Genomic DNA, 128003 nt, shown 5'->3' with positions numbered 1-128003 from the left:
ATCAGCCCCTGCTAGCATGGCCAATTGGCCGTGCTGGCAGGGGCTGATGGGAATTGTAGTCCATGAACATCTGGAGAGCCACAGGTTGCAGACCCCTGCACTAAAGAGACTCCTCTGCTGACACTTCAGTGGCATGCAAGTGATTTCAGAATAAGTCTCTTCTATGCAGCTGAGTTGACACTGGAGGGTTAGATGGTCCTCCAGATGTTCATGGACTACGATTCCCATCAGCCCCTGCCAGTACACTGCTGGCAAGGGCTGATGGGAATTGTAGCTCATGCACATCTGGAGGGCCGCAGTTGGACACCGCTGATTTAGACCTTAGGGGAGGAGCCAGGTGGCAGCTCATTCCCAAACCGGTATCCTCACAGTTAAGGTAACAGCAACACTATAAGCTCCTCCCACATAACCTAAACCTCCACTGTCACAGCATCATGGGAGGGGCGTTGCTTGCCAAGGTGGCTGTTGTGTCTTTAAAGTAACATCCAGAGGGGGCATTATACCCAAGTAGGCAGTAACTTCACATTTTCAAGCTTACTTTTACAAGCATGATAGCCAGAGATTTTTTTTTTCACCTTTACAAACAACAAATGCTGCTGTTCTCGGGAGTCTTGATGATTTCCCTTGATCATTTACAATCAAAATCAGATTCTGCTGTTTGGAGGAACAATTGCTGCCAAGCGGTGAATAAAGTCTGTGTCTGTAACAGTTGTCAAAAGGCAAAATTAAAATGATTAAAGCGGTGTACGAGAGAAAGAAGAGACCGAGGGATGGTCACTGTCACCCAATCAACAGCCTTCGTGCTGTCTCGATTCAAGCCTCTCTTTTTGTTTCTTGAATTATGATCACAATAATATCCGGTAGCTTTCCGTCCTAAAGGCTTGATGAAAATATGTGATGGGATTCTTTTTTAAAAAATAAACTTTTTTTTTGGAAATATGAGAAGAAGCTGCTTATCTTTGGGAAGAAGCTACCTTTGATGCTGGTGTAAAAATGTACAGAATGTGTCTAAACTCAATTAAGAAGTGTCTGGAGGGGGAGAAAAATCACTTAACCTCTTCAAAAAACGTTTCCTTTCTCTTGAACGACAGCTGATGCTTTCTTTGAACAAGAGAAAGAGGGCAGGCGAAAGCCACTAAGATTTGTTTCTTTGAAGTAAATTACCTACTTCAAACTAATGTCTTCTAAACATTTCCCAAAGAGAACCAAAAAACGGGGGGGGGGGGGGGGCAAAATTAACAATGAATTGCAGTTTACAACAAAATGATGTAAGTCTCATGGTAATACAGCCCACCCGCTTCTGCCCCCTGCCCTAAAGACTGCCATTGCCCATACACAGTTGCCAATCCAGAGATTCCTGTTGCCACCGGGGCAATTAAATCCAATGGCAGTCTCTTCTCACTACTTCAGCAGGTCCCCTCAAGGTGAGAATCACTCCTAGCTATGATTCTGAATTGCCTTCTAAGGCACAGGATCACCTTGGCAAGGCAGTCACACTGCCTAAAAAGATCCACCATTTGCCAAATAAACGGATCTCTGGGGTGCTGTCTGGTTTCTGGGCTGTATGGCCGTGTTCTAGCAGCATTCTCTTCTGATGTTTCGCCTGCATCTGTGGCTGGCATCTTCTGAAGATGCTAGAACACGGCCATACAGCCCGGAAACCAGACAGCACCCCAGTGATTCCGGCCGTAAAAGCCTTCAACAATAAACAGATCTCTCCTTTCACTAAATTTCTGTTCATCCCAGGTGTGTATCTTTATAAACTGAATCAGGGCCACTGTACTTGGGGAACTGGATTAAATGGACTTCAGCGGTCTTAGAAGGGAGTAACGCTGCTCAGAATGTCTTTCAGATGCCATGAGATTCCTGTTCTGATATTCTACAACAGACTGAAATGGTCACTTTGATGGAATCTGTAAGTTTCCAGCCTTGGGATTTTCTTGGGGAAAGCAAGAATGAGGTGATGTATCAGGGTCTGCAACCTGTGGCTCTCCAGATGTTCATAAACTACAATTCCCATTAGCCCCAATTGGCCATGCTGGCAGGGGCTGATGGGAATTGTAGTTCATGAACATCTGAAGAGCCGCAGGTTGCAGACCCTGGACTGAGCTTAGGCTCATAAAATCCGTATCAAGTCACAGGAGCTGCTAACTTGAAGTATCATTAAATTACTGCATCAAATAGAAGAGTTATAGAATTAGAGGTTAAGGTCATGCATTCATTTACAGACTAAGAAAAGAAATAAAACAAAAAACTCCTATATATGTCATTAGGCTTTCAAAAACAGGAAAGCTAACATTTGCAAATATCAATGCTTATTATTTTGACGTCTGGCTATTTGGTTTGTGGGATTAAAATGAATTGAGTCAATTGGAAGGGGGAAAAGACAAGAGAATAAAACTGACAGCAAATATTTCCAGTCAGTAAACTGAAAGAGACCTCATAACAAAAAAAAATTCCTAATACATATCTTTTTTTGCATTATATGCACAAATTATTGGCTTGAAGAAGGTTTTCTTGATTCCTTATTAGAAGCTACTGTCCAGCTACCACCTTGCCCCGACCATTCCATGTGAGAATGTTAATTGCCCATGAAATAGGGAAGGTGGCCTATAAGCCTAATAAAATAAATAAATAACAAACTAGTATACTTTCTCCAGCCTTCCTGAAATTGGGCAGGCATTATCATTTGGTTGCTGGGTAAAGTCCCTTAAAAAATCATCAGAATGAGACAGAAAACAAAGAACATACAACTAGAAATATGCTTTTCACTGAAGCCAGTGGAAATCAAAAAGAAATGAAATGAAAATAAAATAAAATAAAATGTTGTTTTAAAAATGCTAACAGAAATCAACACACTATTCCCAGTAATCTGTTTGGGTTGCTCCTATGCAACCCAATGGCAGATGCACGTATGCAACGTAACAAGCATACCAGTGGGAGCAATTGCAGTATAGGGGAAAAACCTCTGTTCTACTGTCCAGTCAACCTATATGACCAAAACATAAGAATACAACAGGTGTCATGTAGGTAATTCTGGCTGGGAATCTTGAACAATTAATCCACATATTACACCATTTACAGGCAAACCGCCCAATGTAAAATAGTTATTTACCAGCAATGATCAACCACTTGTCACAGGGTCTAGGCCCGTGGTGGCGAACCTTTGGCACTCCTGGCAGGGGCTGATGGGAATTGTAGTCCATAACATCTGGAGTGCCAAAGGTTCGCCACCACTGGTCTAGGCCCTGTAGCAACCTCATCGGCTCTGTCCCCACGTCTACTCAGGCAACATACTTACATAATGCCATACCATTGGGCAAAGTTACCTACACATTATTCACATATGCCAGCACCTGCCAACAAGGCCCTTCCAATGTTTGCCCAGAACAAACAGTTCAGCATCTGATGCAAGATAATAAACAAGGACAAATTTGACATTAAAAATGATGACTCCTTGGGGCTCATGACATCAAAGTTTCCAAGTTTCACCAACAACGTTTCAAAGGGAGACTCCAGCATAAAAGGGCCGAATCAACATTTATTGGTAAAAAGTCAAAATCAGATTTAGCCGAGAATTGACAGTTGCAATACGCTTTCCATCACAAAAAGTAATTCTCTAAGTATCAGCCTCACATACTCTCCAAGGTGTCTGTCGTGCGGACAGGAAGGGAAGGAGTTTGTAAGCCACCTTGAGACTCCTTACGGCTGAGAAAAGTGGGGTATAAATCCAAACTCTTCTTATTCTTTATAAACCAGCTGCGACTTGAAAGCATACACACACACACATACAGAGGCATGCTGCCCTGCAACAGAACACGTCGATTGGAGTCCAGCAGCATCTGAAAGACCAATAGGATTTCCCAGGGTATATGCTTTTGAGAATCAAAGTTACCCTTGGTCAGATCTGTTGATCTTTCAGGTGCTACTGGCCTCCAATCTAGCCCTTCTACTATTATTTCCATTTCATGCCCTTCCACCATAAATATTGAGTAACAGACAACAAAGTAATAGCTCACAACACATAAACAACATACAGAACTGACTGTCACAAGACACAGGGAGGGAAATTGGCATACTTGGATGAAATAAATGGAAAACAGGTTATCCATCGTGATTAGCCATCATGGCGAAGAAGAACCATCATGTTCACAAGCTGAATACATCTGAATACAAGTCACCAGGGAGGGTAACAGCAAAGAGAGAATGTCGCTCTCATTCTCTATTCAAAAACTTCCCAGTTGTTCACTACAAGGAAAGGATGCTGGACTAGACAGGCCTTTTGGCATTCCTTGGCTTATACAGGGCCAGGTTCCCTGGATTCCCTCTGACTTTTTCAAGCATCTAAAAGATAATTTTTACTTATTTTAAACTGAATTGTTTTTAAAAGGTAGCACAGTTGTCAACTTTGGAATCATTAAAAAGCACACCCTAAGATCCCTTGTGATGACAGTTTGACTGAAGCATCTGCTACACACTATCTAGCCTGGCTCAGTGCAGGCTGTTAAATGGAATTGTTTGCCTAGAAATGCAAGCAAAGGCCAGTCTCTGGACTTGAAGAGGCACCTTTTGATTGCACAGACTGAGCCGAATCCCAAACTAATAAATTTCTCCACACCTTTGTCTGAACCAGGGAAGGCAAAGGTCTGCGTTTTCTCACAAGCACACACAAGCCTCAGACCCAAATCATGTGGCTTTCTACCACTAAATGTTGCCCTTTGTTGACTTAAAGAGTTTTTCTGAGTGACAACGGACACCACTGGCTTGTTACTTCTGTCATCTTTGCTACCGAGCGCGCCTTGCCTCAGATCAAAGTTGAAAGACTCTTCTAAGAAAACATATACAAACCACAGTGACAAATAGCATGCTTTGTTTGACATGACAAAGCAAACAAGACATTGCTTTCACTAACTGAGAGAAAGAATTCTCTCTTTTCAGACTTCTCTCAAGCCAGAGATGCTAAAAACTGAAGTTTACTTCATGCTCAAAGAATGAACAGTTAAAAAAATAACTTGTTGGCAAAATTTAAACTGTACCAATATTGATAATACTGGGGTTTTTTTATCTGTATGCTAAGAAAGGGCTCATGGGGAGTGAAAAAAACGACCTCCTAAAACCTAGTTTTCTTTCAGCAGAGAAATAAATTCGCAAATATCTATAATATTTCCATATACAGTCTAACATTCAGTATGAAGTTCAGAAGCCTTTTCCTAGACATATCTATTTGTTGGAAATCAAAGCCAAAAGAAGAGAGGGAGAGAGGGGGAGAGAGAGAGAGAGAGAGAGAGAGAGAGAGAGAGAGAGAAAGAAAGAAAGAAAGAAAGAAAGAAAGAAAGAAAGAAAGAAAGAAAGAAAGAAAGAAAGAAAGAAAGAAAGAAAGAAAGAAAGAAAGAAAGAAAGAAAGAAAGAAAGAAAGAAAGAAACTGTGAACAGATCCAATTTATGGATGTGCACTCTATTAAAAATCACAGAGATACATTTCTTTGTTATCATTATTTATAATTGGAAATATTACATTCCACTGTATTCTAGACTGCCTGAAAGTCTTTCTCAATTTGGTAATTATATTAAATCCATTAAAGTGTAATTTAAAAAACAAACAAAACTCCAAGTTGGCTAATTTCTAAATCACTGTAGAGAACTAAGAGTCATGAATCTATGTCTGGTTGTCAAAAATGTTAAATATCGTTGATCCCCATTCCGAGGCAGACAACCTCTGAACACCAAAGAACTCCTCAGCTTCTATGTTCTGTCTGTTGTACCTCAAGAGCGACTGGTTGGCCCCTGTGCAATATGGGATGCTGGATTGGATGAATCACCACCTGGATCCAGTATAGCCCTTATGCCATAATGTTCCATACACTGGTTTAGTGTAATATTGGGAGGGGGGTTGTTGTTTGTTTTTGTTTTTTACAAACCACATAGAGAAGAGATAGCTGTTTAGGGAGAAGTATTAGACTGTTGTGCTGCTACCTGTTCACATCCATGTAAATTCCCTCGCGGGGAATGTCAAATTCACAGATCCAAAGTTGAAGGTATCCAGGGATTGTTCTTTGTGCTCAACTGTTCTTATTGCCTCTGAAGAAGTGGGCTCTAGTCCACAAAAGCAGACAGGGAAATAAAAGTCCACTTTTCCAGATACCCCAGGGCATTTCCACTGCAACAGATTAGGAGAGCTAACTCTGTGGAACTACTCTTGCATCCTTTCTCTTACAACAGGCCTGCATCCTTGCATCCTTTCTCTTACAACAGGCCTGACTGACTGATCATCAGTATTCAAGCACAATGTTAGGCTGAGATAACTATATAAGCCTGACAGGCTGATACTGTCTGGGTCTAAGGGTCAGCCAGAGATACCTGTATGAGTCTGAGGATCAGGCTGGGATACCTGTATGGGTCTAAGGGTCAGCCTGAGATACCTGTATGAGTCTGAGGGTCAGGCTGGGATACCTGTATGGGTCTAAGGGTCAGCCAGAGATACCTGTATGAGTCTGAGGATCAGGCTGGGATACCTGTATGGGTCTAAGGGTCAGCCTGAGATACCTGTATGAGTCTGAGGGTCAGGCTGGGATACCTGTATGGGTCTAAGGGTCAGCCAGAGATACCTGTATGAGTCTGAGGGTCAGCCTGAGATACCTGTATGGGTCTAAGGGTCAGCCAGAGATACCTGTATGTGTCTGAGGACCATCAAGTCTGAGGGTCAGCTGACATACCTGTATGAATCTGAGGGTCAGGCTGGGATACCTGTCTGGGTCTAAGGGTCAGCCAGAGACACCTGTATGAGTCTTAAAATGCAAAAAAACCACAAACGGGGGGCGGAGCTTCGGACAAGCAATGGGGGGGGTTGAACCCGGGAACCTCCCCCCTTACCTACGTCCTTGTGGGGAACTAACGAAGGGTGGAGGAGGGTGGCACAAAAGATACCTTCAGCAGGCTCTAACCCAAAAGGTCAGGCCACTGGGGCACACTCAGCTCTATGCCCTCGTGCAAACCAGCGCCTTAGAGTCCCCGCCTGCGCTCTTCCTCCTTCCTGTCTCCGCGCTCTCGTTTTCACGAGGGGGGGTTGCATGCCGTGCGCGCGCGCGTTCTCCGCCTTTCCTCAGACACAACGGCTAGGCCCCCTGGTTGCTAAGCAACCGCGGCTTGCTTGGGAGGCTGCCCTGAGAAGAGGCGGCTGAAAGGGCAGGTAGACGAAAGCAGCGGGGAGGGGGGGGGGGCGAAAAAGGGAGGCAGGTGGGTATGTAAAGCGGTGAAAGGGCTGCACCTGTTGAATTTGTCCCTGGTAAAGGCGGTGCTGGCAGACGGCGACCCCGAAGACCATTAAGGGCATCGCGGGGCGGGGGGATGGACTGAGTGTGCATTTCTCCAACAGGTAAGGTTAGTATTCCTGGCGATTGCAGGGGTGGGGGGGACCTGGGGAGGACTGGGTCCTCGGGGGAGACACCAGAACACGACGCATAGGTGTCAAACTCGCGGCCCTCCAGTTGTTATGGACTACAGTTCCCATCATCCCCTGCCAGCATCATGCTGGCAGCGGATGATGGGAACTGTAGTCCATAACATCTGGAGGGCCATGAGTTTGACACCTGGTATGTGAAGCACTCTGAACACTGAAAAACAAAATCTTTTATTTAATCAGTACCCCGTCTTTCTCCCAATGAGGAACCAAAGTGGCTTACATTTTTCTCCTCTCCGTTTGATCCTCACAACCACCCTGTGAGATAGGCTGAGAGAATGTATGACTGGCTGTCCCCAGGTCACTCAGATCTTAACCCAACACTGCAAACATTAGTGCACACTAATTCTTTTAAACATCCAAAGTACTAGTAAATATATTTATTTTGCACTGCAGACTGGCTTTTTGAGGGGTGGGTGTCAAAATTTAATCCCGTAAATAAAAGGTTTTCAGGGATGCTACATGCCAATTTTGGGCACACAGTTTATCTTTTGGACAAGGGAGTTCTTTATAAGACTTAGAAAGAAAAGGGTTATGGTTTGGTGAGAGTATGGAAGTTAGTGGTGGTTCACAGAAAAGCAGAATCCCCATTAAAATTACATATTTTTATCAATTGAATTAATTTGGACTTTCAGAAAGTCTGACAAGAAGCAGGTTTGCACAAGCCAGACGCAGTTCAGCAGGCTTCTTTGTTGCTTCTCTAGAAACCTGTTCAAAAAGGCACACAAAGTAAAAACAATACAATAAAATTAAAAAAAATGGCAACACAAGAACAGTCAGTGATGAAACAAGCCATAAACTTGCTTAAAATGATTGTGTTTTTCTGCTGATGAAAAATGAAGGGCTCCTCTATCCCTCCCCAAAAAAGCAAAGAAGAAAAAGTGGAGAGGAAAAACTGGCTGAATCCAACCCATAGTTTTCAGGGTGCTTTCATATACACTGCATGATTCATTTCACCAGTTGTTTGCAAGTAGAGTTGCCAGTTCCGGATTGGGAATTTCCTGGAGATTTGGTGGTAGAGGTTGGGGAGAGTGAGGTTTGGAGAGGAGGTACCTCAATGAGGTATAATCAGAGGTGGGATCCAGCAGGTTCTCACAGGTTCCCGAGAGTAGGTGACTAATTATTTGTGTGTGCCGAGAGGGGGTTACTAATGGGTGATTTTGCCATGTGATTTTTGCCTCAGTTACGCCCCTCCTCTCAGCAGTAGCGCGCAGAACTTGAAGCAGTCCAGCAGGAGGTGCCCCAGCGTGCGTGGCAGCCTGCGCCTGCGTGCATTCGTTTCCCGCCCAAGGACCGGTGCAGCGGCTGCGTCCTTGCCACAGCCCCGCCCAGGAATGCCCTGCCCCCAGAATGCCCGGCCACGCCCCTGTTGTGCCCCGCCCATGCCTATTGCCGCTACGCCACAGTTTGAATCCCACCACTATGGGAACCTGCTACTAAAATTTTTGGATCCCACCACTGGGTATAATGTCTAAAGTCCATACTACAAAACAGCCATTTTCTCCAGGGGAACTGACCTCTGCCGCCTGCAGTTCCAGAAGAAGAAGAAGAGTTCTGGATTTATACAGTGGCGTAACACCAAGGGGATGGGGGTACTTGATGCACCAGGCGCACGCCAGTGCAGGGGCTTGGCACACACATGCACAGTTTCGGCCCTGGATTTGTATCCCCCCTTTCTCTCCTGTAAGGAGATTCAAAGGGGCTTACCAACACCTTTCTCTTTCCCCCTCACAACAAACACCCAGGAGGTTTGTGGAGGAACAAACCTGAGCTTGGGGAGGAGTAAAGAACAGCAGCTGGCTGGTCTATTCATGCATTGATTTTCAGTATAGGAAAAAAGTGTGAGGCCAAAAGCAAACTTCTCTTCTGGTAATTTCGTTGACTGTGTAACTCAGAGCGTCTCTAGTTGCCTGCGTTTTCTAAGACAGTTGAGGAGCTTGAGGTGTGATTGCATGACTCCATGTTGCGTGTAATATTTTTTAAGGTTAAGAGCTTGTGTATCTAATCTGGAGGAACCGGTTTTGATTCCCAGCTCTGCCACTTGAGCTGTGGAGGCTTATCTGGGGAATTCAGATTAGCCTGTGCACTCCCACACACGCCAGCTGGGTGACCTTGGGCTAGTCACAGCTTCCCTGAGCTTTCTCAGCCCCACCTACCTCACAGGGTGTTTGTTGTGAGGGGGGAAGGGCAAGGAGATTGTAAGCCCCTTTGAGCCTCCTGCAGGAGAGAAAGGGGGAATATAAATCCAAACTCTCCTCCTCCTTCTCCTCCTCCTCCTCCTCCTCCTCCTCCTCCTCCTCCTTCTTCTTCTTCTTCTTCTTCTAATATTATTATAAACTGCAGAAGATAGCTGAATGCAAAGAGGTAAAGTATGAAGACTCTGACATTGAAAGTTAGAACAAAAGTGAGTGGATATCCTTTGTTTTAGAATATGTCAGAAGTCCCCTTCTATAGGCGTGCCACCGCATGTTGGCTTTTATGTCAACAAAAATATGTATGCTTGTTGTGTGCTATGATAATTCGTGGTGACCCTGGAACTGACACTCAGCCTAGTAGGCAGATCTGCCCCACAATGCCACTATATCAATATCAGTATTTTGACAGTGTGTTTGCTCCAGTGTGTTTGTACTGCTAATGTTTCGTACTGGCATGCCAAGTAACTCTTCTAGCATTTTGTTTGTTGTTTTAGATCTGCGAGAGTTCAGCTATCAAAAGTTCCATCAGTGGAGCATTACTGCGTTTCGAACGTAAGGAAATCGTCGCTGCTTCCAGATCCAGTAATGCAAAAGAAATATTACAAGGTGCATGGATCCTATGGTTGTAAAACATGCTAAAAGATGTAGGCATTAAAATAAGGCATTATGAATAAGCCAACTTAATGTATATAAAATATTATCTACTTACATTAATTTTTTAATGCACAGTTTCTTTGGAAGGCAGAGGTAGCCTTAGGTTTTGTTTTTAATTATACTGAAACAAAATCTGTTTAGGCATGCCAAACTTTTATAGTGTATAATGAGTTTATTGCACATAATAATTATGGGTTTGGTAATTAAAAGTTTAAAAATTGCTGCTATTTTATTTAATATAAATGATAAATCAAAGATTTTTTTTTTCCTGGCTTTTTATATAAGTTAAAGTTAGGGATGTGTCAGAAACATCGATCTTAAGTTTCATATCATGGTTATTAGTAAGACTTCAAGCATGGGAGTTGTATGGGTTTTATGAAGCCTCTATCAAGTTTTTTAAAAATCATTAGCTGAGGGCTGAATTTCTTTTGTTGTTTAATGTGCTGTACATAATGTACACACACAGAAGTCATTTATAATAATAATTATGAAACTTTATTTAGGGGAGTTCCTGCAAACAAGAATCTGTAGCACTTGCTGCTGTGGCATTACAAGATCATATTTTATATAATCTTCAGCTGAAGAATCTGTCATTAGCTGAGCCCTTTCAATCAAAGGCACAGAATAAAAAGAGCACATACAAACCTGTGAACAAAGAGAACGTCAGAGCATTAGTAGATACTGGACTGAGAAAAGCAAGTAGTCACCAACGAGAAAACGAAGACCCAGAACAAGAATATGTCCTCGATCCTTGTCCTCAGCCTCTTACATTAGGTAAATCCTCATGCACCAATCATGCAACTTAGCACATGAACATAAGAAAACCCCTGCTAGATCTTACGGTCAGGTCCCTATAGTTTGGTCTCCAGCGTTCTCCTTCCAGCTGTTGGCCATTCAGATGTTTGTGGGAAGATTGCGAACAGAATGTGAAGTCCTAAGCGTCTGTTATTCAGAGATGCAGTGCCTCTGGTTGCAGAGGTTCTAAGTGCAAAAAAACCTTTAATGCCACCAGGACAGTTCATCAATTCCCTCTGCCCTTTATCAGCATGGCTTGTGGTATGGGAGGAGCATGTTCGCATGGGCCTACAGCAACAATTTTCTTGATTGACATTTAAAATTGTATTTGTACTGTCACTGAGATAATAGCATAAGCTCCTGAGCAATCATTGCTTTTACAAAAGACAGTTTACTAGTCTGGGCATAATATTTGTACGTAACCTTTACTTACCCCTTGCTCAAAATTTTACAAGTTTTCATAATGATTTGGAGGCAAACCTATGAATAATGCCTGTAGTTAAACACCTTTTTAAAGGCAAGACGTACTTTAAAATAAAATGCATGGGTGCAGGCATTTGGAATCCTGCCTTGGGAAAGAGGAGTTACAGAGGCAACACACAACATTGTTATGAGATAACGTGTTATATTATCTGACTGACAATCAGGAAAACCTGCCCAGCTTCCATCCACTTTGAAAAATTTCTGCATCACTGTTATTAACCAAGTTGTCAACTTCTTCTTTTCTCATTTTACTCTCACTCAAACAACTGTTTTCAAAAGCTGTAATTCTTTACTGCGAGACTGTGGGGTTTAAACAGTCCAATTCTAGCACAGTTGTAAGATCAATTGCATGGTCTCTATAGGATAACGGCTCAGGTACTGGAGGTGTAAGAGGTAGGATGGGAGTTGTCACCGGCAAGGAGATCAACAGTTGCATTGTCTGGAAATGTAACAACCGTGAATGCTGCCCTTTTGTTAGAAAAGACTGTCTTATTTCCATCCCGGAAGGCATGTTTGTGTTAACAAAAAATAAACCCTGGATGTTTCATAGTAGTGCAAAGTTGAAGAGACCTATGGTAGGATTCTATCTTAGTGCAGGTGAGTTGAGTTTGAGTTGAACAATTGTCTGAAGCAATACAAATTACCAACACAACTTTTAATGCAGCTTCATTATTTATCCCTAGACTGTGGATCAGATTGTCACTTTTGTACAGTATTTTTTAAAAAGCCATAATAACATATAGGCTATGAGAAAGGATCTATCAAAACCATTGGGATCTGGCAGATCTTCCATCAATGACAGAGCAAGATCTTCAAAGAAGATTTTGTGGAATTGGGTTGATGGTTGAGTTGCTAGATGGAAGAGTAAATTCTGTACCAATACTGGGTTTACATGCCGGTCGGCATTGAAGTACCATCTATGCATTTTCCAAAAACAAAAAAGCAGGGTACTTTCTTTGCTGCTGTAGGTAAAAACCAATAATTAAATAAATTGATATGATTAGCAATCAACACAGCTGGATGTTCTGACCTATTTGATTGTGATTCTGGGTTTTGCTTAATGCCACCCAGCTCTTCGCTGGTAATTTCACTAATGACTTTCAGAGGTACCACTTGGATGGGAAAAATACAGCATATCTGCTAAATGCTTCTCTCAAATGGCACATTTGTCTGTCTGAACAAGTGAGGCTTCAGGGTAAATAAAAATGAATGAACACTCTGTGTCCCTCGAGTTTTAGAATGATAAAATAAGGGTAGAGTGCTGTCATGTGCATTGTTAACATTACTATGATTCTCTCTGTGACTGATCATTAATGAATTTTATCACAATGAATTTAAAATATGAATATCTGATTTAAAGATTGGTTTTCATATCCTGCTGGTCTGAGTGTATATAAACATGTGTATCTCTGCATAGTTGTTCATGTTGTTATATTGTATATGGGTGTGCCTGTTGTTATTTTGTCTAAGACAAACTTCTTTGTTTTGTTTCTGCACTGGGATGCCAGTCTCTCCATTTCCCCATCAACTATGTCTAGCACTGTAAATATTTTTATTGTTCAATAAGACATCCAAACCTGGGACAATTACGTTTCAAACTCAAGGACTGACCATTCTTTCTGTTAACCTGGAGTTTCGTCAGATTAGTAATAGCGGAAGAGCAACATTCATGATTTTCTCAAAGCTTATCCTTCAAGGATTCCGAATGTGTAGCTAGTGAATGTATATGTTTGATAAAGCTTTTAAAATATACTTAATGACAGGGATGCTCGGGTGAAGAAGAAAATAACTGTTTAAAAATGAGCTTCATGACTGTATTTTGGCCTTCACCTGTAGCTCAGAAACTTGGCTTGGTGGACTGTCCTGCACTGCCGCTCACAACAGAGGAATGGGAGCATGTGAAGCAACGGTCCATGAAACACGGACATTCTGTACAACCTTGTGCCATTTGCAGAGAAGAATTTGCACTTCAACCACAGGTATTCTTTGTTCTGCAGTACACATTTTGCTTATTTTACTGGAGTATAATCCGCCTTTCTTGCAAAGTAAAAATTTAAATATGGACTAAAGATTACCTTTGTTGCCTATACAAGCACCAAGTCCAGTTTGAAGAAGCTAACTGAAAATTACATGGTTTTAGTGCTTTGGACTGAATCACATTGTCTCTCTGGGCTGAACTAGATTTGATGTTATCTTCATGGCCACCCCAAGGATGATGCCACCATTTTAAAGTCATGTTAAAATGCTGCAAAGACCTGATTCTATGTTCTCTGGGCCTTTTCAGAACAACTTGTGTGTGTGTGTGTGGGGGGGGATTACAGGCCTTTTAGCATGGGGGGGGGGAGCGGAACAAGAGTATCTTACCCTGCTAAACTAGGCCCAATCAGAAGTGGACCGTCACAAAAATTTTAAATGATGGCCACAAGGACATCATCATGTCTAGTTTGGCTCTCTGTAGTGACAAACATGTTCACTGTATTCAGAATTGAATACACGCTGCAGTTGGACTACTTCTAGGACCATTCAGGAGACTGTGTGCCACCAAGCAAATGTATGGCAGTTCTTTATCCCCTACAAGCCGCTTTATTGATTTAAAACACTGTGGTGCTGTCTTTTCCACCCAGTACAGGATCACCAAGTCGACGAATATTAAAGCATTAAAACAAAATCTTTGTAATGTTAAAAGCGTTTAAAATACACACATGCACACACACACACCAAAATATGAACACACCCATAAATCCCCGAAACATACAGAGGAGAGCTAATAAAAGTTAGCGAGGCAATACCAAAGCAAACAAAAAAGCTTTTACTTGTGGGTGCCGACTTTATTTCTTTTAAGCGTTATGCCAAAATACATCTTTCTGCCCAGGCTTTTGATTAGGGGTTTTGTCTTGCCTATTTTTAAATGGCCTGTTTTGGTTTTGTGGATGGTTTTTATGCTGCTTATGCCCAGGTGCTTCTTTTTAGCACTGTGGTTTTTAATTGTGAGCCACCTCAAGCAGGACTGCGAAGAGACAGGGGAGATGTATCCTAAATAAATAAAGGCAACCACAGTAGAAGGATATCCCCCGCTGAGGAAGAAGTTTCAGAGTTTCGGCACCTTGACTGAGAAGACTCTTTCTTGGTTTACCACCATCAGATCTCAGACTGCAGCGGCACCTCAAGGAGGGCCTCTGAAGTTGACTGGAAGAGTCAAGTAGGTTTGTGTGAGTGTAGACAGTCCTTCAGATATGGTAGCTCCAAGTCGTATAGGGCTTTAAAGGTCAATATCTGCACCTTGAATTGGGCCCAGAAGCCAGCTGGAGGCCAAGGGGGAACAAGGGGAACAAGACTGGAGAGATATAGTAGTCTCCAGGAGCAGCAGTGGCGTAGGTGGTTAAGAGCTCATGTATCTAATCTGGAGGAACCCGGTTTGATTCCCAGTTCTGCCGCCTGAGCTGTGGAGGCTTATCTGGGGAATTCAGATTAGCCTGTACACTCCACACACGCCAGATGGGTGACCTTGGGCTAGTCACAGCTTCTCAGAGCTCTCTCAGCCCCACCTACCTCACAGGGTGTTTGTTGTGAGGGGGGAAGGGCAAGGAGATTGTCAGCCCCTTTGAGTCTCCTGCAGGAGAGAAAGGGGGGATATAAATCCAAGCTCCTCCTCCTCCTCCTCCTCCTCCTCCTCTCTTCTTCTTCTTCTTCTTCTTCTTCTTCTTCTTCTTCTTCTTCTTCTTCTTCTTCTTCTTCTTCTTCTTCTTCCTCCTCCTCCTCCATAACCCACTCCAATGAGCATTTGGCTACAGCATTGAACATGAACTTGTAGCTTCCAGACGATCTTCACATTTTTATAACACCTGGCCCTCTCCCCATGCTCCACTGCAAACTACTTTTGAAACTTAACGCAAGTTTCAAAAGTAGTTAGATTGTCCTGCAAATTCTCTCTCTCGATCTTCTGCTTCAATTTACTTGAGCCAAATTACTCAAAATTCCGTTAGGAAATTCTTTTCTAGACAAAAAAAAAATTAACCACTGCAATTGTTCTGTTTTTGTAATGAAAGCTTCTCCTTATCTGCCATTGTTTGGGCATAGTTATAACCATGGAGTATGCATTTTCTGGACATCTCCAAGTTTCAAGGTTGTTTCATTTTTCTCTGTACAGGTGCTGCTTTCATGTTCCCATGTGTTTCACAGAGTGAGTAGACCCTCTTTTGAGCTATTCAGAGTAAAATTTGCAGCACATTAGTCTTTTTAACATTGCACCTTGTCGAACTGTTAAAATAAATTAAATTGTTGGAGCCATTAGCAACACAAGAGAAGGCTGTGAGAAATCAGGGGAAAGAGATGATAGACAAGTCAGAAATCCCACCTTCCTGGGTTCTAGGAGTTCTTTCAGACGTAAGGCTGCTATGTTATTTGCCCCCCCCCCCCCCTTAAACTGACTCAACTGCTCTCAACATTCCATGCCTCCTGTTGTATTCTCAGCCCTCACCAGGCCATAAGGGAGGAAATCATTTTTTTAAAAAATTTACAAACATTTTTCTGCATGCCTGTGTAATTATTAAATGTGGAGAAACTCCAGCCTTGGCTGAGGGTGGATTGCCTTTGTTTTCCTGGTGAAAGAATTAACGAACACACTGCTCTGCACTAAGCCAGACGTTTGGTCCATCGAGCTCCACACTGTCTACGGCAATTAGCAGTGGCTCTCTGGAACCACAGGTTGATAAAGGCCTCTCCCAACATTGGCCACCTGAGATCCTTCAAGTTACAGGTGTCAGGGACTTTCTGCATGCTAAGCTGGTGCTCTGCCACTGATTCAGATCACTGGGCCATAAAGATTGCTATAAAAAGGAACAAGGATCTCAGGTGGCCTAATCTTCCACATCAAGATTCTGGAAGCGTCAACAAGCCAGTTTTCCTTTAGTTGACACACGACTACCGTCAACATCATATGTCTCCTACAATAGAATTAGCCTTGATTTAGGGATTCGATTCATTTACACAGCATCCTCCTCCTACTCGCTCACAGGACTCCCCATTTTGTCTACAGATTTTGCTACGTTGGTGATTGGCGTAGGCCGCTTGAATCACTATTAGATAAAGCAATAATAGTTTAGGTATGACCTTTCAAGGCAGCGTACTCTCTCTTTTTTTTTGAAAAAGTTATTGTTTGAATACCTGAGAGAATCACAAAAAAATTGCATTCGGGATGCATCTAAGCATGTGCTTTTAGGTCAGAGGACATTCAGCGAAGGTCGAGCGTGGCACTGAAACTCTCATTTATTGATAAAATAGCAGAAGATTTTAGCTTGCAGGATTTTAGCTATAAGCAGCAAATAGCTTCATCAGCTGTTCCATCAGAGCAATTCATATAGCAATAAAAGAACAAGTTCTGCTTTCTTGATACAATATAAAGTAAATCTGGAATGAGCAGTCTGATCTCTGCTCAGTACTTCACTCTGTCCTAATAAAGATGGCACACAGCTTCTAGAAAACATGGGGGAATCGAGGGTCAGTCAAGAAAGATAGGGATTGCTCCCGAGCCCATCAGTTATTTTGGGATGATACCTTTCTGTGCTGTTTGCATTATGTACACTCGCTTTCTCCTGCTGCAGATTGCTATGCTCAGCACATCCAGCACCCACACGATTGGAGAATAAAGCTGGGGGAAAAGAAAACCCTCATTTCAAGCAGATTTAAAGTAAAAAACCGTGTTATTTTTCTAGGCATGCCTGAAAGCTTTTGAAAGATTTGCAGGTAAAAAGACCTGTCCAATGTGCAGAAAGATGCAGTATCAAACGCGAGTAATTCATGACGGAGCACGCCTGTTTAGAATAAAGTGTGCGACCAGGTAAGGATGGCTGGCAAATGACAAAACTGTTTTCACTGAGAAACGTTTGCTGAAAAGGCTGTGTTCGTAGGAGATCGTATGCAGGGATGGGTGTTGGGTAAATCTCAAGAAGTAGAGAACAGCTCTTCTGGTCATTTTGACCATTTGATATATATATTTCAAGAATTATGGAAAACCTTCCATGGAAATGTTGATGTGGAAGTGGAGATTTCTAAGTTACTTTTGGACGAAGTGGGTGTGTGATTAGTTCGATGGTCACTAGTTTGCTAGACTGGGGGAGGGGGTGGAATTGCAATTCCCCATCGTTAAAAATAATCAGAAGAAGAGGAGTTGGTTTTATACCAACTTTTCTCTACCATAAGAAGTCTCAAAGCATCTGCCCTTTGGAATGTCCATTGTCACAACTCTTTATCAGCAATCACACCAGCCACACTATCCAGTACTTGAGTGAAAAATGTCCATGACCGTCAGACTAGGATTAACTTTTGGAACTGTTAGAGAACTTGTCATATTTGAGTAAAAAAGGAAAGTGGAGGGGCCAGGGCCCATGAAATCTGGAATCATAGTTGCAACATCACATTTGTTCAGCATTGTGGTTCCTGGACATTCATCCAAATGATGAGCTGTTCTTTTTAAAGCAGCCACCACCCATAGAAATAGACCCTTATCCATCATACCTGCTTAGAGGCCAGTGTATTGCAATAGTTAGAGTGTTGGTTTAGGAGCTAGGAACCAAGAGGCCTTAAGTTTGAATGTCTGTGCTGCTACGGAAACTTTTGCTGCATGACTCACATACTTCGAGGGATAAAATGCAGGAGAGAATAATGTTGTCACTTGATTTGGGTCCTCATTGGGGAGAAATGCAGCATATAAACTAATAAATAAGAAAACGTATTGTTACAGACAAAAGCCTCCACAGGAACAAATTTAAAGCATCTACCTACAAACCCATATTTCTAGATTTTACAAATCTTGTTGGCCTCTTGAGGCGATACTGAACTGGTATCCAGCTACTCTAGATTTTGCTGTAGCTGTTTAACATAAACAATCTGTGTAACATTTTATCCCTCAGAATGCAAGCTTGCTGGCGAGGGTACATTGTGAGAAAATGGTATAAGAACCTGAGAACAACAGTGCCTCCAAAAGATCCCAAATTGCGAAAAAGGTTCTTTGAAGAAAAGGTATGCGGGGGCATCTCTTTCTTATGACCCTCATCTTATCCACCTTTTCTGCCTCCTTGAAATGTTTGTGGTATTAAAAAAAGAAAAGCAAAGTGGAAGATCAGCGAAGTATTCAAGACAGAGAATACCTTTCTGATTATAACCGGAACCTTTATATCTTTTTTATGGTGAATTAGTCTCACTCTTCTATATATAGAAGTCAAACCTCAGGTTAAGTGCTCTTTTGCTTTTCTCCTTGGTAGCATGTATAATATTTTAAGTGTTTCAGATTTTACGTATGAACCATTTGATTTGTGATGATGTGAAGAATTCTCCTTGTGACCCAGTGTGCCCGAGTGACTTCCTGTGCAGAGATCCTTCTACAAGCATCAATTTAAAACAAAATGTGTAGGTTGGCCAATCCCTTGTGTACAAGGCTGCCAATGACACAAATATTTTAGTGACAGTGTTCAAACCAGAACGCAAGAGTCTCAAGATGGGCACAATGAACCTGAATGTTATTTATTCCTGAGCAGATTTATACTTCATTAAATCTTTCCATCTGTAACAACATGCCAACAGGAGAAACACCACGATAAGAATTCATCACCTTAGCTGAATATTTATTCCCATCAATACTCTGTTCTCACCTCTCACATTTGATTCAGGTTAGTTTTTTGATGTGCTACAATTACTACAAGAACTTCACAGTGGGAGTTAAAACTAATATGTAGGTCCGTCACCAATTAGAGCATTGTTGAGACACCACAAGTACTTTGCTCAATTGCAGTAAATACCAACTCTCACCATGTGAGGGCATATGCAAACAATATATTCATCTAACAGAAGTGATATGGCATAAAACCACCTCAAGGTGACTTTATCACAACAAAAAGTATAACATGTTAATCAGGGATCAGTCTTCATCCTAAAAGGAAGCTCATACAATAAATTGGCTGGGGAACTGAAGATTTGTTGAACATGGAGAGGGTGTTAAAGCTATCATATACCTGGCCACGATCCAGAGTGCGCACACAAGTTCTACAGAAGCAGGCTTGTACATATATTTCATTAGGGAGGATAAGGAATGTTCAGGACTCTTAGCCTCCCCCCCCCCAACCCCAACACACACACACTGCAAAGGTTAGAAGTTAGGAATGGGGAGAGCCATTTTCACGTTTTTAAATAATCAAATTAAACTTCCTTGTCTCTAATCCAGGCGGCACAAATGAAAACTGCTCAGAGGGCCGTTAGAACATAAGAACATGCCAGCTGGATCAGACCAAAGTCCATCTAGTCCAGCTCTCTGCTACTCGCAGTGGCCCATCAGGTGCCTTGGGGAGCTCACATGTAGGATGTGAACGCAATGGCCTTCTGCGGCTGTTGCTCCCATCCACCCCTGAAGTCCTGTTGAGGGGCATTTTGCAATCTCAGATCAAGGAGGATCAAGATTGGTACCATAAAATCCAACTTCTCCTCCATAAAATCTGTCCAAGCCCCTTTTAAAGCTATATCCAGGTTAGTGGCCATCACCACCTCCTGTGGCAGCATATTCCAAACACCAATCCTGCGTTAAGTGAATTGAAGTGTTTTCCTTTTATTAGTTCTAATTCTTCCCCCCAGCATTTTCAACTGGTTCTAGTATTGTGAGAAAGAGAGAAAAATTTCTCTCTGTCAACATTTTCTACCCCATGTATAATTTTGTAGACTTCAATCATATCCCCCCTCAGCCGCCTCCTCTCCAAACTAAAGAGTCCCAAGCAGCTGCAGCCTCTCCTCATTAGGGAAGGTGCTCCAGTCCCTCAATCATCCTTGTTGCCCTTCTCTCTGCACTTTTTTTCTATCTCCTCAATATCCTTTTTTTGAGATCGGCTGACCAAGAACTGGACTTACCCGTACTCCAAGTCGCGGTCCGCACCACGCTGCTTTATATAAGAGGCACTGACAATCCTTGCAGTTTTATTCTCAATTCCTTTTCTGAAAATTATCCCCAGCATAGAGTTTGCCTTTTACAGCCACCGCCATGCATTGAGTTGAGCTTATTCCCATGGAACTATCAACTAAGGACGCCCTAAATCCCTTTCCTGGTCTGTGACTGATAGCACTGACCCTGTAAGCGATATTAATGTGAAGTTTGGATTTTTTGCCCCTATGTGCATCACTTTACATTTTGCTACATTGAACTGCATTTGCCATTTCTGAGCCCACTCACCTAATTTATCAAGGTCTGCTTGGAGCTCTTCGCAATCCTTTGTGGTTCTCACCACCCTACATAATTTGGTATCATCTGCAAACTTGGCCACCACGCTACCCACCCCTACTTCCAGGTCACTTGGTTACCAAAAAACGCAACAATTGCCTTCAAGAGGATCACATTTCTGTGTAACCAGCAGAAAACCATTTTGTTGCAGATTTAGCTCAATGTTTTCTTTTGAGCTAAGGAAGCCCTTTCTTCGTTGTACAGCTCCATGGCAAACTCTTCTTTCTCTGTCGTACCAGAGATCTCTCTGAACTCCTTTTTGCACTGGATAGCTTTCCACCTTCTCTGTGGTCCGTCACAGGCCTGCACCCCATCCCAGTTAGTTCCCCCCCCCCCCCCACTTTCCCATTTCCTCACCTTGCATTTCTTTGCAAATCAGAGAAAGAGCCAAGCAGTTGGGTTTTTCTATTCCTGTCTGCCCACTGGCCAAGTGTTGTGCAGTCTTGTTCTAATACACTACCTTTTCTGAATAGATGGATGAGATCAAACTTGGTTATCTATTTGCATGCCATTCTGATTGAGCACGGCTAAGGTAAAAGCAGTACTGTTTCTGGGCCAATCCCTCGGGGTTTGCATAAGGCCACTTAGAGCTTCATTGTCCATATAAAGTAAAATACAAAGATTTTATCACAGGGCACCCAATTTTGAAGTTTTAGCAGTAGCAGGCGTCCCTGCGAAATGGCTGATGGGGGGAGGCACTGATCATGAAATGGCCGTCATGGTACATTTCCCTCCCAAAAATCAGTAACGGTGCAGCAAGTAATAGTGTTTCCCTCTCTTTGTGGTTCACCCCTTTCTTTCCTTCTCCCAAGACAGAGCCCAGTGCTCCACACTGCAGAACAAAAGTTTCATTACAGTCCACTATGCTTTGTGTGTGTCAATCAAACATGTTGCTTAGGGAAATGTTCAGTTTTGGGCATCTGCCTGCGTCAGGTCCCTCAGTTCAGGAGGAGTTGGGAAGCCACTGGAGGGCACACTGCCCAACCCCTGACCCATCCCAAAGCTCCCCAGCATAACACAGTCAGCTGTGCCAGCTGGCCATTATTGTAACTTTTACCATACCTATTGAAGCCAAGGTGAATGCCAGTGGTTGCTAGGAAACCCACTGGTGTGGCACCATGATGCACACAGACCACACACTGGAGATAGAGACTTTCCTTAAGGCACTTAGTTATCTTCAAGCATTTCTCTAGACACCCAGCTTATAAAATAGAAGGTTTTTATCTTCTCGCTTCCCAAACTGCAGGCGAACCACAGCAGTAAGAAGAAGCTACAAAGTGGTGGCTGAGTAAAAAGTATTAAAATACATCCGCTTCCTTTGGCAGGAACACAAACATACATTTTGAATTGGTTCTTTTAAAAAAAATCCCACAAAGTTTGAAATGTCACTGCTAAATAAATACTCCATTTGGCCGACAGTGGTACAGTAGCCCTTTTTTACACAAATCCATTCAGGATCTTACTGAGCTACATCAAAGGGACCTGGAAAGGTTACTGCAACCAGGCTATGCTAATTTTTAACACCAGTGTATACAGAAAGTGAAGTGCTGTCTAGAACTCAGTGTCTTTGGTAGTGAGTTGCTTTGATCCTTATCTATAAACTATGCTTGTATATGTCATCTAATTCAGGTATGGCCTTTTATTGCTGTTATTAAATCTTTTCAAATGCATGACATTATCTGCAGTCTAGCTAAAAATTCAGACCGTTGTACTCTTCCTTCCTCCCCACGTGACTTCTTCCCCCAAGTTTTTAATTTAAGTCTCCCCAAACAGCATAATGGTCTAGGGAGTTTGTTTAGCCATTTGACTTTCTTTATCACATAGAGATGGCAAACATTCTGTTGCTAACTTGCTGTGGCTCCAGGCAGCGAAAGCTGGGAGGATATTAAGCCCGTAAAAGCTTATCAGTCGATTCATTGATACGTTGTAAATTCCAGCCTTTTCATTTTCCTTATAAGTCAACACATTAGGAAGCAATTTGCTGACATAAAGATGGATTGCTTTAGAAGGACTACCCTCTGGTGGACAAAGTTCACCTCCGTGCTTTTGTGTACGTCTTTATTTAATTGTGTTCTCAGGCATCGCCTAAAATCTGTGACTGATGGTGCTTTACATGTTGATAAAAATATTTAGAATTCCTCTGCTTGTTCATATTATTCAAGTGGAAGGTCAGGAAGGTCACAAAAGCAGGCAGAAAGCTGATTACCCCAAAATACAATAATTATCCAAACAACTGTTGGGGGGGGGGGGAATCAAAGGCTCCCATTTTTGACTTGAATAAGTTTTACCTATGAGCTGCCCTTTCTTTAAAGGAAAACACCAGATATCCAACTGGTTTTCAACCCCTTTTTAGATCAGCAATCCTTATTATCATGAGATCTTGCAGAACTTTATCACCCTATCCGTGCCCCCTCCCACACAAAGGTTTTTAAAGCAAATGTCAGGAAGTGTTCCCCACCACTGCATTTTAACATTAAAGTTAACCAATTATAAGTCTACAATCCAGCTTTCATACACCATAATAGAATAAATCACTAAATATATTCTCCCTGTTTTTGTCATTCCACACACAAAATGCAGACTGGTTTTCAGTATTGTATGGTAAGGGACTGAAGGTTGTAAGATGCTCCATTGGAGTAAATCAAACCATGTATTACTCATGGATGTATCACCCTGTCTTGGCATTCGGGGTGATTGGCCGGTACAATCAAAAAGGCTCAGTGACTGGCATATCAAAAGTTGGCTTGGAGAACATTTGCATGAACTAGTAAATTCTTAAACAGCACTTCCTTCCCACTGTAGTTCTTGAACTTCAAGGTGGGTCCTCTTCCGTCTTGTTCCTTGTACCATATTATTGCTTCACATATCCACTGTTAGGACTCCCACTTTAAACATAAGAGCAATTATTGGTATTAGATACTTTAATTCTAGGTTCCTAATAGGTTTATTCCTGATCCAGCCTCCAGCCTTCCACTTCTGGTCTCACTGAGCCGCTTTTGGCAAACAATCGTTAAAGTTTTGTAGGTTAGTAGCTATGTAATAAGAGGTAGCATGGTATAGTTGTTAAGAACGGTGGGATCCTAATCTGGAGAACTGGGTTCAATTTCCCACTCCTCCACATGAAGCCTACTGGGTGACTTTGGGCCAATCATGGTTCTCTCAGAACCCTCTCAGCTGATGCTGAGGCAGGCAGTGGCAAACCACCTCCGAAAGTTCTCTTGGCTTGGAAGCCCTATGGGGTCGCTGTAAGTCAGTTGCAACAGCACGGCCCTTTACACACACAGCTATGCACTGAAAGAAAACTTCTGCATTTAAATTTGGCATAATCCAGCTTGCAAAAAATCAAACTACCGTGTTTCCCCAAATATAAGACAGTGTCTTATATTAATTTTTGCTCCCAAAGATGTGCTATGTCCTGTTCGCCGGGCATGCTTCCAAACAAAAACTTTGTTATGTCTTACTTTCGGGGGATGCCTTATATTTCGCACTTCACCAAAACCTCTACTATGTCTTATTTTTCGGGGATGTCTTATATTAGGGGAAACAGGGTAGTAGTATTTCCATCCATTAATGAATTGTGTTAAGGCTGTTGCTGTTTAACCACTATTAACTCTGCTTTTCAAAAAGGGTGCATGTGCACCCCCCCAAAGTGAGCTCATTAATAGGACAATGCTCACAAAAGTAACCCTTACATATGAACACTTATAATACCGCAAGAGCTGAGACTTGTTACTTAGATGTTATAGCTGGAGTTTGCAACTGTTAGCTCGCAGCTCATACGGTTTGCTATTTGGAGTAAAAATCACGTCTCTTTCAGTTTACAGAGATTTGCCAACGTTTATTGAATTCATATGACAACAAAGTCGACAAACTCTTCTCTGAGATTGATTCAACAATCGCTGCAAGTCAAACGATGTTTCAGCAACTGGACAAAAGGCTGGGCCCATTCACAAGTGAAGTCGAATGGGAAAAAATCCAGATGCAGGTTGGTTTCAGAACTGGGCATTCCACTTGGGCTGAATGTATCCAACAGAAACTGCTGCCATCCATGCACCTTCTTGTAATTGTGCCTAGAAGTACGCTCTTATGCGTTTATCCACCCTATTTGTATGCTGTTGTCTTCCTTCCAGCAGTGTAGGCACTCTGTCCCAATATAGTCTCATAACAAGCATATAAACATTATGAGCTAGCAACTCATCCATGGCCACACTTAGTGGCTGCACAGAAATTTAAATTTACATTTCCTTGTTTCAAGCCCAGAATCTGATCCATTGTATCTCATTGGCACACAGTACCAAGTATGTCCTGCCCAGAGAGCAAAGCCATGTATTCAGTATCTTACCACTCAGTTCAACTGAGCAAGTGTGGAGTTTTCATAAGAAGAGATGTCTTCTGGTAACAGAGTTTGCCTTAGAATTACAGCACCCAGCTCAGAATTATAGTTTCCCTCCTTTGTGCTCACTGCTTACTTAGTTCATTTTTCAACCTCATCCTTTAGCGGCAAAAACAAAAACAAATCAAACATTTCACAGAGCCCCTCGGGGATTGGGCGGTATAAAAACCCAAATAATAAATAAATAAATAAATAAATAAATGAAACAAGAGTGCCATTTTATACAAGGGCATTTGGGATCATCTGCGCAGAGAATGTAAGCTGTTGCTCGTCACTGTACAATATCTGCTGAGATTGGTTTGTTTTGTCTCAGGCACTCCGGCAAGAAATTGTCGACTGCCCGATTTGCATTATGCCACTCAGTCACCCCGCTTGTCTTCACGATGGACTTCCCCAGGACAGCCACCGATCATGTTCACGCAAAACTGTTCTGCTCTCCTGTTCACACATGTTCCACAACTCCTGCCTTCAAGCGTTTGAAGAGTTCTCCTTGGTGGAGACACCCGTTTGCCCCTTGTGCCGTTCTGGCTACCAAAAGAAGATCCTCAACATGTTGGCATAACTGATATCGATCACACTGGGAGAAATAAATATACTTGTTGTTTCACACAACCTGACTCAAGGCTGAATGTGTAACACAAGAAGAATGGCTCTTGCAACGCTGGGCCTGAGGGGACTGCACTCATTCAGACCATTCATGCTTCACCACCTTGTGGGTTAGATATTACATTTTAAGCCAACCCGTCCCTGAACCTGGGCCTCTTCTCTGGGCAGTGGCACTTCTATAACTTCTTTAAAGCTATCCTTGAGGAGACAAGGAACAGGAAAAGGAGCTGCAGACCCTAGAACAGGGGTAGGGAACCTTTAACACTCAAAGAGCCATTTGGACCCGTTTTCCATGGGAAAAGAAAACACTTGGAGCCGCAAATAATTTTTGACATTTAAAATAAAGATAACACTGTATATATTGGGGTTTTTTACCTTTTACTCCACTCATTCTGAGAAGCGCATGGATGTGGCAAGGATGGGGCCAGCGGCTCGACCTTGCCGGCAGGCCTTGAAAGCGCCTGCCCGGCTCCAAGCGGAGGGCAGGCTTCGCGAAGCGAGAGAAAACCAGCGGCGCAGCCCAGCCCCAATGGCAGCGGAGCGGTTAGTGCGCTCCGCCCTGCTGCTACTGCAGGGTGGGCAAGAGATGAAGACCAGCGGCGAGGCCGAAACAAATGGAAGCCGCAGTGCAAGGGCAGAAGAGCCGCATGCGGCTCTCGAGCCGCAGGTTCCCTACCCCTGCCCTAGAAGGAAAAGGGGGAAATTACAGCTGATTTTTGACCCTTTAATATTAGAGATTTGAGCCTTTATTTCCCATCACAGGGTTACTTTTCAGCCTTCCTTCAGAGATCCCCAATAGGCATGTCCAAGTGTGCAAATATTTCCCATTTGCTTTTTGAGCTGTCATGTCATTTCTAACAGGGTTTTCAAAGCAAGAAACACTAGGAGGTGGTTTGCCATTGCTTTCCTCCATGTCACAACCCTGATATTCCTTGGTGGTCTCCCATCCAAATACCAAGCAAGACTGACCCTGCTTAGCTCCTGAGATCTGATGAGGTTAGGCCAGCCTGAGCGCATTATCCAGGAGTCCAGGGGGCACCAGCTGTAAATTGCAAGAGCTGCTGATTCTACGCCCGAAGACAGTCCTTGGGCTCCTTAGTATGGAGCAGAGTCCAGATTCTTGCCGAGGCGGCACACTGGTAAAGGATTCTGAACACCAAGGCTACACACATGTGCAACGTGCTTGAAGCATATACCGAAAGATCTGCCGTTACAAAATTTGATCTGAATGATAACACTTTGGAACCAAGTCATACAAGATCATCTTGTCAAATCCTTTAATGAACACTGTAAAACAGCTAACTTTGTAAAAGATATTGAAGAAAAGTGAGGAAAAGATAAACATCACATTACAATCTGTAAACAAAGTGTTCAGTGAATCCAAATCACAGCTACTTCTCCAGTAGCCCGTGTCAGCTTACGCTCAGCTTATAAAGAGCTCAAGGATGTGCTCAGACTTTGCAATGACAGAAGTTCTGTCCCTGTGCATTTACATGCTGTGCCACCAACAAAGAAGGAAGCCAAACAGTGGCTTGCCCAAGACACTTAATTCACATACATAGTTTTTGGTCTAATGTGATATATACCTAGTTCATAAAACAAAAGCATTATTTGTGCTTTAGCCTCATAATAAATGAGGCTGATGTCTGAAAAGCTTTTTATACCTTAAAAAGGTACAGAACACTTGACTCTACATGAGTCAAACCACTAGGAATGCACTGCCAATATCCATCAATGAATTACTGCTTCCGCTTAATTGCATGTAAGCCTTTTAAAATGTTTATTTGGGTATGCTTTTAAGTATCCAGTTCCATCTCTCTTTTATGTATATCTGTGGAGGGGGTGCAGATTGGACAGGACAATAGTTAGGGTTTACCTTAAATTTCACAAGGTGAAACTACACACTCATTGTGCTGGTGGAAAACATGCTTGCTGTACTGACACCAACACACAGATTCAGACAGATTCAAGACACAGCTTTCCAAATCTCTGGTTGGGTGCAGGAAATTTCCTGGCCAGGGAAGGTGGATACGTGTGGACAGGGTGAAAAGCACATGTAACCTCAGAAATTATAACTATGAGAACAGAGCCTTTTCTATACAGAGCACTTTAGGAAACACTTTTTGACTATGTCACGTCTTATGAATGCTAACCAATTCCAGGATGCCCTGAAGGCAGTGGCGTAGATACCACAGGGCAGGGGTGCACGCGTCGCACCAGGCGCGTGCCTAAGGGGGGGGCAGCAAAAAAGTATTTTTGATATTTTTAGTGTTTTTACTTTGTCAGCCAGCAGGGGGTGCAGTTTTTAGGATAGTGGCCAGCGACACTCCTGCTGATACCAGCCAAGTTTGGTGAAGTTTGGTTCCCCCAAAGAAGGTGCCCCATCCCCCATTGTTTCCAACAGGAACTAATAGTAGATGGGGCTACCCTTTTGATGGTCCATAACTTTGGACTCCCTGAACCAAACTTTACCAAACCTGGGAGGTATCATCAGGAGAGTCTCCTAAAGATACCCTGAAATTTTGATGCTGCTAGCTATACCCCCTGCTGGCCAAAAACTGAAAAAAAACCACTAAAAAATACAAAAAACACAAATGAACATGGGAGGGGCCGGGGGGGGGGAGCAAAACTCCGATTTTGCACCGGGCTCCATTTCCCCTAGCTATGCCTCTGCTTGAAGGCAAAGTTCCCAGGGAATTGTTTCCCCTTTGGAATATACAATTCAACTGAATGATGTTTGCAGCAGCAGTTTCCAGTGGAGTTGATCAGGGTCCACTTGGGAGGCTTTTCCTCATTTCTCCAAGTGCATTTATTAGTTATCTGTAGTCTCAAATTTATCCCAAACTTTGAACAATGTGGATGTTTCAATCACATTTCTTCTTCTGGGCCATACTAGAAGCGTTGATAGATTTGTGATCAGACCTTCCACAGTTACTGGGTGGGGGTGGAGGGGACCGAAGAACGGTACACTCCTATCTGGGATGGTCATCCTCTTCCACCGAGCACGCAGCTTTGGGAGGGACGCACATGGAGTGGTGAGAGAGGTAGGGGACACCTGCCTAGCTAGCCAGATCAGTCAAATGAACCATGGCGATCAATTGAGTGACAGATGACGCAGCCAGATCGGCTTCACATCTGGGTTGAGGGGACATAATGACGAGGCTCTGGCACGAAGTACGACAGGTTAACTTTTTCACCAATTCAAATCATACAGATGTACCCCAGGAACTATTCCCTCCAACCCACCCCCCCAGAAAATTGTCCAGTACATGTATGATACATGGAGCTCTGATATAAATCTCTTGCAAATACACCCCAGCTGCAATCAGTCATTCAAAGCAAATGGAATTGCATCCTTACTGGGTTTTGCAGTCATCCCATAGTTGGATCCAAGAATAAACAAGGGTCTAAAATCAAACGATTAAATTCACAATCACACTTTGTGTAAATCTTATTCAAAGCAGAGCAGTGATGGAGCTAAACCCATCAGACCCAGTGATAGAGCTAAAAACCCATCAAAAAGCTCACTGAAGGTTGAAACCAAGCATGTACTAATTGCAGCAATGGGGGAAAGCTGGCGGAGTCCATTCTTGAACCAAGGGGGTGTGTGGGCATATATACACTATGCAGAATGCATTTATTTTCTGTATGCATGTTACTTGTTAACCTATTGTAATGAGCCTACCTGCATGTGTTGTGTTTAGTGTAGGTGTCAATGAAATGCATGCATGTCCCACAGCAAAAAGAACTGCCCAGGCTTAAGAGGAGGAAGATTCATCATGACAAGTGATACCCTAAGCCTACCCTAACACTGATTATTACTCTTCCACAGTGGTTCAGCACATTGACTGAACTGATTACATTGCAGCTATAAGCACATTGCTTCCACTATGGCAAACAGGCCAGAGTTACAACTGATCCCAGCTGCTAGGTCCCACTTCATAAAGGTAATTCTACATCATTGCTATCATTTCTGTGCTATCATTTCTGATGTCCGTAAAACCACTATACTATGTTGACTCCAAACAACACCCTCCAAACTTTTTAATGCAAGATTCACATTAAAATTTAAGACATTTCCGATGTCCAAGAACTCCACAATGAAGTCGGGTATTGGGGAAACTTGTTAAACACTAATAAAACTAGCAACTTTTACATCTTTTTTAAAAAGAGCTAGACAATCTGTTAGGTCAGTTGACTACTGCACAATACATCAAGATCCAGTGTGGATTGATGGCCCTAGATTTGCTGAGACTGACATAATACTGATATTTTCAAATGAGGTGACGCATTTAATGCTGCACGTTTCCATTCATTTTCAAAGTGACACGGTGCCCTTATCTATGCAGCAGTGGCACTTCCCCACTTCAACATACAAGCTGAAACAGATACAACTGACTCACTTCAATTCACAGCATGTCACCCAACATGCTCCAGATTTCAGCTTCAGGCGCACACTCAAATTTGGAAATGAACATGTGAAAGTGTCAAAGAATTATACAGTCTGTAAATGTCACCTTAGCCAAGTCCCTGAATAGAAACCAGCAGCGGATACAAATGCCATGTAGCTAACCGATCCCTTATCCACAATGGTCACAAATCTACCACATTACCCTCTGTTTACTAGGCACCAATTTAGCACTGCGGTATGAGATTAAGTTATTGCGGGCTCATTAGCTGCAGGGCAGCTGATCACTCACCACTAAGAACTGCTTGAAGCTTCAGCACAGTGGTGCAGACTGATCAGGTTAACCCAGGGGTCTGCAACCTGTGGCTCTCCAGGGAATTGTAGTCCCTGAACATCTGGAGAGCCACAGATTGCAGACCCCTGGGTTAACCCATCAATTCTGGGCCTTTCTGCCCACCATGGCAGAGCAGCAAATTTGATGGAAGGCTCGCCAATGACAACTATCAAAGCTCGCTAGCCTTGATCTTCAGCAACATATTTACAGACAGAAGATTCACCGCCTGCTCTGTCTCCTAACAAGACAACACGGAGATCTTTTCAAAGAGAGATGCGGTTTTCCTTACAATTTTCAGACATCTGCACCAGCTGAAGGTAGACCCATCCCAGTGAGAAACGAGCGCAGCCTGATGCATCCAGCTCTCTCGGTTCATTTTTATCAACTTGGCCCCAATATACAAACAAAAGCAAATTTTAAAAAAAACAAGTGTGATGAAGCGACAGGAATGTCATAAAGTCAAAGGACGCAGCTCCACCAACTGCTCTTCACAGTGTTTTCTGGTGCCCGTTTGCAGAGGTCTTTGCTGCCTCAGACTCTCTTGAACTATGTGAGAGGTGAAGTTTGTCTAAACCTGGAAAATATCACAAGACAGGCAAATCAATGCAAATTTCTCTTCCATTTCCAATGAGCACAGGTTACAAAATACGTAGACATTGTTAACCATAAACTATTGAGGATCTGTGATAACTACACTTTAAAATGCAATTTTCCCTAAATACCAAATTTGTGTGCCAAAGAGCAGTGACACAATATCTAACTCCCCCTCTAGTGTCTCATGTGACCTTCCCACGAAGTGACATGGCAGTCCTCTTTCCTTCCTCCTGCTCCTCTACATCACTGGCTTGTGGTCACAAGAGACGGCCACGCTTCAACCGCGGCCGCCATTGCAGAGCGGTGAGGGCCAGCGAGGGCCGGAGTTTGCCCTGCTGTGGGCAGGGAGGGAGGCTTCAGGACACAGCTTCGCGCATGCGCAAAGGCCGGGTCCTGATTGGTTAGGCGCTCCCATGTGACCCATCAGGAGCACGTCATCAGAGTGGGCCAGGCTGGGCCTATTTAAGGCTCAGCTACGTGGCCTAGGCCCACTCTGATTCCAGACGCTGGATCTCTGGCTATGGCCAATTTCTTATCCACTAAAAAGTTGTCTATTGTTGTTATTTCAATTGTGAGTGGGTAACTGAGCGGGAAGGTCCACACCTCCGCCCGCAATATTTTTCTGTCAGGCACTAGCCAGCAAGGGGGATGCTATGTTTCTATAACATGAAGCCCTGGAACTATCGCTGAGCATTCAACTTGCGCTTGCACAGGTTTTTCCAAATGTAAAGATGCTACATTTATGCATGTTCTGAATTCCTATCTATGAACTTCCCAGCATCTGCTTTTCGTCCATGATCCAAAGCAACCCACAGCAATTAAACATAATTGAGAATCTTGTGAAATTACAAATCTTATATCCATGAATGCTCTTTTAAAGGAAAAACGAGAAGTCTAGCAAGACACAACTATTTATCACATGTGTGGTAGCAGACGATGTAGGCAGGTTGATCTTATTTAAATTCATACTTTTCGGCATAAAGAGAACCTCCCTGCCTAGCATCATTACAACAGTCTCTCAGTTTTAAATGGAGTGCTAAGCTAAAGCATGTACAATTAGAATATCTCAGAAAGAAAAGAACATGCATTACCCAGTGCTTTCAAGAGCTCTTCTCTAACTGCAGAGGTGAACTTTCTGACGAGACACAAAGTTGTCATAATGGCAAAAAGAAGATTGTAGGATAACACAATGTAGAAGTTCCCTAACCAGTTAAACCTTCCGAAGTCTCCCAGGAGATCAAATCTTGTAATGCCTGTCAGGGAAGGGCAGAGAAATGTAATTTGTTAAGAAGATATCTGTACTAGTATGAAAACTATCTCCTTTAACCCTACTTTGTGCATAACATTTTACATAACCATAACGGCCACTCTCCATAATGCAATCCATTATTCTGGAACTTGCCTGGATAAGCAGGTTGCAAAAAAAATGCCATATCTCTCTTAAGAAAACTGGAGGACTCATTGTAAGCGCAGTATTTTGAAGCTACACTGCAAGCACATAAGAAAGGGGAGGGTGACTGACTATAGTCCCAGGTTCCCAATCTTTCTTCATTTCTTGGGGGCCAGTGACACAGGGCTCCATGCTAAATCAGAGCGTAAAGTGCTGAACGCAGACCCAGGAAACATGCAGCGCGCATCTGGCTGAGAACCCAACTAAGCCATTTCCCAAAGCAACCTCCTAAGCCTCTGACATGCTGCTGCAAGGCCGGTGCAGCTTTGTCATGCATTCAGAGAAATTATGGAGAGGTCTAAGACAGGTGAATCGGCTTGGTCGTCTTCTCGCTTGCCTTTCTCATCACGGCAGCAGCCCTGCTTCTTTTGCTGTCTGCAGGTCTGCTTTTGTAACGCTGTGAAAAGCTTCTATGAATCTGTTTAACTCCTTTCTTTTCATCCATCCAGTGCCACTGGGCATATCGTGTAATGTGGGGCCTGTTGACATTTTGCAAAGCGCCACATGACTCACTGTACCCGAACACACTCTCTTAATCCTGTTTGGACAGCTGTGCCTGTGCATTTGTTAGCAATGTTTTAACCGTTCATCTTTTCTGTTTTTGTCTTCCCTTTATCTCTATAGCAAACGATTTAGGAATTTCGTTGGAGGGCCTCAAAGGGGGGAAACTATTGAGTCTGTCCATTAATTTGGGTTTTTTGCTCAACGATGACTGTGCACAGCATGGATGCTTTCTGAAAATTATTCTCCCATTCTTTCTGCATGGACCTTGTCTAGGTTTCTCACAACAGCTTAGTACCACTGTGTAAGAAACAGAGTTAACAATGTTAGAATGTTACCACGTCGAGCAAAGGGAGATGTCTGCATTTTACCACAAAGTTAACAACATCATCCTATGCAGTTACTCCAATTTAGGCCCCCTGAAATCAACAAGCTTGGCTTGGAGTAATTAATTGTCCACAGGATTGCACCACAGTTGTGCTAAAATAAGGGTATTGCGAAAAATACTTTTGTAAAGAGATTGGCTGTTTACCCAAGACATTTACCTTTATTTATTTACCTTTATTCCTTCACTTACCTTTATTTTCTGATCATGTCGAACAAATCCCAATGAGTGTGTCTACAGCATGAGTCATTAGACATCAGGGATCTTTACATTTACATTAAAAATATACTAATTTTGTTCTATGGTCACACCTGTCTACTTATTACCAACCAGTCTCAAAAGTGCAGCTCTCAAGCAAAACTCCCCAAAGAATGGTGGTGTCTCAACACCTAGTGTTTCGAGATAAAACCCAATTAACCCAATCCCTTTCCCTTTCTGGCCTGCATAACTGACCCAAACCAATTTGGTCAAGTTACTTCATGGTCTTTTCTGGTTAACTGACAAGAAGCCTATCCCTGTTCTCAGCAGTTTTTCGTATGAATCGTAATAATCTAGGCCACTTGGCCAGACTGGGTTTAAAGAACTGTTTTACAGCAGCTGTATTCTTTCCCACTAGGCAGATCACTAGTAGAATTAGTGATGGGAGGTTCTGCTGCACGGCCTTTGGGGTACCACAGGGTTCTCTTATCTTCAATGTTGCCTAGCCTCTACCAGTGATAATCTGAAGATATGACATCACTACAACTGATTATTCCCCTTCCTTGCCATCTAATCACAAGGATGCAGTGGTAACATTGAACTACCCTCTGGAATCAGTGAACAAACAAACTTAATCCAACCAAGAGGCAGCAGGAGTAAAGCTAACCTGAGAACTGGCTGTTGTGAGTTTTCCAGACTGTGTGGCCATGATCTGCTAGTCCTTGCTCCTAATGTTTTGCCCACATGCAGACAAAACATTAGGAGCAAAAATGACCAGACCACAGCCACGCAGCCTGGAAAACCCACAACAGCCGGTTGATACTGGCCATGAAAGACTTACATTAACCTGTACGATCTGTTCTAAATGGAATTGTGGGCCCTCTGAAGGATCAAGCTTGCAATACTTCTGAATTCATCAATTGGACAAGCAAGATGATAGACAGCCAGAAGGATCTTCCACCAGCTCACGCCTGTCCTCTAACCAGACTGCTCCGAAGAGAACAGACCTGGTCATGGTTTCACATGCTTACTGGGCCACTGTGACAGGATGTGTGCTTCACTGGGAGAACAACAAAGCAGCCTGGACGTTGATGGGAGGCCACTAGAAAAAAAAACGTTGCAGCAGGAGGGCTTTACCATCTACACTGACTTCCAAGTGGCCTCTGTGCTCAGTTAAAAGTAACGGTTTTGCCCAGAAAATTTCTGAACAGTTTGAGCCAAGAGGTCCACTTCCTGTCTAGATTTGAGACTGGGTTGGGCAAGCGTTACTAATCTGGATTCTCCCAGGTTCATCCTCAGTCCCTGTCATTGGTACAATTTGGACAGGAACCTCAGCAGAGTTACACAGAGAACAGCACCGCCTGGGAAGAATGGCCTGGACCAGCACTGGCTTAAGTGCCAATTAACTTTTGTCCACAGAGGTAGTCAGCTGGCTGAGGTGCTCCCATCATACCCTTTCCTATCCTCCAGCCATGGCAAAGGCCTCATTTACATAAGAATGAATCAAAACACTCACCCAGGGTTCTTGACATAACTGGCAACGCCGAACTGAGGACTAGGATGGAAACACAGTTTCCAATTATCTGTTGGACAAAAAATGTGGCCATCAATATGCCATCTCAATTAAAAGCAACATCATTTAGCTTTAAAAAACAATCCAAGCTTGGTAAGTGCAGCATGATTGCATTTTGTAACCTGCCCAATCCGAAGGCACAAGTGAAGGCCACTTCCACTGGTAGCACGGACAACTGGGTGCTCTCCAACACCAGCTGCCCCTAAAAATACTTCCCAATGGAATATTGTATACTCTTCCACACACTTCAAAATGGCTCTGAATCAGTTTCACAAATGCTTTTATGCACAACTGATGTATTAGCTAAACAACTAGGTCATATTTATACAGGCATTAGATCCCTCCTGGCTGAGTAAAAGTTCACAACTCTGTTTCATCTGGAATGACAACAGTACAGTGTCACAACTGGAAGGCTTTTTGGTCCCTAGGAAGCAAAGAACAGCAGGTCGGCCATGCAGCCAGTTTGATCCCAGTAGCATTCCAGTGTAAAAGATGGATGCCAAAAAGCATCAATGAGCATCCTCCTTGGACATTACTGAAGGACAATGGTCCAAAACACAATATATATTTGTCTCTGTGTGTGCATTGTTGCATATGTCTGTACAGTTTGAGGGCCAGTCCAGGAAGCATTCCCTCCCATACTTGACCATACCCTTCCAGGGCCACTCAGCGTGTTACGTTCAGCGTATATTAGTGCTTGACTCCTGCAAGCACTAAGATTGCCTCTCCAGCATCACAGACAAACAGCTGCCCTTCCCTAACCTTTAGACCCAGATGAATTCTTGCACATTTTCCACTCCTTCACAGCTGCGTGCACAAGGGACCTACCTCAATACCCCTGTAAAGATTTCCCACAGCTGGAGCAAGATTCCATTAAAGGGGGGGGGGGAAATTCAGATGACTTTTTGTCCCAAGAAGCGAGGATATAAATGAGCCACAGAACTTTCCAACTAGATGCCATTAGCTGAGAATGTCGGTTTTCCCCACCCTCCTTCCTCCCAAACATTTCCAAAATGAAAGGCTGAGCAAACATAATGGGACAACTCAACAGTTTTAATCAAGGATCTTCTGTACCACTGTTTACTTTCCCACTTCCACAAATTCCTGACAAGATGAAAGCAAATCCTCCCCTCATCCTTCTTTGAGTAGGGAGAAGAAAGTCCTTTCTTATTGTAGAGGAAAATATCTCAAAAATTGTTAAGCTGGCTACTTGGTTCTTTTGATTCCATTTATGGGAATTATTATTGATTTTAAGTGTACATCTCAGCACGTTGTTCTGAAGCTGATAAAAAAAGTTCTGGGGAAAAAACCCAGCAGCCCTGGAGTAAAGAAAAAAGTCAAGAAGAACGGCTTCCTCGTTAATTACTCAAATTAAATGAATTTGCCTGCATCGTGCGAGCAACAAAATCCTTCACATTTCAAATAAGCTTCTACACCACGGTTAGAACAATCAAAGTTACTCATTAGCAAAGTTTCTCGGGGGTGGGAGGAAAACCCCTTCGCCGGCCAGCTACAAGGTTTGTAATTCCAGGCTTTTTACAAGTGAATGAAAGTCACCCAAAGCAAATAGGACACCAGACCTTCCCTTTCTCAACTTCAGCAGTTTGAAAATCTTCCCTTTTGTTTATGCAGCTTTGCAAAGCCCTAATCGCCACAAATGAGCTATTTAAAGCAATTAAGATCCCAGAAAGTTGGTCTGTCTTGGGTGGCAAAATGGAAGAAGGAAGAAGGAGGTGTAAACATTTCAGCTTTTGCTGTACCTTACCTTCGTCATGGTCGTGTCATCCTTCCTGGGAGTGAAATCTCCAAAAAAACGCAGACTATAGAAGCCGACGACAGAGGAGACCATAAGATAGCTGTGAGAATCAAGGAAAACAAAGTACCCTCAAAGAATTCAAGCTGCAGCGTTAGAAGTCTGAAGCGCCTCATTGTGAGGCCGGGGGAAATGACTGACACCATTTTCAAGTGCCTGGGAACAGCCAGTTTGCCATTTTCTCTCTTCTAGGGAAGTATTTTAGCAAATTAGTAGGAGAAAATTAGACAGAATCCCGGCTTTAGTCATTTATTTAAAATATTTATTAGCAGCCTTTCTTCCTTATGTAGCTCAAAGCGGTTTACAATATTAATAAAATACAAAAAATCAATTACATAAACAAAAAACATTTAAAATCACAATTTAGGATTGCTTTGAAAAGGATACAAAATCAAAATGATCTCCAGAGCTGCTCCCACAAAACCAAATGTGGACAGAGAGGCATTTCCGATGCCAGACCCCTGCAAGAAATGTTTTAAACAGACATTGTATTTTTCACTTCATTGAATTACAGTAATTCCTTCCAAAAACTAAAGCATTAACTGCCGTGGATAAAAATCCTACAAATGGTTTATTCTGATGAAGCTTTTTCTCTGATAATTTTTATGTTTAGCTGATTGCACATTATCAAGGCTATAAAATTGGATTTTCCATAAGAAAGATATTCTTCCTCCTTTGACCTGTCTAATTTCTATTAAAATGTTATAAGAATATATTGGCATCCATCAAAAAGAACAACTATCTTTGGCTGCTGAAAGGTGACGGCCAGGCTATTTGTGAGGACTGTGTCAAAAGTTCTGCTCTGGGACCAGTTGCTTCCAGGCACAATTCTAAGTGTAAATTCTTGCCTTTAGGGGTCTAAATGGCTGGGGAGTAGAGTATTTGAAGGACCACATCCAGTGGTGGGATCCAAAAATTTTAATAACAGGTTCCGATGGTGGTGGGATTCAAACAGTGGCGCCGCCGCACACACGCACCTCCAGTCCCTATTGGGCAGGGAGGTTGCTTTAGTAACCCCTTCTCGGCACTCAGAAAAAATTAGTAACCACTTCTAGAGAAGTGGAGAGAACTGGTTGGATCCCACCTCTGACCGCATCCTTCTATGCTCAGTTAAAGATCTGTTTCTCAAGCCCTGCTCTCTGTGCCCCTCCTGCAGAAGTGAGTAGGGGTAACAACCAGAGGCAATTCTTTGTCAGTGTTGGCATCTAGTATCTGGCATGTCCCCAACCCACCCCCAAGACTCTCCTGGAATCTAACTTCTTCCTGTTTAGGCATCAGGTGTAAACGTTTCTTTTTACCCCGGCTTTTAACCGAGTTTTTTCATTGTTTTGCTGCTCAGCTGTCAAATCAAATCGATTTTAATGCAATCCAAGATGAACAACTTCAAGCAAAAACAATAAATGTAACAAATCAATCTTATAAAACAGAATCAACAGAATATTGATCCATATAAATTATAAATGAAAATGATAAAATTATTACAAATTATTACAAATTCTTTTGTCTTATTTTGCATACTGTAGTGCAAAATTTTGCGGCTGTATAGGATGTTTCAGCAGCAGAGGCGGAGCTACAAGGGGGCCGGGGGGTGCGCATTGCACCGGGCGTGCGCCTGGGGGGCAGCAAAAATTTTAGGTTTGTTTTTCAGTTTTTGGCCTTCAGGGGGTGCAGTTTTTAGGCTAGCAGCACCAACATTTCAGGGAGTTTTCAGGGGACTCTCCTGATGATACCACCCAAGTTAGGTAAGGTTTGGTTCAGGGGGTCCAAAGTTATGGACTCCCAAAGGGGGTGCCCCATCCCCCATTGTTTCCAATGGAAGCTAATAGGAGATAGCGGCTACACCTTTGAGAGTCTTTTGACCCCCCTTAACCAAACTTCACTAAACCTGGCTGGTATCATCAGGAGAGTCTCCTAAAGATACCCTGAAATTTTGATGCGGCTAGCCTAAAAACGGTGCCCCCTGCAGGCCAAAAACTGGAAAACACTAAAAAAATACAAAAAACACAAACCAACATGGGGGGGGGGGCGCAGCAAAAAACCAAATTTTTCACCGGGCTCCATTTTCCCTACCTACGCCTCTGTTCAGCAGCACTATTGGCCAGAAGGGACACGTGCTCAATAATTTCTATCATTCCTGGCTGGCATAGACGTAAATGTAGTGCACCCATAGGGAATGTGAGCATACCTCCCTTCCAACAAAGCAGATGAAAGAGCATTAAGCCGAGCTAAGGTAAATTGTTCTATGATATTTAGGGTATTCTAAAGTATATAGATACTTTGACCGAGCATATTTTTAATCACCGTTCTTGTCATGCTCTTGAAAAAAGTAGCAACATTTCTTTTACAAGTGATGAAACTCTGTAAGTAACGTCTAATGCCAGACACAGTTCCTCTGTGTTTTGATCTTAATCTTGCTTTGTACATTACAAATATCTGGTAATGTACTAGAGCCTATTTTATATGCCTAATAAAGGTGGTTGTTGTCATCACCATTCCTTACTAGCAAACCAGAATGGTTTGGTGCGCTATCATTTTGAAGTGTGACATCCTATAACCTTTGCTTAACAGTTATCCTCGCTCGTTGATAACCAAGTTATAGCCCAGCAGCGTTAGAGAAACAAAGGTGATGGAGTTTACCCTCCTCTTACTCCATCCTCCTTGAATGATAATTATCTACAAAAATTAGTGAAGTTAGTCTAGAAAGAATAAAACTGAGTTCGAGTCAGAAATGCAGTTTGTCGGCTTGTAGTCTGAGGACTTTTATGAATATCATTTTAATTCATGAAAGTTTTTTTTACAATGTATTCATGTCCTGGCTTTTTTTATGGTGTGGTTTTCTGATTTTATTTTACAGTTTCACTTCATGAGTTTCATCAAAGTCTCTGGAAAGGGAGCATGTATATTTTCTAAAAACACAACCTGTACCTCACAGCCATCTTCCATAGCGGTCAACATTACAAAAGAATACTTTACCCGTGATCCCTTTGGCATTGCAGTCTCGTCCACCAGCAGACAAAGAATATTGCAAGCAACTAAGAGGACTGAGATGGCCTGTGGGAAAAAAGGAAGAATAAATATCCTATAGTCAACGAACATTTAAACATATTCACTATATTTCACACTAGCAAGCATTTTGTGGATTAACAGTGACATTCTCTACAGGAACAACAAAAGCCAGAGCTAATAGTATAGGGGGAGAGAGAAAGAGAAGAATTCCTTGTATTTCTGCTGTTCAGCTCTCACACATACATGAAAGATCACTAACCTCAAAGGGACAGATGGGTTTTAAGCATGGAAGGAAATTGAAACTTACCGTTTCAATTAGCAGTAGTATCATTACAGCTGGATACACAAGATTCCTCTCCCATGCAGAAGCCTTCTTCCGCCGCTCTTTCAAGAGAAAAACAGACACAGTTAGAACATTAAGGTTTCTTGAAATAACCATTGTCTTTTTATTCTGAAAATCAGAAACTCTTTAACCATCTCAAACACTGTGTACTGAAAGAGCACAAAAGCCAGTTCATTGTGGGTATGCTGGGAATTTGCATAATTTAGGTATTGGGCAAAAGAAAATGGCTCCCATGGGGGACTGGGGCCAACCACAAAATGCTGGGAGATACTAAGTCAAACATCCTCCTATGATGCAGGCAGTTCTTTCCACAGGGGTACTCCAGGCAAACACAAGAGATGATGCCTCCAGGGGTCTTTAGATGTAACCTCTACTCCAGTGAAGTAGAAGAAAGCCAAGGGCTGGGTCTTTGGACGGAGAATCAAAGGGATGTCAGAAAAAGCATCACTTTAGGAGGGAGGTGATTGCCCTAATCAACCTTCTGGAAAGGCTTAGAGGTGGAAAATGTCATCAAGTCACAACTGACGAAAGGTGGCCCTGTAGGGTTTTCAAGGCAAGAGACGTTTGGAGGTGGTTGAGAGAGTTCTGGAATAACTTTGCATAGGTTGAGAGAGTTCTGGAATAACTGTGAATGGCCAGTGTCGCCCAGAAGGCTTCTCGTTGAACAGTGTGGAATCAAACCCAGTTCTCCAGTTTAGAGTCTGCCACTCTTAACCACTACACCACAATGGCTCTCCTGGAAGAACTCACAGATTATTAATCCTGGCCAAGAAAGCGTATGGACTGGTCTCTCATATACGTGCAAATCCCTAAAATGCCCCTAAGCATAGAGGCAACTTAAACATGGATAACTTCGCAGTGTTTGGATCGAAGTCTCTGGCACATTATTCCCAACATGTTAGCTTTATACATGAAGGAAATGTTTTATGCAGGGGAACAATTCGAATACTCAGTTACTGAAGTGTTAATATTTGCTATATTGTCAAGGTTCTCAAGTTTCTTTTTTGCATTTCTTTGAAGATTCTTGCCCGTGTGAAAGTGATTTGGAGCTTCAGAATGTTTTCTCTGTTGGTTGTACCGCAACCTTTGGAAATTCTGGATTACTGTCTTGTTCCAGGCTCTCAAAGTCGAGGGTACTTCCTGGGGTGATGTACAGTCTGCCAGGGCTGAGACAGTGCATTTCGCTAGCTTTAGAGACATTATCTATTGTAAGGAGAGCCTCTTCTCCCACAACACAATTTCAGACAAACTTATCTATTGTATCTGGTTTGTTCGATGAAACTGAAACAGTGTTGGCAGCTATCTACCTTATGTTCCTCCCCTAAGCACAGCAGGTGCAGGCAAACAGTAGGTCCATCTGTTCAAGGCAGAGCTCCCCCACAGGCTGAAGAGCATTTAAAGGATTTCCGCTGTGCCACAGTCACGCCGCTTCGTTGTTAAAGTCTACCTCCTTCACTTCATAGTCTGCTTGTGAAAACTTTAATTGTGAATTAGCTCATGACTGCTGGCAGATCTTTCTGTCCAGTTACTGTCTGGCTCAGTTCACGTGCAGTTAGTGCTCGCCACACATGCTGAAAACGTCTAACTCTGAAAGTGACCAAAGACAGCCTCCGCATGTATGAGATCCCACTGGTACCATGAAGAACAATAATGAACAACTCCAGGGAAGTAACAGAGTTAGTGAGCTGCAGTTCTGCCTGTCGTTCAGATGCTGCTAGACTCCATTTTGAAGCTATAAAAACCTACAGATTTTTCTAAGTATTTTAGAAACAAGACGTCCAGCTGTTTACCCCAAAACACTGTCACTAAGAACATTTAAACACATACGTGCATACATGTTTCTAACAATGCCGAGAAAGCTTCTTGAGAAACCAGTACGTAGGAGATCACGCAAAAAGGAAAGACGCCATTACCCAATTTTATCTTCATGTGCTTCACATTGTTGAGTTCCTGTTCCAGCTGCTTTGTATTATACTCCATAGGAGAAGATACACCTGGCCAAAAACAAAGATACAGTCATTTGCCAAAGACCACTAATCACGACAAACAGAACTGACGATTCAGCATGACACTGCTTAAACCACAACCCAACTCCTTAGATAAGTTTCACCAGAAAAATGTGCCATCTGAAACACAGTTGCACACAGCTAGCAGCATCTCTGAAAAGTCCACCAAGATGCCTTCTTACCTCCCCAAGCAATCCTGACATGAAACACAAAGCTGTGATAAATGAAACTGAGAAAAGCCATATGACACCTATGCAGGAGCCTCATATTACATAGCAAAGCCAGGCCTTTGCACCTTAATTAACTGCATGATACCATCCCTAACCTCATCTCAAATTCACCGGCATGAGCAAGGGATCATGAGTGAGATCAGTTACTGGATAATCAAACAGGGCTCATTTGTATGGCTGGCCTTATTACAGTGATGGCGAACCTTTTCAAGACTGAGTGCCCAAATTGCAACCCAAAACCCACTTATTTATCGCAAAGTGCCAACATGGCAATTTAACCTGAATACTGAGGTTTTCGTTTAGAAAAAAAACATTTCTAGGCGTACATTACTCGTGAGTAAGCTTGGTGGTAGTCAGTGGCTTTGCTTTGAAGCAACCGTGCAACTCTTCCAATGGGTGAATCACAACCCTAGGAGGGTTTACTCAGAAGCAAGCCTCAGTGCCAGCAACCGAGCTTACTCCCAGGTAAAGGATTGTGCTTTAGTTCTTCAAATGAAAATCAGTTTAACAGCGTTTAACAGGGTTACCTACACTGCTTCCCCAAAACTAGGTCTTAGGTTTAATGCTAATAATTGAGCCCAGCAGCCCAGGCCAGCCTAGATGTGGGGGGTGGGGGGGGCGACTCTGTTTGCGAGTGCCCACAGAGAGGGCTCTGAGTGCCACCTCTGGAACCTGTGCCATAGGTTCGCAATCACTGCCTTACAATGAAGCAATTGCTTTGGGCAACTGAATCGACAAAGTCTTGCTATATTTTTTACTTTAGAAGTAAGATTTGTGGAATTCTTTGAAACTACAGAAAATCTCATTTTCCCAGTTTTCTTAAGAAGGGGGAAGAACTGGAAATTTGGGGGGAGGATTAAATATAGGTAATATTTTCTAATCAAATCAAAGCTTCTTGTACTACTTTAAACAGTTATTTATAGCTTAGTTAGAATATCAAATTGTACTATTTATGGAAATTCACAACAGAAACATCTCAGTTTCTGTAAGTAAAACTATCAGTATACTACCAATATACTACCAAGACCTAAACAAGAGAAGTCAAGCTGCGCACTCCTATTCAACCTCAGCATTCGTCTCTTAATTTTTAGCCTTCTGAGAGGTTGGAAAAATAGAAGCTGAAAACAGAAAATGAAAGTTATACATTAAGCAAAAAAAAGTCCATTACATGGACAGAAATAGTCAGTCGTCATACGACTAGCAACATATTCATAGATAGAATTTTGTAAACACTGAACCCATCAACAGTGTATTATCATACAAATAATGTGGAAAAAATTGCTAATTTACACACAGAGAACAATATACAAATTCAGTGAAAGAAAATAATCACTCATTTTTGTTTTTCTTCTAGGGCAGGGGTAGGGAACCTGCGGCTCTCCAGATGTTCAGGAACTACAATTCCCATCAGCCTCTGTCAGCATGGCCAATTGGCCATGCTGGTAGGGGCTGATGGGAATTGTAGTTCCTGAACATCTGGAGAGCCGCAGGTTCCCTACCCCTGTTCTAGGGCTACCATTTGAAGACGAAAGAGATTTTCTTAGTGACAATGTGTCCATCAAATGTCCAACTTCAACATACAAGCTGATTAAAAAACAACAACTACACAGCATAATCATCACCTGCACAACAGCTAATGAATCCCCAGGTGTAACACACAGTTTAATGCAACCAACTAGTGGGTTAAACTAATGCCCTGTTCTTAAACTTCGCTACCAACATAAGCATCATCAAGATATAGCTATTCATTCAGATTCCTTTTTAGTTTATAAAATAACTGTCAATTCCATTCCATTCATTCATGCTCACAGACCGAATGGCAATAAGCAAATAGACAAAGATAAACTACAAAACCACAGTTGTCAATTAAGTTTATTTGTTTACAAAAGGAAACTTCTCAGCTCTATTATGGAATGATATCATTTGCCCCTACAGTTCACCGAAAGGCATGGAGGACAGAAGCCTTGCTAGCCATATTTTTGTTCTCAAGTCACATCTGACTTATGGCAACCCCTCATGAAGTTTTCAAGGCCACAGACATTCAGAGGTGGCTGGCCAATGTGCCTGACTCCATGCCACAACCCCGGTATTCCTGAGAGATTTCGCATCCAAATACTTGCCGAGGTTGACCCAGCTTAGTTTCTGAGATCTGGCAAGATCAGGCGAGCCTGGATATCCAGGTCAGGGCTATATACACAGCTAAAACTTGAAGGAAGAGCTTATAATAGAAGTATATGTGTTTCTTTACTCCAGTTTTAAATTGCCCTAATCTTAATTTACCCTGTTCTCCAGCTACAGCCTTGAAGCTGATCACTGGACACCTTCTCCTTCATGTGAAAGGATTCGCTTGGGAGAGATGCATGACTCTGATGAACAGGGTATCTGAAGCCTTTTATAACTCTCACTCAAATCTTAATATTTTTGTTGACAGAGAAATGACAACTTCCTTACAACTTCCTCCAAGATGGTAACGCTGATCCCAATAATTTGCCAAAGAACAATGCGGTGTTTTAAATAATCAAACAAGATCCCTGAAACACAGCACAAACTATTCAAAGCACTACACCCTCTTATTTCAAACAAGCAGAAAAGTTTAATGTCTGCATTGTCTGGCCAATAAATCAAACTGGTAGACAGAACTTGTTCGGGCTAGTCATGAAAAATTAGAAGGGATTCTCCAAGAAAACCACAAAGCAGCTCATTTAAGGTCAATTTAACAGTATTATTTTGTTTTTCTTCCAGCCCCAACATAATATTTCTGTACCTCAAAGGAAATTGTAGGAGTATCTATTTGCGTTCCCCGTAGGTGATTGGCAGTTCAGCACCAATTAGTTCAAAATTACACTGTTACTAGTGCGCAATAAAAACAACACCTTTCATCTTTCTTACATAGGCCAGAATACCTTCAGAGTCAATAACTTTGATCAAATAGGTATTTTTGATCCTGCCCCACCTGTCTTCTTGGATTCAGGAAAACCAATAGCTGAAGGCAACTTTTTCCTTTTAATATGAAGAAAATCCTAGCTTTATTCTTTTGGAGAAAAAATGATGCAGGTATCAAAATACAATGTGATAAAACACATTTTTCCATCCCAGTCTATCTTCAACAACACTGTTAAAAACAGATTAAAAACAGTTCCCAGGATTTTTTTTCCCCAGCTACTTCCTCTGCAAATAGAGTTATAACTGACATGTTAAAGACACAAGTGTTCTCGGTGTTACCTAAAAATATAGGCATTTAGAAAAACTCACGAAAAATATCAACTCACACCTGTGCCTTTTAAGTGAGCACTGGAGGAAAATATTGCTGATTCAAATCCACCAGCAAGCAAAGAGCAAGGATTATTACTGCCAATCTGTTCCCTTGTTTTTCACAATTAAAGGCAAGTTCCACGATCCTTCATCAGTGTTTAAGCCCCCCCCCCCCCAAAAAAAATCCAATCAACCTGGGCGTATGTATTTCCAAGCAGCTACTGTATTTGTTCATTCCCAGCAGCATACAAGATAACCAACAGCAAAAACAAGGGGAGCTTTCAGCCTTCATGTTCAGCTCCTGGGTCTTCTGAAAGCATCTGGTTGACCACGGTGGAAAAAACAATGCTGGACTAGATGGACAACCCACTAGTCCAGTGGTGGCGAACCTTTGGCACTCCAGATGTTATGGACTACAATTCCCATCAGCCCCTGCCAGCATGGTCAATTGGCCATGCTGGCAGGGGCTGATGGGAATTGTAGTCCATAACATCTGGAGTGCCAAAGGTTTACCACCACAGGTCTATAACATCTGGAGTGCCAAAGGTTAGCCACCACGGCACTAGTCTGATCCAGCAGGAATACTTTTATGTTCACATCTATTCCTAAATACATTGGAGGCGTGTGCATAAAGTGTCGTTAAGTTGCAACTGACTTAAGGCAACACCACAGGGGTTTCAGGCAAGAGGTATTCGGAAGTAGTTTGCCATTGCCTGCCCTGTGGACTTCCTGGATGATTTCCCATCTAAGCCCTAACCAGGGCCAAACCCTGCTTAGCTTCCACGATTCTTCAAGATTGAGCTAACCCTGGCCCATCCAGGGAGAAATGCCCTTGGTTCAGATGGAACACAAAAACACAAGGTGTCAGCCACATTGAGAACAGAGCAAAAAACAGCAACTCAGCACTCGTGCACTGGAAAGAACTGTTTAATTCAGTTTTATTGCTCTGAAGTATTCCCCACATAGTCTTATGGATACTCTGAAGAAGTGGATACCCTGAAGAAATGTAAACACAAGAAAAAAAATAACCACTAAAAAGCAGAAGAGACTTGGTAAAACGACAGTAAATACTGACTGTGTGAGAAGTGCACAGATGTATCCAGAACCATACACCTGGATAGGATGTATGGAACCTGGATGGAAACAAATCTTAAAACTTACATAGGTCATTCCAAACCTTTCACAAGCTGGAAAACTATACAGCTAACCTGTAGAAACATACAACCAAAGCAGCTCCTAAAGCAACAGAACTTTAGAGGGAGAAGCATGACGGTCTGACTCCATTTTTATCTTATACAAAAGAAAAATCTTTTATTTAACCCATTAGGGACCTGTCTCAAAATTTACTCTGCCCCTTTTAACACTATGGCATTTAAATCTAAAAATAGTCCCAAAACACAGCCCAAATAGCCCCCCCAAACTCTTTGGACTGTGATTGTGCTGTAGAAAGTGCTGGACCAAAGATGGATATTACTTTTGTGATCTGCAATATGTACTCTAAATTTCCTCAAGGTTTTGCCAACATACAACTTCTCATGTGGGCATTCAATAATACATATTACTCCATCAGAGATACATGTGGATGTCGTTACTAAAAGTGTATTGTTTCTTGTCATATGGATTAATATTTTTTTAAGATGCTCATAAGTTGAGGCAATGAGCACTTTCCACAAGGAGAACGTCCTGTAGGTGGACTGGATCCCAACAGGATTCATTATGAATCAATGGGTTGATCTGCATTACAGCGCACCCCACTGATCATTCAAATTAAGCGTTCTTTAGAATAAGATGAATGGTTTCTTCACATACTCAGGAATGTCATACAGTATGTTCAAATTTCTATGCATGCTCTTCCTGAGTCCAACATTTATGCAACTGAAGGCTCTCAAGCTCAGTTTTTTTTCCTTTGTAAAAAAAGTCCCCCTTCTGTTACAAGCAGATCTTAACACCAAATGTGGGTATCCTCAGGTTAGCAAATTATTTTCTTAAACAGTGCCTCCCTGTGGAAATCCTGATCCTTCAAAACTTATTCTTCCAGGGGGGTGGATGGTGGCTATTGCATCTGAGAAATGAATTTTAATCAGTGGGGGGTTTTGTACAAACCCATCAAAATCTTTTTGTCCTTGATAAACATAATATTGAGGAAATTAATCTGTCTATCATTTACATGCAATTCAAACCAGATATTTGCATCCTGCACATAAAGCCATCTGTGGAATGGCAATTACTGGCCCTGACTGCCCTTCCACGGCAAGAAAATGACATCAACAAAGCACCACCCAGTAATAATATCTCCCAAAACAGGATGAGTAAAATTTACAAAGAGTCTTCAAAATAACACATATGCAAGCTGGCTAACTCTGGTGCCACAGAAGAAACCATGGCTATACTTTTTAACTTGCCAAAAAGACACTTAGTTCTTTTTCAAAGCTATCCTAACATATAATTCCCTAAGGGTTGGAATGTTACAACTCACTTCCAACTAATTGGCATGCAGGACTCACTTCCAGCCCAGCTCCACCAGTCCCACCCCCTCCCCCATCCCAAACACCAAGCCGGGCCCACCAGGGCAGCAGCGACTTGCCACACATTGCCACGACAGCCCCACCACCAGCCTCCCATTCCCCCGCCCTCCCTGCTCCAGCTAGAGCCCATTTTATATCTGCATGAAATGTGCTTTACAGCCAGTCTCTGATAAAATCATGTGGAAATATGTGGCAGAATGTTTATCTATTATGTCTTTTGCTTCAGATACTTTCTATAATGCCCAAAACTGAGGGATTTTGAGGGAATTCCGAAGTCCTGAAATTCATAAAAGAAAGGCCGGTATATAAATATTTTAAATAAAGCTATAGTCAGATTTCCACTTTTAAGGAGGGAGGGAGGGAGGGCGCAACCCCAATTTTATTTTGTAGAAAACCAGTTACAAGGAGGATAAGCATCACATAACCTACCCACCATTTAGCCTCCTCAGGATGGCTGCTTCTTCCAAGGTAATAATGTATATCTGTTCATCCAGGTCTTCAAGGATCTAAGTTCAGAAAAGGAGACACTAGAAAACACACTTCCTTGGCAACGATGAAGCAGATGTGATTCATGAGGCCCACTTTGCAAAGAACCTGCCGCAAGAACTGGGATTTGTGAAGTATACCTAATGTGTGTGTTAAACTGTGCCTGATTTATGATGTCCCAATGAATTCAAGATCTCCAAAATGACCTATCATTAACAGTCTTGCAAACAGAGGGCTGTGGCGTCCTTGACTGAGTTGGCTACTGCTGCCTCCAACTTTTCCTAGCATTATTGCCTTTTCCAGTAACTTTTGCCTTCTCATAATGTGACCAAAGTACAATAGCCTCTGTTTAGTCATTTGAGCTTCTAGAGAGAGGTCAGGATTGACTGGATCTGGAAGGCAGAGATCTGTCTTTTTGGTTGCTCACAGTAGCCACAAACCTCTCCTGTAACACCACATTTCAAATGAATCAACCTTCTTCAGGTTTGCTTTCTACTGATATTCCTACACGATGTGTGAACCAGCCCGTAGTTGTCTAAAATAATACAGCTTCGGTTTCATACAAGATACAGCGCTTGCATTTTGCCTGCAGCAAAAAGACGAGAAGAGCTCTAAACCATTTGGGTCAACACACTGTCTGCAGTAATATGCCTAGCGAAACATTAAGGAATGACAACTTTATCAGCACTGGGTTCAAAACGTGACAGATCTACTGTGACTGCCCGTCAGCTCATGCTTCAGCAAAAGTGGTTCAAGGCAACAATGAGCAATCAGGTCCTGCGCACACAACTGATTTCGACAAAGCAAAGTTAACCCAGTAAACTTTTAGACCTTCCAGCACATCCTTTGATCATAAAAAATATTCAAGGTTCCAAAGAGGTGGCTCGACCTTTTCCTTGGCCTTCCGCCAGTTTTTATCTGGCAATTAAATTTGCATAAATAGAAATGGGCTTATGCATCTTGATCACCACTCTTAAAATATGGGGGAACTTTATAATAAACCGATGACAGAGGTCAGGACCACAATTCTGCAAATATACAAGCTCAATACAAGCTGAAGAGAAACCAGTGTTAATTTTATATACAGATAAGAATACTTGTTTGTGAGGACTATGGATTATATATTAAAGTCACTTTCAGAAATGAAAAACTATTTGTATTTATAGAACTTGCAGCCCAATCCAGACTTCTCTGACATGGGGAACAGTGCCACTAAAGTGCCACTCTGCCACCTCCAGAGGGCTTCTCTGCTACACAGGAAGTCCCTCCCCCCAAAGGAAAACATCAGGTGGCTACAATAAGGGACGTACACCACATAGCATACATCCAAGGCTGGCTCCTTTGGTGCGCGGAGGGTGGGAGGGCAGTGGAAGCCAACTACAGCTGGTTCCACTCCCTAGAATGCCCCTGGAATACCCTAACAAAGCTAGGGCATCCTTCTGCACTGGCAGAGCTGGAGAATGGTGGCAGCTTCCTGAGTCAGGCACTAAGGACCCACGCAACACCTGCCCACATATCTCCCTTTCCATCAGTGCTTTTGTCCCGTGCACTGGCAGGGTAGACAACCATGTTGGAGCAGGGTTGTGCCATTCCTAAGGTGAGTCCTCTCTCCCCACTCTGGATTGGGTTAGCAGACTAGCAAGCTTTGCTTGGTGGCTAAATTATAAAGTCATCCTAAAAATTCAAAGTCATCTACTTAAAAGTAATCTTCTCACTTTGGATGTGATGAGAAGTTAAACATGCATCGTGCTTACCGTTGGCTTCACGAGCAACTGACCCATCACTGTAAACATTCGTGAAAGTCCTACTGGCGTGCATACTGTGTAGGAAAACAAATGGCAACCAATAATTCAAAGCAGGAATCGACATTATACACAATTTTAATTCTTTTGCCAAATTAAGAGACCGAAACCAGTCAAAAAATCTATCTGCAAATGGGAACCGCAGCAATATTTCAAATTGTCAGCCACGAGATAACGCAGCTGTTTAGAAATGGGACCTAGCGGTCAACTTCTTAGCAGACCACTAAAGCTTCTACTCATACTAACCAATCATATTCTATAAAATGACAAGAAGCTGCCATAAATAAGCGTAATATCGGCCAGTACCACTGTGCATACAATTCTTAGATCCAGCTTCTCTCATCTCTTGCTGTCATATATGGGCTCACGTGTACCTCCACCAACACCATCTCTTCCTCACCTCCTACTGGTCTGCCACATTTTTGGGTGCCATTTTTGGGTGCCATGAACAACTCAAAATGCCACCCAAACTGCCACACCAACTGTGAAGAGTTCAGGAACATTCTGAAAGTGTCAGTTGGAGGATGTGGCTCAGAACACAGGAAGGGCAGTTAGTGAGTGAGGGTTTAACTGAAGCTGAAGCCCAGTTCGTTTTTTTTTCCTGGAGTTTTTCTTTTGTTAATTCGTTAGAGCAACTTGTAAGCTTGCCTGTTATATGTAATAAACTACAAAAAAGAAGAAGTTTCTATGAGTGTATTGAATCAATAAGCAATTCAAGTAGAAGGGGACTGTGGAGTCTTCCTTGACATGGTGGCAAGCGGAGGGATTTTGAAATACACTCAGTGAGCATTTTGTTGGCAAGCAAAGAGTGTAAATTTGCTCTAGTACAAACCACAGATTTCAGTTGAATGTGCAGATGGACGAACCAGTAGTGAAACCTCGATCTAAAAAAAAAAGGTGAATGAAGTGCAGGTCACACTGGAAAGAGCCCAGAATATGCACACCATTTTTTCTCAGCTGAGCCAGAATCAAGCAGCAGAGTGGTAGCTCCAAAGAGTTGGGAGCCACTTGGGACCCAGCTGTTGAATGGCAAGGAGTTGAGAGACATGGATGAGAAATGACCAAAAAAAGAAAGGTCCTGTAAAGTACACCCCAGAGGACTACACCAAAGTTGAAATGCAAATCCAGACGGGATAGGTATAGATACAGGCAGCGATTCCTCACAGTACCAACCAGCACTGAGGGGATGGATGAGGGATGCTACAAACAGTTTATGCACGCACAAGAAACCACCATGAAATCCTTGCTGATGCAGTGATAGACAGAGGGAGTCGAGCTGCAGCTTGGCAGACGGGACACTTTGCCAGGCATTAGCAGGGGGAGTCGGTGGAAGGTTTTTTAGCACAGATTGAAGCTGCTTTGAGAGAAAATAAAGGTCTCAGAAGAGAGCAAGTGAGGGAGTTATGGCCTTGAGTTGCTGGAGATTTAGCTCAGTTATTAGGTGAACTTACACTTGGGGAAGAAGCCACCTATGAGAATTTTAAAAGGCAGGCCTTAGCCAGATTTGGAAAATCCGAGATCCAGTTGAGAGAAGAACTGAGGGGAGCTTTCCCTAAGAGGAAGGAGAGCTATGTTGCTTTTATGGCTCGATTGAAACTTATAGTTCAGCAATGGTATAGAGCTGCAAAGGTTCAGTCCATAGAAGACTTTTGCAACTTGATAGCAAAGAGAGCAATTTTTTCACACACTCCCCGAAGCAATCAGAGCTCTTGTTCAAGATAAAGAGAACTTAGATTTATCTGACTTGGCTGCTTTTCATGAGACCAGATGGCCGCCATAAAAAGCAAGGAAAGAAAACCAACACGTTTTGTATCAGAGAAGAGAGAATTGTTTAAAACCAACCCGAGAAATATTGAGTTTACGGGTAAAGATGGAGAAAAAAGTTTGCTTCAGAGAAAGGACTTCTTTCCAAGGCCCAGTAAACCCGGCTGAGATCTATACACCAAGGAATATAATCTGCTTTTTGTGTGGAGAAAGGGGTCACTTCAAATCCTGTGTGCAAGAAATAAAGAGAGAAACAAGAGTGCAACATGTTGGAAATAATCGGGTTTTGGTGCAAAATGAAGATTGGGAGGAGATTAATGATTCACCAGGTAGTTCTGCTTGTTCCAGTGAAGGAGAAGAGCCGGTCACCGTGGTGATGAAGAACTCTGCTGAGTCCTGGGGAAACTCGGCGCTGACAACTAAGAGATATGCTGGTGATGAGGAACTTGTTAAATCCACTGAACAAGAACCAAGAGTGAGAATGGGAGGGTTGCAGCTGGCTGATGTAAATAGTGTGATACATGCGGAACAGAGACAGTGGGTTGGAGATCTCAGGGCTATGAAAGTGTTACTTGGGGGGAAGTTGTGGGTGGAAGGTTCTGTTGACACAGGGGCAGATATAAGTTCTATCAACAGAAAGTTGTTAAAAGCAAATAAGTCATCAGTTGGTGGGAAGGATGCAGGTTACCCCATATGAAGGACCCTATGTACTTAGATTTAGTACTGATTCATATCCAGACTCCCAGCATTGAAAAGGACATATACGCCATTGTACATGATGTTGCTGATATGCCTATTTATAATTGGAGCAGATGTGTTGTACCAATCTAGACAAATGAGCATGCAGTAGTTACTAGGTCAAAGGCTAAAACAAGCACTGAGAAAAGAGAGAAACAGAAGGCTCAAAGGGGAATTAGAAGATGTACATGAAAAGTTTCCAACTAGGATTCCTAAAGCTGGAAAAAAACTTAAGTCAAATATAGGTGAGCAAAAAAGAAAAAGTGGGGTGGAAGTGGGTTGACAGCAAAGCTGGAGTTAACTAAGTCACAATTGGAGGGAAAGAAAGATGGAGTCATTAAGCACTCCTAGTCCAGCTATGGAAGTTGAAACTTTCCATTTTGAGGATAAAGAAAATGTATGTCATGAAAGGTCTGAGCAGTTTAAAACTGAACAAAGATCATGTACTACTTTAAAAGAGTTATGTGAAAAGGCAGAGGTTGCTTCTGGAGAAGTATCTAAAAGAAAATCCTGAGAGATTTATATGGTAATCTGGCTTATTGTATCGCCAAAAATGGAGGCAGGGCTTTTCTGAGAAGGGAAAAGTAACCTTACAGTTAGTAATTCCAAGAAGGTACAGGGAAGAAATTTTAGAACTGGCTCATAGTGTCCCATTGGCTGGACACCTAGGAATAAGAAGGACTATGGAAAGGAATTCAAAGGCAGTTTTTTGGCCAGGGTTGACTAAAGCAGTTAAGGATTTTTGCAAGACATGTGATGTATGTCAACGGGTTGGAGCACGCTACTGATAGAACTAGGTGTGAGCTACGACCCTACCCAGTAATTGATGACCCCTTTGCAAAGGGTTAGTTTGGACATTTTAGGTCCTTTACCTAAAAGTAGTTCGGGAAAACAGTATATTGTAGTTATAGTTGACCATGCAACCAGATTTCCTTGTGCCTTTTGTGTGAGAAACATTACATCTGTGTCAGTAGCTAAGGCCTTAATGGAATTTGTGTCCACATATGGTGTGATGAAAGTACTAATGACTGATCAAGCCCCTAATTTGATGTCACAGGTGATGAAAATTTTCTGTGAGTTGGCTGAGGAGTTCAGCATGCCCCTGTAGTGGCATTATAACCCTCAGCCAAATGGTTTAGTGGAGAGGGCCATTCAGAACTACGGACAATTGTTGAAGTCTTATGTACTAAAGCATTCAAATTAATGGGATCAAGCGGTACCATATTTGACGTTTGCTCTCCGTGATTCAGTCCAAGAAAGCCTAGGATTTAGTCCAAATCAGTTATTGTTTGGTAGAGATATCAGAGGTCCTTTGGGCTTAGCTAGAGCAAATTGGGAAGGCTTTACTGACAACTCTTGTCCCAAGGATGTAAATGCATATTTCTGTGAGCTGCAAAGAACTCTGCAGGAAGTAAGGACAGCTGCAGCAGAGAATTTGAAGCAGGCTCAGCAAAAGCAAAAGACCTACTTTGATGTTAAGGCTAGACCACGCAGCTTTGCAGTGGGTAATAAAGTTTTATTACTGTCAGTGGATAAGCCTGTTAAGTTGGATGTGGCTTGGAAGGGACCTTATGTGATAATACAGGTTTTACCCAATGACAATTATGTAATTCAAGAAGATGATGGGCAGAGAACTGTGCATGCGAATAGGTTGAAACCGTATTGTGAGAGATCTGTAATGACTTTACCAGTACAAGTTGACACTAACGCAGATGAGTTTGTGGAATGGAATTTTTGAGGAGTGTTCTGATGTGAGTAAAGTTCGAATTTCAGATGGTTTATCAGAAGGGCAATGTAAGCAAGTTAGACATTTGTTAAAGGACTTTGAATTGTTGTTTACTGAACAGCCCGGTTTGACTCACCTGATTTCCCACCACATTGACACTGGAAGTGTCACCCCTAATAAAACCACGCCATGCCCTATTAACAAATCATTATGAAAGAAGTTGTGGAGAAGGAGGTTAAACAAATGTTGAAGTGGGATATTATTGAGCCTAGTAACAGTGCATGGGGAGCACCCATAGTACTAGTGAAGAAAAAAGCAAGTGTCTGAGGGTGACCCTCCTGAATTCAGACTGTGTGTAGACTTTAGAAAGGTTAATCTAATGACAACTCTTGATCCTTATCCCACACCCCGTTTGGAGGAATTGGTGGAAAGATTAGCTAGTGCTAAGTTTATAAGCACCTTGGACTGTTCAAAGGGGTATTGGCAAATTCCCCTAACTAAAGAAGCCTCTGAGAAAACAGCCTTTGTATGCGGGCTTGGGCATTTTCAATTTAAGAGAATGCCTTTTGGGTTAAACGGAGCTTCCAAAACCTTCCAGAGGTTGATTGATAAGGTTCTTACTGGGTTAGATTATGCCTTTGGTTATCAGGATGATATAGCCATCATGTCTGATTCCTGGGAGACCCATTTGAAACATATACTGAATGGTTTTGCAGAAGGTTCAGGAAGCTGGGTTACTTTGAGACCTGATAAGTGTCAATTTGGATGGAAGGAGGTGATATACCTTGGTCACTGTGTCGGCAACAGTCAAATTAAGCCTCTTGAAGCTAAGGTTGCCAGTATTAAGAATTGGCCTATTCCAACCACAAAAAAGGATATTCAGTCCTTTTTAGGATTAGTTGGGTTTTATAGAAAGTTCATACCTCAACTAAGTGAACTAGCTACACCATTATCAGACTTATGTAAAAAAGCGAGCTCCATTTAAAGTTGTTTGGAGGCGATAGATGTCAAACTACTTTTGACGGGGTAAAAGGGCTGTTGTAAATGCTCCAGTATTAGTTGCTCCTGATTTTAACAAACCATTTGAAGTGTATACTGATGCTTCGGAACGAGGTTTAGGTGCTACATTAGTTCAGAAAGGCGAAGACCAATTGATGCATCCAATAGTTTTCCTTAATAGAAAGCTGTTACCTAGAGAATGTGCATACTCAACGATCGAGAAGGAATGCCTCGCCATTTTGTGGGCAATCAAAAAATTACATCCTTACCTAATAGGGTCTAAGTTTATTGTAAGATCTGACCATAATCCTTTGGCCTTTTTGAGCAAGATGAAAAAAACAGCAATGCTAGAGTATTTTTGAGATGGTCCTTAGCCCTACAAGATTATGAATTTGAGATTCGACATGTAAAGGGTAAGGACAATATTATTGCTGATGCACTAAGTCGTCAGGGTAATGGTTAATTATATATAATTGCCTGTATGATATGATTGGATCTAACTGAAATTTTGAGACATTTAGCCCCTAAATTTCAGCTGAAAAGGGGCATGTGAAGAGTTCAGGAACATTCTGAAAGTGTCAGTTGGAGGATGTGGCTCAGAACACAGGAAGGGCAGTTAGTGAGTGAGGGTTTAACTGAAGCTGAAGCCCAGTTCGTTTTTTTTTCCTGGAGTTTTTCTTTTGTTAATTCGTTAGAGCAACTTGTAAGCTTGCCTGTTATATGTAATAAACTACAAAAAAGAAGAAGTTTCTATGAGTGTATTGAATCAATAAGCAATTCAAGTAGAAGGGGACTGTGGAGTCTTCCTTGACACCAACAGTCTAGTTTTTCATAACATCCATGAGCAAATTAATTTGGGGGAGAGAGATTTTAATGACAAAATTAGCAGACACAAAAGCGCAAGAAAGGACTGTTACACATATCAAGATATGGTTTATTCCAGTGATTCCCACAACTAATGGGCCCCTATTCTAATATTTATATTCTTTACACATCAACATCACTGTCAGCTCAGATCTAACTGAATGAATTGCAATAGTGGATAGGCAAAGATGTCTGGACCAAAAGATCTGAAATGCAAAGAACAGCAAGACATTCTTTACTCTTCTATTATGTACAGCAAAACTTACTTAGAAGTAATAAACATCCCATCAGTGATATACAGGAATATAAGTAAGGGAGGTAGAATTCCCAAAGATCTGAAAAGAAAAATTTAGCAGAGATTCAGGCAGTGAACTATTATTTCAGTTTACTCTACCCACGGTAATATTGAAAAAAGGGGACCCATGTACCGTACGCAAGATGAAATGAATGAATGAAATGAATATGCAACTTTCTGGTATTATATTTAATTAAACTAATACCAAACATCACTTGAACACATTTGCGCAATACATTTGGGTACTTTAACAACAAATACAATTAACTGAATGTAAGCAATACCACTGCAAGCAGCTCTTTATTAAAAAGAAAAGCCATTGATTTTTTATGTATGAAGGATGTCAATATTTTTCAAGTTGTGCAGACAAATGCAACTTCTCTTGCCTCTTCTGCACCATGCTAGGACAGAATAAAGTCATGGCAGTTTGCTTCCATGCTGTGAACTCCCAGACACAAAGATTTAAAAAGATTTACGTACCATACAAAGACTCCATACTCTCCGCATCGTTGTCTATGAGAGCTGAGGCTACCCACACGATTCCAAGGATAAGCAGCGCAAGAAGAATGAGCATAACAAGGGTTTCCAGAATGCGTGCCTTAATCCCCTAGAATATAGATAACATTTACATTTTTGAGAAACAGGCAAGTTTCCTCTCATAGAAATGCTCTTCTCGGGTGGGAAAAAGCCCTCCATTGTCATAAGAGGCTCTTCCTGGAGCCACCAATCCAACCCACTGTACCAAGCTGCTTAGTATTTCTTAAGTGGTTTTTTCTTCAAGTGGTTTTTGAAAAGGTGTCATCATTTTGCACTTCATTGACAGCCATAGGTTAAAGTTACCATGGGTTAAAGGGCACCAGCATCATAGTTCTGATTCATTTCATTTCCCGAGAGCCAGTTTTGTGTTTCTTCACTTTTTAGTTTTGCTGGGTTATTTAACTGGTTCTTTAATACTGATTTGCTTGTGTGGTTCGTTTATGTAGGCCATCCTGGGGACCTTTTAGTTGAGAAGGAGGGGGTTGAAACTCCCTTACCTTTGTTACCAAATATTCCTGTTTTTGACTTTGTTAGAGCTGTACACCCCAAACTGTTCCCATCTCTCAAACGTACTACTCCAATCTCTCCCTGATGTTAGATAATCATTGCCAATTCAGTAATGAAAAAAGCTTCAAGGTTATAGTTTGAACTTTGCTCTCACAAAAGCAGTTTTCAAAAACCGTGTATGTTTCAGACCCATTTTTTATGCGCTGGCTCTATTTTTTCAAGATTACAACCATCCCACTGCAAAAACTCAGGAACAAGGACCACACAATCAATCCTTCTATAAACAGAAGATGGCTGTAAAGTGAGGTTCCAGCTGGAAACCCTGCTCATGTATGAATGGCAGCTGACTTTACAATCTTGTAGCAATGAGAGACGAGGAAGCCACAAAGCATAATTACTAAGAGCCCTCTCTCCTCCCCCAATAAATCTGTATTAAAGAGGATTACTATTATGTCAATTGAAACACATTAAGACATGCCTCATAGTAAATGTGTTTATAGCTAATACCTAGAGGGCAGTTTCTCTGCACATGGTGAGCATGTTTTCCAGGGAGATGTCCTTGCTGACTTGGGATCAATTTTTACTTAAAACGTTCAGACTTTGAACTTGCAGAATATTCCAAGATAGGACACAGGTTTACTGCACAAAGTGATAACCTCTCCTGTGGAGGAGCTCGCATGATTTTGGTATCTGTAACCAATTATGAAGCCCTTCTCAAGAACTACTGTACTATCCCACGATCACAAACAAGGTTGCTTTTGATTAATAAAATATTTCTTTTTAGATTAGTATCCTAGAAGTGGCACATTCCACAAAACAGTTTTAGGTTATACAGTTTATTTTGTATGCGTTTGAAGCTAGCGCGGTCAGAAATTTAGTGAAAAGCACAGAAGTCTCCTTCATTTCAAACCTTAATCTGCATAACCACACAAGCAAGAAACCTGACAACTATTTTTCTTTCACTAAATAAATCAGCAGAACCCAGGGAAGGCTGCTCAGGAACACATTTTTTTGCAAGAATGAGGGTAAACCAGGTAGCCCATCAGGTCCTCAGAAAGACAATAATGGCTTCCCACATTCTCAGAAGTCCATAGAGGAGCTTCACCAAAACTCTGGTCAGTGCCTGAAGGGGAAACCTTCTGAGAACCCTGGGGATGCCATCTTGAGTTCCATTGTGGAAGGAAGGAATTGTATGCTTAATGGATAAAATAAATAGTACATAGTCTGAGCACACTCAACAACATGAGTATGCAACACAGCCTAGAACAGTGGTGGCGAACCTATGGCACGGGTGCCAGAGGTGGCACTCAGAGCCCTCTTTGTGGGCATGCGAGCTGTTGCCCCAGTTTGGGCACTCGGCAGTGGTATAGCACCAAGGGGATGAGGGGTATGCAACGCACTGGGCGTGCGCCCCTGCAGAGGTGTGGTGAGGGTGTTCCGGGGGGCAGGACGGGGGTGTTTCGGGACATTCCAGGGCAGGGTGGGGGCGTGGCAGGAACACAGGGCGCTGGCTGCCCAGATGCCACAGTTTCCCCTACAAGGCTCACGCCCATGGCACTCAGTCTCTAAAAGGTTCGCCATCACTGGCCTAGAAGATCTTCCAGGCCAGCCCTATGCATCTGCCATTACAGCAATATTTGAGGGCAAATTGTCCTATCCTGCTCTTTGGAAGGGTGAGAAGCACATATATTACTGGAAGAAAAGAATATACTGGAATACTAATCTAAGGGATACAGGTTCTAATTTTTACATTTTATTGATTCAGTGGTATAGGTATAGGTTTTATTTTTTATATTTCATTTCTTTGGAGAATTTGATGCCACCTTTCCTGGGTGCTTTGCAACATGATAAAACACAAACATTAAAATCCATAAATTAAAATCTAGCATTAAAAATCCAGCCAAAGAATTTTTTCAAAGCCATTGAGTAACTGAGGACAAATTTAATTTTCAGAATAATGGCACACTATAAAATGATTGGGGGGGACTCCCCCCCCCCCCCAACCTCTTAATTAAAAGCCTAGTTAAGCAAAGACATTTTGGCTTGGAACTGAAAGGAAAGAGACAAGCCTCACTGGAAGGAACAGTCCATAGAAGAGGGGCCACTGCTGAAAAAGCCCATCTCTGGTTGCTGCCTTCCTCCCTTCTGCAATCTTCCAGTCTGCTAGAGCAGAACCACTGAACCTAAGAACTAGCCTGCTGGATCAGACCAGAGTCCATCTAGTCCAGCACTCTGCTACTCGCAGTGGCCCACCAGGTGGCTTTGGGAGCACACATGCAGGAGGTGAAAGCAATGGCCTTCTGCTGCTCCTGCTCCTGAGTACCTGGTCTGCTAAAAATCTAGCATTAAAAATCCAGCCAAAGAATTTTTTCAAAGCCATTGAGTAACTGAGAACACGGAGAAGAACGCCACAGTCAATGATATGGAAGGCTATAGGTCCAGGAAAATCAACAGAGATAACTGTTGATCTTCTGGCAAAGATAATTAGTAAGGATGACGGAGGCTGTTTCTAACAGGCTTAGAAACACAGAGCTGGATGGGACCACAACTGTCATCTTGTCCAGCTCTTGCACAATGCAGGAAATTCACGACTACCTCCCTCCGCCACTCCCCCAGTGACCCCTGCTCCATGCCAGAAAAGGCAAAAAGCCTCCAGGACCCCGGCTAATCTGACTTGGAGGAAAAAGCCTTCCTGATCCCAAAGTGGTAATCAGCATTATCCTGGGCCATGTAAGAAAGGGCCACGAGGACCAAGCACTGGCTCATCCCGTCCTGCCCTCCTCCTCGTGACTGGCCTAGGTTCACAAAAGCAGCATTGCCATCAGATGGTCCTCTCACCTGCTGCTTAAAAGCCTGTTCCACTGAGGAATTCTCTGTCAGGGAGTTCTTCCTAATGTTTAGTTGAAAATTCTTGATTTCAACCCAATGATTCTGGTGGGAACTTCTGAGGAAACAGAAAACTCTGCTCCGTCCTCTAATTGACAGCCCTTCAACTATTTGAAGATGGCTGTCCCATCACCTATCAGCCATCTCCTCTCCAGGCTAAACATACCCAGCTTCTTCTACCTTTCCTCATAGGACTTGGGTCTCCAGATCCCTCGCCCTCTTCCTTGCCCTCCTCTGGACACATTCCAGCTTGTCAACATCCTTCTTCAACTCCAGTGCCCAAAACTGAACACAATACTCCAAGTGAGGACCACAACTACCCCAACTTCATGTGATCTGGATGGTATGCTTCTGTTGATACAGCCCAAAAGGTACATAGTTTACAATGAAAGATAGTACCTTACTGAGGGTTGTAGGTGACTACCCAAAACAGTTTGCCTACAGAATTCAAAGTAAATTCAAATGCCCAAAGTGCTATCACTATGACCTTTCTGTTATTTTTTTAAAAATTAACCAGCACTGCGAGAACCCACTCCCCACACACACACACACACACCAGGCTGAGCAATGAGCTGACAGGTTTCTACAGAGTTGTGGATTTAAACACAGGACTCCTGCAGAACATCTTGACCTCTTTCAAGGTACGCCAACATTACTTGATAGGCACTGCCCTCTGCAAAACCTGGGAAACATTTTTTTATGTTCCTGGCACACTGAAAATAACTATTGAGCCACTAGTTAAGGTTAAAATGCAGATTGTTCTTCATAGCTGTGTATTCAGAAGTGAAAAACTCTGCTTGAAAGTGTTGCGATTGTTTAGCAAAAATGACGAATGCCTGGACTGCTCTAAACTTTAAAAATGAAGAGAGGTGTTTTTTTTCCTGTATGTTTTTGTTATCTGGACCCTGTGATGCAGCCCCTGTTATCTGACCAGCTCACATAGCGTGATCTACTTTGCTGCCATAAATAAAGTACATTGGACAGGAGTCTGTTAGTTGCTCCTTAAAGACTAAATCTGTTTTTTAAAAAATATATAGATAGATAGATATTTCTTATTAAAACACCGGGAAGGAAGAGACTGGAAGTGATGATGGGATTTCTCATCAACATGCGACGTCTGGTGAAATATTGTCCCCCCCCCCTTTTTTTTAAGCCAACACCGAGATCAAAACATTATGCAGGTTAAATTTCCTTGAAAGGTTCCCAGCGGGAGTCTTCCTTTTTGTTAGCACAGACCTTGATTTCCTTTCGCCCTCCCCCCTCGAAAAAAAAAAACCCTCACCAAGACATCCATGTGCTACTAACACTAAGCAGCACTTCCTTAATCACTTATTTCCAACAATTTATGGATGATCAGTGGCAAAAACGAGTTAAAATAATGAAAGATGCAACGAAGCGTCCTTGAGACATTCTGGCTTAGACTTCCTACTCATTTCTGTCTCCTTTCAACATTGGGGTCCAGATACAAATTAGCCGCGGAGGGGGGGAAAGTCATCTGGTCATAAAATACAGTACAGGGTCACTTTTATGTAAGTTTGCCAAAAGGGACATAAACCAGGACAATCTCAAACTGTGACACAGGATAGAAGTATATTAAAACAATCTCTGTTCCTCTTCCACGGTGCTGTCATGTTGCTCGGCTTTATAGATATTGCAAGCACCAGCCGGGCCTCTTCACTGCCACCTGGCCCACCTAATTAATTAAGCAAGGAAGTCACCTCAAATTTTTCTACCGTTGGCTTTTATTATCAAGCACTCTCCTTTTGATGTTCTCGGAGTTAGCCTCTTAATCCATAGACTTTTGCGTTATGTGTTCCAAACAATGAGATGTCTGGGCAGTTTGCATAATTGGTCAGGATGTGCTGCTGCTCATGATAAATTTTATTCCACCGCTTCAAGGACAAGAGTTGGTATTAGTGGAAAAGGATGGAACGAGACATTTGAAAAGTGGCAAATGATTCTGCAACTTGCGCATGTGATGAAGTATTAGAGCTCTGCTCCTTTGGGAATACTTTTGACTCCAAAATACTGGAGCATAACAATGCCGTTAATAAACAAGACGTCTAACTTGCAACTGATCCTATGGATCATCTTCTACACATGGCTTTCAATGTACAGGATGGAAAATAAACAAGTACTTAAAGTAATTCAGAAGGCTCATGCTGGATCACTAGGATTTAAGGTTTCCCCTCTCCTGCCAACCCATAGCGCAAACCACTTTTAAACTGTGTATTATTTAAGGCTTTCATGGCCAGAATCAGAGGGTGTTGAGGGTTTTCCATGCTGGTAGTTTTTGCTCCTAACATTTCACCCACATCTATGGCTGGCATCTTCTGAGACACCTTCAGAAGCAAAAACTACCAGACTGCAGCCACACAACCTGGAAAATCCTAAACAACCAGTTTTAATCTGCCCTCCCAGTCTGCTAATTGAGGTGCTCCAAAGTTCCCTTGGGATCAAGGAACTCCTTTGACACTTCTTCAGATCACAGAGGAAGAAGACACTGGTGCCAAGAAGCTGCCATTTCAAAAATATGACAGGCCAATGATTCCAAATAAAATCAGGTACAAGATTAAGAGGTCTGGCAATCAACGACGAAAGTGTCCTATGATTATTTTTTTAATGAAGATATAATTTCAATACATTGCTCACCTTTGTGCCGTTATAAAACAGACTGTAATTTTATGCTATGAGGATCATCCTAGGTAATTTAGGTAAGGGCACTACATTCCTTCTAAAATAAGTCTAAATAACATAATTTGGGTTAACTGAAACCACCAAGAATGTTGTTAACCGCCAGGACTTTAACAAACTCTGTGGCTGTTAATAAGAGACACCGCTACTGAAAATCAACATGCAGAGTACCTAGATTTACAGTTTTAAGAACATGGTGAAAACGGCAGGCCCAATAAAAACGGAGCAGTGGAGTAAAGAAAATGACAGAGAGTTAAGCCCCTTAGGCCCAAAATATCCTGTTTGAATTAACAGAGTGCTTTAATTAAAAACCTAGACAGAGAATCATGTTTAACTTGATTTTTAGAACAAGCACTGAGCGTATCCAACGTGAGTGGCCAATTTCCGTGTCTGTATCTGTGTAACATGCAAGTGCTTTTTTCAAAAACGTTTTGCCCAAGGGACTCAATGGGAGCCTACCATATGCCATTTGGAATGAACACTATCAATTAGTACCCAAAAAAAGCCACACACAATAAATTTGCAAATGGCTAAGTGAAAAAAGATCTATCATAAAAAAGAAGCCCAGAAAGTATTAGTTCAGGCAATATAAACTTTACAGTAATAAGCTCTTCCACCATTTAGTAAGAAGTATATTATGAAAGGATATCATGTTCATAGTAGAACCAGTAAGATCTAGTAGGTAAAGAAGCAGAAGTTAGCTCAAAGAGGAAATAAAACAGTACTAGAACTCATCTGAAGAAGCACCTCTTTAAAACTAATGCAAATTTAATATTGTATCTTATCCATATTAAATGGATTAGGAAAAAGCAACAGCATCGTGCTTTCCCTTCTCCCGTCCTGTGCCTTCTAATTGTGAATACTTTGCTCCACTTCTATCAGCCTTAATCGAGCTGAATTGTTGGATCTTCACACACATAACCAACTGAAGTTCATTCCTAATCACCATGTTGAGAAAACCATATCTGAGGTTGGAAGGATGGAAGGAATACATGCGTAGGTGAGGCAGACACATTCCATCCTGAAGAACCCTCAACACTGCCAAGAACCAGCACTGGCACATCTGCCCTGACTCTTCTTTCCATGACACCGACTCAAGTGCTACCAATCTAAAGAACAGGAAGAAGACCAAGAAGGGATGAAATTGGCATCCTGCTTTTTTCTACCTTGAAAGAGTCTCAAAGCGGCTTTCAAACTCCGTCCCCTTCTTCTCCTCACAACAGACACCTTGTGATGTAGGTGGGGCTGAGAGAGTTCTGAGGGAACTGTGACTGGCCCAAGATTACCCACCAGGCTTCATGCGAAGGAGCAGGGAAACAAATCCCATTGATGAGATAAGAGTCCACCACTCATGCGGAGTAGCAGGGAATCAAACCCGGTTCTCCAGGCTAAAGTCCACCACTCTTAACCGACTGGCTCATCCGTTTGGATAAGAGGTGTTTTAGGGGACCAACCGCATACAACTTGACCAAGGCGGATCGGCGCTGCTGGTATTACTAGACCTTACCGCAGCGTTTGATATGGTCGACCACGACCTTTTGGCCCACCGCCTGGCCGCTTCCGGGTTGCGGGGCACTGTCCTTCAGTGGATTGTCTCGTTCCTCCGGGGGCGGAGTCAGCAAGTGTGGTGTGGGGACCAAGCCTCCCAGAGGTGCCCACTTCAGTGTGGTGTGCCCCAGGGGGCATTGCTCTCCCCGCTATTGTTTAACATCTATATGCGACCACTTGCTCAGTTGGTGCGGAGCTTTGGGCTGATCTGTCACCAGTATGCTGATGACACTCAGCTCATTCTGTTGATGGAGGGGGGGGACAGTCGCTGCCCCTGCAGCTCTACAGCATTGTTTGGAGGCGGTTGCTGGATGGTTACAACAGAGCAGGTTAAAACTGAATCCATCGAAGACGGAGATCCTTTGGCTGGGCCGCCGGGGGGAGGCGGGGGATTTCCAACCGCCGGAGTGGGAGGGGGCTACATTGGCACCAGCCTCCTCCGCCCGCAGCCTGGGGATCCACCTGGATTCGTCTCTTTCAATGGAGACCCAGGTGGCCCATATAACCCAGGTTGCGTTTTTTCATCTTCGACAGGCCCAGCGGTTGGCCCCCTTCCTCTCCCAGGCAGACCTCGCCACTGTGATCCATGCAACGGTCACCTCTAGGTTAGACTATTGTAACTCGCTCTACGCGGGCCTTCCCTTACGTCTGATCCGGAAGTTGAAACTGGTACAACATGCAGCGGCGCGTGTGCTCACAGGTGGTGCCTTTAGAGAACACATTCAACCTGTGTTAGCGCAGCTTGCATTGGCTTCGGTTGAGTTCGAATCATTCATAAGGTGTGGGTACTCACCTTTAAGGCCTTACGCTTGGTCTGGGACCTTGGTACCTTCGGGACGTCTTACCCCATATGTCCCTTCGCGGCCTCTGCGTTCGGCAGAGGCCAACTTGCTGGCTGTCCCTGGCCCTCGATGATCACGGTTGGCCTCTACCGGGCCAGGGCCGCTACAACCCTGGCCTGCCTGGTGGAACACTTTACCACCAGCTATTCGGGCCCTGCGGGATCTTGGAGAGTTCCGCAGGGCCTGTAAGACCGAATTGTTCCACCGGGCGTTTGGAGGGGCTGACCGCTGAAGTGCGCCCTCCCCCCCCTCCCCTCCTTTTTATGCTCTGGGCCCTTAATTGGGCCCTCAGCTTTTTGGGTCTGTTTCCAGGGTGGGTGTATTACGTTTTATGAAGTTTTGTTGGATGCCGCTGTAACTTATTTAATTCGCTGTTTTAATTGGGATTTTAATGTTATTGTTGTGATGATTGTGTTGTTTACCGCCCAGAGCCCTTCGGGGGAGGGGCGGTATATAAATTTGATTATAAATAAATAAATAAATAAATAAACTACTGGGAGCATGATGGGGTTCATTGCCCTAAGGAGCAGCAGTGGCGTAGTGGTTAAGAGCAGGGGCATTCTAATCTGGAGGAACTGGGTTTGATTCCCCACTCTGCCGCCTGAGCTGTGGAGGCTTATCTGGGGAATTCAGATTAGCCTGTGCACTCCCATACATGCCAGCTGGGTGACCTTGGGCTAGTCACAGCTTCTCGGAGCTCTCTCAGCCCCACCACCTCACAGGGTGTTTGTTGTGAGGGGGGAAGGGCAAGGAGATTGTAAGCTCCTTTGAGTCTCCTACAGGAGAGAAAGGGGGGATATAAATCCAAACTCTTCTAAGTCTTGGGGAGTCTTAAGACTGGCTTTCATCTGTTGTCATTAAATGTCAGCAGATGCATGAATGGTGGTCAGTGGACATGTAAAACAGAGAGCTTGGGTGGGAGACAGCCGGAATCCTCTTGTAAGTCACTCTGAACTTTGACAAACAGGACACAAGTAAAACTTAGGGCAGACGTCATATTTTCAACTCTTAAATTGCACATGTGAGAACAGCTCCCAGCTCACTACAAGCTGCCATTTTAAAGGAAGGTGTAAGTAAGAACATCACAACTTAAAGCAAAAAAACCCCAGAACAGACCTTTATGCACATTTTTAAAGAGCAGAGTAGATGGATGGTGAGATGGATTTCGTTTCCAAATTCCATTTTGGTTATCAAGTAGTTTAATAGTAGTCATATTCACAACAATATACACACACATACATGTAGTATGAGTGGGAGGGGTCCTTCATACAGTATGTTCATCATATCACAAGAAGACTTCTGTGCAGAGATGGCCGTGTGAATTGCTCTCACCCAGCGCCATCTGCTCCACAGCTGTGTATTTGCTACCGAGATGCCTTCATAGAATCACTGAAAAGCGAACGGCACGCTGGCAGCATTTACATGTGACTTATACATGATCTGACATGACTGTTTACTATTAAATTAGCTGTCTTCATGTACTGAACAACCTCGAGACACAAGTGTCCATCTACTCAGGAATTCTGAAAAGACTTCCAGAAGTTCTGTGGGGGCTCCTCCTGCAGAAAGAGGGTGACTAACTGCATGACAGAGCAACAAGCCAGAGAGCTGAGAAGACACGCTCCCACCGTGTCCCCATCCAGGAATATCCACCCCCAGCTCCTCTTCATTGCCAGCCATGCCACTGCTAGCCCACTAGATTCAGGCGCTCTCGCACATCACTGTTGTTATGCTTAAACTATGCTTAAATGGTCTGGAGTTAGGTCAAAACTCCTTGGAATCAGCCGCTTGGCTGAGGGCTTTTAGATTCCGGCTGCGAATTCATTTTCTCTCGGACTGTAATGCCCTGGTCCACCGTCTGCTCTCTGACACCCATTCCAACCCATGGTTTTCCATAATTGAAGAAAAAATGGCCTCTATTGGACTGTCAGTGGATTCACTTTGCCCTTTGTCCTATCCAGAAGCTTATAGAAAATTAAAAGGTCAACTATTGGATAGAGAGTTCTCTACCCTAATCGCCGCAGCCAAGAAAACGTGCTCCCCCCTGTATTTTTCTCTCCCATTTGAACGGGGCCAGTTGGCACACTACCTGTATTGCTTAATAAACCCTGCTCAAAGGAGAGCCATAATGCTCGCCAGGTTTAATGTTATGCCTTCTGCCTTGTTACATGGCAGATTTAATAAGCAAGAAAAGGCTAAAAGATTGTGTCCATGTAACGATGGCTCAGTTGAATCTCTGGCCCACCAATTACTACACTGTCTCAGATTCAAGGAAATCAGATCCAAGTATGTGAATCTTACTCCTTTACATTTACCCCATCTCCCCGATTTAATTAGATTACACTACTTGTTGGACAATCCTGATCCTTCTCTCTGTATGATAGTGGCAGACTTTCTCCTGGAAATTACTAAACGCCAGTAGATTTCCTTTGATCTAACATTTATTTCCTATATTGTATATGCTTTTTAATCTGTTTTTATTGTTGTTGTACTGTTGTCTATGCCAATAAAGGCTTGCTAATCACTATGCTTAAATGTTAGCTTAAGGAATGAGCAATGCATTTTATAATACCATTCAGACAGATGTGCATTTCTCCACCAGATATCATTTACATCACCCTCCGTTTGTACTACCAACCATATTTTTCCCAGTGACATTCTGTTAACAAGGTATTTCCAACATGCCAGCTCCATTTTCCTTCTTTTTTTTTAAAGTCGGCTATTTGGGTGAATTTACTTGTAATTATCACCAGAGCCAATCATCCCAACTCAATATGTAAACAGCCTCGACACAAGAGTCAATTTTAAAAGCTGGTCAACAGTTTTGCATTCGCCCAGCTCAGGCGAATACAGGATTTTGGCATCACGTTGAGGTTCTTCACATCAACCTACCTTTTTTAAGCCAGCGAAGCCTTCAGACTCCAGGAAGAAGAAAGCAAAGGGCATCAACACAAACAAACAAAGGTTGGAAAAGAGGGAGGCAAGATTCCACAGACCTAGATGCAATGAAAAAGATGCATATTATTTGCGAATGATGCACAATCCTTAAAACACAACTCAAAGGGTGTCCCTATCATTAATCGATGCTGTTGGGAGCTTCTGAAAAGGATACTTGTTCACAACACAACACAGTGAAACATGCTACATGGTGATTATAAAAATTCACTCACATTTACTCTTAAGAGACCTCTGAATCCTCCTATCTACTGACCTCAGAACTGTTACCAGTTGAGCCTTGATTAATGTAGAGTCCTTAATCTAGTACAAATTCAGGGTCACACAAACCCCAGATTGCTTAGTCTAAAACCTAGAGATGACTGGCATCTGAAGTGACTCAACCACATGTCATGTGCTGTCTAATACTCTAAAACAGGGGTGTCAAACAGGAAACCCAGAGACCGGATCCAGCCCCTTAAGGGGGCTTATCAGGCCTGTGAGCCAGCTGGGGCAAAAAAAAAACCCCACACTTACTCCTGAACTGTTGGAAGCTTCTGAAAAGAGCACTTATCCACAACAAAATACGGTGAAACATCGGAAATATCAGAAACGGGGGGGGGGGGGGGGGGGGTTGCCACAACTGCATCACAGGTCTGATAAATCCTCTCAAGGCAGCCACCCCACCCTGCTGCGGGCTCCCCAGTCAGCACACACACACCCCAATGTCTTTTTGGGACCAGGAGAGGCAGCCTCTACCATCCCCAGGCCTAGCCTAACCAAGCCACATTTATGTCATATCCGGCCCTCGTAACAAACGAGTTCAACACTCCTGCTCTAAAACCTGATACAGATGGCTGTGGCACCTTCACATTATCTTCTCCACACTTGGTGCTCTTGTCCACCATAACAAACTATAAGGCAAGACAGACTAACATCCTAGCAACAATTATTGTACACAAACAGAAACTGAAGATTGGGCTATGAACAGAGGCTCAGAATCCTCGTACTGTAGGCAAATGAGAAACCTGGCTAAGGCTTGCTAGTTGCACAGCCACGACTGAAGCTAAACCATCAGTTTTACACCATAACGAAGGCTATGATCCAAAAAAACCGAAAAATAAAAACCTGTTCTGCATGAAGAACACAGAGGCCTCTGAGGGTGAAAAGGTTTTCTTTTTTTTCAAGCAACATAACACACTGTTCTGCACATTAACTCTCCTCCTTTGCTAGTCACAGTGCCAAAAACCTCATCCAAGGGCAGATTCCGTATCTGGAGACGGAAGAGGGGAAGCCGTCTTCTTTTCCCTACTAGCACCCTTTTCACCTCAGAATAAAGAAGGTCATGACAGAGAGAAGAAAGATGGGGAGAAAGAGGGTGTACCTGGGCATGCCGAGGAAGGAGCGGGTGACCACACCCCAAGAATTTTATATGAGCAAGGACAGAAGTTACAATGTATAAAGGGTTTTATTAGCAACTGAAAGTATTCTTATTAGCCCAACTCTGATACAATCTCAGCGCTAGAGCCCTTTAAGTAAGAAAGAAGGCTGCAATTAAGCAATAATTTCACTCAGTCGATAAAACCCCACCCTTGCCTAGAGTACTTTAAGGAACAGACCCGGACCTCTGCAGCTTTCACTATATTCTATCGCCATCTGCTGGTCACAAATGAGATGTCAAAAGCGAAACTCTCACCTGGGAATTCCATTTAAGTATATTTAAAGTCCTCATTTTCTGCATCATCAGCCAAACTATCTGCCCCTTCTTTCCATGGGTTAATACAACAGTCTTACCTTTGCACTGCAACTAACGCAATCAGAAGAATAACAATCTTTGCAGCCCTTCCCATACATCACTCATTTAACATTTCTATTAAAGCATTCCTCTCTCGTTTTTTGAACCTCAGTCCCTTTCTGACATTCTTTTACCTTGTGCCTCTCCCAACTTCAGCTAGTTTTACAGGTGGCTATGCAGACATTCTCGTACAATCTCATGTATCCACTGCTACATGTGAAGATCTGTGGACTATGTTGTTAATCCAGAAAAATCACCTAGAATTTGCTGACTACCCCTGAAAAACCCATATAAGGTCTTATCATTCAAATATTGTTGTTCCCAAAACAAGTTGGGATTCTGGAGGCGCCACACAGAGAAAATGTTAGGGGGAAAACGCATTGCCTCAGAAGTCTTTGCCCTTGTGAACCTCATCACCCACACCCTGTCCACTATATGCATTAGATTCATAACAAAAGTGCCCCTAAACTGCCCAGATTTTAGTTGGATGGAGTTGTATGGCATGCAGATACCTTCTCTTAACCAGGGGCGTACCTAGGCAAACTGGCGCCAGGGGACAAAACCTGAGTTTGGCGCCCCCCCTCCACCCGGCGTATGGGCGGCCACCCTCCCCCACCATGAACAAACAATGATTTTTTGTACCAGCTCACAAAACACCTCCCACTCCCATCAAAACATACATGGCTCTCTCCCCACCAACTCTTTTCCTAATTTCCTAATCACAACAACCCTATGAGGTAGGTTGTTAGCCTGAGAAACAACAAGCCAGTGCAAGTGGGTATTAAGCATGTAAATCTCTCACAAATCACCCCCAGCAAAACATTTACCAAACAAATGTCAGCATCATCTCTCACAAAACACCTCCAGTGGAATCCACCACCAAACAGCATCACTTTCAATGGTGTTTAAACTAGGGAGCTCAGATTCTTCTTTTAAATCTACCTTAAAGGGAGAATCTGGGGTCCCCGGTTAAAACAAAATTGAAAGTGATGCTGTTTGGGGGTGGATTCTCCCCCACCCTGAAACAGCATAACTTTTGAGGGTTGGAGATTCAGATGAAACAAATACCTGGAATCTGGGCAAATTTGGGCACATTTGGACAAAAATTGTCTGATTATGTCCTGCCCAAATATGAACAAATGCGAATGCAAGGTATTTGGGTTTTTGGAGGGTATTTTTGGTGTTTTTTCGGCCTGCAGGGAGTGCATTTTTAAGGCTAGTGGCACCAAAATTTCAGGGCATCATTCAGAGACTGCTCTGATGATACCACCCGAGTTTGGCGATGTTTGGTTCAGGGGCAGCAAAGTTATGGACGCCCAAATGGAATGCCCCCATCCGCATTGTTTTCAATGGGAGCTAACCTGAGATGGGCCTACCCATTTGAGGGACCATAACTTTTGTCCCCCTGAACATAACTTCACCAAACTTGGGTGGCATCATAAGAATAGTTAACAGATGATACCCTGAAAATTTGGTGTTACTAGCTTTAAAAATACATCCCTTCCAGGCACCCCAAGAAATTTGCCCAAGATTCTTTGTTTTGCAGTGACTTTGCTCCATTGCAGCTAATGAGGAATTTCTGAGGCAGGCTGCACATTTTTGAAGATAGAGGCGCCAGACTTTCGAAGTGGCTCCAAGAGGCCTTGAGTAATAGCATCCAAGCTTTGCTTCTGGAGTGGGGGGGGGGGGGAAGAGTTGAGAGAGTTCTGAGAGAACTCAGCCCACAGGCTTTCATGTGCAGGAGCGGGGAAAAAATAAGCCTTTTGGGGGCCCATAAAATTGAACCCCCAGAAGCAAAGGTCTCCAAACCTGGATGCTATTACCAGGAGGCCCTCCTGGAGCCACCCTGAAAGTCTAGTGCATCTATCTTCAAAAATGTGCAGCCTGCCTCAGAAATTCCCCATTGGCTACAATGGAGCAAAGTCACTGCAAAACGAAGAATCTTGGGCAAATTTCTTGGGGTGCCTGGAAGGGGTGTACTTTTAAAGCTAGTGACACCAAATTTTCAGGGTATCATCTGTTACCTATTCTTATGATGCCACCCAAGTTTGGTGAAGTTATGTTCAGGGGCACCAAAGTTATGGTCCCTCAAATGGGTAGACCTCATCTCAGGTTAACTCCCATTGAAAACAATGGGGATGGGGGCACCCCCTTTGGGGGTCTATAACTTTGCTTCCCCTGAACCAATCATCACCAAATTTGGGTGGTATCATCAGGACAGTCTCTGGATGGTACCCTGAAATTTTGGTGCTGCTAGCCTTAAAAATGCGCCCCCTACAGGCCGGAACGTGAAAAAACACTTTAAAATTTTTTAAACACACAAACGACCCTGATATGTTGGCGCCCCCCACGTGACCAAATGGGGGCACCCGGGGACATAGGGTACCCCCTGTCCCTAGGCAGGAACACCACTGCTCTTAACAAAACCTGCTGTAACCTTACAGGCTCTGGTTTACAGAATTGTCTATTTGATCAGGCAATCTAAAGCTCACACATCTACAAGAAGGGCCATTTGTTTACTTGGACTTCTATCCCATTTCAAGGGTTTGAGGCAATTAAATATCTGCCAAATCATTCTACCAGGCTGAACAAGGACATTTTATATTGTTTCCACAAGATGCATAAACTTGGGCTTAGGGGACTCTGCAGGGAAAGAGAATGTCAAAGTTATGGACAAATGCCCGTTGGATTTAGTATTTCCAATGGACCATTTTTCCACATCTCTATGGGTCTTTCTGTTTCCATTTCAGCATATCTGTGACATATTTGAGAGCTGTGAGATACTGAACACATTTGAGCATATTATATTACGTAACGAAACACTAACCATGAATTAGGGAGCCATTTAACCACTGAATATAGTAGCTCTGCGGAAAAGAAAGCAGGATCTCATTACTGATTATTGAGAAAGGTAGGAGGAGGACGGCACCAGCTGAAACGGCAAGAGTGAAGGTACTCAAGAACAGCCTGGAAGTCAAAGAGATTTGTTATTGTTAACAACATGGTTAATGTGATCGGAGCAAAATAAACCCAACACACAAATAACTGTGTTAATAATTTCTATTCACTAGAGCTTAATTTTTGTAAAGTAAGATAAAGTGGAAGCATCCCACCACACATACACACCCTATCAGCTCTTAGAACGCAGCGGACCATTCATTCCCTCAAGTAATCCCGTATCATCTTTCTTTATTCCCGAAAGAATGGAAGTGGTAGAGAGAAGGAAAGAGAATCCCATTGCGCAAGGAGAGTAGTGCTTTAACACATTAGCTAAGCATTTAAAAGGTCAAATTTGTATGCCAGGATGCATCAGAAGAGAAGGCAACATAAACATTCTTAACCATTATATAACACTCTTTTTATAAACTGAGCTAGGTGGTAAAAATCCTGCTAAACACATTTTACACCATTCTAAAATGCCAAGAAGTCAAGACAACATACATACTATTTAGACTGAAACGCTATTTTGCCAGCCTCCAACAAAACAGAATCCTTCCCAGAAAGACTAGTCAGTTAATTAGTTATATGCAAATCTAGTGTAGGTTAAGTTTACAAAAATTATATTCCTGGAAGTGTTACCTTATCAAATTTATCTTGCAAATGTATCTTGCAAACTCATTCACAGAGGTTCCAACATATTTCCCATGTAATAAGAGATTAACTGCACTTTAAAAAAAATAGTTTAAAACAGTACTTGGTATGTCTAAGATCCTGGCTAACCCCACTGAGTATTTAGAACAGAGTTTCCATGTATCATCAACTATACTGAAGGAGTTCACTAAATTTGGCTTAATATACCTATACCAGGGGTCTGCAACCTGCGGCTCTCCAGATGTTCATGGACTACAATTCCCATCAGCACCTGCCAGCATGGCTGATGAGATTTGTAGTCCATGAACATCTGGAGAGCCGCAGGTTGCAGACCCCTGACCTATACAATAGCTGAAGGACGTCCAAGCAAGACAAATTTGGCAAGGTTAATGGAAGCCCTCCCTCTGCTGGTGAAGACTAGTACTGCTGATATGCCAAAAAGGTTAGTTTAGCTCTGCTCAGGTAGCAACTCAGGTATCCTCTGAAGATAGATACCATTACCATATAGGCTGGACTTCCAAAACAGTGCAAGCATTTCTTTTTGCTCAAGGGGTCTCTGGGCTTGCCTCCAGGCCACAGCATGCCAGCTTGTTTCTGATGCTGAGGCAGCTCAGAAACAGCATTCAAGGGGGGGAGGGGATGCAGGAGTCCCTTCTGAGCACAGCACAGCACAGCACAGCACAGCCCTTCCATACGCCGAAAGCAGTTCTTTGATTACTTGTTGAAAACTTGTCAGACGGAAAAACTTATGGAGCACAGAGGACAGAATCAATGGGCAGGAAACAAAATTCTCTGTGCTGTCAAAGGTTTTCACAGCCAGAATCAAGTGGCTGTTGTGGTTTGCCTCCTGCCTTCCCCCACCTGGCTGGCCCCACCAACACTGCCAGAATTTTGGTTGCCTAGGCAGAAATATCAAGGGGAAAAAATTGGCATGCCTCTTGGCACAAGTGCTGGGGGTTGCCTATCCCTGGCTTACGACTTTTGGCAACAAATTGCTCCCTTAAGATTAAAACAAACACTCTTATGTAATATACAACAAAACGGTTTCTTTCACTGACAGCCTGCGGTCAGGATTTTTCGAAAGGGAGTATATCAGGAAAAAAGATTTTAGCACAGCAAAAAGTCTACCAACAACGCACTTGAAGATAGTGGACTCTACCATCTCATACATCCAAGGAAAGGACTAGACATTTCTTCAATACAAAAAGAGTGCTGCTCTCCTCGCTCCAAAAAAAATTAGTACTAGTGGATCTTTTTCCTGACATACTTAAATACCGAAGAAGCTATACTTAACATGAAAAAAAAACTTTGCTGTCCAGCCTCTAGCCACTAGATCACATCTTTTCTATCAGGTATGAATCTGAACTCTGTAATTTGTTTTTAATTTTTATACTACCCTATTTTAAATATATGTTTCATGTTAGATTGTTCACTGTCTTGGAGACCCCAGTCCGGGTGAAAAAAGCAACCGGGGCAGGGGGGGCATCAAGTCACAGCTGACTTATGGCAACCGACATTCGGAAGCAGGTGTCCATTGTCCGCTCACCACACTCGTGGAAGTCCATGGAGATCTTCTACCCAAATACTAGGCAGGGTCAGGGCTGAGAGTGTGTGACTGGCCCAAGGCCACTCGACAAACCTCCATGACAAGAGTTTGAACCTGGGTTTCCCAAGTGCTAGTCCGACACCTTAACCCAGCGATTCTCAACCAGGGTTCCGTGGTACCCTGGGGTGCCGTGAGCATGTCCCAGGGGTACCGCAGCAATGCTACCAGCCCCCCTCACTTTTGTGGTGTCTCCCACTAGTGCCAGCAAGGACATGGAGCTGGCCCATGGGGCAGGGCCTGCTGCAAGGTCAGCAGCCACTTCCCAACCTGTCCCCAGTGCTTCCCTTCACCCTTGGAGGTGAAAGTGTGGGGATGACAAGCAGGGGCACTGGGAGGGAAAGGTGGAGGGGATGGCAGGGGTACCATGAGATATGAAGAGTGAGGCCAAGGGTACCGTGACGTCGAAAAGGTTGGGAAACACTGCCTTAACCATTACATTATGCTAGCTCTCAAAAGGCTGCATAAAAATGCTTATAATAAAAATAATCATCCAGAGTGCAGAATCTTTAACACACAAATGTTTGTCTTGAGGATCTCATGCAAATAAAGAAACCAATCATGTTCCATCATGTAAAGTGTCATTCACATATGTTCTACACTTCCTTCTAACCCAGATTCCCATGCAAAGAGCAGCAAAGCAATCACACAGGAAGGTCCTGGCATAGCTAAGCAGGACTGGATAACTGACCAGCTATCTGTGTGGTACCCTGACTAAGCATGCAATTAGGACCTCTGGTTTGCCATTCTCTTGCTAGAGGCACTCCCAGATGGCATTTGCATACAAATCTATCAGAGTTCAGTTTATACCTCTTCCCTTAAATAAAACAAATCATTGGCAGTCTTCAAGCTGTGATTGGATGAACACTTGCCAGGGATCCTTCAGGCTGATCCTGCATTGAGCAGGGAGGTTGGACTATATGGCCTGAATGGCCCCTTCCAACTCTGTGATTCGATGGTTCTATGTGAAGAATAATTCAACAGTGCTCAGTTCGGCAGCACATATACTGAAATTGGAATGACGCAGAGGAGAATGATTCAATAGTTGCCCTTCAAGACTGCTGTTAACAGAATCCCAACCACCGCTCCAGGGAGCAAGTCCCTGCCATTCCTCATTCCCCTCAAGGCCAGTTCCATGTTTTGGAAGGGTCCAGGGAGAATGTGCCTGTGAGCCCCCTCCCATCCAATGAACATCACCAGGCCCCTCGCCTGTACCCTGCCTCCAGCTCACCCACATCTCCCCTTCACCTGTGTGTTCTTCCTTCTCCACCCATCTGTGAGCCTTCTCACTGATCATTTGTTATTTCCCCACTGGTGCTGGACAGTGTATCTAAATGGGAACATCACCCCTGTGCCCTCGAGGAGTACAGCCACTGTACACCATCTGAACATCTTTCCCCAACAGCCTGTGGGTGGGGGACACTGAGGCAACAGGCCATTCCAGAAAGAATGGGGGTCCTGGCAGCTGCCCCATCTCAAAGAATGCTGCCTTCAGTCCTGACCCTTGAAGGCCTCTGAAGCCAACCATGACTCAAAGAGCTCTTTCGAGCCACTCGCTGAATTCCCCTTTATATTTTACCATCCTGAAGCACTCAAATGTATTTAACCCAAGTTCTGATTACACAATTCCATAGAAAGCCCAACAAATCTGCCCCTGTACACAGACACTCCAATTTATCTCTTATCGGAGCAATTCTGCACCCTGGAATTCTATGAGGAATCATTTCTGGATTCTTAAATAATGCTAAAGTACATTTTAAAGCAAATAAAAAGAAAATGGAGACACTGTGTTTGAAAGTTGCCCTGAAAGGTTATTCCACTCACAGGTACTCCTGTCCTCAAACTAGAAATTTAGAAGCTGTCCCAGCAACACATATTTTCACAGCCATCATACATGCTTATTGAAGTATGCTAAATCATGAAGCAGCAGGTTGCTCTCAAGGAACTGTACTATTTTTTCCTGCAGAATATTAAAGCTGGCATAACACAGATGGCATAACACTGAAAGACAGCCTTAAGATATACATACGAAATTCTGTTGACAATGGCATCCTCATCTTCTTGCTCATCTGAAAAAAAACACACATTCATATTATGTTTTGTTAGAGTGACTTTTACTTGTTTTTGTTTCTTGTCTTATCTCTGGGAATAAAATTAAATGCAACTCTACACAAAGTTACCCTAATCTAAAGCTATTGAAGTCAACAGACTTGGACTGAAGTAATTATAACTTTAGACACCTAAATCTCTTCCAACAAGGAAACTTGGGAGGAAGGGGAAGATAAAACTCTTTCACTGCATGCAGCAGGCGGAAGAATATGAAGCAAGACAACAGTTATCAAGGATGCCCTTCACAAAGGCTGACACCAGGCTGCAGAAGCAGTGCCCTCACAGAATGCTCTGTATCCCGCAACCGTTGGAAAAAAGATCCCGAATAAACTCTTCAAGGGCACTGCTCGTCATTCCAGTCAAATGCAATAGCTAAAACCACTGATTTGCTTCCACTCTGGAATGGCGGGGAGAACATCCCAGAATTTTTCAAGGTTTTTTTTTCAAGTCTTTCCCTACCAGGTGGGTCAAGTACCCGACCGCTGTAGAAATGAACGCTTTTCGACTGCAATGCCATCACCACGTGTGCCACCAAGAAGATGCCACAGGAAAGGTTGCTAATATGCAGATACTTGGCCACGAGGTGGCAGCATCGCACAAGAGTACAGGTTTTCTTCTGGGTGATCACAGACTAAAAATAGAAGAGCAGAAACCACAGCACCTAATTTCCCATTTGCTAATCAAAGGACAAACATCATCCAAACACCCTGTATATGCTTATACCAGTGAAGTGCATCTCTGGTGCGTGATTTTTCTACATGCATAACATCACTGTATGATGGTGTTCTAAGATGCGGACTGATCATGACTTTCAGGAAATTATGACATTAATTCCAGCAATGCAAATGAGATCACACAAGAGAGTCATCCACCCTTTCATCTCTTCTCTGGAACTTTTACAATGTTTTTAAAAGTGGCTCCACATTTATATTAGCATATATAAATAGTTACATTTATTTAAAACATTTTATAGTCTGTACTGTCAAAGGTTATCTTGGCTGGAATCAACCGGCTGTTGTGGGTTTTCTGGGCTCCGTGGCTGTAGGTGTTGCTCCTAATGTTTTGCCTGCATTCTGTGGCTGGCATCTTCAGAGACATGTCACAGTAAGATGCACACCTCTGTGTGACACAATGTGGAGTGATTGTGTGGTGGGGTATATATTTTGTTCATTTCACAGAAGGGTGAGGCACATTTGCACTTGACTGCGTAGAGTTCATTTGCAAACACACCTGCAATTGGACTTGCACTCTGCTTTCCCCAGCATTTCATTGTTCCACTTTCCTTATTGATAAAATGCATGTGACTCCCTTTGGGAGTCCATAACTTTGGACTCCCTAAACCAAACCTCACCAAACCCGGGTCATATCATCAGGAGAGTCTCCCAAAAAATCCCTGAAATTTTGGTGCTGCTAGCCTAAAATTTTTGCCCCCTGCAAGCCAAAAACAGAAAAAACACTGAAAATACAAAATCCCCCACAAACGAACCTGCAATTTTGTCGCCCACCACAAGGTGGTGCCCTGGGCAGCTGCCCACTTTGCCAATGAGAGGAACACCTCTGCTTCTAGCCCACACGCAAAGCAAGGAACAATTCATGGGGACAGTTAAAAGAGCTGGGTATCTGCTAGGAAAGTTCTACTGCATCTCTACATTTCATTTAAAGCATTTATATGACCATCATTATCCTGACTAAGGTCTCAAGACAAATAACCATAAAATACAATAACAATCTAGTAAATCACATAATAAAAACTAACAAAATAAATATTAAAAACTTTTTTTTAAAACCCACTTTAACCCCTGCTTCCATGGACACATCCCTTGGGCCAAACTAAACTATCCCAAATGTTCTTTTGAAAGCTCACAATGAAATAAAAGCTGCTGGTGACGAAGCCGCCAGGAAAGCAGAGATGTGGACTAGTCAAGGGCAGGCCCACTTACACTCATTAGCTGGCTATTTTACTGACAAGGAACACACTATAAAATCGCCTTTCTTTCTCTGCCATACCCACAGCACTTAAAATACATTTTGACAACCTAAAAGCGGAACCCAGGCACTACTGCTAGCAGTGACACAAGTTCCCGTTTTGAACATGATCGAAACTTCAAATTAAACAGTTACCTGCTTTCCTCTTGTATCTTCTAATGATGAAGTAGGAAACAATATACAGAATTGCAAACAGAAGAAAACAGATCTGAAAGAGAAAGTTTGAGAGAGTTTAGAAGGTTCATTGCACACAAAAAACAAGTTACATATTATTAAAAAATTTAAATGATTAAAAATTATTATTAAAAAACTGTTAAACAATATTCAAGAGGCAAATCATGGCCAAGAGGAACATAGTATTTTGCCTACTGTAACCACATAATATGCAATGAGCTTTACTTTGCTTATTTCTATAAGTGCTAAACTAAGCAAACTGTTGCAAGGACCTCAGAGGAGAAATGCAGTGATGATCAATATGCTTAATATGAGAATATATTTAGAAATACACAGATTTATTTGTTTAATATTTTCACACACACACACACACACACACACCCTCACTCCAGGACTAGGTTGCAAAAATACCAGTCCGTTGTTTTCTAGAAAGGTCTATTCGTGAAGCCAGCACCTTTAACACAAAGAATGCATGATGGCTTTCAATCTTCAATTTCTCAATATGCCAGCACACTATTCAACTCTCCTTCTTAGTTTATAGATTATAAATGCAGACGTTAGAATGCAACAATTACCCCAAATCAACAGAGGGAGGCAACACATGAAGATTAGTTGTATGCACAAGGTATGTGCCACACTGCAAGATGGAGCTGTGAAGGAACAGAAGTGACACTGGTGAATCAAAATGGTTTTCTGTTTGGTATTTAAATATTGATGAACTCATAAGAAGCTGCCTTATACTGAATCGGACTGTCAGTCTATCAAGGTCAGTTTTGTCTACTCAAACTGGCAGTGGCTTCCTAGGGTCCAAGGTCTTCCACCTGCCCCACCACCTGGTCCTTTTAATTGGAGATGCTGGAGATTGAACCTGGGACCTTCTGCACGCAAAGCAGACGCTCCACCACTGAGCCACACCACTTCCACAGTTTCTTTAAGCCCTGAAGCAGTCCTCTTTAATATCTAGATGCACCTCTTCGGCCAACTGGTTCAGAGTTTTGGGCTGGGGTGTCACAGTACACTGATGAAACCCAGATCTTCCTGCTGATTGACAGCTGGATGGATATCGTCCCAGATAACATCAACCAAGTGCCTGGGGCTGTGTGGGGGATGGCTTAAGCAGAGTTGGCTAAAACTGAATCCATCCAAGATGGAGGTCCTGTGGCTGGGCCGGAGTGGACTGGATCGGCCAAATCTGGCAACTCTTGACGAGAGTTCAGTTGAAATAATCTGCCTCCACCAAGAGTCTGGGGGTGATCCTGCATGATCCTTCCTCTGGAGGTCCAAACCACTAGTGTTGTTTGGTCAGCTTTCTTCCACCTTTGCTAGGCCCAGCAACTCCTGCTCTACCTATCTCACTTTGGCCTGGTCACAGTGATGCATGCAACCATCACCTCCAGATTGACCACCGTAACTTGCTGTAAAATGGATTGAAACTGCCCCGGAAACAACTGGTCCAGAGTGCAGCTGTGAAGGTCCTCACAAGATCCTGTGCTTCAACCTATGTTCTGCCAGCTGCACTAGCTTTGGATCAACTTCGAGATCAAGTTCAAGGTACTGGTGCTTACCTTTAAAGCCCCTAAATAGTCTGGGACTTTCACATGTGGGTGACTGCCTCTTCCATTACACTCCCACCCCCCACACACATACAAAGAGCTTATACCTGGCCCAAAGACTATCCGGCTGGCCTCAACCAGGACCATCGCTTTTTGGTCCTGGGGCCTGCCTTGTGGAACTCTTTATCCAAGGAGACTCAGGCCCTGACCAATCTTTCCCAGTTTCAAAGGCCCTGTAAGATAGAGAGGTTCCACCAGGCCTATGGCTGAGGGCAGCAATGGTTTTACATCTGTAACATTCTGTTTACTGGACTGGATTACACTCCCTCCGACCGGCCTCTGCCTTCCAGCTCTCTTCCCTTCCAGCCTCCCTTCTTCTGCTTTAATTAGGCAGGATTTTGATTGATTGTAGGCACCATATTTTAAGAGTTGTGCTTTTCTCTATTTTAATGTATTAACTTTTGCATTTTATGGCCTGTATTATTGATGTTTTTAACATGCTGTAAACCAGCCTGAGCCCTGTTTGGCAAGGGAAGGGCAGCATATAAATAAAGTAGTATTATAATTAATATTAATGTTTAGAGGTAACTGCAATGCTCCAGTTGCAAAACACAATTCAATAAAAGTTGATAAATATTCTAGGAGTAAAGTATAAACGAAATGAAAGAGAAAAACAATGCAACAGTAAAAACCTACTCATTTCAAGGGCTAACCAAGTCAGCACCACATGCCTAGCTTACAATCCCTGTTTTCAGCAGTAACAGCTAGAGCAGAGGTCTGCAACCTGCGGCTCTCCAGATGTTCATGAACTACAATTCCCATCAGCCCCTGTCAGCATGGCCACTTGGCCATGTAGTTCATGAACATCTGGAGAGCCGCAGGTTGCAGACCCCTGAGCTAGAACATCTAAGAGAAGCACTTTGGTTTTGGGAGTAAAAGGAATGCTGATAGATACAACTTCAGTTCCATTTTTCCTTACATAAGCAGTCAGGGGTGGGGGTAAATAAAGCTCATATATAGCCAAATCAGCAAATCAAGAGTCAGTATCACCAAATCCCTGCACACGATTAAGGACCCTGAAATTCCATGTTATAGAGAGAGAAAAAGTAGATAGAAGAAAATTCTTGAAAAAATGGTTCTTGAAGTTCTTTTAAAAGTGGAAAAATTGGAGCATGCACTGAAGAAGTACGTGATATATTTTACCTTTTGAGATGAGTATAATGCTTAAGACAAGGTCTTAACACAGATGTTTCCTCAAAAGATTTTAGTGTACAACAGAATGATCCCCATGTTTACTGTATGGATGTATGTGTGTATAAACATATTTTGAAGAATACATTGTTTATTTGTTTTCAATTTAAAGCATTTATTAGTAGCCTTTCTACCTTACAGAGCTCAAGGCAGCTTAAAGTACAAATATAACATAAATTGTAAAAATACGTAACACGTATTTTTAGGCCATGAATTACAATCACAATTTAAAACTGCCAATATAAAAACTAAACTTCCCGAACGCCTTCCTGAATAAAATCATCTTTGATTGCCTACTAATGATGGAGAGTGAGGGCTACAGGCACACCTCCCTACCGGGACTGTTCCATAATTAAGGGACCTCCACTAAAAAGGCCCTCTCTTGTGTAGCCACCAGATGGGTTTCTTTGGCACCAGATGGATCTGACTAATTCATTCACAATTAATGTGTTGTACCGGTATATAATAAAGTTCAATGTTTTCACTGTAGGTAACGTTCAGCTCTCGATCCAAATATACTCTCCTTTCTTCACTAAGCAATGTGTTTTTTTCCCCATTTTCAACTTTTTCCTACTTCTCAAAAGGCAAAAGCTCTGATACATCAGGTACAGCAGTTCAACAGCTGTCTCAGCCAAGTACTGGGAACATTTGTAATCTTGCCTGTGGAAAACTAAAGCCCTTCTACATATAGCGGCTACATTTTGGGCCTTGCTTAAACAGTCACTCCTGCTTCACATCAGTACAACAGTTAGGTCAGCCTGGCATCACAACACACATTAAGAGGTTTGCAACCGGTTTTCTCATTTCCCCAAATTGAAAGCAATAAATATAATTGCAATTAGCCATCTTTCTTTTATACAGATGGCAACAGGCTGATTCCAGGGCTGAAGTGTTCTCAGAAGGAAACGCTCGTGTCCTTCAAAGCCATTTGGCAACACAACAAAGCACTAATAGCCGCACGCAGACAGATTTCAAGCATCATAAATAAAGATGTGCTGCTCAAAGACTTCGGCAAGGAACAAGGACCAAATCAAAATTCCATTTTAATTTGCATTCATCGATGCCTCGACCACTAGAAAAAGGAACTGGAGGTCCATTTTCATTTCAAAATAGCTTTAATGACAATTAAAGAGGTACAGAGGAAGCCTCAACAATTTATTCCCCATGACAAAAGTCACCTTTCTCAAGGCCGTAACAGGATGTTTTTTTTAAAAAAACACCAAGAAATGTGATGTTGGTGTGCATCCAACTGTCTGAAAAATATTTAGCCCAATTCATGGACTGCAGTAGATGACAGAGGTGGCATCAGACCAAGCAGGGAAGCCACAGTGAAAAAAATACCCTGAGCCATAAGCTTATTAGCTAGCCTTAGACAAACCCATAATCAGCCTCAACATGGTGCAAAAATGAGGAAAATGGCCTACCGGTACTTTACAGGAATGTCAGGATTGAGATAATGGAAGAAAAGGGTTTTAAACACTAAATGTTTTCTCAAAATTCTCTCTCTGAGCTTAGCCTGAAGGACAGAGGGAAAGAGGCCATGTAAAGTCACCTCCTCCCTCTGCCCAGCATCCTGAACTCATTTTCTGGTTTGGAAGAGAGGGACAGCATCCTTTGCCTCCTTCTCAGGCCCTGTACATGGTGTAACACGGAGCCAGGCAGGTCTGGAAAAGCAACTCAAGTCTCACAATTCGTGCCACACCCAGGGCATCTGTGAGGAACTAGGAATAAGCAAGGAGAAACTCCTCCCTCGCCTCCTTTGCATCTCATTCATCACCAGGGCTTTGAAGAAGAAGAGGAGTTTGGATGTATACCTCACCTTTCTCTCCTGTAAGGAGACTGAAGGTGGCTTACAAGCTCCTTTCCCTTCCTCTCCCCACAACAGACACCTTGTGAGGTAGGTGGGGCTGAGAGAGTTCTGAAAGAACTGTGACTAGCCCAAGGTCACCCAGCAGGAGTGTAGGAGTGCAGAAACACATCTGGTTCACCAGATAAGCCTCTGCCACTCAGGTGGAGGAATGGGGTATCAAACCCAGTTCTCCAGATTAGAATCCACCTGCTCTTAACCACTACACCACACTGGCTCTCTTGCAATCTGTCAGTCCAGTGTCTGCCGGGGGGGGGGGGGGGGGATGCAGTTGCGGAAAAGACTAGAAAATGAAATGTTCTCCTCCCAAACCTCAACTGTCTTTACAGAGGGTCAGCCTCACCACATGGAGAAAGTGGACAGTTGCTGAGAACAGTGCTTTACGAATCCCAGGTGCCAGATTGCCGTGCTATCTACAAATATCATCCCAGCACCTGGTATTTTACTGCAGCTTCTCTCAGCAATCCTCCGTGGGAGTATAAAGATTATTCATCATTTAACAGCTTAGTATGTTTTATCGTGTGATGAAAAAATGAGTGTGTGTAAAGCTCTTGTCTTTGCTTAAGTCAGAGGTGTCCAACTCTGGCGCTTTAGATGTTCATAGACTACAATTCCCATCAGCCCTGCTGGCATGGCCAATTGGCGGGAATTGTAGTCCATGAACATCTGATGGGAATTGTAGTCCATTGGGCTGATGGGAATTGTAGCCCATGAACATCTGAAGCGCCAAAGTTCGACACCGCTGGCTTGCGATAACTTTATACCATTCAAATGTGGCAGATGATTTCTTAACCAGCTGCTTTCTAACTCCAACATTTGATGAAATACAACGTTTGAAAACAATAACGAAGTTATGAGAAACTGATGAGCACTTATGTTAGGATTAGGATTTTGTTATAGTGACAACCAGGATTATACACATATTATTTATATTACAATCCTTTTGTCATAGCTTGAATAAAACCACAAGATGATATTCAAAGTTTAGAATTAGGTTTTGTGGTTATCAATACAGTAATGAGAAAGTATGGTCATTAAAATACAAACTGGAAGCTGAAAAGAAGTCCGGCACCTAAATATTTGGGCTGGCTCTGAGAGACAAACAGCCCCATCCAGACCCTGCAGCGGTGAGCTGCAGCACCACTTCGGCTCTTCCCCATCACCTCCAGGAGGTCTTTTTGGCAGCGTGTGGAGGCTAAAAACCTCCGAGAAGCCCTCCATTGTGCTCTATGGGTTTACACCACCCAAAAGGTGTGTAAGAGCCGGCATTCCAGAGGGCAAAAGCTGGGAGGACACTGACTAATGTCAGCCCCGCTGCCTGGCCCACCCCAGCGCAGCTTTTTGCAACTGCAGGCCTCGCCAAGGGGCAGCAGCTTCTGGCTCAGGTGCCATGGAGCAGCGCAGTTGCTGGGGTAACTAACCCCCCCCCCACACACACACACTGGCACATTTGCCTCTTGTGCGGGGGGGGGGGGGGGTAGGCACCCATGCCAGCGCAGGGCTACACTGGTTCCAGAGCAGAATTCAGACTCCCCCAACAGGCAAGGCTGAAAGAAAATCTGTCGAAAGACAGGCTGAAAAAAACAGGCTTCAAAGGGCACCAACAGATTAAAGTTTATTTACTTAATCTTACTCCGCCATCCTCCACAGCAGGGACCAAAAGCAGCTTATATAATTTTTCATTTTATGCTCCCAATAACCCTGTCAGGTAGGTTAAGTTAGAATGTATGACTGGACCAAAGTTAACTAGTGAACTGCTGTGGCCAAGTGGGGATATGAGCCTTGACTTCCCAGATCCTAGTGTGACACACGAACCATTTCTCTATTTACTATCATATGAGCATGCTCTCTTACATGCCAAACTATCACAGTCCTTGGAAAACTGTGCATCATTTTGGGAGTTGTTATAGTACTTATTTTCAACTGAGGAAAATGCGAGTACATGCAAATTGAGGTAAAATGTGTCACAGTGAAGCTTCACAAAAACATGATGGGTGGGGGGGAGCGGGGTAACAAAGTCATCGTTTACCTTGAGCCCCCAAACCCCTGGGGTTGGCTCTGCCTTTCCACAGTGCTTATCATTCTATGTTTAAAATCTGCAGGTCATAACCAGATCACAAGCATTATATTTTAGATCCTGTTAGCCCCACTGACTTCCTGAACTAAGCTGCCTCATCTCTACTTTCCAGAGTCACTCTTAATTTTGAAAGACAGTGGTCCAGCTGTTATTTTAAAAACTGCTTAAGTGATGATCCATTGCAAATGTTCCCTTTGCGTCCATAAATCTTCCTACCTCTTTTTTGCATTGCTCTCGTTCCTCTGTTCAAAGACAGATTTCCTTCCATAGGTGCCTGTTGCTGGGCAAAAACATATCCTTCTGAAAGCTGTATTCCCCCATTAAATACAGAAGCACTCGTTCTAAATTGTATTCTCTGCACATGTAAACCAACTGCAGAAAGCTGTAATCTGCAACTGTGAGATCATCCCCGTGATTCCCTGTCATAACAAGAGCTGAGAAGTTCTGGAAAGGACAACATATGAACCCAGCACACCCACCATAAGTTACTCTTCGTCATTTGCGCCTGGAACACCACGGAAGGCATCTTAGAGAAGCGACAGCCTCAACTACTGCTCCGGACTGCAGAGTGGCAGCTTTCACAAGGTATTTACAAATAATTCTTTATGCCCCTATTAAAATTTAATATCTCAATAGAGACAGAAAGGAGAAATGCTATGACTGCCCCCCAAATTGTACTGCAAGAACTGGAAACATAATCCTTGCTTACATTTTTTACTGTTGATACTTCATTTTATGTACACTTTCATGCTCTAAAGGAAAAAAAATACGTATTCTCTATCTAAACATACAGTGCCACCTCTGAATGAAGGTCAACATCAAACAAATTAAAGCCTTCACAGAGTAAGCCATTCATAACACTTTCCTCAGGTACAAAACTGCACCAAGCCATCCATCTCAGCTGGCATAACGATCAAGAGTTGTAACTCATCAATATTTATCCCAACGCATTGATTTTTCATACTTTTGGTGTGAAATTTATTAGACACGACAAATGTGTTGGAGCCAGCATTGCCAATGCTTCTTATTAGCAGCTCTAATGGGGAAATGATAAAACAGGAAAAATTAACTACAAATAATTGTTTTATCAGCAAAACATAACCTCAGGTAGATTATATCTATTCCAAAGCAGGTTTTACCCCTAAAATGCATTAATCTAGTCTTTTGACTCTTATTATCTAAGAAGATGAATCAGTATAGCAGTTATGGAGTTGAACCAGAGTTTCCAAGTACAAATGTCCACTCTGATATAAATCTTGGAGCTGATCATAGAACAATCTCCCACACTGCACTGAATGGAGGGGATGATACTCCAGACTTATGCATCCTAAGCTCCTTGGGAAAAGGGTAGGAGACAAACAACATTTCCAACATACTAATTGCTTATCCTTGTCACTCTTACAAACTAGACGGTTCCATGACTATTAGTAACAGAGAAATGAAGCTACATACAGACAAGGTAGGGACAGAAAATGTGCTATTGCTTTATTTTCCCACCAAAAAAATATTTTCTAAAGATTTAGTGTTTCATAAAATTAACAAGTGTGGTGTAGTGATTAAGAGCGGCGGACTCCAATCTAGAGAACTGGGTTTGATTCTCCACTCCTACACATGAAACCTGATGGGTGACTTTGGGTCACAGTTCTCTCAAAACTCTCTCAGTCCCACCTACTCACAAGGTGTTTGTTGTGCAGAAAGGAAAGAGTGTGTAAGCTGGTTTGAGAAGCCTTAGGGCTGAGAAAAGCGGGATATAAATCCAAACTCTTCTTTTTCCAAGAAAGAGTTTCTTGGAATTTATTTTTCAAAGAAATTAACATACTCTGGTTTCTCTTCAGATCGTGAAATTAACATCGGATGGGGGGTTGTGAATTGTGTCTTATACTGGAGAGGGAAACCCCTTTGCTCTCCCTTTCCCTAGTACAAAGTTATTAAAGATTCTAACAACCTTGAAGCTCATGGAAAAATTAAAAAGTGCTTCCTGATTAAATATACCCATATACAGACTATGCATCTCCCACATTCTAATATCACTAAAAAGTACACTGTACTCCATTCATTTTACTCTTGTTATCCAGAACAAGGAATCAGTGGGCACTTCCTCCAGTTCTAATTCATTCCAGCTATTCTCACCAAGGCCATTAAGGCGCAAAGGAGAATTCAGTGTTCTAGCACAATTGCTCTGACTGCTGAAGTTCAAGACAAGATGAGAATTCAAGCTACGCAACACGGAAGTGCAACAACTTTACTTGTTCTCTCCTGATTAGCATGGGGTGCTGGGGGAGGGAAGGACCGAAACTGGGAAATGCATGCTTCATGCAATGCATCCTAAAGCCCTAATTTCCCTCCTCATCTGGGATGCTTCTTAACAGCTCTTTTCAAAATTAGATAAGCAGAAACTGCTCCTCTTACCCCAGAGCTCCATAATATCACAGGATTGTACAATGAAATGGAATTTCCCAGTTATTTATTTCTTCCCCTTTCTGCCCCCTCCCCCACATTGCTATAAATACCTAGAGTTCACTTGGCATAATTAGTTCAGTTATCAAGATAACGCAGAATTATTTTGCCTACCCAAGTGCAGAGATTTACATCACTGCGTGCAAGAAAGACAATGGCTTATTATAGAAAAAGCGACAAAGCCTCAAAAGGGAGACAGTGTTGCTATACCACAGTTAGGCAGTCCTACTAACAAATTGTCACAAACAAAAGCCAGTAAGGGTGGTCATTATATACTCATATTTTCCACATTTGAAGGCAGAGTCTAATAAATTAGAATTTATTTGTCAGGAATTGCTGAAGAGGAGGGTGGGCAGGTGGCTTGCTTCCTTTGCTCCCTTTCCCCTGAAACTAATCATTTGCTTATAGTGAGGACTGAGCTCAGTGAAATGTTCTGAGCACCCTTCCTGCCCTGCCCTCTTTATTTCCTGAAGTGAATTAAACATGGAGGGGCTGGCGTGGTGGGGGTGGGGGTGGGGGTGGCAGGATAACTGGAATGAATGACTAAGTGCCAAAAACCACGCAATCTCCAAATTCAAATCCTCACATAAACCCTCCTTCAGTCCCTTCATGAGACAAGAACTCAGCAGCTTGAAACCAACAGATAGTAGGTCCCAGGGCAGATCCTGGATCATAGCACCAGCTTCTACACCACCCAGCAGCTCTTTGTATTGGCTGTGCAGGACAGAAGATGGCTAGGTTAATGGGAAGCAAGCGCAACTTATATATGACTACAAGTGCTAAATGTTATGCTTTGGCAAAGATCTCCTTTCCCTTGTGGAGCTACTGTTTGCTTTTCTGCATACTAGAACTATGCCTAGTCAAAACACTGAAGTTCACACTTGGCTCTGAGACAGTGGGATACAAAGAGACTGTGGAGCAGGGACTGATTGAAAAATTAAGAACGCTTGTTATTCAAGGGTTTCTTTTGAGGGGTTACAAACATGGAAACTGGGTCTTATACAAGGCAGTATACTAGCTGCTATGCTGCAGGAAGTCAAGATAAAGTTTCATTTAACAAAATAACAGAAAGAGCCAAAAAGTTGAGAACAAACCCTCTGTGTTTGCAACTTAACACAATGAAACAAACGTCAGACAGACAAGCAAAACAAGAAAAGCTATTACAATTACAACACCAAACAGGCAGAAGATCATCTGGTCCGCCTCTTTCCCATGAAGTATGAAATAAATGATCAGGGCGTCTCATGCCATAGACACCAGGATGGTTCCAAAGACAACATAACAAGTCAAAGAAGCACGACCAGATGACCAAAAGCTTCCCAGAACGCTGATTTTATCCACTGAACTACACTGCATGAATAAAATGAATGAAAGATTAATGTTGGGACAATGGTTGGAGTAAGACAACCACCAAATTCTGAATGAAACGTTACCTAATCTGTTTCTGATAGAGAAATCATTCACCTCTGGCAGAGCAGTTATAATCTCCCAAAATGCTATAAAATTGAGGTTATGGAGTACTGTGGGGAAAACACTTCATCGTTCTGATTCGGGTCACATTTAGCTTGGATAGTAGATCAAACATGTTTAAGAAAGAAAAAAGCAACAGACTACCATACTTACCTAAAGGATTGATAAAGTGGCAGTAAGTATCCCAATATACATAATACAACCACTGACCAAAAAGAAGCAAAAAGTGTAGAATTGTATTGAAGGGGGCCAGCAGACTACAGAAAGGGAAATATGCAATTTAATTATTGCGTATGAGTTCAGCAGGTCTTCAGATACAAAATACAACATACCATACAAAGAGAAAACTGGCACATCACTCCATGGGGGATCTGCATGAACTCCAGACATGTGTCAAGTGTGCACACACCAATTTCTGGAAAGATGTACACATTCCCTTTGAGACACTATAATATGGGGAAAATGTGAATGAAGAAGAGGAGGAGGAGGAGTTTGGATTTATATCCGCCCCCCAGCACAACACACACCCTGTGAGGTGGCTGGGGCTGAGAGAGCTCCAAAGAACTGTGACTAGCCCAAGGTCACCCAGCTGGCATGTGTTGGAGTGCACAAGCCAATCTGGTTCCCCAGATAAGCCTCCACAGCTCAAGTGGCAGAGCGGGGAATCAAACCCGGTTCTCCAAATTAGAGCGCACCTGCTCTAAACTACTGCACCCAACTACAAAAAATCAGAAAAGGTTTTAAATGCAGGGACATAGAGCTGCACAATATTCTATGTGTCTGATCACCCCGCACAAAGCAATGGGAATGACAATGAAGAATGTAAAACTGAAGACAAGAAGCAGAATGACATGAGCATGGGGCAGTAATACAGAATGGGGCAGTAATACAGAATGGGGCAGTAATACGAAGTGTCACACAGAAGGGGAACTGAACAGAGAGCCCTCAAATGTCACATTGATGTGCAGATACAATTACAGTGGGGGATATGAATAAGCTAGGCATATAACCTACTGTTAAGTTTGGCAGCTACCCTATCAGAACAGAGAACTGCAAATGGTATATAAGCACTGTGCCTTCTCCTGCTGGATGAGACAGGAAGGTGTGAAAAGCAACAGGATCTGTTGTACACAACACTGTCAAGTACTCCTCTGTGCACTATTCTCTGTATAAGAACAGCACACAATTATCTATGAAGGGGTTAGTGATAGTAGGTATATTGTTTTTTGAGTAGACATTAGGATGACAGAAAAGTTAGCTTGCATCCTAAATTTAAACCAGGAATTAGCTAATGTTAGAGATGTGAAGGCCCAGAAAAAGTGGAAAGAAGTTTTGCCTTTTTTAAATTTTCCCAAGAGAAAAATTGGAATTATTGTAAAATAGTGAAAAAAACTCTTATGAAATCTTTTTGAACAAGTTACATGCTACTAAAGGCAAGGTCGACATGCTGTAGAAACATAAAGTTGTTCCATAAAGGCTGCAAAATGGCAACACACCTCGCTTACAAGCAGTGGCATAGCGCCAGCGGGATGTGGGGTGTAACGTCCCAGGCGCGCACCTGTGCAGGGATGTGGCCAGGGTGTGGGGCACATGCATGCCCCAGACGCAGTTCCCCCTTGCTCCGCCCTGCTCACAATTTGCCTGGTGGGTGGTGTTGCCATAAGTTGGTGGCAACTCAACAGTGCATTTTTAAGCAGCCCTAATAGCCCAGCTTTCTGAAAAGCTGGTCAGAGCTTGGAAGTTAAGAAGGGTCAACCATGGTTGGTACTTGGATGGGAACCCACTAAGTAAGACAAGGTACTGCGCAGAGGAAGGCATTGGCAAACTATCTCAGCTTGTCTCTTGTTTAGAATGCCCCATAGGTGGTGCCACCATCAGTCAGCTGTAACATGACAGCACATTCTTCTTCAAACTTTGTTTTGGTACAGAAAGCTACCAAAGTCAACTGGAAATGACACAAACCAGGGTTGGAGAACCATCATGCTAAAGCTTTTCACACACTATGCACGGTCTTCTCATGGCATTTCACATATGAGGGGAAGCTTTGCTGTGCAAAAATACCTTAGTCAGCCCAACACATTATATGGGCCATACCCCAGTAGCCAGCATCAAACCATGTACTTGAGAAGAACAGGAAATTTAATGCCATTTCATTTCTCAAGTGTTGCCAGACAATATGGATGTTAAGCATTTTTTGCCCACATCGTGTTTTACTACGTGCATCCTTTCCTACTTTAAACAGAAGGGCAGCAGAAACAGGGTTTTCCCCATTTTAAGAGTCTAGTTCAGCCTCCCTGCAAGCTTTATAAATCATCACCTTAGGTATCTTCTTTTCTTGTCTAATTCTAAGGCACTGTTTAAATCATCATCACAGCAAACAAACAACCACAGTGAGTGACATAATGGGAGTAGGAAGCAAATCTCCCACTCTAAAGATCAAGGCCAGCCCTCAAGTAAAAGGGACATTGGTGGTTAATCGTCATTAACAGTCAAATGGCACTAAACCCTATTCTTATTTCCTATTAAACTTATGTGTCCTCTGCGAACTGAAATAAATAACAGGGAAAACTAAAACTCAGGCCCTGAAGTGTCTGGATTTATTCTTATTTACAGAACAATTCTGTGCAGGTCCATTGAGAGATGGGCGCTCACTCTCAGGGAGATGCGCACGAGACTGCAATCCTTGGAGGCTGAACAACTTGAACACAGATCCCAACAAGGGTTGGCACGTTTTTTGGCAAACGGGGGTTGTCCGTTTGTGCTGCTTTTTTTTTTTTTTGCCTTTCACCGCGCAAGGCCGCCGTTCGTGTGCACAGCTAGCTACGCGGGAGTAAGTCCAAGTCGCCCCCGGGCTTCCTTTCGAGTAAACATGCATGGGGAGAAGGGGGGCGCCCATTTCCTGAGGCAGCGCGCCACTTCCCAAGCTTTGAAGCAGGTGTGAAGCGAGTACCCGCTCCGTCCTGGCGCTCCGGGCAGGAGGAGGGCCGCCGATCTGAGGGCGGGCAGCCTGAGCGGGGCTGGAGGAGCCAAAGCGAGCAGGGTCGACATGGCAGAGGTGGCCAAAGGAGGAGAGTTGAGGAGGCGACCCCCCGGGGGTGGGGGACGGCAGGGGAGGCGGCTACGCACCGTGTACTCCCGCACTTGGCTGTGGAAGCTCTGCTCGCGGAGGGTCACCTCGTCAGCGTCCATCCTCCCGCAGCCGCCTCGCAGCCCCCTCAGGCAATGGCGGCCGCGCCACTTCCACCTGCCTCCCAGACGGCGGGCGGGGGACCATGGCCGGGGGCACCGACCCTCCTGGCAGGAAAAGAAAGGAGGGCAGCGCGGAGGGGCCGCCTGCTGACGGCAATAACAACAGCAGCGCCCGCCCTGACGCCGCCCTCGCTCCGGTTCTGTCACACCGCCCTGTGGTTAAGGGGGCGGGCCCGCCAGGCCTTGCCTCTCGGTAGGCCCTTCGCGCGGTGATGGGGGCGGGGGGGAGACGCGGCGCGTGCGCAGAAGGCGATGTTTCACCGCGCCATGGAGAGAGCCTCTCCCGGACCACAGAGCCTCTAAGGAGGCGGGGTTAAAGTATGGGGGCGTGGCCATCCGGTGCTCGACCTCAACAGTTCGCAGCCAGTAAAGCGTGAGCTTAGGAGGCGGGCCCGGGAGGGAAGAAGGCGTGGTTACGGTGCGCTGTCCAGGTATGGTTCTCAAAGAGGCGGGCTGCAATAAGGCTGCTGGGGTGGAGCGCAGAGGGCAGGGTGATGGGGTTGCCAATATCCAGGCGGCACCTGGAGTTCTCCTTGATTTATAGAGCTACAATTGATCTACAGAGATCAGTTTCCCTGGAAGAAGAAACAGCAGATTCAGCGACTGGACATCCCCAAGACTCCAGACTCCACCCCGCCCTCCTCAATCAGCACCCCCAAATCTTTAGGAGATGCCCAAGCTAGAGCTGGCAACAAGGAGGGATGTATTTAATAAGAATGGCACCTCTGTATGTGTTCTGCTAGTGATGTTCGAATGGTGGGTAACAGCTCCAAGAGAGAAAAACCACAGCAGGTGTAAATAATTCTCTAGGGGTTAAGGCAGAGGTGGGATGCAGCCTATTCACACCTATTCGGTAGAACCGGTTACTAAAATTTTCTCAGTTTGGAGAACCGGTTATTAATGATTAACTCCACTAGGGACAAAGGGGTAATCTCTGTCCCTGGGTACAACAAATCTCGTCAAGTGGGGGATGTACAATCGCCCCCCAGGGCCTCCTGTCCCCCATGGCACCCCCCCCCCCATGTGTGTATGAACTGTATGAAATAATACAATATATACTATTTCCTTTTTTTTGTTGTTCATTAGTATAAAGGTTGGAAAAGTATTATAGGTAAAGATTTTTCTTTTTCTTTTTTCCCCTTGAACTGTATATTGGAAAGAGAGGAGTTTAAACTACTCTTTTAGATTAAGGATTTTGGATCTCTCCCTCTGTTAGTTTTCTTTCAAGTGGAATAGATAAAGTAGTTATAGGAATCTGAAGGGGAAGTAGAAAGTAGGGAGGGAGGGAAATATGGGAAGGAGGGAGGCCATATAGGATGTTTTAGTGGGGGGGGGGTTGACAGGGATAGACAATTAGATATGTTTGTAATATGTTAACAATTGTAAACAGTTTTTGGTTTCTCTCCTTACTTATGTTATTATTTAAAATCAATCAATAGGATTATATAAAAAAGAAATAATACACTACCATACAGTATATTGCTTTTTTAAACAGTCATTATTTGAATCTAGAGGCGGGGCAAAGGGGACCTTCATCCTTGCCACAGCCCCACCCAGGAATGCCCCACCCCTGGAATGCCTGGCCACGCCCCTGTCATTTCCAGCAATGCAACTCTAACGGCATCAGTAGAAGAATCTCTGCCCCACAGGAACTATATGCTCACTGTGGAGCACAAAGCCAGTGTATAATCAGCTTGGATCTATGAAAACAAGAAGATGTCAAAAGATTCTGTTTCTCATCCTACCTTATATGTTCACAATTGGACAGAATGAGGAATTCTAACCATTGCCCTTAGGGGGTGGGCGGGTTATTAAATTGAATAAAAAATAGTAATAATTGCACATTCATGGGTGTATTTAAGCTCTGAAGGATGAATTCTTTTACAAATAGAGCTCAAATAGATTTGAGACGGGGGTGGTTGGCAAGAGATGTCAGTAGCTGTTGTGATACCTGCCATTAGCAATCACATGGGAGCTTGGTGAACAAGTCTTGAATCCAGCTTATAAAAGACTACGGAAAGGTAGCCCTTCAAAACGTTCATGGGATCTCATTAAAGATGTGTCAGTGGCTACCGTTGTCATACAGGTAGTCTTGTTCCAAAGTTACTGAAATCAGATCAGTTAGATGATGGGTATTCCATGATCTCTACTAGTTGCCAAGATTGGAAGAGATCAAGTTAGCCTCAGCCATCCAGATCAGGGAAAACTGAAAACAGCTGGTACAATTTAATCTACTATTTGTAAAAACCAATAGATGGGAGAATATTTGGTATTTGGTTGCTTTGGATCATGGTGGGAATCACTTTCTGCAGCAATATCTATCCTTTGGAGCCTGGATTAATCAGATAAATGGGATGATCCGCACTGCACTGATTTAATGCCCCATATATGTATGACATGACTGAGATAATAAAATTATTAGGGTTGTTCAGCAGTTTCTCTGCGTGAGACTGATGGTGCATACAAATACAAGTGGAGGAACTCTCCCAAGTTCTTATACCACTCAACTTCAGTTTTATTATTAAAGCAGGCAAAAGATGCAGTACAATATAATTAACACCAATTACGTCAAGTATGAACATCATATAATCAATATCACCATTGTATCAGACATTCATAAAATTAATAAATGGACACTGTGCTTGCCAAAATGACTCTTTATGTTTCCTGTTATTTCGTGAATAAACCAATTGGCCATTTTCTAAGATTTAATTTGCAGTTCTGAAATGGTGGGTAAATTAGCATGACACCAATATTTAGCTATTAAAATTCTTGCAGCTGTCAAAAGAGTCCAAATCATGGTACACTGCACAAACTGAATTGATCTCTTTAATGGATTGAGACTTATATTCACAGGGTCTAACTGAAGTTTATAATTAGTTCTCATTTCAGTTAACACAATTTCCCCCATAATTTCAGCATCCCAATATATACCAACTAAAGATTAAGAAAATATGTTTTAACTTGAGAATATTTTTGACAAGCATTGGTATGATATTAATGTACTTGGATACCAAATTCCTGTAATAAAGTAATTTTCTTAATCTATCGAGCTTTTCCATGGTATAAGGCTAGACTTTTACAAATGCAGATTTTTAACATCTTTTCCCCGTTTCAGTTTGAAATTGTTCTCTTGTTTTCTTTATAACTCAAAATAATATAATAAATTATAGACAAAATACTCCTCCATCTAACAGTTTTCACAAATAGTAGATTAAATTGTACCAGCTGTTTGCAGTTTTCCCTGATCTGGATGGCTGAGGCTAGTTTGATCTCTTCCAATCTTGGCAACTGAGCAGGTTCGTTCTTTTTGTACTAGCCTGTTCTTCAAACCTGTGATGGTGGAAAATGCCATCTAGTCACAGCCAACTTATGGCAATTTTGTAGGGTTTTCAACGCAAGAGACATTCAGAGGCGTTTTGCCATTGCCTCGCTCTGTGTGGTGACCCTAGGCTTCCTTGGTAGCCTCCCAGCCGAACACTAACCAGGGCTGACCCTGCTAAGCTTCCCAGATCTGATGAGATCAAGGCCCATAAGTTTATACAGTGTGTTGTTCTCTTCTGCTTGCCCAACACAAACCTCTTCACTATCACAAACATTAGCCACAGAAAGCAAAGCTGTCCAGTGGCTTTTCCAAAACCTTGGGATGAACCAGAGACCTTTCAATTTTCACTGTGATTATTTCACTGCTGAGACTCTCGGGCTGCCCAGTAGATGTCCTTGCCTTCCAACTTTTATTATTATTATGTAATCTATTATTAAATAATTATTATAATATTATTATTATTGTTTAATATCACAGCTGCCAGTTCTTTAGCTGGTTGTTTGCCTTTCATTACAATTCGAGTCCCACCCAGAAGCCTAGGACGTTGTAATGTATTGGCATAATGTATCAGCGTAGTATTTGTGCGGATCCCAGCAGGCTGCCTTTTGAATCTGACAGGTGTTGATTTTGTCAGTCTGAAGGTGTTTCCAGTGCAGTCCTAGTGTTTTTGGAATGGCGCCCAAAGTGCCGATTACTACTGGGACTACCTCAGCTGGTTTGTGCCACAGTCGTTGAATCTTGATTTTCAAATCATGGTATTTAGTGACCTTCTCATGTTCTTGTTCAATGACCCTGCTATCACCAGGTATTACTATGTCAGTGATGGTTGATGATGATGATATTGCTTGTATAAAATTTGTATCCTGCTTTTCTGCCCTTACAAGGGTCACCAAGGTGAAATAGTGATCATTTTTCAGGCTCACTCTCTGGAACCAAATCCTGATTTCCCATTCCTCATGGCCATCATGGTAGGCACAGGATATACCAGCTAACTCCTAAGTTTGTAGCATGTTTTCCAAAATGATGTGATTTTCAAGGCTAATCTGGATTTCTGTTTCGTAGCTTGTCTTCTGTTCTGCATCAGTAATGTTAGCAACAGAAATCTATTATGATATAAATCTATTATGACATCCTTTTGAAAGTGCAAAGGAGAGTGATCTTAGGAAATGTAGTCACTGTGAATTACTGGGCAAATCAGTGGAAAACATTTGACCAAATAATTTATGAGGCTGGGGTATTTCTTGACATGTTTTTAATGTGGGAATATGGATTTTTCAGCCTGAGCAATTCCGGGAAGTGTTCATTTTGATTCACTTTACTTTCCTAGTTATTGAATCTAACGCTTTAAGTTCGTGGAGGGCTGAATTTGTACACTGGTTTTATTTCAAGTTAATCGATGAGCTTTAATCTCAGTCCAAGATTTCTTTTTTCCCCTTTCCTGTTATATCTGCATATATTTCCATAATTAACACCTACCTGAATAAGCGCCTCTGGGGGTAGAGTTGTGTGCCAAAGCTTGCATCTTAAACAGAGACCCCTTCCGCACGGGCGGTTAATGGCGGCCTGGGGACTGCAAAAACACCGTCCCCAGGGAGCCATTCACACAGGGAGCGCAGCTGCTTTGCAGCCGCGCTGCCCTCGCGCCACCCAACCGGCGCGAAGCCACCGTTTTCCGGCCTCGCTCGGGGAGCGAGGTTTTCAGAAAATGGCGGCTTGGAGCTGCTGCCGTGCGAACGGCAGCGGCTCCAAGGCCCCCTCCCCCTGCACTTACCTTGTCTCCGGCCATCCGGCGCGTCACCGAGGCCTGGGGACACGCCCCCCTGCCCTGCGACGCTGGAGCGAGGTTTTCAGAAAACGGCAGCTTGGAGCCGCTGCCGTGCGAACGGCAGCGGCTCCAAGGCCCCCTCCCCCCTCCCCCTGCACTTACCTTGTCTCCGGCCATCCGGCATGTTGCCGAGGCCTGGGGACACGCCCCCTGCCCTGCGACGCTGGAGCAGTCGCGCAGGCAACAGGCGTTGGCAGGCGATGGCACTCCGCGGCGCCGTCGTCCCAGCTGTTTCTGGGACTGTTCGTGCGAATGGTCCCAGGGGGGTTGGGTCGGCGTGGGATGCGCCGACCCAACCCCTGTCGACGCCGTGCGGAAACGGCCAGAGTAAGACAGCAACTTTAAGCAGGTCTACTCGGGATCCTATTCAGGGGTAGTCAATGGCACTTATTGCCAGGAAAGTATTTGTAGGATTGTAGATTGGCAAAAGATGGTTCTCCGTTGTCTGCCTTTGCATAGCAACCCTGGACTTCCCTGGTGGTCTCTCATCCAAGTGCTATCAGTGCTGACCCTACTAAGCTTTCAGGAATCTGATGAACTCAAGATAACCTGTACCATCCAGGTCAGGACAAAACACACTTATTTAAGAGAAAGTCTCATTGAACTGAGCATGACCCCTGAGCAGACATAAATAGGGCTGTCACTCTTCCAATGGAATGGCCTGTAGTTGCCAAAATGCAGGTCAGTGAAACCAAAACTAACATTTAGCCAGGAGCATGCTTGCTACGGTGTATACTGAACCCTCAATTTGGGATTCAGTGTACTTCACCTACTCTTATTTCAAATATATTTAGCAGGGTGCTACATGCTGCGAAGACACTGAAGTCATGCACTCCATTTAAAGTTTCCAGTTCTTTAGTCACGCTCCCTCTGCTATATCTTTAATAGCAGTTTGATCTGCAGAAATGTCATGACCCAGAGACAAATATCATACTTTGTCTTTGTGAGGACAACCAGCCCAAAGTGCTACAGTGGGACTCATACAAACTATGACTAACAGTGCAGTCATATTCTGATTTACTCGAGCCTAAGGTCTCTGAAATCAATGAGCTTAGAAAGAAGTAACTCCGCATAGTAAGTGAAAGAATTGACTCAAGGTTGGGTGCATGAAAATTGATGGGTTAAAATAGTTACCCCACAGGAGGTAGTCAACACAGAGAATAATAATGTGCCATCAAGTAGCAACCAACTCATGGCAGGGGTGTTCAGTGTAAGAGATGAGCAGAGATGGTTGGCCACTGTCTTCATAGCAACTTTGTTGTTGGTCTCCCATCCAAGTACTAGTCACAACTCACCCTACTTACCTTCTCAGCTTCTCAGGAAAAGAAAGCTGGGTTGGCACAAGCCAGAAACAAAAAATGTGGAACTTCTCACTAACCTCACAGGGATACCAGCCACATAAAGTCCTGTGAAAGCCATGCGTTTCAGTATACAGCCCTGAACTTGTATACAGGTCCCCAACAAACACATTTATTTTTAAGTACATGGAACTATTAACTTCCTCAGTCCTCTAAGGAAGAATTATATCCAGATGATACATAAAGATGACCAAATAGGAAACATCTTAAATTTATATCAAATTATAATTGAGTTATTCATCACTTGCCTAATTCTGTACATTAAAAATTATTTATAGGGTGATCATTTCAAAGTCTCATATTTTGCGGGCAGCTGCTATAGTGGTAATTGCATTTTAAGTTGAGAAAGGCAGATTAATCAATCTCTGGTCTCTGTTCAAGAAGAATGTTTGCAACCATCCATGAAGTCCCTGTCATTCATGCTGCAGTTTTTTGTTTAAAAGAAAGCTGTGCATTAATGTGCCAAGATGGCAATGAGTGTGTTAAGGAATAACACCTGTAACACCTAAACAGAATGAAATTTTGAAGATATGGATAATATATGTGGACTGGATGAAAGAAGCTCGAGTCAATGAAGAAATATGGGAGAAGAGGCTACAGAGAATGAACTTACTGCTGTTTGTGGTACAAAACTATGAAGAAGAAGCAATGGGGGGAGGAAGAAAAGGGGGAAAAGTATTGTTTGAAAATGTATGAAGAAGAAAATTACTATGAATTGTAAAATTCAAATGATACAATAAAAAATTAAATAATAACAAAACACCTGTAATACCTGCCTGAGCACCTGTGCAGTACTGCTGTCAACTGCCTGCAGAAAAATGCCCTGCCCCTTTGTGTGTGTGTGTGTGTGTGTAAAGTGCCATCAAGTTGCAACCAATATAAGGCCACCCAGTAGGGTTTCCAAGGTAAGAGATGAACAGAGGTGGTTTGCCATTGCCTGCCGCAGCATCACAACTGTGGACTTCCTTGGTGGTCTCCCATCCAAGTACTAACCAGGGCTGACCCTGCTTAGCTTCTGAAATCTGATGGGATCACACTAGCCTCGGCTGTTCAGGCGAGAGTCACTTCTTAAAAGACCAATCGTGGACCAAGGAGTTTACCTCCTTTCTGCCCTGCCACAGCATCAGACGCAAAGTGCTCTTGCTTTCCACGGGAAAGCGGAGAGCAAGAACAGGAGAATAGCAACCTCCTTGTCTGTCAGTGCAAGGAAGTTTGCCACTCGCCACTTCTGCCCCAAGCCTTCAGTTTCTGTTGAGAAGACAAGATATTTTTCTTGAGACCTTGCTGGCAACCAGTTTGTAAAGTGCTTTGAACCCCCGGTGTGGACAAAAGTAGAGTGCAAATGCTTAAACAAAAGAGGATGCTTTTGCAGGAGTATAATGCCTTTCTTAAACAACAATTAAGAATTAAAGAAAGTCTAAATTAGCAGTTACGAAAGAAGAGGCAAGCAGGCACTCTGAACATGGTTGCTTCCTAGCAGGCTGCTTTCTAGCAAGCTCCCAATTCAGAATAATTATATTATTTTTATATAATATATATATAATATATTTATATAATATATATAATAATTATATTATTTTAAACAAAACACAAATTAATGAAACATTTCAAAATATACTGCCACAGGAGAAGTGGAAAAGAGAATCTACCTAAACATTAGGAAGAACTTCCTGGGGGTAAGGGCTGTTCGACAGTGGAATACGCTTCCTCAGGCAGTGGCGGAATCTCCTTCTTTGGAGCTTTTTAAACAGAGACTGGATGACCACCTGCAAGGGTGTTTTGACTGGGTATACCTGCATTGCAGGGGGTTGGACTTGATGGCCCTTCTGATCTCTTCCAACTCTATGATTTTAAGTAGTAGAAGGTCATTGTTAGACCCTTTTACATCCTGTGGCTTTTAGCTCATTCTCTGAAATGACAGCTATTGTAATCAATGCGGCTCACATTCAAGAAACCCTGTGAGCAATATGAGCAATCTCATTGTGAGAGCAGCAGAGCAGAAGAATCCTATGAGGTCTCCCTTTCCCTTTTGGTCACCCTGCTTAATAACCTATATTCCAGAACAAGAAAAATCACTAAAGGGGGCCATCAAGATAGTTGATTGCTTCTCCTGTGAAAAAAGACAAACAAGGCTGGGCTCTTCCACTTTGAAAGAAGGCAAGTGGGGGTTAGAGTAAACATGATATAAACCTCTATGGGGTTGAGAAAGCTTCCTCCATTTAAGGCGGTGGGCAACAGATTTGGGATGGACAAATGGAACTATTTCTACATATACATAATTGTGGGTTCCGCTGTCAAAGGAGGATATGGGACGGCTGCAAGCATAATGACTTTAAAGGGGGATTAGGCAGATTCATCAAAGTTAGGTCCATCTGTGGCTACTAGTCACAGTGACTAAAGGGAACTTCTCTGTTCACAGGAAGCAAACCTCAAAACAGGAGCCCTGGGAGGCAGCATCAGGGAAAAGCCTCAGCCTCCATCCTCTATGGTTGGCCCTCCAGAGGAACTGGTTGGCTTCTGTGTGAAAAGGATGCTTGGCTAGATGGACCACTGTTCTGACTCAACGGGTCTGCTGAGTGGGAAATTTCATAATGACTTTGCTGCTCCAAGTGCCAAAACAGATGTGACAAGGACCACAGGTATACCACCCTTCCATGCAAATATTCCAGGCATAGTGTGCATCACATTTGAGTACACTTTTCACATGCACAGGCATATTTTCCTGTAGAAATAAGATACCATATAGCATTAACATACTATTGGCATCCATGTGCCAGCCGGTCTCCTGTGGGCACCAGAGGTTGCTGGTATAGCTGCGCTATGTGAAAATGGGCTAGTACTGCAATACTCAAAGTAAGGCTCATTCCGCACATGCAGAATAATGCACTTTCAAACTGCTTTCAGTGCTCTTTGAAGCTGTGCGGAATGGCAAAATCCACTTGCAAACAGTTGTGAAAGTGGTTTGAAAATGCATTATTTTGCGTGTGCGGGAGGGGCCTAAGAGTATTTTAACCATGGCAGAGTAAACCTGGTATGTAGTTGGCCCACATAGAATCAGTTTCAGTACCAAAGTTAAACTGCTCAAGCAAGTAAATCGTTCCGTACCAGCTGTATGACACTGTGCAAAGAAACCCACCATTTAACTGAAACATTTTTCCCCAGTGGCTTTTTAACATAATCACTTTTTGCCATTTTTTCTTTGACAATAAGCCATGCAGTTTTTATTAAAGACATTTCCCCCAAAATGCTAGAAGTCCTGAAGGGTCATAAATCACCTTAATTCTTACAATTAATAGAGGCAAGATTTATTCTTAAATCATGAATGTTCTTTTCTAATTAAATTCAAATGAGTTGAATACCTCTCCAAAGTGTTCTGATAATCAGTAATCCCTTTTTTCTTCTTTTTTTTGCACTTTAACATCTTTGATCCCTGTCAATAATTAGATTAGGTGGCTTATAAAGCACAATGCCTGGCATTTTAAAAAATCTTTATCTTCCTCTTCTGTCTCATTAACAAAAATGAATAGGTTCACTCTTCTGGCAGAGCAAACTCTGGGAATTCAATGTTGCTCAAGGACAGGACAAATAAATTTTAGTGATATGGGATTAGTCTTCCTGTCTTCCATGGAATAATCACAGATGGGGACAGGCTACAGATTTCTGAAATATACATTATATATATATTTCTTAGCCAGAAAACCTGAATCCCATTTATCAGGATAAATCATGCAAAAATTAAAAATGGATGTCATTTTCAAAATTTGTTCCAAAATGTTCAATTTCTTGGCAAGGTGTTGAAATTAGGGTATGACCGTTGTAGGACATTTGGCTTGGCCAGATAACTGTTCTGAACTCCAGCCGTCTTGCAATGTCATAGAGGGTGTTAGACGATAACACTGGAATTATGCCATATGCATTCAAGTGGGCTCCCCAACCACCTCTGGAATAGTGCAGTCGCGTCGCTGGCTAGTTTTGAGGGTTTGCCTGCCTACCTGTGTCACCTGCATCTTCCTGGTTAAATGCTCCTGCCCTGCTATGTCTCTGGCTTCTGTGAGCTCACAAAAATAACAGTGAGAAGAAAACAAGCACAAAATCTATTAAATACCTCTAGTTGGAGGCAGGGTTGCCAACTTTTAAACTGGTCCCTCCAGCTATTTTATTGATTTGCTTCATTGATCACCTGCCATTTTCATTGAGGCTCAAGGCAGCCGACAAGATACAAAACAGGCACCATAAGACGCCCAATAAACAGTGCAATATTAGGGAAAAACAAGCTGTTGAAAGCATGGCATACCATAATGCTGTGCACTAAGAGCAAGACGATATGCACAAAATGATACACACGAAGGCAACGGGAAAAGAAGACCCAACATGAGATGGATTGACTCCATAAAGGAAGCCACGGCCCTCAGGTTGCAAGACCTGAGCAAGGCTATTAATGACAGGACATTTTGGAGGACATTGATTCATAGGGGTGCCATGAGCCAGAAGCTACTTGAAAACACACACACACACTCCTATTCTGTCATGAACGTGTTCTATACTGCAATTCTGATCCCTTTATCAAAATGCCCTCCTAAACATTTCTATGTTGCTCATTCTGCGGAGTGATAGAAGTGTGGGAGTCTTCCTGACCTCAGCAGGCAGGCCAACCCACAAGGTAGGAGCCACTGCACAGAGTGCTGATGAATGGGCATTTGCCAGTCTTAGCCATTTGCAGAACAGCATCCTCAGAAGGCTTTGGGCAGATGAGCATCATAGCGGAGCTTTAATATCTGATCTACAAGCAGAGGTGGGACCCAGCAGGTTCTCACAGGTTCCCGAGAGTAGGTTACTAATTATTTGTGTGTGCCAAGAGGGGGTTACTAATTGGTGATTTTGCCACGTGATTTCTGCCTTAGTTATGCCCTCCTCTCAGCAGTAGCGTTCAGAACTTGAAGCAGTCTATCAGGAGGTGCACCGGTGTGTGTAGCTGCCTGCGCCTGCGTGCATTTGTTTCCCGCCCAAGGACCAGCGCAGTGGCTGCGTCCTTGCCCCAGCCCCACCCAGGAATGCCCTGCCCCTGGAATGCCCGGCCACATTCCCGTCTTGCCCCGCCCAGCCCCATTGGCGCTATGCCACAGTTTGAATCCCACCACCATGGGAACCTGTTACTAAAATTTTTGGATCCCACCACTGTCTACAAGCCATTGTCATGTGATGTTATTTAACATCATGCCAGGAAAAAGTTCAACTGCACATTTCCACTCCGTAAACTCTATTAAAGGACAGGACTTTTTTCCCTGTCTTAAGTTAATTGCAACCTTAGATGGAGAATGAATAAATTAGAAGGAGAGGAGTTTGGATTTATACACTGCTTTTCTCTCTGGTAAGGAGTCTTAAAGCGGCTCACAAACTCCTTCCCTTCCTCTCCACACAACATACATGTTTAGAGTTCTGAACCACTGCTCTTAACAACTATGCCACACTGGCTGATTTAAATTAACCAGATTATCTTTTGGGGATGTATGAATGTATCAAACTGCCTCGTAATGGCCCCTTCCGCCATGCAGAATAAATGCACTTTCAATCCACTTTCATAATTGTTTGCAAGTGGATTTTGCTATTTCACGCAGCAAAATCCAGCTGCAAAGTGGACTGAAAGTGGATTGAAAGGGCATAATTCTGCATGTGCGGAAGGGACCAATGAGTCAGGCCATCAGGCTGTCTAGACTGAGTGAGGAAGCTCTCTGACGTCTCTAGCAAGCATATTTCCCAGCCTTACTATCCAAGATCATTTTTACAAAATATCCGGGGGATTGACCCTTCTGCATACAAAGCAGGTGATCTGCTACCAAGCTATGGGAATTTAAGTGGTTTTCCTGCTTTCCACTACATAGGTGCTGAAGACTCTCAGACCAGTGATCCATCCAGGACAGTATCCTGTCTCACACAGTGGCCAGCCATTTAATATGGAGTGGTTAGTGTCTAAGGACTTCCCAGATGTTGCCTCCTACAGGTTTTCTACCTCTGAAAGTGGAAATAGCAATCTGTATTTATCTGATGTTGTCTTTTTTTGCTTTTAAAACCCTATTGTTTGCTGTTTTGTTGTTGTTGTTATTCTGTTTATGCCAATAAAGGCTTTACTTGCTTAAGTGGAAGTTCCCTTTGGTTACCATGACTAGTAGCCATTGGGGGACCATCATCCATTAATTTGACCAATTCCCTGTTAAAGCCAGCTCATCTTGCGGCAATCGCTGCATCCTCTGACGGTGAATTCCAGATTTTCAGGCAGATTGGATCCGGCTTTTCTGCGCCTAGCCCCCTACCACTACATAAAATGTTTTAAATGCCAGTGAAGACTGCAAACACATTTGCATTCTCCACACTTGCGTTACAGTTTCTTCTGGAAGGTACAGCTTTCCGTCAGTACATTCATGTGACTTTGCCAAAGGCGAAGGACAGGCTTGCCTGTCTCTTGTCGGATTGCTCTCAAAGTAGGTCTGAATGAGAGTCTGAGTCATTCCAAAGCACTCAAAGAGAGATTGAAGGAGAAAGAGTTGAAATTTAATTGAAGAGTTGCTAGAAATGGCTCAATAGGCAGGCAGGACATTTTCAACGGCACTCGTTAGGGGAAAAACATATTTAGGACTTCATGTCGATATTATTTTGGTATCTCCATGGAGTGCAAAGTGCTTGACCATTCTTATCTGATTCTGTTTCACTGTTAGGTGTGTAGTCAGCCTTTTTAATTCTGTTATTTTTCTGCTAAGCAATATGGCTGATCTGTGGGAAACAGTATTTGTGTGTATTTGTTTAGGTCTTTGACAATACAGTATTTTTAATGTATTTATTTATTGCATATTTATGTCCCATCTTTCTTCCACCCTGGTATGCAAGGTGGAGCTCAGGGAATTTGTAGGTCTCTTAGCCAGGCACTGATTATATCCAAATCTCTGATGGTTGGATTATGCCCCTTCCAACATTCTTTGCGGTACAATAGAGAATTCTTCTTGATTAGATCCTGTGTTCTAGTGAAAATGGCCCAGACTGATCAAATGAGACATAGCAGGATAACGCGACACATAAGAAAAACAATAGGTTTAAATTCCAAAAATCCTACCAAGGTGGGCCAAATGCCTTCCCTTATCTTCCGATTAACTGACTGCTGAAGCATAGCTGGACCGTTCACATTAAAGAGTGAAACCAGTCAAAGCCAGCTGACCGTAGGCTCATCAGGGTGTGGGATCTAAGCAGGGTTGACCTCAGTCAGTTCTTGAATGGGAGACTATCACAGAAGGCCAAGGTGACTATGCAAAGGAAGGCAATGACAAATCACCTCTGCTTGTCTCTTGCCTGGAATGCCCTGTGGATAGGGTTGCCATAAGTTTGTTGCCACTCAAAAGTCTGTTCTTCTGTCTCTTTCAGCCATGGCCAAAAGGTAGCCCAGTCAATTAGGAGCAAACGAATGAAATAATTGCAAACTAGAGGGTAGCTCTAGTGTAGGCAGTTTTTGTAATGTCAGAATTAAAGACTGATAATCGCCCTTGTATAAATACATCCTAGAGAACTCTGTGGGTAAACAGTTTTCAAGGGCAAAGCCTTGGAAATTATTTAGATCCTCTAACTGCATGTAGGAGGGAGTCCCCCATTAAACCCTGGCATACATGGGTTACCTTACATCCTATAGAACCTCAGGGATTTTATCAGTCTGGGAACATGAAGCAAAGAGCTGAAGTCCCTTCTCCACCATGGTGCTAATCCAAATCAGACACAGCCACAAGTGTAAATTGAGGTGAACCTACATCCAGTGGTGGGATCCAAAAATTTTAGTAACAGGTTCCCTTGCTAGCCCCCCCTCAGCAAAGCGGGCAGAGGCGTACCTAGGCAAACCTGAGACCTGGACAAAACCTGAGTTGGATGCCCCCCCCCATGGGAAGCCACCCCACCACGACTCCCCAAAATGTTTTTGCACCAGGTCATTTTTAAATCATCATCACATTATAGACAATGCCCCAACTCACAAATCTGAATACAGCAATGGTGAAACACACAGGTTCTTTGATAGAGACTGGTGAGATAAAAGGTATGAAAGGCTGAGAATCAATGAATTGCAGTACCTGAAAGGGATTAACCCAGTTCAGGGAGTTACATTATTAGTTGCAATTGCTATATGGAACCTTCATGTTCAAAGACAGTATGCCTCTCGGGGAGGCGAGGGCGTGGAGATGGAAAAGCGGACCCAATTAGTAACCCCCTCTTGGCACACACAAATAATTAGTAACCCACTCTCGGGAACTGGTGAGAACCTGCTGGATCCCACCTCTGCCTTCAACTAATGGGTGATGTACTGTGTAATGCATGAAGATGTGTGGCAACCACCAATGGAGTTACCAGCTCAACGAATTCTATTCTACTGCTGCTGAAACAATCCCAGACACATGCACTTGACCAAAATGAGTCTTGGACTGCAGTCATGATGTATGTGCCTTGATAAATCCCTAGCAATAATACCTAGCAATGGCCATTACATATACCAACCAACCTGTCAGCATCATGTCCTTCTCACACGTTTGGTTGGGGGTCCACAGCACAGCATCCATCAGGGAGGTAACAACGATATTTTGCATGATCTCAGTTTAATCTACATCTGTTTACTGAGAGATGAGATTTAATTGGGAGAGCCTAACCTTGCTGCCTATTATGTTATTGCTACTTCCATATTTCTCTTTAAGAAAGACACTTGAAGGGAACTGGGCATCTCCCCAGAAAGGAAAAGTCTCAACTTAACCCACAGGAAACATTTATACTGCTGCCTGGAAGAATTACGAGCACAGGTAAGGTCATTAAAATTGAGAAACTGCATTTATATGTAAATAGGCGAGCCAAATTAATGGAAGCATTATTCTAATTATTTCTCTGCGACAATACTAACCTACTTTGCCGGAAATATTCATAAGCATTGTTGTACGTAATCTGCCATTCCAATTAAAACACTTATTCAAATTCTGATGCTTCTCTGGCTAGCTTCGTCCATGCAGCTTTATGGAGGAAAGCCCAGGGCCTGTTACCTTGCTGCAAACTAGCACAAAGAGAGGGTCATTTGTTAATGAGAAAAAGCAAGCAGAGGAGGGGACGTGGCCCATCCTTTTCCACTGCATTTCTCCTAAAACTCCACAGCAGCCACTCTTCTAATGGCTGTGGCTCCAGACCCATGTGGGTGACAGGCGCGTGCCTATGGCTGCTTCCATATGGAGATAATCCTCTGCGCAGCCCTCATTGTGGCTATGTATGCAGAGGCGTTTGCAGTATCAACAGAGCATCAGCATGGAAGTTTTCCCAAGAAAGGTCAGCCCTGGGACTTGCTCTGCCCCTCTGTGGCTGCTCTTGTCGTCGGCGTCACACCCCCCCACTCTGCCCCAATATTGAAGAGATTTTGTTTTTAAATCAGTAATAGCTTAGATCATCCTTCCTGAAGCAGCTCGCAGGTAAAAACAATCTTCAATATAGAAGAAAATAAAACAAGGCATTAAAACAAGCTGTCATCCTCAGAACAATCTCTCAGGCAGATTAGGGACTAGGTGACTTTATCAAATTCAACCAATGTACTTCATGACTGATCAATGAAAACTTCCCAAACTCAGAACTTTTATCTAGAGGATATGATACCCTTTTAAAGATACTTATACTGGTTCAAATTTTGTATGCTTTAAAGTCACATTCTGAATGCTTTTTAAACAGAGGCTGGATGGCCATCTGCCAGAGGTGCTTTGACTGTGTATTGCTGCATGGCAGGGGGTTGGACTTGATGGTCCTTGTGGTCTCTTTCACCCCCTTATGATTCTGTGATTAACAGTTTTACAGTGCACTCCTAAGCAGAGTTGTACTGTTCTAAGACCATTGACTTGCCAAGGTTGCCAGGTTGCCTGCTATGGCAATCTGGTTTTTACCACTGACGTCAGGAAAATTCCTAGAGTGTCACATGATGCATCTATGTCACTTCTGAGTAATGTAGTGGCATCAGATGACATAGTTGTTGACAGTGTCTTCCCCTGCTCCCATTCCCCACTGGTTGCTAGTGAAGGGATGGCAATCTTAACTTAGAAGGGTGCAACTATGTTTAGGATTATACAACTAACGTGGTGCTGGTAGTAATTTCATGTCCAGTTTGAATAACTCCCTCTCTCTCTATGAACATGAGCTACCGAATTTACATCTGGTAGAGTGACTGCATTTTGAATAAAAAACCCGTAAATGAGAAAGGTTGCTGTTACAGCTTTTTGTGTTTGTTTATATGTGTCTTCCTTTTTGACTTTCTCTCTTTTCTTCTTGTGATTACACCTAACAATTTCTCCATCCAAATTATAGACATTCCTGGAGTTTAATGGAAATAAGCAGTGACACCAAAGGCTATATCTGGATGGGATGGCACTTTTTGCATGGAAAATAAAGTCATTAATTTAATAAATATACAGAAAGGACAAAAGGAAAAAGGAAATGTCCCTTGTTAAATATTTAACACTTGAGCTCTGATGAAAACCACCTTATAAATGACAATATAATACAAGTAAGTGTTCCCAAGGTTAGGTCAAATTTCAGGTTGAAGTTAAGTCTTCCATAGTGGGAAGAATTACACTTCTTGGCATGGACACATTAATTATATAAATTTCATAAAGGAAATGCAAAGTCCTATAATGTGTGACATTGATTAATGATTCCCTCCTGATTTATAGTTGTGTGTTTTTGAACTGTGATATTTAACAAGCAGCTAATTTAAAAGCTAGGCTTCTGTCGCATTTTTTTATGATGCTTCCAACTCTCCCATGGGTAACATGAAAATTATTCCATGAACACTTCTACAGCCAATCTCACGTTCATTTCTGATATTTTTAACTACCATTTTTTCCATCAAGAGCATAAAAATTGCAGTGGATTAGCAAATTGTGTTGGATTCTTTCATTGATTCCTTTCATATGCTTAACGAGTACCACCCTTTTGTATTAGCCTCCCCAGCCCCCCCCCACCATAATTTTTGATGGCAAAGACTTGCCTAGAGTGCAACCTGCGGCTCTCCAGATGTTCATGGACTACAATTCCCATCAGTCCATGGGATTGGATCTATGGATCAGATGATGGGATTTGTAGTCCATGAACATCTGGAGAGCCGCAGGTTGCAGACCCCTGGCTTAGACCAAACCGTCGATTACATTTGAATCTCCCTTCTGCCAAGGAGCCCAGGAAGCCGGCTCGATGCTCCCATCCTCCATAATTGCCACGCCAAATGCTTTCATATTTTCCACCTTGTAGGCTTTGAAGGCATGGGAAAACAGCACTAAAATGTTTTAAATAAATAAATATAAAATAAACGCATGACTGCTGCCAGAAAATGGCAGCTGCGCGTCAAGCTATTCGCTCTCTCCTCCACAATGTCTTATAGAATTTACTATAACTGAACCGCAGTACGATCTATTTCTCTGCCTGCCCTTTCCAGCTCATATCATTGGTTGCAGATGGCAAGGGATGGGAAATGTAGAATGCTGTGATGTTAGGCTATGGATACATTTTCCCAGATGTGAATGCGGTGAGACACACAACTACCGTTTTCAATGTCAGGTTAGTTTTTAGCACAGCATCTAATTTGGTCCTCTTTGTAAAGTGAGGTTATTGAAGGTGTTGGGTTGTATTTACAACTCCATTCAGCTAGGTGTGGAGCTTCTTGTAGCACAAGGACTTAGCTGAATTTAGTGGCAGAATCCAATCCTTTTAGCATGCCTGTTTGTAATTTTAAAACTGGCGGGCTCTGATGTGAACAAATAAAGGTTCCTTCCATCCAAATGTGTACATGGATCCTTAACTGCTTCAGACATGTGTGTAGCAGAAAGGACCCAAGCATAATTTATCTTAGCATGATAGAAATGTGAACATCAACACCCCCATTCCAACCACCCCATTTGAACATCAACACCTACTGAAACCTTCTCAGTCTAGTGCTGAGATTCTTTGACTTACCCAGTAAAAACTCCTGCAAACTTGATCTTTCAAAAAGCAGACAAGCGAAAGCCCACCGGACTTGATGCTAATGTATACCCTCATTGGTAAAAATGCTAATAATAAACTTATAGGGGTTTTCCTGAGTGTCAGTGAAACACAGTTTGACCTTGGAACCTTTCAGAAAAATAGACTGGGACTACAACATCTCCTCCTAAATACTGTGAAAGATTCAGCACAACCTCCTAAGCCAAAGAAGTAGAAATATTCATTATGTATAACAGAGGCTTTTTTTCTTGGAACTGGAAGGCTACAGTTCCGATGCTTGTGGCACCTAGGATACATGATGTAATAGTTGAAAAAGGAGCAATGCATAGAAGGTAACAAACCATCTTCTGAAAATTAATGAGTTATTAAAGTTTTCCAGCCAGAACTGGATTCAAACGTTCAGTACTTAGGAGGACAAGGAATGACAGCCATGGGACAAAAGCCCAGGGACAAGGAGTCCAGGCGTGGCACTGCGGCGGATGCAAATAAGGCAATGCTGGCAGCCAGGTTTTTTGTTGGCAGTCTCAACCACATGGCTGAAGGTTGGTTAGACACAGATGCTCAATAACCTTTTCACTTTCACTTCTTTGTATTGGAAGGAAGGTTCAAACCCTAGCACTGGTAGGGAGGGGCCGTAGCTCTGTGGTAGAGCATCAATTCTGCATAAGCAAGATTCCAGGTTCATTCCCCAGCCTGTCCAGTTAAAAAGTCAGATGCAGAAGACCTCACCCAAGATCCTGAAGAGCCGCTCCCAGCCAGAAAGAAATTGGAGTTCCATAGCACCCTAAAGGCCAATAATTTTTCCAAGAAAATTAGCACATTTGGTCAGATGCCAGTCAGAGAAGACAACACTGAATTTGACGTGCCAGTTCAATATAAAGTAATATCATATGTTCGCATTTAGGAGAAATTCTAATTGCTCCCTACCAGCAACGCAGAAGAATAGGAAGAGTTTGGATTTATACCCTGCCTTTCTATTCCGTAAGGAGTCTCAAGACAGCTGACAAACTCTTTTCCATTCCTCTCCCCACCACAGGTAGGTGGGGCTGAGAGAGTTCTGAAGAACTGTTGGTAGCCCAAGGCCGTCCAACAGGCCTCATGTGTAGGAGTGGGGAAACAAATCCAGTCCACATATCAGAGTCCACTGCTCTTAACCACTATAGCATGCTGGTTCTGTGTTACTTCAATAGGCTCCAAGTAGGATTGCCAATTAAATGGAATTAACAAGGCTGTTCAATTTAGGGATGTATCTCCCACTCCTGTGCAAACAGGGAAGGAAGAAGCTGGTTCATTTCCCCCATGTACACATTCACATGTAAAGATTAATTTTCACACTGTCTGTTTTGCATTGGAAAGCCAAGAGGCCTGGAAGCAAGAGTAAGGATCCTCACTCATTATAGCTTCACAATATCTTGCATACAGTGGCGTAGCGCCAACAGGGTAGGGGCGTGGCAGAGGCGCAGGGTGCACGCCTGCCCCGGGCACAATTCTCCTTCACTCCAGCCCTGCTTGCATAGCTGGTTACTGTATCTACTAATTATGCACTGCATTTTTTGTTAATCCTACTTTGCCTATCTAAGAACAGCTGGGAAGAGCCTTCACCTATCCTGAGAGGGTGAAACTCACCCACTCTTATGTTGGATAAGTTTTTAAATACCGTATTATTATTATTATATCTGGTTTAAACCAGCCTCCCTTGGTAAGTCCCCTTCCTGCAGCCTTTCTGTTAGGAATATAAGGTCCATCAGTTTAATGGACACATATGCCAATGCATCTGATGAAGTGAACTGACTCACAAAACCTTACACTGGAATAAATTTTGTTAATCTTGAAGGTGCCACCGGCCCATTGTTTTATTGTATCCCTACTAATAAAATCCATACTCCGGATACATCGTACACTTATGCTGTCAAAGAACCAAAGCAGGGAAGATGGAATTATACAACTTCCTTGTGATGTAGATACCGTAAACCTCCATTCTCCACACATCTGGAAATCTTTCTTCTTTCTAATCACAACTTGTGTAGTGAGATGCATCACCTACAAAATTCAGAAGGTGTGTTTTTGTTCTGCATACAAGTCTGTTGGTGGGAAAATTTCATTCAGCTGCTTTCATGCTTAAGATCCAAGCTATGTTTATGAACTGGGGGTCCATCCATATTACAGAACATAAGCATGCAGGCCAAGTGCCACTGAGTTCAACAGGGTTTGTTCTAGTCTGGAAGGATCCTTGGCATCAAAGCTTTGGGACTGAGGCTAAGCAATCCATCAAAAAACTACAGTTCCCAGCATTCCTTGAGGAACGGCACCGTAAATTCTTCTAACAGATTTAAAGCATAATTTAAAGGTATAGCCGAGTGCCGACACTTTCCCTTTCCCTGTCTTCGCTGTAATGTGCTCACTCGCCGGAAGGTGGCGCTGCCTCCCCCAGTCTCACTAGGCCGCGTCCAAAACCGAGGCCTCTTCAAGATGGCGGCGGCCATGGAGCCCAGCGCCTGAGTAGAGGGGCCTGGTCCGCGCGGGCGCCATGAAGCCAACGGCCTCCTCCTCAGGACCTGTGAAAGGCCCGGCCCAAAGAAAGGGCCGGGGGAAGAAGCAGGCAGGGCGGTTGCAGAAACTAGGCATGGCGGTGCGGGAGTTCGTCGAGGCGGCGGGGGGCTCCGCCTCTCCCGGGGCCCTGCTGCAGCAGCAGCCGCCGAAATGGAGCGGCCGAAGGAACCGGCGGGAGCTGAAGCGGGAAAAGCGCAAATTGAAGCGAGGCCGCCGCCGCCTTCTCCTCAGCGGCAAGGAGGCGGCTGAGGCGCGAAGCGATCGGCCGCCTTGCCCGGCTTCGGGCGACAGGGAACAGCGGCCGCCGAAGACAAAGAAGGCGCCACAGCCGCCGACCCCGGAGAAACGTGTCCCCGCGGCGGAAGGGCGGCCGGCGCGGCCCAGCCCGGCTCCTTCGGCGACGTCTCTGACTCGCAAGCGGGCGCTGCTGGAGGCCAATGAGGCCGAGGAACGGGAGATCCGGAGGCTGGAGAGGCAGCTGGGCCTCAGCAAGCGTCGGAAGAAGCAGGCCGGGCAAGGGGAGGCGAGCCTGCCTCAGAGCTTCTCTCGGGACGGGCTGGGCTACGTGCTGGGGGCCCTGGGCTCGGGGGCCGCCTTCTCCGGCCTGTACGAGAGCAGCGAAGGAGAGGAGGACGCCGAGGAGGAGGAAGAGGTGGTGGAAGGGAGGTCGGAGGAGGAGGAGGAAGGCCTGAGCAGTCAGGAAGAAGAAATGGAAGACGAGGGAGATGCTTTAGCTACAGAGGAAGATGCAGGATGCTCAGAAGAGTCCAGCGTGGAAGAAGAGGGCCAGGCTGAGGAAGGAGAAAGCCCAGAGGCCTTGAGTCCTGGATCTCCCAGAGAGGAAAAAGAGGTCTGTAGAAAGAGGACCAAAGGCAGCTGGAAAGCAGCAGTGGCGTAGGAGGTTAAGAGCTCGTGTATCTAATCTTGAGGAACCGGGTTTGATTCCCAGTTCTGCCGCCTGAGCTGTGGAGGCTTCTCTGGGGAATTCAGATTAGCCTGTACACTCCCACACACGCCAGCTGGGTGACCTTGGGCTAGTCACAGCTTCTCGGAGCTCTCTCAGCCCCACCTACCTCACAGGGTGTTTGTTGTGAGGGGGGAAGGGCAAGGAGATTGTAAGCCCCTTTGAGTCTCCTACAGGAGAGAAAGGGGGAATATAAATCCAAACTCTTCTTCTTCTGCTTCTTCTTACTGATGTCCAGGTAGGGACTGGAGCTCTTCCAGAGTTAAGTGAGCTCCACATTGCAGAGATCAGTTCCCGTGCAGAAAGTAGCAACTTGGGAATGCGGACTCTGGTGTACCAAAGAGTGTAGGAAAAGCTGAAGTCACTTCCCAGGTACTCCCCCCTCCCTCAAATCTCTGGACATTTTCCTGCAATCACACCATTCTAGGCCTTTTGAAGACTTCCTTCAGTTTACCTAACTTTTTTTGAACAGAAGCGTCACTTCAGCTGGAGGAAGGTTTCTTACGTTGGAGTAACTTCATCCAGACTAGGGTAGGATGGTGCCCATTAACCAGTTTAGCATCCAGCCTGATGGAAGGCTGTACAAAACCCAAGAACTTGCTGGAAAATTTATTATGTTTTGCATTGGTGAGGAGGGGCCAGGCTCAGTGGTAGAACTTTGGTTTGGTGTGCAGAAAGGCCCATGTTCAATGCCTACCGTGTTTCCCCGAATATAAGACAGTGTCTTATATTAATTTTTGCTCCCAAAGATGCGCTATGTCTTATTTTCAGGGGATGTCTTATTTTTTCTGTGTTCTGTTCGTCAGGCATGCTTCCAAACAAAAACTTTGCTATGTCTTACTTTCGGGGGATGCCTTATATTTCGCACTTCAGCAAAACCTCTACTATGTCTTATTTTTCGGGGATGTCTTATATTAGGGGAAACAGGGTAGCATGCCCAATGAAAAGGAGCGAGTAATAGGCAATATGAAAGTTCTCTCCCCGAGTCCCACTGATGAGGGAGCAATAACCAATCCCAGCTGCTTGGCAAGCACCCCTGCCTGATATGCATGTTTGGAAATAGCACTGGTTGTATTCACTGTTTTGTGTTTTAGAATGTGCTTAAAAGGGTAAGTATACAGAGAAGTCCTGTTAGGTTGAACTTAGTTTTAAAAATGTGTGCAAGAGGTCAAAGCCTTACAATGGCAAATTATGGTGTTTGATACCCAGAATTTAACTTTTCCGGGTCTATGTTTGTTTATTCTCTTCTCCATTTGTGTAATTTATATATTTACCTCATTTATATCTCACTTTTCTCCCTGTGGGGTCCAAAGCAGCTTACATCACTTACCTCTATTCCATTTTATGGTCACAACAACCCAGTGAGGTAGGCCAGGGCTAGGCTGAGAGTGCATGACTGGCCCAAGGTTTCCATGGCAGAGTGGGGGATCCATGACAGAGTGGGGGATCAAACCTAGGTGTCCCAGGTCCAGAGTTTCCATGACAGAGTGGGGGATCAAACCTAGGTGTCCCAGGTCCAGAGTTTCCATGACAGAGTGGGGGATCAAACCTAGGTGTCCCAGATCGTAGTCTGAAACTCTAGCCACTACACTGGCTCACTGGTGAGCAAATGTCATGTATCTGCCAATATAAAATAGGAATGAGAAATGTACATAATCTCTGAATGCATGACAATATGCTGAAGTTTAGTTATTGAATAACATTTTAGCTTGTTCGTTTTCTATTTAGAGACCTTCCCATGATGCTACAAAGTATGTTCCTCCTCAGATGCGAAGGTCTGAAGAGACAGTGGATGTTAAAAAGAGAGAAGAATTGGAAAGACTGAAGAAAACATTGAAAGGTCTTGTTAACAGGTGATTATAAAGCTTCTTAGCAATCTGTCCTTCCAGGGAACAGATTCTTCTGCCAACAAAACATTAGTTGGACTTCTAATTTCCACTGCTTCATTGGATCATGCGTCTCCTGAGGTTTTTGTTTTGTTTTTATTTGTTTGGGGATGTAGGTTGTGCTCACACACTAGACCTAGTATGAAACATGGTCCTCAGAAGCCAGATTCATCAATAATGATTAATAGGAAGACTTAAATGCGTGGGAGTGACAAACCACAGCATAAGCGCAGTCAAGTGTTTGCCTGTTTTTGAATCAAACCAGAAGAGTCAAATATGTTCCCAAATACCTTTTCTAAAAATTCTCTTTAAATACCTATACAAGCAGCGAGGAACAGAATTGATGGTTTAACATGATTTTAAAATGATAATAATGGACTGGAAGAATAAAACGAATGCTGTGTCTTGCTTCTGTATGATTTGCTTCTCATTAGGTTGAGCGAACCTAACTTGGCCTCTATAAGTGGGCAACTGGAAGAACTGTACATGACAAACAGTAGAAAAGACATGAATGAGACCCTGACAGATGTTCTGCTGAGTGCCTGTGTCACGCTCTCTGTGATGCCCTCCAGACTAATGATGGAGCATGTCCTTTTAGTTAGCGTCCTTCATAATACAGTAGGAATTGAGGTAATCTTTCTTTTCTGGGTCTCTGCTTTTTTGTGTTTCAGTTGGGAAACATATTAATGGGGTGCCAATTTATGGACGACATGTCTTAGATTTATCAGCATTTGGAGGTGCTGTATAGCTAAGTGGCAGAATAAAAAAATGTAAATAAAATAATTATTTTAGAAGACATGTGCCATGTTTCCCCGAAAATAAGACAGGGTCTTATATTAATTTTTGCTCCAAAAGATGCGTTAGGGCTTATTTTCAGGGGATGTCTCATTTTTTCCCATGATTTTGCACTCCCCACGTGACCAGATCAGCTGCGCTGGGGAATTTTTAATTAGGGCTTATTTTGGGAGTAGGGCTTGTATTTCAAGCATCCTCCAAAAATCCCGAAAAATCATTCTAGGGCTTATTTTGGGGGGTAGGGCTTATTTTCGGGGAAACAGGATAGGACCGCAACGTTAGTTGGATTTATTTTTAATGGGCTAAATTAGGCTAATGGGCTAAATTAGGAAAGTCCAACTCTTGGCCATGCTGGCAGGGGCTGATGGGAACCATAGTCCATGAACATCTGGGGCGCCAGAGTTGGACACCCCTGGGCTAAATGGTTGGCTATGCATTGACCTCATGAATATGTCTTTAACCATTGCAGGTTGGCGCTCACTTTCTGGAAACAGTGGTGAGGAAATTCGATGACATCTACAGAAGCAAGGTTGAAGGGAAAGAATGTGAAAACCTGCTTTCCTTAATTGGCCATTTGTATAATTTCTACGTAGTGAATTCACTGCTGATCTTTGACATCTTAAAGAAGCTTGCTGGCACTTTTTCTGAGCAGGATATTGAGCTGATTCTGCTGCTGCTGAAAAATGTGGGATTTTCCTTGAGGAAAGATGATGCTCTGGCATTGAAAGAGCTTATTACTGAGACCCAGAAAAAAGCGAACGCTGTAGGGAAGCAGTTCCAGGACCAATCAAGGGTATGAGTGCATTTTAAAAATACCTTTTTAGATATTTTGTAAAAATCTAAAGCCAAATTTAGCACGACCTCCATGTGTCTTTCCTCTACGTTGATGTATGATGTTTGCATTAGCTGTCTGGATAGCCCTGACTATATTGATCTTGTTGGAGCCTGGAAGCTAAGCAAGGTTGGTATTAGGCTGCAAGAAGTCCAGGAGTGCTAGGCAGAGGGCAGGCAATGGCAGATCTCTGCTCATCTCATGCCTTGAAATCGCCATGATTCGGAGGTTGGGATATGACAGCAAACCATTATGATGGTGATGACTGCCAATTACTGCTATTAGGAATGGTCTCTGTATTTGTCTGGGTCACATGTGAGTTTTATGTAATACATCTTGCCATTTATTTCCTGCATTTCATGACCCTTTGACCTTGCTGACAAGTTCTTTTCATTCCTACACACACACACACAGCTAGTGAGGGCCCACTACGTGCATCGCAAAGTGGGCTACAATGCGGTTAGTTTTCACCTGAAAAGCATTCCCTGGAAATGCTGTAGAATAGAGGATTTTTTTAAAGTTTGAAAAGGGTAGAAGATGTTTTATAAACCTGTCAAAACCTGATTTTGTTTGGCAGATTTTAACATCAGAGCAAATAACACTGTCGCTCTGGTTCAAGTTTTGTTTCTACATTGGATATGTTTGCTATTTTAGGTTACTAGAGCAATAACACAGATTTATTTGTCTTGAAAGGTTTGCTTTATGCTGGAGACGATGCTGGCGCTGAAAAATAATGACATGAGAAAAATCCCTGGTTATGATCCTGAGCCAGTTGAGAAACTACGGAAGTTGCAGAGAACACTGGTAAGAGGTGGAGGTTGCTGATCCCCGACCTGAATTTTACATTCTGTCCAGAGTCTGAGCTTTCATTTAACATTGTGATTAAGACCACTGCTAATTTCCTAGACCTTGAGAGCTGCTAACGTGGAATAGTAAAAATAGGGGTTGGCCTGGAGACTGGAGAATTGGCTCCTTGGCCTGTCATGTTTGCTCCAAAAATTTTCCCAAGAGCACCTCGGTTCAAATAAATCAGAATGTATGCATTTCCTCTAGTTATAGTTAGAAGGGGTTCTAATTAAGTTAATTGGTGTTAAGGTTCTGAAATTCTTTTACCTGAAAACGCTTTCCCCCCATAAGATTCATAACAGTGGTTCTGGAAAAGAGGCTCAGCTTCGTGTGTCATTGGAATCTCTCCTCAGTGCTGACCAGATTGGCCGTTGGTGGATTGTTGGATCCTCTTGGAGTGGAGCGCCAATGATTGACGCCTCCAGCAACAAAGCTCAACATATACTACCTACAGGAAAGGTAAATGGGATCATTGTAATTCTAGTTTTCCAGCATTGTGACTGAAACAGTCCCCCACAACTGCCTCTTTACTTACCCGTATGAATCTGGATAATTGTGGGAAGTAGCTGATTTTTACAAAAACACCAGTGTGTTTAGGAGTATATTCCTTAATGAGGTCAACTGTGTTTGATCATCCCTTGTGTCCTTTTTTGTATATTTGGGAGTGTATATTCTGTCAATGTTGGGGTCAACTGTTCTCCACTTACATTGAATTAGGAAGGGGAATTAGTGTATAGAGTACAACTGATAACACATTTTGTTTATTATGCAATATTTTGTTCCTGGTGTCTGCTGCTGGTCTGTTCCTTTCCTGCCCAAGGGCAATATATATCCTTCCCCTGGCAGGTGGTATCATACTTGATGTAGCCCTGAAGGTTTTTAATTTCTATGATTGGGATCTATTTGACCCGCAAAGTGAAATTAGTGAAGAACACTAGGAAGGGCTACAGCAAACAGTGGAGCAGCCAATCACAAACATGCACACATTCTGTCCAGTGAAATGAAGGTGTGAACTATCATCTTCCTTCCCTATAATATCTCTGCTTTCCCTCCAGATAACAACACTTCATATGTTAGTAGCTACTGAACTTCCAATTTTGACTTGTCAGCAGTAAAGTGACTATCTGAATACATTAATTGAACTCCCATATTTAAACTACCATTTTGTTTTTGTTTTTTATACATTTTTATTGTATCATTTGAGTTTTACAGTTTATGATAATTTCTTCTTCATACATTTTCCCCCTTTTCTCCCTCCCCCCATTTCATTTCTTCATAGTTTTGTCACACAAACAGCAGTAAGTTCTCTGTAGCCTCTTCTCCCATATTTCTTCATTGACTCGAGCTTCTTTCATCCAGTCCATGTATATTATCCACATCTTCAAAATTTCATTCTGTTTATCTTGCCATGTCTTATTTTTGGTTAATGTATCGAAAATATCAAATGTCACTTGTTCCCAGATATATTGTAGCCATTTCTGAAATGTCCATTTTTTCTTTTCTTTCCAGCCCAAGGCTATTGTTGCATGGGCTGCTTTAATCATTATTTTGTACATATAGCTATATTTTTTATCCACCCTTCTGTCCTCCATTACCCCCATGAACATTTAAACTACCATTTTGAATATGCAAGTTCCTGACATCTAGTTGGGTCTTCCTGAGCAGCTACTTGACTATTAAGCCTTGAGCTGTAAAATGTGGTAGGTAAACATCTCAGATACAGTTTTTGATATTGCCCATGTTCTCAGCAGAAAGGTTACTGGCCATTTGAGTTAGACTTCTCAAATACAGAGATATTTAAGAATCTTCATAGCTTCCAAAGAGCTCTCAAATGTCTGGCTTTAAATACTTCTTTTCTCCTCCCTCTTTTAGGTGAGTTCAAAGATTCTTCAGCTTGCCCGAAAGCAGAGAATGAACACAGACATCAGGAGGAATATATTTTGTATCTTAATGACTAGTGAAGATTTTTTGGATGCCTTCGAAAAGCTTTTAAAGTAAGTACTCTCCAGGGTAAGAGAGGCTATAATAGTGTAACTGAAATATAAACAACAAAGATACTAAGATAGAATCCTATTCTAGAAGAGGTCATATCTGATTAGCCTGAATATAGAAATTCTACCCATTATTTACAGTTGTCTCTTCTTGATCTGTAATGTAGATCAAAATACTGTTGCTAGTTCAGCTGTCTGATTACTGCAAATGGATCTGTCACTGGGGTTTTGTCTAAACTGTTGCCTGATTGTAGTCAAGGCTTTGGCAAATGTAGCTTTAATGGCTGTGGACGTTGCCCAGAATGGACCATCTACTTGCATCAGAGGAGTGGCATCAGAGATAAGTGTTCTGCAAATAGACTACTGCAAAGACATTGTAAATTGCCAGTGCTGTCATCCAAAGAAAACTCCCTTGGTAACTTTGCCCTGGCACATGTTCTAATTTTATGAATTTTCAAAGCGGTCTTATGAATTTTAATACGTTTTATTAATTTTAATAGGTTTGATTGTGACAGATTTTAGTTTTTATGTTGTATTGGATTTAATAATTTTTAAGAGTTTTATGTTGTAACCTGCCCTAAGACCTTCGGTTTCAGGGTGGGATAAAAACATATAGAAATGAATAATATTGGCACGGAAGGAAACCTTAGCAAAGAACCCCTGTACTGAGATGCAATTTGGCTGGGACTGGAGGTTAGTGAAATGTCTCTGTAAAAAGTTAAACATGATTCTCCATTTGAGCAGGATTGTAATGCTGTGTGCAGGCAGTTTATCTCAGACTTAAAAACCCAAAAAAAGAAGGCTTCATTGTGAAATGATGCGAATGTTGTAGTTGACCTGCTCTGCATTATAATATTAAGCATTTTTCATTTTAATTGGCTTTAGCGCTGCCAAGTTTTTGACAGTTCTGAAACCAAATCAGACTTATTTGACAGAACAGGTACAGCATAAGTTAAGGCCCTTCCCTGCCAAAAGTGTCTGAATCGTCTTCCGTTTGGCCCAGCTGTGTGAGCAAGAAGACAGTTTAGTCCTGCCAGACTTCCTGCTGAGGCAGCCAGTGAGAACTCATTAACGCTGATTATATTTTTGTAATTAAGTTGGTTGAAGTTCCTGGTACCCTAGAACAAAAAGGACGTCAAAGCTGGTTTCTCTTCGAACACAGTGCACTGTCAGTGACTTACTGATTCAACCTTACGTGGCTTGGCACCAGGGTATCTGAAGGACCATCTTCTCCCATAAGTTCCTGCCCAGGAATTAAGATCACAAGAAGTGGCCCTCTTTTGTTTAGGAGGGGCCGTCTTGATTGACCCACCAACCAAAGAAACTTGATAGGTGTATTAGAGGGAGCCTGCTTGGTGGCAGCCCCATAATTTTGGAACAGACTCCCCATGAAGATGTCCTTGGCCCCCTCACTCGCAGTATTTAGGAGTTTTATTCAGAATGGCCTCCAATCAGATTAGTTTTTCTACCTATTCGCAGTAAAGTGATGCACTTATGGGCAAAAAATCCAAATTTCACATACACGCTACAGGGGTCAGTGCTATCAGTCACAGACCAGGAAAGGGATCTTAGTTGATAGTTCCATGGGAATGTCAACTCAATGCATGGCAGCTGTGAAAAAGGCAAACTCTATGCTGGGGATAACTAGGAAAGGAGTTGATAATAAAACTGCAAGGATTGTCATGCCCTTATATAAAGCAGTGGTGCGACCACACTTGGAGTCCTGTGTTCAGTTCTGGTCGCCACATCTCAAAAGATATCGAAGAGATAGAAAAAGTGCACAGAAGGGCAACAAGTTTGATTGAGGGATTGGAGCACCTTCCTTATGAGGAGAGGCTGCAGCATTTGGGACTCTTTAGTTTGGAGAGGAGACGGCTGAGGGGGGATATGATTGAAGTCTACAAAATTATGCATGGGGTAGAAAATGTTGACAGAGAGACATTGTTCTCTCTTTCCCACAATACTAGAACCAGGGGGCATACATTGAAAATGCTGGGGGGGAGAATAAGGACTAATAAAAGGAAACACTTCTTCACACAACGTGTGATTGGTGTTTGGAATATGCTGCCACAGGAGGTGGTGATGGCCACTAACCTGGATAGCTTTAAAAGGGGCTTGGACAGATTTATGGAGAAGAAGTCCATCTATGGCTACCAATCTTGATCCTCCTTGATCTCAGGTTGCAAATGCCTTAGCAGACCAGGTGCTCAGGAGCAGCAGCAGCAGAAGGTCATTGCTTTCACATCCTGCATGTGAGCGCCCAAAGGCACCTGGTGGGCCACTGCGAGTAGCAGAGTGCTGGACTAGATGGACTCTGGTCTGATCCAGCAGGCTAGTTCTTACGTTCTTATGTTCAAATTGTGATTTTAACATATGGCTTCTTATGTATTGCATTCTGCTTACATTGTAAGCTGCCTTGAGTTGTGTATGGTAAAAATGGTGGCTAATAAATGTTTTAAATAAATAAACGACTAGTAATCTAGATATTTCCCTTACCTGGATGGCCCAGGCTAACCTGTCCTTGTCAGATGTCAGAAGCTACGCAGGATCAGTCCTGATTACTACTTGGTTGGGAGACCACTACGTAAGCTCAGTAAAGAGGCAGGCAATGGCAATCACCTCTGTTAGTCCCTCGCTTTGAAAACCCTACTGGGTTGCCATAAGTTGGCTACAACTTGACTTCACTTTACACACACACACACACATATAATCGAGATGGTTGAAAGTTATTGGAAAAATTTTCCTCTCTTCCTTTAATGCCATCACAGTCAAAAATTACAACTGTGATATGAACACCTCTTCCAACTCCTATGCTCTCAGTATTTCCACAGTTCTGCACCATGCAAGAATGCTTTCTTTTCCAGAAAGAAATACTGTATCTTTCACTCATGCATTTTTATTGGTGTTACCCAGTAATAGGCTGCAATGAAGACATCGCTCAGCCCAGACGTTTTGGCGCTTGTTGCTTTATGGGTTGAGCTCAAGTCAAGAGGAAATTACCTCTTGCTGGTTTTAGGCTGGCAGTGGCTCTTTTTTAAGCCATTTAATAGTTTAGTTCAAACATTCAGGAAATGGCTTTTACATAATGGCAATTGATCTTTTAGGCTTGGTCTTAAAGATCAGCAGGAGAGAGAAATTGTCCACGTCCTTGTAGATTGTTGCCTACAGGAGAAGACTTACAACCCCTTCTATGCATATTTGTCTGCCAAGTTCTGTGAATACGATAGGAGATTCCAGGTGAGTGAGGAACTGGTCCTTGTTTTTACTGTTTGAATAGAGAGGGAATAGGGCTAGTATTGTCAAACAGTAAGGTGACTCAAGGTATTGTTTTTTACCTTTACAGCCCAATCCGGGGGGGGGTGTGTGTGTGATCTGCTGATGGAGGCCTGCATCAGCAGATTTGCCCTCCCTGGGGCACTTACCTTGTTCAAGGGGCAAATCTGTTAGAGAGTGGCTACCATGGCCCTCTGCAGCAGGCAGACACAGTGCTGAGTCAGAATTCATGCTTTGTGTACAGAAAAAGCCCAGTTTTAATCTCTGTCAGGTAGGAAGGATTTTGGGAAGGCTTCGGTCTGCCGCTTTGAGTAGAAGACACTGGACCAATAGTGTTGATTCTGTATATCACTGTTTCAAATGTTCACATGACCCCTACCTGGGGGTAGGTAATTGTCAATATTGTAACCACAAATTATGTTGATTCGGTGCAACTAGCATTTTATTTTGACATCTTGAGGAACGCATGCTAGATGACTGGCAGTGAGAGCTGAGCATTTCAGATTTCTTGAGTCAAAAGCATCCTATTTTGTGTTTGCATTGAGACTGTTCCCCTTTTATGATTTAGTACAGTCTGCATTGGATCAAGTTCCAATTGCTGTCCATGGTGTAGAAAATAATCCAATGAGTAGTGAGCAAGGGAGAAGAGCGCCCTCCTCTGGTACGCTCTATTCCACCTCTGCCTTTGCTTTTTCCTTATGGGGATCGAGGTAGGAATGGAAGCTGTGACAAACGGGTAAAAAGGAGGGGCATGATTCTTCCCCAGCCCAGCAAAAACAGTCTGGTCTTCCCCATCATCCTATTTGGGAGGTCAGGCAGAAAGGCAGTTAGGTCATGGAAGAGATCTACTGTAGTCCTCCCTGCCCTCCTCGTTTCAGCTGAGAGCAGTGGCTCAGCACATTGAGTAGACTCCTCAAGGAGTTGCAAGATGGCAAAGACTTGCCAGCCACTTGCATTTTGGCACCTGTGAACATGTTGAAATGAACTGCATGTCCAGAAGAGCTCTGAAGAACTCCTTCCTAGATTACTAGATTAATGAAGACACAGATCTTAGTTCTTGTCACTTTTTTAAAAAAAATGCTGAGTATTGATGTCTTTTGATGTTTTATTTTGTGAGCCGCCCCTGGCGGGCTGTCCTGAAAAGGCAGCACAAATATTTTCTTAATAAATACTGTTTCATGAGTAACTCTAACCTCGCTCCTTCCCTTTACTATTTTGTTGCTTAGATGACATTCCAGTTCGCTATGTGGGACAGAATCAGAGATCTGGGAAACCTGTCTAGGACCGCCTTCTCCAATTTAGTTAATCTCTTGGCTCACCTGTTGAAGACGAAATCTATCTCCCTTGCTGTATTCAAGGTTAGTCATACTCAGTTGCCAAGCGTTTGTATTTTTACGTTGTTAATTTCATGTTTACTAGATTTATGGTTTGGTGTGAAATTTATGTAGAAAGGTGAAGTAATGACCAATTCTTATCTATAGAAAAATATAGCTTTGTCTCTCTCCTTTTCTTGTCTGTGTTTATCAGGCTTTAGGAGATTGTAGCAGCTTTTAAGGTTTAGAGGTAAGCAGTCATTCCTGTCACTTCATTGAGGAAGAATTGGCAAAACATGAGCTGGATAATGTGTTGTCGAAGGCTTTCATGGCCAGAATCAATTGGCTGTTGTGGGTTTTCCATACTGCGAAGCTGTGGTCTGGTGTTTTTTTGCTCCAGGTGTTTCACCTGCATCTATGGCTGGCATCTTCAGAGGCACTGTGCCACGGAGGGAAACACATCTCACTGTGACATGCCTCTGATGATGCCATCCATAGATGCAGGGGAAACGTTGGGAGTGGAAATTACCAGACCACAACCACACAGCCCAGAAAACCCAGAACTGCCAAATGAACTGAACAGTTTCAGATCTGGTTCAAGAGAGAGCGTTGCTGAACCTGTGCATAGGGGATCAAGGATGTGTTAAAGAAATATTGCACAGTCTGGCTTGGGTTGTTTTTCAGTTATCAGTTTCCTGATACGCTGCATTATCATCTTTAAGAGAATTCCCATTGATGGATTGACAATACTGGTGGTTTTATAAACCTCC

The 128003-nt window shown here is 43.0% G+C and overlaps 3 protein-coding genes across 9 annotated transcripts in view; 2 read left to right on the top strand and 1 right to left on the bottom strand.

Annotated features, from left to right (window-relative positions):
- The first annotated feature begins 7090 nt into the window (after nucleotides 1-7090).
- On the top strand, nucleotides 7091-25844 carry RNF32 (ring finger protein 32). Of its 6 annotated transcripts, none has more exons than XM_048511910.1 (9): nucleotides 7091-7186; nucleotides 10146-10257; nucleotides 10809-11079; nucleotides 13420-13562; nucleotides 15731-15763; nucleotides 17295-17419; nucleotides 18492-18600; nucleotides 24657-24824; nucleotides 25546-25844. In XM_048511910.1, exons 2-9 carry the CDS (start codon nucleotides 10237-10239, stop codon nucleotides 25792-25794), a joined length of 1119 nt encoding a protein of 372 aa, XP_048367867.1. In that variant the 5' UTR covers nucleotides 7091-7186; nucleotides 10146-10236; the 3' UTR covers nucleotides 25795-25844. The 6 variants fall into 6 exon arrangements, with proteins under 6 accessions (XP_048367867.1, XP_048367866.1, XP_048367870.1 ...); XM_048511909.1 differs by lacking the exon at nucleotides 7091-7186 and adding an exon at nucleotides 7235-7372; XM_048511913.1 differs by lacking the exon at nucleotides 7091-7186 and adding an exon at nucleotides 7235-7372 and having other exon boundaries at nucleotides 10126-10257.
- A 5099-nt stretch (nucleotides 25845-30943) lies between these two features.
- Nucleotides 30944-94487, bottom strand: LMBR1 (limb development membrane protein 1). Its single transcript, XM_048511261.1, has 17 exons — nucleotides 94138-94487; nucleotides 80298-80370; nucleotides 78097-78136; nucleotides 73701-73840; nucleotides 69037-69140; nucleotides 57611-57737; nucleotides 57102-57170; nucleotides 50697-50761; nucleotides 48890-48962; nucleotides 42357-42437; nucleotides 40408-40484; nucleotides 40068-40145; nucleotides 37482-37555; nucleotides 37047-37137; nucleotides 35225-35291; nucleotides 32266-32427; nucleotides 30944-31154 (listed from the first exon to the last, which is right to left on the bottom strand). Exons 1-17 carry the CDS (start codon nucleotides 94198-94200, stop codon nucleotides 31069-31071), a joined length of 1470 nt encoding a protein of 489 aa, XP_048367218.1. The 5' UTR covers nucleotides 94201-94487; the 3' UTR covers nucleotides 30944-31068.
- A 20723-nt stretch (nucleotides 94488-115210) lies between these two features.
- NOM1 (nucleolar protein with MIF4G domain 1) overlaps nucleotides 115211-128003 on the top strand; it is a 14252-nt gene continuing 1459 nt past the window's right edge. Inside the window, exons 1-9 of one of the 2 annotated variants that reach the window (XM_048511475.1) lie at nucleotides 115211-116183; nucleotides 118065-118150; nucleotides 118618-118813; nucleotides 119448-119771; nucleotides 120504-120614; nucleotides 120948-121115; nucleotides 122529-122650; nucleotides 125752-125884; nucleotides 127147-127278. In XM_048511475.1, the coding sequence (XP_048367432.1) occupies nucleotides 115311-116183; nucleotides 118065-118150; nucleotides 118618-118813; nucleotides 119448-119771; nucleotides 120504-120614; nucleotides 120948-121115; nucleotides 122529-122650; nucleotides 125752-125884; nucleotides 127147-127278 (2145 nt within the window). In that variant the 5' untranslated portion in view covers nucleotides 115211-115310. Of the gene's footprint in view, nucleotides 116184-118025; nucleotides 118151-118617; nucleotides 118814-119447; nucleotides 119772-120503; nucleotides 120615-120947; nucleotides 121116-122528; nucleotides 122651-125751; nucleotides 125885-127146; nucleotides 127279-128003 lie in introns of both variants that reach the window. The other variant, XM_048511474.1, reaches the window with a different exon arrangement.

The sequence above is a fragment of the Sphaerodactylus townsendi genome, linkage group LG11 (assembly GCF_021028975.2).
Source record: "Sphaerodactylus townsendi isolate TG3544 linkage group LG11, MPM_Stown_v2.3, whole genome shotgun sequence".
NCBI classification, from domain to species: Eukaryota; Metazoa; Chordata; class Lepidosauria; order Squamata; family Sphaerodactylidae; genus Sphaerodactylus; species Sphaerodactylus townsendi.
Note: the sequence above shows the minus strand (reverse complement) of the source record. Positions and strands in the feature narration are given on the sequence as shown.

Bases quoted from the DNA above. Each gene is read 5' to 3' on its own strand.
- RNF32 (XM_048511910.1), top strand. From the start codon at position 10,237: ATGCAAAAGAAATATTACAAG. The intron at 15,764-17,294 runs GTGAGTAGACCC...TTATTTTTCTAG, and splicing joins GTTCCCATGTGTTTCACAGA to GCATGCCTGAAAGCTTTTGA. The intron at 17,420-18,491 runs GTAAGGATGGCT...TTTATCCCTCAG, and splicing joins AGAATAAAGTGTGCGACCAG to AATGCAAGCTTGCTGGCGAG.
- LMBR1 (XM_048511261.1), bottom strand. From the start codon at position 94,200: ATGGACGCTGACGAGGTGACCCTCCGCGAGCAGAGCTTCCACAGCCAA. The intron at 78,137-80,297 runs GTAACTGTTTAA...GTTTTTTTTCAG, and splicing joins AAGATACAAGAGGAAAGCAG to ATGAGCAAGAAGATGAGGAT. The intron at 57,738-69,036 runs GTAGGTTGATGT...TCTATATTCTAG, and splicing joins GCTTCGCTGGCTTAAAAAAG to GGGATTAAGGCACGCATTCT.